The sequence below is a fragment of the Urtica dioica genome, chromosome 3 (assembly GCF_054948205.1).
Source record: "Urtica dioica subsp. dioica isolate 48M chromosome 3, U.dioica_male_clone48M_v1_H2, whole genome shotgun sequence".
Taxonomy (NCBI): Eukaryota; Viridiplantae; Streptophyta; class Magnoliopsida; order Rosales; family Urticaceae; genus Urtica; species Urtica dioica.
The window spans coordinates 48,333,556-48,471,578 of record NC_142758.1 but is presented as its reverse complement, the minus strand read 5'-3'; the positions used below and the strand labels follow the sequence as shown (position 1 = coordinate 48,471,578).

The following is a 138,023-nucleotide window of genomic DNA, read 5'->3' as shown; positions in this document are numbered from 1 at the left end:
TAAGGACTCTAGAAGATCTTGGTTACAGTTTTAATTCCCGCAATTGACATATTTTGATCAAATGGAAATCTGAAACTGTTATGAAAGGTGTTAAGAGAAATGGTCTGTATTTCTTGATTGGCAGTACTGTTGTGGGTAGTGTGAATGTGACTAACAGGGAAAACCTAACCAAGCTTTGGCACCTGAGGCTTGGACATGTAAGTGAACAAGGAATGTCAGAACTAGACAAGAAAGGCTGTTTTGGTGATCAAAGATTGGGAAAGCTTGAATTCTGTGAAGACTGTGTTTATGGAAAGTCTTCCAAGGCAAAGTTCAACAAAGCCATTCATAGAACTGAAGGCATCTTGGACTATGTGCATTCAAACATCTGGGGTCCATCAAGGGTTGCTTCACATGGTGGTAACAAATACTATATGTCCATAATTGATGATTTTTCAAGAAGGGTTTGGACTCATATTCTCAAACACAAGTCAAATGCTTTTGATACCTTTAAAACATGGAAGTGTACTGTTGAAAACCAGACTGGTAGAAAGGTTAAGAAATTAAGGACTGACAATGGCCTTGAGTATTGTGCAGATATTTTCAATGAATATTGCAGAAATGAAGGGATCCAGAGACACCACACAGTGATCCATACTCTTCAACAAAATGGACTTGCTGAAAGGTTCAACAGAACCATTTTGGAGAGAGTAAGGTGTATGCTGTCTCATGCCAAATTGTCTTATTCTCTTTGGGCTGAAGCTGTTAAAACTGCTTATTATCTTATTAATAGATGTCCCTCTACTGCTATAGAATTGAAAACTCCTATGGAAATATGGTCTGGTCATAAAACTGATTATTCCAAGTTGAAAGTTTTTGAATGCACTGCATATGCTCATGTGAAACAGGGAAAACTTGATCCTAGAGCCATCAAATGCATCTTTGTTGGCTACCCAGATGGAGTGAAGGGATACAAGCTTTGGTGCACATAAACAGGTCAAAGAAGGTGTATCATTAGCATGGATGTGACTTTTAATGAAGAAGATTTTCAGAATAGGAAAGAGTCAGACAAAGATCCTTTCTATTCTCAAGATCAAACCCCAAATGTCCAAGTTCAGGTGGAGCTGCAACCAGATGATGCTCCCAGAGAAGACCAACCTGTCCAACAAAACCCTCACCCTGGTCCTGAAATACACCAAGAATGAGATGCACAACATCTAGGTGGAGCTGGCAATGATCAACCAGACCAACCAGAAGATAATGTGCAATGTCAGACAGACTACAATCTTGTCAGAGACAGGGAAAGAAGAATCTCAAAACCAACTCAGAGATTTGGATATGATCTCACTGCCTATGCCTACATGATAGGATCTGAGATCCTTGAAGAAGAGCCAAGGAATTACAAAGAAGCTTGTCAAAGCAAGAACAAGGAAATGTGGATATCTGCAATGGCAGAAGAACTAAATTCCTTGAAGCTGAATCACACCTGGACAATTGTGAACAAGCCTCTTGGGAAGAAAATCATTGGCTCAAGATGGATTTTCAAGGTAAATGAGGGTATTCCAGGAGTGGAGAAGCCAAGGTTCAAGGCCAGATTGGTTGCTAAGGGGTATTCACAACAAGAAGGCATTGATTATAATGAAATCTAAGCATCGATCCATCAGAACCATCCTATCTCTAGTTGCTCATTTCAACTGGGAATTAGAGCAAATGGATGTTACTACAGCTTTCTTATATGGTGATCTAGATGAGGACATTTACATGCAGCAACCAGAGGGGTATGAAGAAGGAGATACCAAATCCAAAGTCTGCTTGCTTCACAAATCTCTATATGGTTTGAAGCAGTCTCCAAGGCAATGGTATCTGAAATTTGATGATTTCATGATTGAACACCAGTACATGAGGAGTCAATATGACTGGTGTGTCTACTACAAGCATGTATCCAACAATGTTATGATTTATCTTCTTTTATATGTTGATGATATGTTGCTAGTGTGTCAAGACAAGTCTGAGATTTGCAAGTTAAAGTCTCAACTCAAAGAAAGATTCAAAATGAAGGATCTTGGACCAGCAAAGAAAATTCTGGGAATGGAGATAAAAAGAGATAGGGAAGCACACAAGCTCTGCCTTTTCCAAAGGAGCTACCTATCTAAAGTCCTTGACAGGTTTGATATGGGAACATCAAAACCTGTCATCACCCCTATGCCACATCACTACAAGATCTCTACCTCTCAGAGTCCAAGAACTGAAGAAGACAAAAAATATATGGCTAAAATACCTTATGCAAGTGCTGTTGGCAGTCTAATGTTTTCTATGATTTGTACTAGACCAGACCTAGCCTATGCAATCAGCCTAGTCTGCAGGTTCATGTCTGATCCTGGCAAAGAACATTGGAGTGCTGTCAAGTGGGTTCTAAGGTATTTGAGAGGTACAGTTAACCATGGCCTTATATATGGTAAAAATGTCTCTAACTCAGTGCAAGTACAAGGCTATGTGGACTCAGATTATGCTGGAAGTATAGACACCAGGAAGTCTATAACAGGATACATCTTTACAGTGTGTGGAAGGGTTGTGAGTTGGAAGTCTACTCTTCAGTCAGTTGTTGCCCTCTCAACAACTGAAGCTGAATATATTGCTATGACTGAAGCTGTGAAAGAGGCTTTATAGATGAAAGGCTTGCTGTCTAAGTTAGGTTTTAAGCAGGAACAAGTGACTGTCTTCAGTGATAGTCAAAGTGCTATGCATCTAGCCAAACATCAGGTTTTCCATGAGAGGTCTAAGCATATTGATGTTAAGATGCATTTTGTCAGAGACATGGTCAACACAGGAGACGTCAAGGTGATGAAGATATCTACTGAAGACAATCCAGCAGACATGATGACCAAGCCTCTAGCAAACACAAAGTTTCAACATTGTATGAAGATAGTCAATGTTGAAGATAGCATAAAAAACGAGTAGATGGATCCGGGGGTTTCTGATCTAAGTGACTTGAGATGATGAAGATCAAGGTGGAGAATTGTTGGTTGGTGATCTTATCAAGAGATGATGTGGAGATGCTCATCTACAACGGTTTCAGTTACAGCAGCTGTGGTGACCGTTGGATCTTCATGACGTGGCGTGCAAGCAACCTTCATCCGGGTCTTTAAATAGGTCTAGGCTGAGTGTTTTATGTATGTTGTTCAATTCTTCTTTTTCATATGTACTTGTAGTGAGAGAAAGTTCTTGAGAGAAACTAGTTTAGAGAGATAAACTGGTTTTGGCAAAGGAAGGCTTGTAATCTGTAAACTACAAGAGATCTTGGAATCTCATCGATAGTGAAAGAAACCCCCAAGGCTGGATGTAGGTCTTTTATGACCGAACCAGGATAAATCCGGTGTGCTCTTTTTTTTCACTGTTTTGATCATTTTTGTCTTTGTGCGTGTGTTGTTTGTGATGCAAGTTTCGTCTGTCTCGGTTTGATTCTTTGACAGACTTAAAGAATTCACGAGGTTTTATATCACATCTATCTATTCTATTCAAGTGGAATCTTTTTGAAAATATTCGAACTTTAATAAATAAAAAAAGGGAAAATAACACATTTATACCCTGTGTTTTAGTGAAATGTCGAGTTTAACCCTCGGTTTTCAAAAATGCCGAGTTCATACCCTCTGTTTTACTAAAATGACGAAATTATACCTTCTGTTTAACTAAAATGACGAAATTATACCCTGAAATGAATAACAGCGTCACAAATCTCCCTTTCATTGATATTAACTCTTATATAAGAAAAACCAAATCAAATTTAAATCAGTGCCCTAACTTCCAAATTCTCAATTTTGAAATAAAAATAGCCTTCAATTGAAATTAAATAATAAAACTCATACCTCCTAAGAAATGACTTCATTATGTGTTCGAATTGTAACTCTAAATCCTGGATACTCTGCTCGAATATGCGATTTTGATGACTATCAACTATCGATGTTTATCTCTTTGCTTCTTTCTGTGTTCTTCACGATTAATAGACTGTTGTTTATTTTTTAGTTTTTAAATAAATTACATATATGGCGCGAATGAATAAAGATAATTGGTGTTTATATATAAATAATTATAGTCAACGTCAATGAAAAGTCGATAAAAAAAAATTCGTGACACTGTTGTCTATTTCAGGGTATAATTTCGTCATTTTAGTTAAACAGAGGGTATAATTTCGTCATTTTAGTTAAACAGAGGGTATGAACTCGACATTTTTGAAAACTGAGGGTTAAACTCGACATTTCACTAAAACACAGGGTATAAATGTGTTATTTTCCCTAAAAAAAAGAGTTTTTGTATAAAGCTATAAATATGTTGAAAAGAAAAAGAAAAACTTGTGCATGGATAGATAGTAAAAAAGATTGAATAAACAAAATATCCCTAACACACAATTATTGAAAAAATTAAATAATATAGCAATGATATTAATATTTATTATTATTTTTGTGGATAAAACGATGATATTATTATTAAATGGAGGGTTGGTATTCATTCTTTAATGAATGCAACAAACTGCTTTGGAATTTTATAATTCATTTGACCTATTGGCTTTATGTTCCATAAATATATGGCACTATAGAGGGGACAAAAATTAATTTTAAGGCAGTCCCGTATTTCGTGTGGCTCATATAGGATGAGAGATTAATTTTCTTACCACAATAGTTATTTAAATAGAATTTATTTTTTTTGAAGAAAAGTTATTTAAATAGATTAGTCATTACTTAAAAAAAATAGTGATTCTCTGAATATTATATATAATATTCTATGCATATGGATGATGTGGTACAAGCTGGAGGGAAAATGTATAAAATATTTGTATACTAATATTAAGGAATGGACATCAAGAATATATCCTTGAGATAATAAAATAATATATTGATACCTTATAATCAAATAAGTATTTTGAGTTCACTTCTATTAAAAAAAATGGTATCTTGACATTTAGAATTATGCTGTTTTCAGAATCCGTATGCTAAAAATGGACTATATTTATCATAAAAATCATGATTCATGAGCCCCAACTTGCATTATCTTAGGCTGATTGTTCAATTCCCATTCAAACAATATATATATATATATATATATATATATATATATATATATATATTTATTCTTAAAAAAAATACATATATATATATATAATATATCCTAAAATTTAATTTAAATTTTTGGGGCTAATATATCCAATATTATTTATTATAAATTTATTATATATAATACTTCACGAGGCCCACTATTGCATTTATGTTGGTAAAAGTAGTCCAGCTGGATTATCTTCAACTATATATTATCTTGTTTCATATTTTAAGTAAGTCTTAATGATTTAAGTAATCACTTTATATCATTTTATACAATCGTGTGATATTTATATATATACGATTTTCTTAAGCTTATTTTGCTTTTGTTTGTGTCTTTCTTTCATTGTGGACTGCCTTTCCTTCTTCTTTTACATATCTTTGTTAGGTATAATTTGGACGCCACTAAGCCTAATTTTTATTAAACATATCAAACACACAACTGGCAAATAAAATAACATAAAATAAAACAAAATGCTTGCATTTTTTTGTGAATTATACGTTTAGACAAACTATTTGTATTTCTCAATACGAGTAGTCTCTTTCAAAACACACTCAACACGGTCTTTGTCCAAACACCAAAACTTTGCACGTATACGAAGAATTTGGGAAGTAATTTCTGAGGTTGCAAAATGAAAAAAAAAAAAAAAATTGTTTATTATGTTTTTTCAAGATAGAAGACAAAAAAGTGTCAATAATTAGCTGTCTAGAGTATTCCTAAAAATCTTTGATCCACGAGGGAAATTAATAATATTATACTAAAAAATAATCTATATGTGGCTTCCTATGTTTGTATCCTATAAAAAGAAAATTAAAATAAATAAAACTATATTACTTTTCATGTTCAATATCTTTCAATTAAAAGCTTGTTTGTTCTAAATTGGTTATCTCTCTTTCTTTCTTCAATGACTTTTTGGCTGCTTGAAGAACGAAGAGTGGTTGGTGAACTATCTAACAATCTTCTTCATTCAATGAAATTCTATTTTTAAGTGGCAGTTATTATTTTAGGTTGTGTTTCAGGATATTCACGAGGCATATATTGGATTGAAATTAATATTTTTAAGTGGGAACAGTTCATCAATTAGAGAAGTTATTCATGATGTTTACGGCTTAATTTAATTGAAAAATCCAATGATATATTGTGTGTGTTTTGTGTTTACATTATTGTAACGTTGATTTTTAACAGTAAAATTCAATCAGATTTACCAAAGTGTGGTTTGTTATTTAAATTGCAAATATTGCAATGATTAATGACATAGAAACGATAAAATAATAAAAAATACTAATACATATAATTTTAATTTTTTATTTTAGACTTTATATTTAAAATCATATAAAATTAAATATATTTATACATTATTGTCAAAAATTAATTCTCTAAAAAATATTGTAAGACAGTTAAATTGTAGTTTGTTACGAAAAATGATAATGCATATGATTCATTACATAAAAATGTTGGTCAAAAACTAAAAATGGTTACAACAATACTTCATCAACAACGCATCGACATGAAATCAAATGCTCGTAAAAATTGAAGTTAGACTTAATCTCTTTTAAAGTCGAATACATAAATTCTGGCATTACGTTAGCTGAGAATCAACAGAAGAATAAAATATTGCACTTGAAAAATCAAGCAAAACGAATATTCATATATTATTCCACCGGGGGACACGTGGCGCGAATTAAAAGCGACATAACACGTGGGGTCAAGCATGGCTGAAGACTTGCTCAACCACATACAATTAAATTGTAATTAAGCTATTTATGTATAGTTTATTTGATGGGAGGCGCAATAAATATTTATAAAAGAAGTGACATTAAGTGGCAAATTACGTGAGAAAATTAAAAAGTGAAGGGTGATACGCATGATTGATACTGAAAGTGGTTATTTTCAAGCATGACATGGACTAACATGTGTTTATTAATAAGTTTATTGACATAAATTATTGTCATGGTGTTAAAATTTAGTTTTGCTACATACAATTACTTTTAAAAAAAATTAAATACACGTATGTCTTAACAACTTATTATAATAATTTTATAGACCCATGCGTAAGCGAATATATTTATTATTTGAAAAGACAACAAAGGAAATGAGTAAAAACTAAAATTGTATTATTTTAAGGTTGTGAAATTTTATAAATTAACACAAAGTTTATGATATACTTTTAAGTATAACAATATAATGAATTTCTAATAAAGAGTTCAAAGAAAACACCAAGATTTGTATTATAAAACCATTCTTCACGGTGGTAATGGCAATAAAAACAACTTATTCCATGGATGTACATTGATATATATATATATATATATATATATTATGAATGTATATATTGTAGCAGTTATACTTGACTTACATAAGGAAGGAGATATGAGGCAAGCACTTAAGTAAGCATTTATTAAACTATTTAGATAGGTTTTGCGAGCTTGTCTTATTGGAAAATACCAAATACATACGTACTCTATCAAAGTCAAAAAACTTAATTACGGGATATTAACTTGAAATATTTTATACAAGGAGACTTTCATATAAATTTTAACTTAATAATTGAATTATTTTTTCTATATAAAAAAGTATTAAGCATGTAAAAATGCTTGATAAGCTTCCTGCGCCTATATAAAAATGTTTAAGAATGGAATTAATACGAAAACTACTTTTATTTTGTGCACAATTGTGGTTATGAAATTTCATAGATTTTCACAAATTGACATTTGTCTTTAACCAACGATTATTGAACTTCAATATTTGTGGTTTTCTTGTCTTCTACGTGATCTTATTTCTAAGATAAATAATCAGCTCAAGCCTAAAGTGTAATAGTCATTTAGGTTTGAATATATATTGAACAATATAAGTGGTTGTAAGTTTTTTTTTAACACTACGTTCGTGGATTTTCTAGTAAGTAAATTTTTTAATTGTTTATCAGAGTTAAAACCAAACTCTGCTAGATAATTATTGATACAGTTTATTTTATTAAGCTAGATATTTATTGTAATTTTATATGGTTTGCATAATTCAATTTAAATATACACAAAAAAATATATCTTTTGTACTATTGTCATGTATTTTATTAAAAAAAAATAGAAATTTAAGTCTCACAAAAATTTATTGAATAATCACTAAATACTCTCATTGCGCATAGAAGTGCGTGGCATTAAGAGAGAGATAGCTGGCTAATTTATTATTTGTAATAGCCAACTTTTTGTCGGCCTAATTAACTATATTGAGCAAAATAAAACAAGCTCAATTAATATACATTTGTACGTGGGGGGAGAGATTAGGTCTGATCACAATTAATATCATAACACAAAATTAGCATTATTTAAATAGAAAGCAATGACTCACAACTGAAGACTTGGGACAAGAAACGAACAATATGTATATATACATAGAGGCGTGAACTAATAACCTATTATATACGTTATTTTTTTTTTCTATAAATAAACTATATATATATATATATATATATATATATATATATGTGTGTGTGTGTGTCAGTGTGTGTGTGTGTGTCATTAGCATGTAATTTATAGTAATTATAGCACTACCTCAGTGCAGCATCATGGTGGCTTCACGGAATGGAACTTAACGGAAGGATGGAATTCCAGGTCATGCTTGTGCCTCACGGAATTCCGTGTTCCGCGTGACTGACGGAAGTGGCAGTGGCGGAAGATTGCTTAATGGAAGTGGAATTTCCGTTAAGCTTAATGGAATTTCCTATTTCCATTTACTTCCATTAAGTAATTAAAAATAAATAAATAATCAAATTTAAATGGTAAATGAAAGAGACTAAACTGTTAAAAATTTAAAAGAAGGTACAAATATGTAAATTAAATATCATCTTGTCTTTAATTTTTTTTTCTCATTGTGAAACCACGGTATTCCTTTACCATAAGTGAGGCCTATGAATAAAACCTCGGTGGTAATGTCCACGTTTTAAAAAAAAACTACTTTAATATGTTTTTATTTTGATATATAATTTATTGTGCAAGTAAGCGCATATACATATATTAACATATTTCAATTAAGAATTTTTGGAACTAGCTATTCCATTGATTTCTTTTAAGATTATAGTACAAGTTCATTTTATTAAAAAAATAGTCTAGCAGACTCTAATAAATTAAATTAATAAAAAATATAATTAAATTAAGTCTTTAGTTAATTTAACTTATTGCAAGTTGATGAGCTATTTTTTTAATAAAATGAAACTTTAACTATTTTTTTAAATGATGATGAGCTATTGAACTACTGATCTAATTACTCCTATATCAATTTGATGGATAATTTGTGTGTGTATTTATATATATATATATATATATATATATATATATATATATATATATATATATATGTACACACATATAAGTGGAAAAATAATCCGGAGATAGGTTAATTATTACTAGAAAAGAAAATGTAGTAATTTAATTATATCATCTAACAAGATGATTAGGTCTTCAATGTCGAGTGTGTCCGGTCAATGAACAAAGATGTGCAACTTTGAAAAAGGGCACTGTAGATAGCCAACAAAAATATTCATGTTTTGGAAATGATCAACGTTTACTAACTTTTGGAAAAATGGCCAAACAACCTAGGTGGCATAAGTGATAGCTAATAAAAATTACTTTTATGACCTTATCTTTTTAAATTCGTTACTTTATCTCTTCTGATTTTGAATTCGTCACTTTCTCTCTCCTATTTTCTTTCCTACATTTTTTTTTTCATAAACACTTCAAAAATCCATATCTATCTCATATTAACTCGAAATTGATTGATTCCAAATCCTACGGATTCATGGCGCCGAGATCTTTAAAAATAGATCCATGGTGTTTGGTGAAAAATCATATTTAATGTTTCATGTTTACGTGTGTTTTTAATGACTTTTCTTGAAATATTCAATAAATTTCCATTTATTTCCAGATGATTTCCAAAAAATTTCAGTTATTTCTATATCTAAGGCAGTAACATGATTTTTCTACATCTATGACATTAAAAATTATTTTTCATCCAACAATGGGTCTATTTTTGAAGATATCGGCGCCACGAATCGGTAGGATTTGAAATCACTCCATTTCGAGTTCATATGAGATAGATATGGATTTTTGAAGTTTTGATGAAAAAAAATGTTTGAAAAAAATATGAGAGAGAAAGTGACGAATTCAAAACAAAAAGAGAGAGAAGTGACGAATCTAGAAGAAAAAAAAAACATCAAAATTGATTTAAGGACACTTTGGGAATTTTAACTCATTACCCTAACTGTCACCTCATACATTTGGCTATTTTCCCATAACTTTCTAAACATTTGCTAAATCTCAAACGTTAAGATTAAGATGGTTTAGTTAATTACAAATTTATTTGAAAATTTTCATTTTTAATTATTAAAATTGTATGATATAAATTTGTATTTGTGAAATATTAAATTTTTTTGAGAAGCTTGCCTTATAAATTTTTAGAGCTTTGTAAAAGATTTTCAAAGATAAATTGGTTTTGTCAACATCGATGCTTGCATGTCACCGGTGGTCCATCCAAATGTTTTCTTTTTTTTCTTTTCATGAAAGTTATTATTTCTCTTCTCATACTCCATTTCAGCTCGGCTCTGATATCAACACGGTGTTCGAGATTTGAGATGCCGATCTGAATTTGAGTAATCATTTCGAGGCGCGGAGCATCTTGCTCTTCCAAGCATTCTTCTTCAACTACTGTGGCTGGAGTCAAAGTTACTTCTCCGATGGTCATTAATTTCTATTGACCATCGTCGAGTTTTTCCAACTCCATTTTGTGGTCGTTCATATAGCAGATTTGAGCTGCCACTCACTTCCTTGATCCTTCAGGAGTTGGGAAGCAAACACACTATTGATAGGTAGAGGGCACTGTCTTCATAACGTGGATCCCAGGTCGTGCTATGATTATGTTGAACAGAGAATGACATGCGAGAACTATGAATTCGATCATCCGGTTTACTCATGTAGCTCGGACGGAGAGTTTGATTGATTCCATGGAAGGGGTGGGCTCTCGTTCGATAGCTGATCGTCGATGTTCATTTTCTTTAGGGTATTCCTAAAGATAACATCCGTCGAGCTACCATTATCGATGAAAATTCGGGCCACTACGGAATTTGATACTTATAGCTCAATTACTAAAGTATCGTCATATGGTGAGATCAGTTCCCTTACCTCACTATCTTTAAAGGTGATCAAGGATTCCTCCTAGTCATCTAAAATAGTTTGGCGGGGTGTGTTTATAAGTTAATGCTGATGCGCTTTGATAGAACTATCCACGAAACTTAGATCCTTCCATAATTAGGTCGATTCTTGGTTTTGTCTGATTTTGATGAGCGACATGCATGCTCTCTCGTCATTCATTCCTCTCTTTCCGGGGGAAGGCTTTCCTCGCAATTGGGAGTTGAATTTTTTCTTCTTGGGAGGAGGTCCCAACGATGTCTTTCAACACCATTCATGAACTTTCCAGCTAACATTTTTCTCATTGTTTCGCAATCAAGGGTAGTGTGTCTGCGGCTCTTGTGGAAATTATCATAGGCCTCGAGTTCACGACTCCATTTCTTGTCGGAGCCTCCGGTCCGATCTCCATCATTCACGTTGGACGTGAAACCAGGAGGACCTTTGACACTAGCCGGCCTCCAATCCGTCCTACTTGAAATGAGCTTGGCCCATCGCAATTCGGAAAACGGTCATGTGTGACTTTGGGTTGGTCGTCCCAACATATTTTGGGAGTCTGACCTTTCCAGCATCACATATCCTGACCTTGTTGATGTTATAAGCGAATGGAGTTTGACCTGTTTCAGTGACAAGACGGTCAATATCAGGGGCCGAGCTCGTTAGAGAATGCATCTTGGAATGGACAACTTTGAATCTGTCATCGAGCAATTTACGAAAAAGCTTCGAGTTCAGACGTTTCTGCTCGTGGTGTTAAGGTTATTTTCATCAACTGGAGTCGTGGTGACCACCATGTTTCCGTTGTAGACGGGTTGACTCAGAGTGGGGGCCCGAACGAGGTCGCTGCAAGCGTGGGAGGAGCTGGGAGTTGATCCTGACGGATTGACGTGCTAGGCATGGTTTGAGAGCTCGGTTCGTCAGAAACCTCGGTCCCTGATGTCAATGGTTTCAACATGAGTGGCGCGAATTGGGACCGTAGTCCTCCAGGAGGTGGAGGAGGCAGGGAATCCTAGTTCGCTTGCATCACCGGAGTGAGAGTTCCGGCCTGGGAAAGTCATCTAGATTATAGAGAAATCAAATGAGTTCCCGGAGGCTAAGCTCGACCATTTCGTCCAGCTTCAGCAAGATGATGTGGTGAGCTCACGGTAGCGGCTTTGTTAGCGTCATATCTCGATTTGACAAGTAATAGCGATAATAAGATAACAGGTGATTCATTTATAGTCGAAGGTCAGATCATCTTCATCATCGATCTTGTTGATACGTGGTTAGATTGGAGGTCTTCAAATAGCCACATATGTGTTGACCCGAGCTGGTTATAGCGAGAAGATTGGATGGGGACCGCTTTTTCCGAGGTGAGCACGTTGTCAGCCTGGACTCAATGAGCTGGGCCTAGGCCTGCGAGGAGGTGAGCTCAAGAATGATGTGGGCATGTGTTGAGTTGAACTCATATTATCAGGCATGCACTTGGGCTTGGGCCCAACTGAATATTTTCAGTGGGCAGATCGCAAATCCTACCCCTACAAACTTTTCAAACGTTTTTCGCATATGTTTCCTAAAAGTTTTTCCAAATTAAAGATATATTTCTCCAAAAGTCTCTATTTATAAAAGTATCGTGATGCATATTTTTCAAAAGTACGATTTTTAAGAAGTTAACCTGCCTATCGCGGCTCGCAAGTTGTGACAATTTGGTACTAGTGGACAGTCAAACAAAAATACATTTGTTAATATTATTATGGAATATATTTTTTGTCTTAGCTTAAACAACATGGTTAGAATTTAGAACTTGGATGTATAGTTGTTACATTACATACTATATATATTTAAAACATCTCTCAAATTTTACATAAGTAGAGAGATCATATATTATAGCAGGAAATAGTTTAAAAAACCCTGATGATTTTTAGAACAACATTTTTAACCTTGAAATTTGAACCATCATTTAGAAAGAATAATATATCAATAATCTCAATAATGTTCATTTTCTGCATTATAGACAAAAATACCATGAACCAGTAGTCTCCGTACTCTCTGTCGTTATTTGTCTATATTCAATGAATACATTTATTTCATTTTTGAACTAAAAAGTTACATTTTTTACTGCGTGTTTGCGGATTATTTTCGACTCGTGTTGAACCTTACTAAATAAAATGATGGAATGCACGGATTTCATCAATTTCCCTCATAATTTTTTTAATGAAATCCAATGGATTATGGTTGAATGAAGACAAAATAATAATTAATAAAATCTAACTGTTGTAAAATGATACTTTCTGATGGGATACAATGATAATTAATATAGAAGATGTTTTTTAAACGTATTTAAACTTCATTTATAGTTCAAAAACTGATGCTCAATGTAAATATTGGACTGTGAAAATGAAGAGAGACAAAACAAGGGATATAAAGAGAATGAGAGGAAAACGAGGAAATAAACAAAATATAAAGTTTCAAGGTTAACGAGTATTTGTGACCAAAATTCAAAGTTAAGCTTATTAGTTTTATAATTATCACACTACTGACACGGAGTCTACTTTTGGAAGTTGATAATTATTAAGTCTAGGAAGTTAATTAAAAAAAAAAAAAAACCCCGTTTACATAGTTCATTAAAAAAGATCGACTTAGAAATTATTGTTAGATTTTATAGGGTATAGAGACGATAATCGTGTGAGCAATGAATCACTTTGGAATGAATTTTGATTATTTTTTTATGATGATTTGGCGCAAGACATTAGTGGAGAGGCAAACCCTAACTCTTAGATTTAGACATGATTCGTCTTAATATTACATATATAATACGGATTGCATGAATAATAAAGAAAGAAATAGAAGAACATATTGCTCAATGGACCATAAAGTCGCCATAGCATTTTACGCGACATTTTTTTAAAAATACCGTTGTGTAATCCCTCAAACAAAATGTAAAAAGATTTTATCCTGTTGGTTCTTTTTACAAAAAAATTAGCGATATAAGTCACATAAATATAAGCGTTTGCGTTTTGACCAACGTTTTGTAAATTTTTCGTAAATAGCCAAAAATTATTGTAAATAATCATATTTACTAAAAATTGACTTTGCGTTTTTTTTATTATTTTGATAGCGTAAATAAATTTACGTGACCATTTACAAAAAATAATGAAACATTGACTATTTCAAAATTTCGAACTTTTCATATTTCATATGGCTAGATAGTCACTGCCCCTTCTTTTTACCCATGGATTGTGAAAAAAAATCATGACTATGGGTTAAGACATAGAGATAATTCTAAAACTATGAACATTTAATTCTATTATTTTTACTAAAATTCACTAATTACTTTTTATCTAAAAATTAGGATCAAATTTGTCAATAAATATAGTTGTTTATTGATATTTTTTTGTCAATAAATAGTCATATTTTTAAAAAATTTGTAACTAACTAAGCCATTATAAATATAGTGTTTGGGATATAGTCAACGTTTTGAAATTTTAGGAAAAATAGTCAAACAGATAAAGTGACACTTGAATAACTCATTTGAATTTTCCATTTTGTTCTTTTGTTTAAAGCAGTTTTATTTTTCTACCGTCACGCACTCTCTCTCATACAGTTTTTTTTTAATTATATATATATATATATATGAAAACTTCAAAAAACCATATCTTCCTCATATGAACTCGAAATTGAATGATTTCAAATTATACGGATTCGTGGCGAGGAGAGCTTCAAAAATAGATATATTTTTATTAATTTTTTATTTTTTAAATTATTTACATTTTTTTAATTATAACATGTTTAGTGAAGATATTTAAGTCAAATATAATTATCATTGACTATTTTCCTAAACGTTGGCTACATTCCAATTTTCTAACTTATTTTTTGCTACAAATCAATGTCCTATTTTTTAATTAGAAGCAACTAATAAATTTCGGTCAATTTTTTCTATTAAATGATCATATTTTTTTGTGTAATCTTAAGACGTATATATCAAACCCAACGTAGAATAGTTTGATAAAATGTGTAAAAATACTTATGCTATATTTTATCTGTCTATTGTCAAAGGTGAAAAATTATATGTATGTTTTACTTTTTACCACGCGTAAATTTTTAACCTCTAGTATATAGGTACTCGTCCAAACACGTATAGTTTTATAATTTCGACCATAATAAAATTAAAATTAAAATTGTTGTGTTTTTTTTCGCACAGATCTTTATCAAAATTTGTGTGTAAATGACATATTTGCGGTGGACAATTCATACATCTTTTTGTAATAATAATAAAAAAATTGATACATCTTATTCCATTTTAACCAAATTTTTATATTTCCATGGTGGAACATTGACAAAGTTTTTTAGGAGTTGATTCCATCAGCTTTTGACTAGCGATCATGCATTTCAACAAAGCCCACTTTTTAAGAATGATAAATATTACAACACTTGAATTGAATCTAAATATGAATTTCAATGGAAATTCCACTCATTTTTTGAGATGGCAATTGATTAATAAATGATGACGAACATTTAGTTTAGCGTTGTTAATTAATTTGTGACACCAATGTGTAATTGATTTTCGGAAGGTGTTTAGGCAAACACAAATTCTCAAGTAGCCCGGCCTAATCCGAAATCTATAATTTGACAAGTATTTGATAATCACATGACAATAAAGTTATTATATATGCACGCCTATCTAGAATTAAACGATGATGTATTGACAATGTTTGCAAAAAGAAGTTTTTTCTTTTCTTTTTTGTTTCTATGATTATCATATATACCTTAAATATTATAAGAATTGAAATTAACCAAATTAGGCTTCAGGTGGATACGGACAGACAACAGAAAAAAATGAAAATCGGTGCGAGTCAATCAACAACAATCAACATTTTAACCATCACACGTTAACTAAAAAGGTATAAAAAAAAATATTTCAACTGACTATGAGAATTAAATCCTAATTAGTTGGTAAACAAAACTGTGTCTTGTCCTTAAATACTCTTTACTCGTGTCCGTTTCCATATCGTTCTCTCGGGAGTTTTTTAATGTTTGATAATTATGACTGACCTTTGTTCGAGATACAGGTTTTTTTTTCCAAATATAATCTCTTAAATATTTTATTTAATATTTAATTCAATTCGTATTTGTTTTTACTGTAATTTTTGTTGCTGTTCATAGTTTTGTTTAACTTATTTTTTTTTTACCGTTTAGAGTTTCATTTAAATTTTCATTTATTATTTACACTTTCATTTGCCATATAAAAAAAATCGTATAAAAAAAAATAATTGTGGTATTTTAAAAATGAGAGTCAAAGAATTAACATCTTCAAACGAGGCATTTGCGCAACTCTCTACATTAAAATCACATGATAATCGATAATTAAATGGGAAATTGCTCAAACTACTACCTATTTGATAACTTTTTCCTATTTTCCACCAAAACTTTATTTTGGACACCAATGCCACTAACACCTATGTAAAACTACTCATTTACCCTTCACTTTAAATTTTTGTATTTGGCTCTCTCTTTCTCTTCGCGTCAGTCACTAAGTCCCCATAAAGTCTGAGACTCTCTCCTCTCTCTCTAATCGCGTCAGTGATTTCTCTCTCTCTATCTCTCTTCTCTTTCTCGTTCTCTCTCTCTCTCTCTCTCCCTCTCTCTCTCTCTCTCTCTCTCTCTCTCTCTCTCTCTTCTCTTTCACGTTCTCTCTTCCCATTCTATCTCTTTCTCTCACTCTCTCGTTCTCTTCGTCCCCTCGTCGGACTGTTTTTTTTCCCGATCTCTCTCTCTCTCACTCTTTCTCTTTCTTTACCCCAAACCACCAGACCCAAGAAACCCAGGAGCCCGAGAACCAGCTCTCTTTCTCGCACCAACTCTTAATATTTATATTTGTGTATGGGTTTTTATATGACTTGAATGCCTGAAACTTCTTAATATTTATATTTGTGTATGGGTTTTTGTATGACTTGAAAACCTGAAACTGCTTAATATGTTCATTTACACTATGTTTTATATATCTGTAATGTTGTGAATTGAATGCATAAGTGAAGAACTAAATTTAAATTCATCCATTAGATGTCAACAATTGATGTCAACTGTTGACAATAGATGTCAACTGTTGACATCTAATGTCGACAGTTGACGACAATTGTTGACATCTAATGTCAACAGTTGATGTCAATTGTTGACATCTAATGTCAACAGTTAACGTTATTTGTTGACATCGACAATTGTTGACATCTAATGTCAACAGTTAACGTCAATTGTTGACATCTAATGTCACATCTCGTGGACGTTTGAGTATTCGAGTTTTAAAGACTGGCGAGAAAGAGAGAGTAGGGTTCTCAGGCGGGCGTTTGGGTCATCTGGTTTTAGACCCCAATGGTGAGAAAGAGAGCTGGGGTCAAGAAAGAGAAAGAGAAAGAGAAAGAAAGAGGAATATTGGTGGGAACGAGAGAGAGAGAGAGAGAGAGGGAGATAGAGAGAGAAACCACTGACGCGATTAGAGAGAGAGAGAGGAGAGAGTCAGACTTTATGGGGACTTAGTGACTGACGCGAAGAGAGAGAGAGAGAGAGAGAGAGAGAGAGAGAGAGAGAGAGAGCGCCAAATAAGAAAATTCAAAGTGAAGGGTAAATGAGTAGTTTTACATAGGTGTTAGTCGCATTGGTGTCCAAATTAAGGTTTTGGTGGAAAATAGGTAAAAGTTATCAAATAGGTAGTAGTTAGAGCAATTTCCCTAGTTAAATTGTGTAATTTTTTATTATTATTTTTTTTAGTAGAGGCACTATCGGCCAGGATTACATGATATATTAGCAGTGCAAAGCGCAGGTGGCACTATCGGCAAAGATTACATAGTAGGTGGCACTATTGGCCAATATTACATACTTATTAGAATAAATTCTAGGGGACATGCATTTCTGCATCCCATGAGGCTTGAACCCATGACCTCTCCATTGTGTAATTTATATTTTGACAGTTAACAATCATAACTTAATATCCCATATGATAAGCAATTTCTTTGGTCTCAAATAAATTATATTGACGGCCATCAAACGAATTAAAAGTTCACATAGATTTGCACAATATTGTCACATATACCGATATATGTATATTTTCAACAACCGACGTGTTACTTTGAAAATACTAACACATCTACTCATATTCAAAGGCTGATGAATGATGATGCATTCGATTTTAGAAACAAAATTCCTTCGAATCTACCAATTGTTACGACACTTTTTGAAATTCGACAGGCCATTCAAAATTTTTTATACTCTTTGTCATGATCCTCTTTTTTTTATTTTTTTTAAGACCACAAAAGTTGGATTAAGATATTCTTTATTCTCGAGCGTTTCTAGAGCAACACTTGGATTATTAAGAACCGTGTACGTAGAGAAGAAAACCACGTACCGAAAAAGATGTCTTCTTCTTTGGAGATCCATACTCATATTCGTTTGTTTCTTTCTTTTTTTTTTCCTAAAAAACGGTCGTACCAACTCTAACAAATAGTGTCTCAACAGAGAGTTCCACAAAAGATTGTCATCAGATATGTTTATTGACTTTGTGCACGGTTGCAAGAAATTCAAAAGTCAAAACGAGAACGTTTGTCAAAGACCAACGTAAACAAAATCATCACTTCCCATATTACTAAAGTACTTTCACATTTATTCTTTATTTCAGTATATAATGATTCTAACAAAACCTTTGATACCCCATTAGGGAAGAAGAATTCAACTACCAACGCACAAAAAAAGATTCAACTAACTTTTTGGAGGGTTTTGCTAGATATTGCAACATAAAAAATGGCCGATACAATATATTATAATTTTTTTTTTTACTTTTTAAATAATCATACCATATATGTCATACCAACCTCAAGGATGTTCATATGAGGCACACTCAAATTGGCGGCACCGGCTCTACAGTTCCTCCTTAAGAATGCATAGAAGTAGTTTATGACCAGTTTTTTCAGGAAGAAAGAGTCTTTCTTAGCCCTCACGTCACCATGTGCAAGTAAATAAGTGAACCCCGAATCTATCGCTTCCCTCAACGCCGACATCTCGTACTCGAGACTCGGATCTTCGTCCGACGACATCACGCTCGATGGCAACAACGACCCAGAAGCTTCTTCTTCTTCTACTTCTTCTCCGAGCATCAACGGAGTTCTAAGCTCCTCGGTTGCTTCGCCCGCAAGGTACCTCGAATCAAGCGACGTTGCGCTCTCGTCGTCTTCAGTTTCGTCGTTCGGGTATCTCTCCAAGGCGAGATCTTGAGCCTCTCTTCTCAGAAACTTCTTGAGGCTCTCGACCAGAAGCTGCTCGAACGCGTGGTGGTCTTCTTTTCGAACGTCCTTGTAACCGTACCGAGCGACGCACCGGAACATATGGTAGTCCTTCTCGCAGACCCGCCGGAACAAGAACCGTTCTTCCTGCGGGACCACCGGGACCGGGACGTACTTGATGCAGACGAAGACTATCACGGAGTGTATCCCCGGGAGGCTCAGCAGAAACTGGCCGAAGATCGAGGGCACGCCGTGGACGAGCTCGTTGTACAGCAACCCGATACCCGGGACCCGCACGGTCCCGAGCGTGGACCCGAGCTCGAGCATCGAGTCCATCGAAATCTTCTGTCGGATCTCGCTCTGGTATTTGAGAACGCTTCCGTAGTTCCAAGTGTACATTACGCAGAGGAAGAACGTTGCGAAGACGAGTGGAACCCAACCACCCTCGAGGATCTTCGTTAGGACCGCAGATAAGTAGATGAGCTCGATCGACCCGAACACGAGAGGGAAACACAGAGCCAGGAATAGGTTGGTCTGCCAAATGAGAAGCATCACAAGCGTGACCAAAACCGTGCTAACGATCATGACCCCGACTTCGGCAATGCCTGTGGGAATTACGAATATAAAAGTGTATCAGCAAATATCGAATATAGTTTAAAATGAGTCGTTGCAACCATCAGCGTTAAAGATCTCACATCGAAAAGATGAAACGACCTAACAAAATTTATAAGCTAAAATGAGTCATTGCAACCATCTGCGTTACGAAAGGACCTAACAAGATTTATAAGCTCATGGGTCACTCTCTCCTTTTCAATTTGAGATAAAACCTCATAATACTAACATATGAATACTTTGTTTAAATTTTATACCCAGTGTTACGGTTTCATACGTCATATATAAATAATATGTAATAAATTTGGATAGTATTGATCGATTCTCCGGGTAGTTCTAGAGACCCGTGGCTCTCCCCAATTCTTTAATAATATTTGAAAAATGGTTCGGTACATTTCTCATGTAATTCAGTTCTACATAAAGACTAAAATATCTTCTGGTAATACCATATTAACCACTCAACATCAACTACCTATAATTATCTAACTTCCCTTGTATCTAATATCCTAACATAATACGATATACACGTTGTGAGAATTTCATTACGATCTTTTTAAGGAGTTTTTATGAACTATACCGTATGCGTTGGCAATGTCGGTGGTGCTCCGGAAGATTGATACCACGATTATGCACATTACCATCAAAAACCAATTGATGACAGGGATGTAAATTTGACCCATCAGTTTCCTTGAGGTGTGGACTATCTTCAGCCTCGGGAAGCATCCGAGAGCCATAGCTTGTTTGACGCACGAAAACGTGGCAGAGATCATTGCTTGGCTGGCAATCATTGCAGCAAGAGTCGCTATCACGAGGACTGGCCAGAAAAGACTCTCTGGTTCGGGTTAACAATACACAATTAAGAAGTCAATACGTGACACCAAAAGTACAGCATCAAAACATTTTTTTTATATGGGTGAGAGCGAGTTTAACCTGGCACTGAATCGTAAAATATTCGTTCTGCTGAGTTGGGGAATTTCATTAGATATGCAGCTTGACCCATATAAGCCAAAAGAAGACAAGGAAAAACAACACACGTAAAAGCTATCTGCAATATGCAAAATTAATTTACGCAAAAGGCATTCACAATGAAAGAGTGTAAGAGGTGGTCATATAAAGAAAACAAAACCTGAATGGCTCGGACAGAAAAATGTCCTAAATCGGCAAACATTGCTTCAGCTCCTAAGGAAACGTATTCGAAAATATACATAGTTAGAAAATAATTTCTCCTCCTTTAAACCTCTTATCTATGAGACATATACAGGTGTAAGTAAACTTAAAAGTACTACTACCAAGTGGTAACACAATTACCAGAAAAAGGTCGATGCATGTACTGAAACCAAATGTTACACAATTTCTGTTTCATCATCATGTAAATGATCTTAAAAAACTTGGGCAGCTTGAGGACAGATAGAGCAAGACATGTAAAATTTTAAAGGTTTATTTATTTAACTTTCTATATTCTTATTATTAACGTACATATAAAACGAGATTTACCTGTAATGCAGAGCACACATCCACCAAGAGCAGACCAGGCGTCTTTGCTATTCTTGTTGAAGAAATAATATATATACGCTGGATTAAATGCCCTCAAGACCGTAATATCATACTTCACAAGATTGTAAATTCCAATGGAACCCAAACTGAAGAACCACAAAGCAAGCACGGGGGCGAATAAGAAACCCATTTTACCAGTCCCGAAGCGCTGAATGCTGAATAAGACCGCCAGGATCAAAATTGATACGATAACCACCGCGTCTGAAGAATAACAACGATAAGAAGCTAGTGTTTGGGTGATTATTGGCACTTTCATTGGTTCGCACCAATCCAAAAAATAACATGTGTCGAAATAGAGAAAATAAGACACTCACTTGTATCAAAACCTTGTACCGCTCCTTTCAGACCACTCACAGCCGAAAGCACTGTGTGTAAAGAACGAATAGTAATGAATAAATTAGTTATTTGTCTGCGTTCCGCTTTTAACTTGTTTAGAAATGTTTGGCGACGCACCTGACATCGCCGGAGTGAGAATCCCGTCTCCGATAATCATGGAAGTTCCGGTCAGGACAAGCAACAAGAGAACGATTTTCAAGAACGATTTCTTTTCGAGAGCCTCTTTTATATTCAAAGCCCTCGCGAGTTCCGGGGTAGGCAGTTTGAGCTTGAAACTCGAGATCTGTTCATCGGCGGGCTGGCGATTCGGTAGCATGCTTATCTTGGCGTACCTGCATATGAGGGAATACAAGGCAAATGTTCCTCCTATCATTTCGGAAGAACAAAACGTGTCAGAGTATGTGAACCACGTTGCAACTAAATCGCAACTAAATATCAGCCAAAAATAGCTTCTTTCTGATGATATTGCGTGTAAGTCATGACTCTGTTTGATCACTTTATATTGCAGAAATCGGGAATCGGTAGTCTTGAGTTTGCATATTTCAGCGATTTGCCTAATCCTTTTACGGGAATTCTGTAGAGCTTAAAAAATCGAACCATAAAAAGACATTTATGTTACTACTCAAACTAAACCAGCGGATCCGAACATGTAATGTAACTCATAGCAAAATCACAATCTGGCTGTTATGATACCGATAGTGTTATAGGTTTTTGTCTGTCACAATCACGAGGTCTCGCGTAAAACTACCGGGCATTTTAGTCTGTTCTCGGCTCTAAAGAACATAGAATCAATTTTCTTTTGAGCTTGACGAATGTGAGATCGAGAAATGACTAGATTACCTTCTCCACTATCATTGGCTTTGAGAACAACAAACACGTATTTCGCGAGAGGAATCAGAGCGATGGTGTACATGACAAGCGAGAGAGCACCCAAGACATCAACCTCGGACTCGATTTCGACCTTGCTAAACACGTCCGTGAAGACGTACAAAGGGCTCGTTCCCATATCTCCGTACACCACTCCCAGCGTTTGGAACGCCAACCCGAGAGTGGTCCACATTGAAAGCTCCTATTCAACATAAATAAACGAATCTCAAATAGACCAATGAGCAGATTATCACAAATATTTTCGGGTGCATTTATGATCGCTGACTTGTTTCGGAATTTTCTATAATGGTTCTTCATTAATCCATTAAAAATAAGGAAAATTAACACAAAATAATCATTTGAAACTAATTGATAAGAAAAATAGTTGACGTTTCAAGTTTTCATCAAAATAGCTAAAGTTAAGTTGCCGAAATGTTTTTTTACACCATGATTAATTTTTTTGACGATTAGCTAAAAAAAATCATTGAAACCTAGTACTTGCACATTAAGGTTATTCCACTAATTTAAGACAAATGTAGACTATTTTGCAGTACATTAACTACAATCGGCTATTTAGCTATAACACCCAAAAAACTACAATCTAAAACAGAGCAAAATCTTTTACTGTAGTTTTGGATGAAACTCACAGCGAGTAAAGAACTTCTTGAACTAAAGCCATAAATTTATGAATTCCAGTAACTGGAAATGTACACTTATATATATATATATATATATATATATATATATATATATATGTATTAGTATTACCTTGTCATGGTGAGCGGCTCCGAAAATTTCTAAGGCCTCGACGTCGAGCGAATCGACACGCTTGGGCTTCTTGACGAGCCTTCTTCTCAGAGATCCGAACACTTCTCTTCCTTCGTTATCTTCGTCCAGAGACCACGGCGGCGATTCCGAGTCCACTTCGCTCCCGTCGACCCACCGAGACTCACTCCCACTCGCGCTCCGGCCAAGCAGCCGCGAACTCGCCTCTTCAATCCTATCTCCTCCTTCCATTCTTTTTTTTTTCTTCCTCTAATTCGAAACCCTAGGCAAATGAATAACGAGAACGAACTTCAAAAACTGTTATGGAGACTGAATCAGAGAGCTTTTTGGTAAACCACCATAGTCAAACTCCGTCGAAACTCAAAGCATTTCTAGTGAATCTTTGGGTTTTAATTCGCGGCTGATTATGGCGATCGGAATTTCCTCACTCGTGTTTGTTTTTTCCTTCTTCTGAACTCACTGAGTTAATCGTACGAATGAACTCGTGGTCTCCGAGTTCTCTCGCCGAGTCTCTGGCTTTGATAACTGAAAATGACGAAGGACTGTGGTACGATATAAATGGTAATATTATTACACCATTTAAAAAAAAAAGAATAAATAATTGCTTAATGAATAATTTTTTTAAAAAAAAATTAGTATGGGACCGGATTTTGGTTTCCTATCCAATTGGCCAGTTTCATTTGTCAGAATCGTTACTGTTAAAAATAATTGTCAATAATGTGCACAATTCTATTATTAATGTTTTTTTTTCCTTCCTAAAATACTACTATTGGTTCGTCTCTGTCTCTCTCCACGTGAAATTTAATTTTTGGCTGAGTCCTCTCCTCTATCTACTAATTTAATAACAAGACGACAAAAATGAAAAATAATTCGAATCCCCACTTAAAAATTAGAAACTTGAATCAAACCCAAACAGAGACTTATTAGTTATCAAAGTAATACATAATTTCAATGTTTAGCTATGAAAGCCTATCACACTATAAAATATGTCGATTAATGTGTGTGCGTATATGATATTTGATTGGACCACGGTTCGAAATAGTAATAAATGATATTTGATTGGACCACGGTACGAAATAGTAATAACTAATAAAATCGTGGTATTTGTATCTTATGTCACAAATTGACAATCCAATTGCAAATAAGTCACATACAAAATTTTTAGAAAGTTTTAGAGGAAGATGGAGTGATTTTTAATGAGATATTGTAAAAATTCAGAAGACATTGAGTAACTAATAAAAAGATTAAATGATGAGAGAGAGTAATTTGAAATTTGCACATGTGACACGAATGTAAATACGTGACGCAAATGCAATTTTGACAATTTTGTGACACAAATGCAAAAACCCGACGAATTTGTGACATTGACGCAAATTTCCTAATAAAATCTGTAGTAGTGAGGTGGAACTATTATTTTTATTTTTGTTTGGTCGTTTCATCACAATAGTAGCTTTGAACTTTATTGGGCCTAAAAGTATTTTCAGCCCAATAACAAAGCCGACGAGTCGAAGCCCAATTTGACACGTGTGACCAGGATTTTTTCTTCTCCTTATTATTATTATTTTTTTTTTCTCTTCATAGCATGAGTCTTAGTTTTCTAGGGTTTAAGAGATTTTCGCATCACTCTCTCTCGCCGAGTCAATTTTCTTACCTGAAGAAGACGGCAAAGAAATTCTTTGAGCCATGTGAGTTTCGCCTCTAATTTCGTTTCCTATTTAATTGATTAACTGTCTCTGGATCCTAAACGCATTTCTTTCCTGTATAACCAAAAACGGGAATTTTTTCGGAGTCTATAAAAGATCAGGTTTTTCGGCGAATTTGTGTTTAATTATTTTTCAATTATGTATCGTAATTGAATTCGAACGACAGTAAAGTTTAATTTTTTTTTGTTCAAATCTTTAGCTCCATTTCTGAAGATTGAAGCTTGGTTACGTGAAATTTAGAAGAAAAAAATGGCTCGAGTTTACGTCGGAAATTTGGACCCTCGAGTGAACGAAAGAGAGCTTGAAGACGAGTGCCGGATGTTTGGGGTTCTTCGCAGGTAATTCTTACTGGCATTGCCCTAAAACCGTATGTTATAGATGTCCAGATATTGAACCTTTTTGAAACATTGCTCGTTGAAAATCTCGATTCGGTTGCGTTCATAATACGTCTCTGGATATTTTTTTTTGCAGTGTTTGGGTCGCGAGAAGGCCACCGGGTTACGCGTTCGTTGAATTCGACGATCGCAGGGACGCTCTAGACGCGATTCAGGCATTGGATGGTTAGTCGAGTTTCTCAGTCCCATCAAATCGTCGATTCGACTCTTCGATATCTTTAGCTCCTCTGTTTGAAATGTCGCCAGGGAAAAATGGGTGGCGTGTTGAGCTCTCTCACAACTCAAAGGGCGGCGGAGGCGGCCGCGGCGGCGGTGGAGGCCGTGGGGGACGAGGCGGTGGCGGCGGCGGCGAAGACTCGAAGTGCTACGAATGTGGCGAGCCCGGCCATTTCGCTCGGGAGTGTCGTATGCGCGGTGGTTCACGAGGCGTCGGCGGAGGAAGGCGCCGAAGCCCTTCTCCTCGGCGCCGTAGAAGCCCGAGTTACGATAGATACGCTGCAAGAAGGTTTGTTTTTTCTGGTTCTCTTGCATTGCTCGTGCCCTCTTTTGTATATATATATATATATATATGATCGAGAAATGGCCGGGAAGAAGACTTTGGTGTCGTGGATAAAGATATAGACTTTTTGTGAATGTCTGCGTTGGGTTTTTTGTACTAAGTGCTTGGTAGGAGAAGTCAGATTAGATAATAATTTTCTAGAAACTAGTAAAACCCCAAGGGATCGGTCTAGTGGTAAGAGCGATTTTCTCGGGCCCTTATCAGTTTCTGGTTCGCCACGTGCATTTTTGGACACCACATTTATCAATTGATGTTTTATATCTCGTCCTTGTTCAATATGTTGTGATTTGAGTTTTAGTCCATAATAAGACCATAATAATTGCTAGAAGTATGTGTGTACCTTTGTGCAATGTTAGTGTTTTTTCTAACTAATACATGAATAATCGTATTTCTTTTTTTCCTTTTTTTTTTTTTTAAATTTTTTTTTTGTGATAGGAGTTATAGTCCACGTGGCGGCGGTGGAGTTGGGGGTAGGAGATCTCCGAGACGCCGCAGCATATCTCCGGTTCGAGGCGGCGGCCGAAACTACAGCAAGTCTCCTCCTCCGTATCGCCATGCTCGTCGCGTGTCTCCTTATGCAAACGGGTACGATTTGGTTATTTATAAAACTGTGGTACATGGGAAAGATCACGATTTCTTTGCTCTAATTTCAAATACCGGTCCTTGTGGTTTGGTTTGTTCTCATGACAGGGACTGAGCTGCTATGGAGATTGTAACTGGAGATTCGCTGGACGATCCACCGTGTGGTTAGTAGCTCTAATAGGAGTGGTTTGAATTTGGACGAGAATAGCGTAGTTGTGTTGATAATGATGTGACAAATGGGATTTGTTTAAAACGTGGTGTTGGACGGCTTCTACAAAGCAACGCGCCTAAAAAGCTTTGGACACTGTTTAGCGTTGGCTTTCTCTCTCTGTCTCTCTCTCTCTCTCTGTGTCTCTCTCTCTCTACTTCAGCTTAAGTGAACAATTCAAGGTCTCTTTCCGACTTTAGTTTGATATAATGCTATTACTATCCTTGTTTATAACTTGTTGGCAGTGATGCTGTTTTTATAATATCGTTTTGTGTTTTGAGGTTCTAAATCTTTTGCCTGTTTTGCTATGAGGTCGGGTTTTTTTTTTCCCGGCTAGAATGGCATCCTAGGGTTTCATCTTCTGCTTCTGCAATCTGCTCCACTTTCTTCTACTCTACTTGTCGAGTTATTTTTCCGCCACAAAGCTTCTGGTCTGTCTTCTTTTGTTTGTTTCTGAAGATCCCAAAGCACGGCCCACGTTTCTTCTCTTCGTTTTAGCCTCAGCTTTGCACTGTTTGTCGAAAACCGTTTATCTCTTCATAGAGCTCACCTGCGTTGTATTGACCCTGCTTTTTGATCTTGCTGCTCGAACAAGGTAAAACTGCATTGTTGAAATCTTGGTTTTTTTTTTGTTTTTTTTTTATTTTTACTTCGTCTAAGTGCTTTGGTTTGAGAAGAACCATACATAGGAAGATATTGATTTTCATAGCATGAGTGATGTTCGAGTGATGGGAAGTTCTGATTGCTTTTTCTTGACCAGCAATTTTTTAGAAGGGTGTGTTTCTTGCTATGTAATAACATGCAATTTGTTATTGTTGAACTTTAATTACGCACATCTTGTCCTTGGAGCAGGTTTTTTCTTTCATGTAAATTAATTCATTTATTTTAGTTTTGTTTCATATTTCACACAGCAAAAATTGTTAGGGATATTTTGTCTGACTTCTTAACTAATAAACCCAAGCTTAACAAATAGAAGAAAGAGAAATTATGAACTAAGTATTTTAAACGATGAGATTGTAAAATAGTCCACGTTTGAAAAACTTTAAAGAATAGCAAAGTTTGCTTACGTGGTTATCCAACCAGAATTTAATCCCAATTGTAACTATTCAATTTAAAATTTATTTGATAATTAATTGTTGGAAGATACAATCTTCCCCAATAAAATCTCTTATTTTTTCTCTTTCTTTCTATTTTCCCGCTCATCCCATCGAAAAAACGAATTTTTTTTTTATTAGTCCTAGTTTGATAAATTTTTGAAAAAAATAGGAAAATGAAATTTTGCCTTAATTTAGTCCTAGTTAAAGAAATGTCTCTTCTTGCCGTTTGGATTGTGATTCCAAATTTGTTTTCTGTTTTCTAATTCTAAATTCTAAAAAAACACTTTTGGTTATAGTACTTAAAAAACAAATTCTAAATCATGTTTTTTTTTTTAATTTATTTAAAAAACAGAAAATAATGAAAATGTGTTTTCTATTTTATCTCTCTTATACTTTAAATTAAATTAAAAAACAATTGAATGTAGAACATAATCTAACAACATTTTAAAATATTATGAAACAACGCTTTTTAATTTTTAGCTTTCATTAATTAAAGTTGATCAAAGTTTCTTTTAACCTACGTTATTCGTCTCTCTCTCTCTCTCATTGCTTTTTTAACCTACGTACATGTTCGTTACCTTTGTGAAGGAATTATTTTTGCTATTGGCTCAAAGTTGATCATTGAAGTATTAGTGATGAGTGCTCCATATCCTGGTGCAATTATCAATTCTCTCTTCACCAACAAATCCATAAAAAAGATCACAAATTTCTTCACTCGCAATCATTACCCAATAACAAGTTTTCCCATTTGGTCTCTCAGGATTTAAAAAGATTAAAGGTATCATTTTTATGTTCATACGTATTGGGTTTTTCTTAAAAGTATCATTTCATTTCCACAAATTTAGGGAAACATAAGAAAAATCAGGTTTTATATTTTATTTTCTTAAAAGTCTAATTTTTTGGGTTTTTTTTTTCTTAGAGAGCTGTGGTTAGTTAAATTATATCTTTTTATTTGTGTTTTTTTTTCCTTTATGAGCCGTGAGAACATAAAATAATAATTATAGCTGAAGATTATAATTTTTTTAAATGTATCATCGTTTCTTTGATACTCTTGTATAAGAAGGCCTAATTTTGTGTTCTCGCCTAAGGCCTCAATATGTATTAGGCCGGCCCTGCCTGTAATGGCCTAAAATTGGGCAATACTTACAATAATTTTGGCTCAAATGTTGACATGGGGGGAGATAGGAACCAAGAGGACTCGGAGACAGGCGTAGAAGGATAGGCATCGTGGCTTTCCCTGAATAAAGAACGTTGAGATGCGGAGCTAATTAAAATAGTATTTATAGGTATATGGTGTCGTGGCACTCGTGGAAGGTCTTGAAAAAGGCAACAACTTCCACTCTTTTCATTCTACTATTGTTATCTACTCAAATAATTGTTAATCTTGTAGTCAAGTTCAAGTTCTCGTCGTTGACGATTCAGGTGTGTTGGTACTTCCTCACTTTTGATTGTTATTCCTCACTTCTGATTGTTAATCTTACTTATCTTCGAGATATTCTAAAAAAAATTAGGGTGTTTTGGAGACTCGAAGGCTCTTCAATTTGCAATCCTTCTCAAAAATACGGTTTAATGATCATAAATAGAACACGGTGGTAATGATGTGTATATTTTTTACTTTCTCAATTATTACGTAAAAGAAATATAATACTCCAGTATCAAGTATTTTTGTGTGTATGGTACAATTAAAAAAAAAATCCTCACATTAAGAAACACTTCGTTTTCTCTCCTAAAGATGAGTAAGACCTGAAATTATCTCCGGTCAGTAGTCGCCTGAAGCTCTTAAGCTCTCGCTGCAAATTACTGTTTAATCCAAGGAGTCAGGTCTAACGAGATTGTTCTCAATTTGGAGGTTGGAAATCATCATGAGACTATTTTCGTATCGAGTAATTATTGCCGGTGTCCTTGATAACAAGAGTGCTAAGGAAATGGCATGACAAATCTCGTGTACATTCAACCCTATGCTTAGGTCTCAACAGCATAGTCATTTTACAATTTCTTTGTATTTTGCTCGTGCCAGGCCCGGCCCATGCCTTAGGCAACTTAGGCTAATGCCTAAGGCCCCATTTATTTTTGGCAGAAATAAAGGCCCAATTTTAAAACATTAAAACTATCGATCATAACATATGTCATAATCTTTTGAAGGCTTCTTAAAAAAAAAAAACTTGTGATGGTCCAATATTTGACTTTCAACTAGCCGTAGTAGTGTGTACAATGACTATCACTTATACTACTAATAAATAATAATGGACCTTTGTTTACAAGAAATACAAAGCCAATTTTGAAGTGAAAATGTCAAAAAAATAGCATATCTCAAAGGTCACATTTTTTTTGGTAACCTTGCTTGTGTGTGACGCCGAAGAAAAAAAAGAGTAGGGAATTGAAATTTTCCAAAAGCTTGGAAAAGAAAGAGAGCTGTGATTTTTCCACAAATTTAGGGAAACATAAGAAAAATCAGGTTTTATATTTTATTTTCTTAAAAGTCTAATTTTTTGGGTTTTTTTTCTTAGAGAACTGTGGTTAGTTAAATTATATCTTTTTATTTGTGTTTTTTTTCCTTTATGAGCCGTGAGAACATAAAATAATAATTATAGCTGAAGATTATAATTTTTTTTAAATGTATCATTGTTTCTTTGATACTCTTGTATAAGAAGGCCTAATTTTGTGTTCTCGCCTAAGGCCTCAATATGTATTAGGCCGGCCCTGCAATCAGCTATAAGACAGATTAGGATAATTGTTTTTGTCATTTTTTTTAATAAATCTATGGGTATTTGTTTATTTTTCTTTTATAAATTACAAATAGGTATTAATCGAAAATAATTATAATAAATTTATAGGTTTAGGCTATAACATTTGGGTTTGTTTTATTAATTTTGTTTTCCTAAATCACGCATAGCTAATAATTGGTAATAATAGTAAATAAATTTTTGGGTTTAAAGTTTTTTAATCGTTAATAGTCGTTGATTTTTTATGGTTTCGGATTTTTTTTCTTTTGAATCATCGGTATTTTTTTGTTAATTTTCGTTAATTATAGTTAATAAATTACTGTGTTTTTCAAATTTTTGATGCAGTAAAATATTTATTTTATTTTTCGATGAAAGATAATTTGAAGTGTAAAGATTTTTTAATTGATTTTTGAGATATTATTAATTGTCTATATTTTAGGGAAGTAGCCATGACAACGTTTTAAAATGGATCGTTGGCTGGCTAGAGTGCCCTTAGTATTTTGATCCCTAGCCTAACTTAGTTCATCCAAAATAGTATTTTGATCCTAGCCTCTTTATTCCTCTTGATTTGAATTTAAATTTATTAAAGCTATAAGCAATTTGTTCCTTAAAAACGCAGCCTAATATCTCAATTATAAAAATTAAAGATCGTTTTAATAAAAGAGCTTCACGGGAATACTTTAAGAAATCCAAAAAAATTTAGGGTCCATTTGTAACTCGAAAAACATGAGGGGAAAAAAATGAGAACCGATTATGATTTTCTAGCTTTGTTTGAATTGAGAAAATAAGAGAAATTTTTTTTTCCCACCACTTCCAAATGAGAAATGATTTTCGTAAGCACTACAGCGCTATCAACGAAGACAAAATTATACTTATTTAGTTTTTTTATTATTATTATTGTTGGTCCCACAGTCCCACTCATCTTCAATACAAATTATACATATTTAGTTTATTATTATTATTATAATTGGTCCCACGGTCTCACTAATCTTCAATACATTACATGCAAAAAACATTCGTTGATGCGCTGACAGTGCTACTACATAGCATCACTCCTCCTAAATATATCAAAGAATTTTAATTTTCTTATGCATTCTCCTAATAATTTCATTTTTCTATGAATTTACACGTTATCTCCCATTTTTCGGATTTTAAATATCTCTTATTGAATCGTGAATTACCACTCATCTCATTTATCACAGAGTCATAGAAATAAGTTTTTTTCAATCTTATACAAACTTTTAGACAAACTTTTAATTTGTAAATTTATTGATTATTTAATTAGGACACCCTTCAAAACAAAAAAAATCAAAGAGCGATGGAAAATAAAAACGACATGCACTTCTAGCGAGCTTTACCACTCTAAACAACATATAAGTAATCCTTAAAAAAAAAACTTATCAATAAATTTTTGGATGCATAAATTAAAGTATTATTATACCTAATTATGTAATTTGAAATTCTTGAACGATTAAAATGTAAATACACCAAAAAAAACATTAATTAATACGCCAAAATCCAAAATAGTATAGTTTTGACTTTTGAGTGAAAAAGGTAGTAGACACTCTTATATTCCATTTTCTTTGCAACTTAGCCACCAATTCAGTCAACGCTAAAGTCAAGCCGCCCCCGAAGACTATTATGTACAGATCAGACGAAATTTCTCCGAAAGAGAAAGATAAATACTAAATATAATTATACTATGAAACTTTTAATCGTTCCATGAATACAAAAGCTAGTAACTAAGTACAAAAGCTAGTAACTAAGTGAAAGAGAGGGAACTACTCAAAAAAAAAAAAAAAAGTGAAAGAGAGGGAAAAGGAAAAAAAAAAGGAAGCTTGAGAAACAAGCAATGGAAGTCACAAAGAAGAAGAATCTGAAAGCCATTGAAATCCTCACAGACTCGGCGAGAATCTTCGCCAGAAACCCTAATTTCATCCTCTTCACAGCCCTAACCTCATTCCCTCTCTTCCTCTTCTCTCTCTACTTGCAAACCCTAACCCGAAGCTTCCTTCTTCAAGCCTCGAATTCCCTCCGAGAACAAGCCGGAGAATCCCTGAAATTCCCTCGCGGCACAATCTCACTCTTCACATCGTCGGCGTTTCAAAACGCCACCGATTTCTCCGTCGCAAGCCGAGTCTCGACGATCGGCGTCGAAAGCCCCTTCACCGACGAGTGATTCCGACCGCTCTACATCCTCTCCAACCTGAGCTCCGACCACCTCCGGGAGCTTCTCCGGCTGAGCCTCCTCTACCTCGCTCCACTGAACCTCCTCGTCCTCATCGCCGCGATTCCGACCGTTGACCTAGCCTCCAAGCTCCACAGAGACGAAAACCAGATCAGATCGTTGACATTAAAAGAAATGTACAAAGCCGCGACGAGAATCACCGGAGAGAGACTGAAGGGCATTTCGGTAACTTTCCTCTACGTGGTGTCTTTCTCGACCTGTACGGTCGTCGGATTCGCTTGGCTTCTCGTCACATACCGTGCCGTTCTGAGCTATTACCCTTCTTCTTCTTCTTCTTTTTATAATTACTACTATTTCTCTTCCTATATCGCTCCTCTCGGGTCGGATCTCTGTTTCCACTTGCTTCACGGGTCGAATCTGGTCCTGCTTTTAGGGATCTACTTGGCTTGGGGAGCGATATGGAATATGGGTTTGGTGGTTTCGGTGATGGAAGATCAGGGTCGGTACGGAACGAGGGCTCTGGGCTCGGCGGGGTTTCTTTGCCTGAGAAACGTTCACTGTGGGATGGTTTTGATGCTGGTTTTCTCCGCCGTGGAAGTGGTTTCCAGGGCTCCGTGGGGGTTCGAGGGTTTCGCCGCCGGCGGAGGGTACCGGAGCTGGGCGGTGGTGGTGGCGCAGAGTTCGGTCTTGGTCGCCGGGAATGCGGTCAAGTGGGTTGGTTTTGTTGTGTACTTTCATGGATGTGTTGACAGGCTTTTCGTTAAGAAACAAGTCGTTGATGATCTTGAGCAAGGTTGACTTTTGGGTGCGTTTAAGACTATATCAACTTTTGACTATCCCATCCATATAGGCGGGTTTTTTTTTTCGAATTTATGTTTTTTCTTTATATAAATTTATACTTTTTCTTTTATATATAAAATTAGTATATAGTTCTTTTGTTATGATAATTTCATCCTAACCATTAGAAGGAACGGAAATAACATTTTCATTAGTGTGTCTTCTGATGTTTAACGGAAGGAATATTTCCGTTAGACAATTTCTTGTCTTTCATTGCTTAGCGGAAATAGAATTTTCGTTAGGCTTAATTTAAATTAGCATATTCGTTAATTTTCATTATGTAATGAATAAAATTAAAAAATCAAATTAAAACATCAAATTTAAATCGTAAAAATAAAAAAGATGCAAATGTTAAATTTTTTTAAAAAATAAGGTAAAAACATTACAACAAGATTTTGAATAAAACATTACAACGAGACTACACTTCATTAATAGTCATGTTTTGAAAGTTTATATTAAAATTATCAACAAGACCAATGTTCACAAATATTTCTTCAAAACGTTGTTCGTGTTTACACCAATATTTGTAAATGGTGAGTGCCTTTACCATTTCGGGTTTCAAACTCTGTCTTCGATTGTCAATAATGCGATCCGTTATCACCAAGTGTGCCTATGAATCTAAGCGGATCCGCTATCATGAAATTAGTCATTATGTGCTCTATAGTTATATTATGTCCACTATTCACTTTTTCTTCCACAAATAAAAACTTTATTTTAGTATCTTTTGACTTTGGTGAGCCTTTCTTTAAAATACGACATTGCTGAATTATTGTCACATAATAACTTGATTGATCTTTCTACATCTCCAAAATGCGCAACCTGATGACAAAATTTTTCATCCATATTTTATGACTTGATGTCTCATAAAATACTACAAATTATGCTCGACAATTTTCTATTATATAGCTCCCCATGTTGATATGTAAATATACCATGGTGTTGACTTTCCGCTATCTTAGCATCCGGTATAATCATAATCAGACGCTATCTTACTTTCTCGGTACGGAACCAAGGCTCTGGGCTTGGTGGGATTTATGTGCCTGATAAACGTTCATTGGGGGTTGGTCTTGATGCTTGTTTTCTTTGCCGTGGAAATGTTCCAAATGCAATTGTTCAATAATCATTCGAGCTAAAAATGTCCAAAATGAATATCAAATTGTTCTCGAATGTTAAGTTTTCATGCATTCAAATTTGTGTTTTTATTACATGTGTGTATGTATGGGATGAGATATAGTTTAATTATGATTGTTTAAATGAGTAAACTAGCCGTATCAACATTTCATTAGTTCACCACTTCACCCATGTAACATACACACAATCAAATACATTATACATCGGAGCATAAATTACGAGATAACTTCAAAATATAGATCAATTTTACATTTAGGGAATTTGAACCAATACTTTGTCATAAGATATATACCTAAATTTGGGCGTCGTAATCGGAAGAGACATGAAATTCTGGTGCAAATTGCCCAGAACTGACCAAAACAGGCGGGTCTTCAAACCAGTACTTCCAGTTTCATAAATGAATGATAAGTAACAGGTTCCGTGATTATAATATTAAGATTTTTTTATTTCATCAAAAAAGTATTTGGCCATTGGATTTATCTCAAGCGACCCAGATTTATCTCATAAGCCACGGAGGTGGTGGTGCTGTTGGGTATAACTCATGGTCATGGTTTTTTTTTTTTTTTTTTTTTCTCGGAATAGGAAATTTTTGCTTTTCAATCGAAATTTTTCGTTCCTAGAGGATCGGAAGCGACGCTAGGACGAAACCAAAAGAGAAGTTCCGTCACACCCACATTTAGGAAGACATGCCAACCAACTTAAACTCACGCAACACATTAATAGTTATCTTAATGCAACACATTTATATTGCGGACATATGTATGTGCACGGTGATTTGAATAATTATTGTTATTTGTTCCGTCTACACCAATCTGGACAATCGAAATCATGATTCCAATCTTATTTGACTCAAGTACCCATTATTAGTTTAGAGTCTAGACTCTAGAGCTAAAGAAAAAGTACCAAATTTTGTTTTTATAAACCAAAGCACCATAACTGATTAGTAACTTGAAAAAAATGCAGACATGCTGTATACTTTTTATTTTATTTAATTGTTTGGACAGAGATCCTTAATGATTGCGTATAAGTTTCAACAATCCTAGAACAATTAACACAAAGAAAATCTCGAGTAGCTCTTAAAAAATGCAATGATTACATCACCAAAGATAGAAGCCAGTTTTTTTTTATCTTCAAGACCTCTTTTATACACTAAGATTGATGGGACGTTTGATCTGGTGCATTAAAGCTTCAAAAGACTCTCTCAAGATTACTTTTGGTCTACGGCATAAGAGAACTTCACATACGAATCAAGTGCTTATTATTTTTGAGGGAAAACATATTGGCAAAAGACGATTGCATTGATTATTCATCAAATGTCATAAAGGAAAATTATAAAGTAGACTTGTTCATCCATCAAAAAAATCACACTACAACTCTAGATTCCGACCAAGAAAAATACAGACATCAATTTTTTGTTGCATTAACTTATTTCTTTCCGTTCATCATGCTAAATTAAATAAACTCTTTTATCGGACGGGTTTCCAAGAAAGTACCGAGAACGCTTTCATTTAGACGCTTTCGAATCGATAACCCTCTTCGCAAACGAAGGTAAACAGAATGCTGCTGAGTGAATCTGAAGATCAAAACAAACAACCACAATTAATTAGCACTAAATAAAAATAAAAAATAAAAAAATTGAAAGAGGATCTTTAAAGATTGAAATTGGACCTCGGAGTTGTAGAATTTCAAGGGTCTTTTGTCGTTGTCCTCAGCATCGATCGGGTTCACAGGGCGCTTGAAATCGACACTTGGTCCCTCGGTTGAGCACAGCATGAAGCCAATCACACCGCTGAAAATTCACGGATCACATTAAGACTAGTTCGAAACACACAACTTCGTACTAAACAGCTACAAATCCACGTGGAGTAAAATGATATTATGTATGCAGGGACGAAACTAGGAATTTACTTTAAGAGAGGGCTGTAATAATTATTTTTGATGTTCAACAAAAATGAAGAAATATTTTTTTTCAACGTACAATATTTATTAACTTTTTAAAGGAAGGAGACAAATATATATAGGTAAGTTCGGCTTTCAAAAATAGAGTTTAGTCTCGCTAATGGCTTTAATAATCACTAAAGATCAAATATATCGGTTTTACATAGTTTTGAATTAGTTTAGCTTTCAAAAATAGAGTTTTAAGTCTCACTAATGATTTAGATAATCACTAAGTTGCCCCTCTTCACAACCATGTAGCTTTGTCAATGTATGCATGTATATATGTATGTATGTATGTATGTATACCTCGGGTAAGTAGGGACGGTGGTCCAAGCATAGTTGACCGAGCCTTTGAATGTCTGGCGACAGTTTGAGACAATGTCCTCGATGATGTGCATGTGCAGCCAAATACTCTCGGCCTGAGTGCACACAACTCCGCCCGGTCGTAGAGCCTTCCCCACCGACTCGAAGAACGGCTTCTTGAAAAGCTCTTCCGCGGGACCTGATACGAGCCACACAAAAAAAAAAAAAAAAAAGATTTCAAGCCTGAATTTCAAAGCAGAGAATGCGGGTTTCGAAACGTGGTGTTGGTATTAATATTATTATTATTACCGATCGGGTCAGAAGAATCGACGATAACAGCGTCGTACGTTCCTTCCGGAACAGCTTTCAGAAACGCAACTCCTATGTTGATCCAAGAAAACACACGATTAGAAAAGGAAAAAAAAATGGAGAGAGAGATGTAAGAAAGCGATCGTTACCATCGCCGATATGAAGGTTCACGCGCGGGTCCCCGAACCCGATGGCTACTTGAGGGAAATATTCTTTCGACACCTGAGGGAAAAAAAAAAGAAAAAGAAGAATCAGCAAAGAATTCACTCGAAAAACTAACACTTTTGTTGTTGTTGCATAAACAAAAATAAAACTTACATCAACCACCATTTTATCGATTTCGCATATATCGATCTGATCCACAGAGGCGTGACGAGCCACTTCACGCAAAACCCCGCCATCTCCGCCGCCGATAACCAACACCTAAACATGAGATTTTTTAATCAGCGAGAGTTCATGCTATAGTTTAAAACTACGATTTACATTCTCTCGCTTCCTTAGATGGTCAACCATTTGGCTTCTGAACTAACCTTCTTCGGGTCCGGAATCGAGCACAAGGGAAGGTGGGTAATCATCTCTTGGTACGCACACTCGTCTCTCTCAGTGAGCTGAATCACACCGTCCAAAACAAGAACCTTCCCGTACGAGGCCGACTGAAAAAACCAAGAGAATCACAGCTTCGGTGTCAATAACAAGTCGTAAATAATCAGAGTAAAATCTTGTAAAACATGTTTTGTTCTTATTTATTATTATTATTATTTACCTGGAAGACCATCACATCCTGGTAGTCAGACTTTCCTCTGAATAAAATCTTCTCCATCTTCAACGAGTGAGCCTCTCCTGTGAAATTCAAAAGTATGCCAAACCATATTTTAAAAAGACAATAATCTTTTCTTTTTTTTTTCTTTTTTTTTTTTTTTGTAAATAAAATATCACCAATAGACTCAGTTCCAACGTGATACACAGAAATCAATATGCAAAATCCAAGCTTCAAAGCATCTTAAGGTGGAATATTTAGGCAAACAAAACAACATAATTATCAGTCACAAACTCTTGCCACTAACGTAGTAAATAAAAACATAGCATAACGGTTTTGTATGCTCAATCTTGAAAACTGAGAACACCAACACCACAATAAAGATGCGATTTCGATTCATACTCAGTTATATGTGCGTATTATACAGTTTAAAAAATTCAATAATCAATACGAAACCCAAGCATGTTCATATCAACAAAAAAAAATATATAAAAATCCGTGGTTTTAGAAAGGATTAAGACTTTATTTTATTTTATATTCCTTTCTCTGAAGCCAAACAAACAAGAGAAAAAGGTGAGAATCGAACCAGGCCACATTGGGCTGATCTCGGAGAACCAGCCTGGGATTACGGATGGAACGGAATCGGCGTCCAAGGGAACCGCCGGTGTAGCAGAGACTCCGTTCTCTTCCTCTTCTCTCGGCCTCTTCACCGGCAAATCGGTGGACACGGCGGCGAACTCGTCGGCCATGGCTCTCTCTCTCTAGAAAAAAAAACAGGAAAACCTAAAAAGTTCTGTTCGATATTAGAAAAAGAAGAATAGTGTGAAAGTATAGATGAGCTATTGAAAGGTCACACAACACACTGACACACACACATAAAGCGTATGTATTTATATATATTAGAGAGAGAGAGAGAGAGAGAGAGAGAGAGAGGAATATAATTAGAGTATAATTATTTGATTTCTTTTTTCTTTTTCTAATTATGAATGATTTCCTTTCTCTTTCTCGTTTTTCTTTTTCCTTTCTCTTTTTTTGCTACCATTCTTTTTAGTTTTTCCTTTCTTGGTAATAGAATTACAATATAAAATAGGATTGGTCCAACGTAGAATTCGAATATATAAAATTTAAAATAATATGAATTTGGTCTTTTATTTGTTCTTATTGACTTAGGAATACACTTTATCTTTTTCTGAGACAATTAGTTCAATAGTCTAATAATTTATTTTTTAAATAATTAAAATTTCATTTTATTAAAAAAAATAACTTGTCCCGTAAATCAAATTAATTATCTGATAAACTATATTAAAATCTATAAAAAAAAACTAAGAATTGGATAGTCGTAACAAATTCTTCATCTTTCTAATATTTTTGTGCACTTATTATATATATTTAATTATCTCTATTTTAACGAGTATATTGATTTATTGAAATAATTAGAGAATATGTGTGTGTACATGCTTGAGCATTACGCGTTTTTATGACCCTAGATTGTTGCAGGAATTAATTTAGAAGCCATTGGTATACAATACTCTTATATATTAAGAAAAATGGAAACCAATTTTATAAATTTAAAATGTTCAATTTTTTATTATTATTTAAAAAAAAAATATTGTCTGTTTATCGATAGTCATCATTAATGAATTGAGAAACAATTTTTAACAGCGCCAACAACAGAACAACAAAGATAAAATATACATTGGAAGCTACACTCTCGTGCAGTGGAACGCACACAATTTGCCTATTTTTTCTTTGTGTTGTCATTAGTTCTCTAACTAATTTAAAACATACGTTACTTTTCATATTTCACTCATATTCTCAAAACATTTCATTAGTAACTGTCTCATAAATTTAGTAAAAAATTATTAAAATCTGATCACCAATTACTGAAATTTGATCAACAACTATTAAAGTTTGATTAATTGTTATTAAAATATGGATAACTGTTATTGAAATATTATCCATACTTATTGAAATATGGTGAGCAACTATTGAAATCTGATTAACTTCGATTGAAATCTGGTCAACAACTATTGAAATCTGGTTAATTGTTATTGAAATATGGTTAATTGTTACTGAAAACGGTTATTTATGAAAATGAGAGAATTTAGCTGTTAATATTAAAAAAATTACGAAAAACGGTTACTTTTCGACTACTTACACTTAGTAACATATATGCATCAGAAGAAGACCTACGAAAGTGTCAACAAAATGTCTTGTCGAGAGCGTCACAGTATTAAGTTTATATAACAAAAACAAATATGATGGTTTATGCATTTTAAAAAAAAAAAGTCTGCGAAAAAAAAAACAGTTTGTCACAATGAATATGATGATTTTTCGCGACGAACATGAGGAAACTCTAGTCTAAACTATAGAAGATCAACCTAACGGCCCAAATTTTTTTAAAAAAATTCTATAAAACGTATGGACGGTACAATCCTAAAAACAATAGTTTTCGGGTTGTAATGTATACTTCCGGATCTTTTACAAAATTAGACTTACTAATTTTGAATGTCTTAGTAAACCTCTCCTGAATGTTTAGAAATCAGAAATTTCTACCCTTTTCCTGGTCATAATTCATACACCTTTTCAGGCCTTGTGTTAATCATTGAATATAAATTACTATAATTTTTATATCATCTTTGTCGTATCTTTATGCAGACCAAAATAGAACTACAAATTATATATTATTTTGCTTCATCAATGCTTAACAACTTATTATTATTATTATTATTACAGATTGTCTCAAAAAAAATATTTAAACCCCCCAATATATATATTTTCGTCCCTATATTTATCATTATATTCTTTTTACGTTAAAAGTTAAAACAATCAATTCAAATATTAAACGACAAACGAAAATTTATATTTTATGTCCCCAAAAACTTTATTGTACTTTACTCAATCTCGAGTAGGGTTCCTTGTAGTTCGTGGATCATCTCTCTCTCTCTCTCTACTCTCTATATTATATATATATATATATATGTATATATATACTGTGAACAAATTAACAAAACAACAAGGCGGCGGCAAAAAAACTGACCTAGAAAGTATCACGATCGAGCTATAATAAAGAGATCAAGATAGAAGAAGATGGAGAATAGAATGAATTCTCTGAGAATCAATATTGACAATTTATTTATACATATTGTACAACTTAGCACAATTAACTCTAACCATGGTTCTCTAAAAAAAAAAAAAACCCTAACCACGGTTAGCATAACCGTGTAGGAAATAACTACAGTAATAACCGAGTCGAACAATTATTAACATTATTACAAATACAATTGTGAAAATTATGTAAAAGAAATTATACAACTCTTTATGTTTAATACTCACCTAAAAAATGTACTGAAAATTCCTCAAAAAAAAAAAAAAAAAATGTACTGAAAACATTATTGAGTTCATCTATTTTTCTTTACCTCTCTTTCCTTTTGAGCTTCATATTACAACAAAAATAATGTGTATCAATTATTCTACGGGAAATGGTTGTAGAAAGTAGAAACCAAAGAGAAAAACGCGAAAGTGGCTGTTTTTGAAATATTACACTAAAAAATAGTTATTTTTATAATTTCCTCATTTTATTATGGGTTTTAAAATCATGATGGCCCAGCCCTTCCGACAACACATTAGGGATCCAAGAAAAACGACGCTTCGTTTTCCGTCTTTCAAAAGAAACGACATAAAAATCAATTTAAATTTTAACCGTCAGATCTATTAACATCGTACGGTAAAAAAGGAGACCGAGATATCGTTTTCCTCTCTCTTTCTCTCTCTCTCTCTCGGTACTCTTAACTTTCCTCTTCCTCGTTCTTTTCTTGATTTTCAAAGCAAAATAATTCTGAAAACGAAACCAGAGACTTTCGACTCTTTGTCTCCTTACTCAGGTTTGTTTCTCCATCTATTCTGTCTCTCTTTATATATTGTTTAATTATTAAGGGTTTCGATTTGGGATTATCTTGAATTCTGTATTGAATTTGGATAGGTCCGATCAAAGATTTTCTAAATTATTTTTTTCGTGATGATAATTAAGGTTCTGATTTTTCAGCTACTATTGTCGTTTGTTTATCTAATTATGTAGAAGACGGCAAGCCAATACATTTTTTTTTCCCTAAATTTCTTATTCCTCTGTCAATTTCTTTAGTGAAGTTCATTCGACGCTAGTCATACTGATGATAATCTTTTTTTTAATCATGTTTTAGTTTTAACTTCCGAAATCGATGTTCATTCATTTGATTGCGTCTAGTATCGTTTATGTACGGTTAGATAATTTTCTGACCTGACTAAGAAATGATGATAAAAAATTAAGGACCTGTTTGGTTGTAAAGTTAGAATACTACTTTTTGGTGTTTTCTCTTTTATAAACTCTTTTTCTTCACTCGCTCTCTCTAACAATAACACTGAGAACTCAGTCTCCACTGATTCAATGGCCGACCGATTCGAGTGATACACTCGCCGCACAATCCTCTGCGCCGCCGCCGGACTCATCCCCGAAAACATCTCCGGCGAGGCCGACGAGCCCGCCACCGTCTCCGAAAACCCCTTCTCCTTCGCCTCCTTTGTTTTTCTCTCTTTTTTTTTTCTTTCTTTCTTGAATTTGGACCTTCAAGTATAAAGCAGTAGAGACTTTCTTATCACTTGGATCCGAAGCCGAAAGACAATTTGGGTCTCGAGCTCGCGGTACCGCTCTTCCTCTCTCCTCTGCTGCTCCAAACCCTATTTCCTCTGAGATCCCTTGTTTGGTTGTTAAAATACATCTTTACATTTTACTGTAAATATCTATGTTCATAACTGGTATCTGAAGTCTGATTATATCAATATTTTATCGATTTGTATTCGGACGGGTGTCACTGTTTTTGGTTTGTAAAAGAGAAGAGACCATGGTCCATGGAGATGGAGGATTACAAATTCAAAGTCTGATATCTATGTGCTGTTTCTATTTCTTTCTCTTAATTTTAATTTTAATTTTTTTTTATGTGAAAAATGAAAATAAAATGAGAGTGAAAGAGTTATACCAAACAACTCTTTGAAAGTAATTACAAAATGTTTTTCACAACAATTATAGAAAACTGAAAAACAAAACAAAAAATGAATTGAGTTAACAACCAAACAATAGGTTATCCATCTCTGATGATTTTTTTTTTTTCTGTTCTGATAAACAGATTTTTCCTGCTAATTTAATTTTTCTAATTTAGTCTCTTTGTACTCTGTTTACAGGATTTGTTTACTGGATTGCGGAGCTTGGAACATCAATAACAATGGTAGGTTTATTGAAACGCAGACACGGTATATATAGGGAAATCTGGAAAAAAAATTCCTTAAATATCTGGGATTTGAAATTGACTCAGCACTTATCTAGGGACCTCAAGAATAATAGTAATTTTTACTAATATCTAGGGTACTAATGTTTAGGGGAATTTTTTTACTGATTTTATTCTTCATCATAATTGATAGCAAATGCCAAACGTTGTGAAATCCGATGTTATTATAATGACAAATTTGTGCTTGAACTGTAGTATTGACCAAGGTTTTAATAGGCGTAAACGGTAATCGAGACGATTTATGTTTTTGAGGTGAGGCGTAAGCCTCAAGGCGTATTGAGGCGTAAGCCTCAAAAGATAGGCATAAATTAATTTTCTGTATAAATCCGGAATCATTCCAAAATAAATTTAGACTGATAATGCTTAGTTTCAACTTTCATATACTAGTTTAACAATGAAAACCCAAAAAAACGCTAATCTACATTTTAGACCAGGTTTAGAGTTATATATATCAGATAATGAAAACCATTAAATACTAGTTTTAGGTTATGTGTTAAAAAAACCCTAATTTACGTTTTATTAATCTTTTACTTAAAAAAAAACCCAAAAAGGCCCAGAAAAAGCCCAAACTTTTAAATTTGGCCTTAAAAAAAAAAAAAAAAACCTGCCCTAATTCATCTGAATCTGGGCGAAAATTTTCAGACCTAAAACTCAGAAGGCGCAAGTCGACTTTTTATTATTTTTTTTTCCAGGCTTAAGCCTTGAGGCTTTTTCCGACCTCCCCGCCTCAAGGCGTGCCTTGAAAACGCCTTTTAAAACAATGGTATTGAATTAAACTCTCTCTTAGTGAACTGTGTCGCGTTCCTCCTCTTTAATTTTTTTTAATAATAGTGATACTAATAATAATAATTTGGTAATTACAGGCGACTCTGGCTGATTCCTTTCTTGCCGACCTTGACGAACTGTCCGACAATGAAGAAGAAATTGCTGTGAGTAAAATGCTTTGTTATATTTTGTGTAATAAAGTGCTTATGTGAGTTTGTTGGTGTACTGTGAAAGAACTGGTTGCGTTGCTCGAGTCTCTCAGTTTTGGCTATTTTGTGGTTTTGTAGGAAGAAGATAATGCCGATATTGTGAAAATGGAAGAAGATACCGATGGCGATTTAGCAAAGTTGGAGACTCTAAACAACGATGATTTGGACAGTGTTTCAAAATTGCAAAAGACGCAGCGATATGCTGAAATAACCCAGGTTTGTTCTAACCAATGATGCTCATTACCCGTGAAATCCCGACATTGTGTCATTATTCTGGCTTTGTCGTATCGAAGAAGAATTGAAAGTGTTTAAGTTCATCTATGGGATATGTTTTCTTTCAGATATCTCATGGCCTTTCTGTACGCTTTTTTAATGGGTCTGTCTAATGCAGTGATTAGGTTGTCACCGACTCCCTTTACTTATTTCTCTCTGTTTGGATATTTTTTTCTTCTTCATGTTTGTAACGTGAAACGTCATGTTTGGATTTGCAGAAAGTGGAAGAAGCTCTACAGAAAGGCTCGTCGGACACGTCGAGCCTCGGAATGGTTCTAGAAGACGACCCGGAGTACCAACTGATAGTGGACTGCAATTCCTTGTCCGTCGAGATCGAGAGCGAGATCGCCTACGTCCACAATTTCATCCGCGACAAGTACCGCCTGAAGTTCCCGGAGCTCGAGTCGCTCGTCCACCACCCGATCGACTACGCCCGGGTCGTCAAAAAGATCGGGAACGAGACCGACATAACCCTCGTCGACCTCGAAGGTCTTTTGCCCTCGGCGGTGATCATGGTCGTCTCGGTCACGGCCTCCACAACGAGCGGAAAACCCCTCCCGGAAGATGTGTTGGAAAAGACCGTCGAGGCCTGCGACCGAGCCCTCGCCCTCGACTCGGCGAAGAAGAAAGTTCTTGACTTTGTCGAGAGCCGAATGGCTTACATAGCACCGAACGTCTCGGCGGTCGTCGGAAGCGAAGTCGCGGCGAAGCTCATGGGGACCGCCGGTGGGCTCACGGCTCTGGCGAAGATGCCCTCGTGCAACGTCCAGCTTCTCGGAGCGAAGAAGAAGACTCTCGCCGGATTCTCGACGGCTTCGTCGCAGTTTCGGATCGGGTACATCGAGCAGACTGAGGTTTTTCAGGGGACGCCGCCGGCGCTGAAGATGAGGGCCGCGAGGCTTCTGGCGGCGAAGGCGACGCTGGCGGCGAGGGTTGACTCGACGAACGGAGACCCGTCTGGAAAAACGGGACGGACTCTTCGAGAGGAGATTCGGAAGAAGATCGAGAAGTGGCAAGAGCCTCCTCCGGCGAAGCAGCCCAAGCCGCTGCCAGTTCCGGATTCGGAGCCCAAGAAGAAGAGAGGTGGTCGGCGGCTTAGGAAAATGAAAGAGAGGTATAAGACTGTAAGAATTGCGTTCATGTTTATAATGGTTAATTACACTGATTAGCTTAACCATGGACTCAACAATTGGCGCCACTAGAGTAGTCTCCTAGGTCAATAATATCAGGGCCTCGTGGATAATACAGTAGTGCTTAGCTTATAAAAATTTTGAACATGTTTTTTTTTATGCATAAATTCGATAATATACTTGAGAAAATGATATAAAATTTTAAAAGACTGGTTTATTTTGTTTTTTAAAACTCGTGATGAATAATCAGTGATATTGGTGTTTGCATTAAAAATTGATTCCGTATTTGAAAAGATTAAAGTTTTTCGTATGAAATATGGACGGAAATTTAACAAGAGGGGTTACAGATGTAAAAAAAAAAAAAAAAAGTTTTGATCATTTGTCTGTTTTCATTTACTTATATAATGATTGAATGTCGTATTAATCGCTCTGTTTTGCAGGTATGCAGTAACAGATATGCGGAAGCTGGCTAACCGGATGCAGTTTGGTGTGCCTGAAGAGAGTTCATTGGGTATGATTCCATCAATATTATGTCAAATTATGTTTTCTTTATTATACTAACTAAGTTCATTTCTCAGCTTATGCTAAAGTTAATAATCGCAGTTTTCAATAAATTAAATGAATGTCTACTCTCTCTCTTCGAGTAAAAAAAGAAAACAAGAAAAAAAAAGAAAGCATTATTCGTGATCTAAACCCCCATTTTTAATAAACTTGGTACGAACGCCGAGCCTTGAACAAGACGATTATTCTGACACCGATGAAAATACCTACTTTTAAATCGACCGTGGATACGGAATTTAAAAGAAAAAGAAAGTAGTACATGTATTTAATTTTCAAACCTTGTTTATTTTCTCAAGGACTCTTAAATGGACTTTAACCCACTTAGCCCTATTTTTACATTTTTGACTGAAATATATCAACCGGTGTAGATTCTCTAGCTAATTAAGATTGGTCTTTTCGTAATAGGGGACGGACTCGGGGAAGGCTACGGAATGCTTGGCCAGGCCGGGAGTGGCAAGCTGCGTGTCTCAATGGGTCAGAGCAAGCTCGCTTCAAAAGCTGCAAAGAAGTAAGCGCTTTCTTTCACCGTTTTTGTATTTTCTTTTGATCTCTCGATCTTCAGTCACCTTCGCTTTTTTTTTTTCTCTCTGGAAAAATGGAAGATCAAAACCATGACCGAATGTTTATCGCTGCTTTCAGGTTCAAGGAGAGGAGTTACAGTGGCAGTGGCGGCGCTACATCTGGACTCAGTAGTTTGGCATTCACACCAGTTCAGGTAAAAAAAAAAAAAAAAAAATTTAATCGAAGTTGAATTGTTTTCTTTGGTGTCGATAGTATCATACATTGCCGTTTTGAAGCTAGTGATCCGAACTGAAAGAATAACAATATGATGTTTTTCATGGCATTTCAGGGAATCGAGCTCTCGAATCCTCACGCCCATACCCATCAGCTTGGCAGTGGAACACAAAGCACATACTTTTCAGAAACTGGAACGTTCTCTAAGATCAAGAGGGTTTAAGCAAAATTCAGCTGCGTTCGCGTGTGTTGCTATTAACCATTTTTCATCTTCTTCTTCTTCTTCCCTAGAACGGGCATATACTAAAAAACTCATGAATTACCTACTCGCTAGTAGTAATGTGATTTATTATGCTTAGCTGTTCGATACTTGAACAAAATGCCCTAAGTTTGCGAATTCGATTTCTACTTTTACATTTGGCTCCAATATCCTTTATTTTTCTGCCTGACCCGGACACAAAAAGGGTTTAGCTTATTTTGATGTTGAAATTTTGCAGTCCACTTCATTTACAGTCAAGAAATTAATAGTAAAAAAAAGAATATTTTGATCCAAGTTTTTTTTTAGTTTTTTTTCAAACGTGTATTTTGTGATGTATACATTCTTGTTCTTGTTTTGTATTTTATTATATTTTTCTATATTTGTTTATATATATATCGCCAAGATTTATTGCAAATTATACCATATTTCGTATTGTTTGACATAAATGATTTGATCCAATAACCCGCATTACAAGGTATCTTGGATCTTGATTTCAACGGTATAATTCACTGAGTGGCAAGTGATCGGCACATGGTATTTGAAGGTCTGGCACAACAATTTAGAATTTATTAATTAATAATACATTACTGTTCAGTTACTCTTCTTATTATATATGTCAACATAATATTGTATTATTCTTGGCCGAAAGTTTTGGAATCTCCCAGTCATCTATAATTTTATTTGCGATGATCCACGAAAATGGGTCTACATAGAAGAAAGAATGTGATTTAAAAGCATGGCTTAGCTGGAGAAAGATTATACTCAAATTTTTTAATGCATTTCATGAGATGTTCTACATTATTTTTTTTCCCTCCTTTTTAAACAATGTTTAACACGTTCATAAACTATTAAGTACAGCTTGGTTGGGGATAGCAAATCGATTCACTGAGCTGGTGCTATGATACGTCGATATTTTAAATTAAAATCATTTATGTATTTAGCTAATTGATGAATCATTAAGAATCACTAGTCACACATAATTAAAAACCTCAAATAATTTTTATTATCATGTAATTTAAGTTGTCTTTTAAACTTAGTCAATGAAAAACTCAGCTAAGATGTCACACTTTCAAAAGTTTTACCATTCAAATTTAATTGTTTAAAATAAAACTTCAAATAATTTCATGTACGACTCTCTCACCACCACCGCCACTATTTGCCTTGTGAATAAAAGTCAAAGTCAAACCACTGAAGATATCATAAATTGAAAAGCTAGAGAAGATCTCCGATCACGCAATTTTAATTTCACACACGCACACGAGTTTCCACATTTAAAAAAAAAAGAACCATAAAATGAAATACGAAGAAAAGTTTATCTAATTATCATGCCAAAAAAACCCACGTGCATTTACAAAAGTGCAAAACTTTAACGCTTACAATTTCGATGTATTCACATATAAGCGATATGTTACATTTATCTCGAGTCTTGACTCGAAGGTGGTACAAAAAATGGCATTAAAATAATAAAATATCAAATGAAAAAAAAAGAACACTCTTTTCTCATTTCTCAAAACATAAGAGTTTGGCGAGAGGTGGTTTGGCCATCTATTTTTTGCAGGCACTGAAATAGAGGGTTGAAAACATTTATATAATCTATATTTTAATATATCTTAAAAAGAGTGCTTCCAAATATCCACGTTCCGACTGATTTTCAAATCTTTTCATAATGATTCCTTCATGGATATGTGTTTTGTTTGTACTTTCTTGTGTTATATATAGATAGATAATAACCAAATAAAGAAAAAACCATAACTAAAAATCACTCCAAAGAGATCTCTCTCTCTCTCACAAGTCATCAATCATGGCGGCTCTGAAGATGTCCTCTATGCTCTCTCGTTCAGCTTCTGCTTTGCTTTCCAAAGGTTGGTTGATTTGTCTGTAAAACATTCAAAAGCTTCATTCTTTACATTAAACGATCCGATTAAAACCAAAAAGTCCCACATGTTTGACTTTTTATGTTTTGGGACAAGAAGCGATCGAAAAGAAGAAAGAAACAGATATGGATGTGATGGTGAATGTGAATGTGACAGTTTTTGGATCATATGTTGAATCTGATAAAGAATGTTAGATTTATTGGGTCAGAGCTCAAAGTCACTCTCATCTTTTCTTGAGAATAAATAAATTCTTGCCTCAATCATTTTCTGATGTTTCTCTTGTATGTACAAGCTTTAACTTGGATTGTTGTTGAGCACATATATTAAAAGTCAGGAGCTTAAAAAAAAACTGTTCTTGGAATTTTTTTAATATAAAAATCAGGGACAAAAAGAATTCCATTTGGAGTGAGAGCAATCGGAAACTACGGCACATCAGCGGTCATCGAAGAGCCGATCAAGCCGTCCGTTAGCCTTGACAACACAAAGCTTCTCATCAATGGCAAGTTTGTGGATTCAGCTTCAGGTACTTAATTTATTTTATTCTCATTATTTATCTCTACTTTATTCCAACCCTTTTATTAGTCTTATTTTAGTCATTGCATTGGCTGATATTTGTTTTGGTCTCTCTTTTTTTTTAAAAGGTAAAACCTTCCCAACATATGACCCTAGGACTGGTGATGTGATCGCCCATGTTTCGGAGGGAGACAAAGAAGATATCGACAGAGCCGTCGCCGCCGCTCGAAAGGCCTTCGACGAGGGACCGTGGCCAAAGATGACAGCTTATGTAAGCCCATGATTCTCTACTTGAATTATAAAAAATAATGAAATCGATTTTCATTTGGAATAGTGTTTCTAAAGTGACATTTTAAAAAATAGTGGCATGTTTCAAATAATTTTTTAAACTGTAAAAATATAATTCCAAATTATTTTTTGAAATTGTAAACGATAAACAAAGTTAAAATAGAACCCAATAGAGTATAACTTAAAAAAAAATCTGTAAACATCACGAAAATGATTGATTACGATTTGAAAAATACCATTTTTTGCGATAAAAGCCGTAGGCACATTATTTTCGCAATTAATTTCAAAATAACCACTATCACATGCAATTTTTACTTTTCATTTTCCGTTGCAATTATTATGAAATTTTGTTGCTTTTCCACAGAAATTCCATTTTAATAATAAAATAGAATAAAATAGAAAATCGCTGAATATGGATGGTTTTCGATAAAAATTTCGACGATTTTGTTACAACGTAATGAGTTAAATTCCTTTAGCTTTGCCTATATACAACAAAATTGTTCCGGCGATAATCTGTAAATATCATGAAAAAGGAAAATGATTGATTACAATTTGAAAAATACCATTTTTTGCGATAAAAGCCGTAGACAAATTATTTTCGAGATTAATTTCAAATAACCACTATCACATCCAGTTTTCACTAGGCATTTTCCATGGCAATTATCATGAAATTTTGTTCATTTCCACATAAATTCCATTATAATAATAAAAAAAAAATAGAAAATCACCGAATTTGGATGGTTTTCGATAAAAAAAAAAAAATTAAAAAAAAAATCGACGATTTTACTACAACGAAATGAGCTTAAATTCCAACAAAATTGTTCCGACGACAAATCATATTATCATCATCATTAAATTTTTTTTTTTGTAGGAGAGGTCTCGGATCCTCTTGCGATTTGCGGACTTGATGGAGGAGAACGCGGAGGAGCTCGCGAAACTCGAGACGTGGGACAACGGGAAGCCGTACCTTCAGGCGCTGAATGTGGAGATACCGATGTGTGCGCGGATCATAAGGTACTACGCGGGCTGGGCCGACAAGATCCACGGGCTCACCGCCCCGGCCGACGGGCCCTACGAGCTCAGGACTCTGCACGAGCCCATCGGCGTCTGCGGCCAAATCATCCCATGGAATTTCCCGTTCCTCATGTTCGCGTGGAAGCTCGGCCCCGCCCTCGCCTGCGGTAACACCGTGGTCCTCAAGTCCGCCGAGCAAACCCCGCTCTCCGCTAACTTCGGCGCCAAGCTATTGCTAGAGGTAAACTAGTCAAAAAAAAAAAAAATTATCATTGCTTGGAGCACAAGCTTACTAATTACAAGTTTTCGAGAGGCTTGTTATGTCTTTCTAATACGTTCTTTTACCCCCTTTGGAAAGGCTGGGCTTCCCGAGGGTGTCGTCAACATTGTGTCTGGATTCGGGCCGACCGCCGGGGCAGCCTTGGCCAGCCACATGGACGTCGATAAGGTAAAAAGAAGATCTATAATTATATAGCCGTATAGAAACTTTAAACTTGCATAATAGTCGATGCTTAGTTAATTATAGTTAATTAGCCACTGATTCTATTAACACACAATAACTCGACAATTTTGCCTAAATAACACAATTAATGACCGGGAATTATTTGGGCAAAATTGTCAATTAATTGTTAATAGAATCAATGACCAATTAACTAAACATTGACTATTTTTTTATAACCAATATGTTTAATGTGGCTTAGTTTATAATAAATATGATGTTTCAGCTAAATAGTCCGTTGAAACTAATGGAATTTCCAAAGAGTCAATTGTCGTCTAAAATTAGTGACATAGTCAAAATTTACAAATATGCGAGGGTGTAAATTTTTTTGACACTAGTAAATTGCTTGTATACAGATCAAAAAATTAGATGACGTAACTTTGACTATTTTGCTAATCAATTCCTTTCAAATGGTTATTTGTATAATAATAATAAATTAAAAAAATTGATATCTATCACAATGCGAATTTTGTTTTTTGTTTTATGCAGCTAGCATTTACGGGTTCAACCGAGACAGGTAAAATAGTGCTCGAGCTAGCGGCGAGAAGCAACCTCAAGCCGGTCACACTCGAGCTCGGAGGCAAATCTCCGTTCATCGTGATGCCCGACGCCGATATCGACCAGGCCGTCGAGCTAGCTCATTTCGCTCTTTTCTTCAACCAAGTACATATATATATATACACATATACTCTCTCTCTCTCTACACTATGTCTCTTTCTTGGGTGACACGTCATCTTTCAGGGCCAATGCTGCTGTGCCGGGTCGCGAACTTTCGTCCACGAGAGCGTCCACGACGAGTTCGTGGCCAAGGCCACGGCTCGAGCCCAGAGACGCACCGTGGGAGACCCTTTTGACCCGACCATGGAACAAGGTCCCCAAATCGACACCGAGCAGTTCAACAAGATCATGAGCTACATAAACTCGGGTAAGAGCAGCGGAGCCACTTTGGAGACCGGCGGAGAGAGGGTCGGGTCCAAGGGCTATTACGTTCAGCCCACCGTGTTCTCCAACGTCAAGGACGACATGTTGATCGCCAAGGACGAGATCTTCGGCCCCGTTCAGTCCATCTTCAAGTTCAAGTTAGTACTCACATCACATACATAACAAAATCTATGTTTATCTTTGGCTTCAACCTCAAATCTCACATCTCAAATTCATAATTACATATTATACATGTAAGCCTCACCTAGTTTACCTTTTTTTGGCTTATCCTTTAGGACTATAGATATATGTGAAATTTTATCATAATAAATAGTTGAGGAGTTCATATACTTTGATTAAAATTTGGATCAGCATAAATATGAGAGAATTCTCATAGGAAAAAATAATTGAACATTTAGTAGAGCCACGTGTCTCTCGAATTAGTCGGAGCTCCTGACACTGGTCGAGCCAGCTAAGCACCATGGGGCATATGCCACATCTTGAACTTTTGAAAATTATAGTATTTACTCCATAGTTTTACATATTTTTTTTTACTCCAATATTATATGATTTTTTTTTTCTTCACGAATTCGCCCACTCTGACTACAATTCTTGACTCCGCCACCAGTTTCTGAAATGTAACAAAGATGGGGACGAAAAGTTTAACATATACACACACACACACAAATATTTAGCGATATAAGCCACAAAAACATAAGCATTTGCATTTTAGTCAACATTTTGTAAATTTTTCGTAAATAGTCATAAATGTCTCGTAAATAGCCAAAAATATGACGTAATCAACGTTATTTACACATATTTACTAAAAATTTACTCTGCTTAAGTAGATTTACGTGGCTACTGAATGATTTTTTTTTTTTTTTTTGGGTGCTATTAGGGACACGGAGGACGTGATACGAAGAGCGAACGACACGCGATACGGGCTCGCGGCCGGGGTGTTCACGAAGGATCTCGACACGGCGAACCGGCTGACCCGAGCCCTGAGGGTCGGGACGGTTTGGATCAACTGCTTCGACGTTTTCGATGCAGCGATTCCTTTCGGAGGCTACAAGCAGAGCGGGATCGGGAGAGAGAAAGGGCTCTACAGTCTCTACCCTTACCTCCAAGTCAAGTCTGTTGTCACTCCCATCCCCAACTCACCTTGGCTATAAATATAATACACTAATTTATGTCATCAGCAGATATGTGTTTTTCAAATAAAATGCTTTGTTGTGATATTTTCTGTACTTTTTATTTTATTTTATTTTATTTATTAAATCAGAAACTTGGATTCTCTGTTTTTTAATGATTTTGAGTGAGAAGTCATTGAAGAGTATGAAAGTTGTCAATTGGTTGGGAAGCTTTTCTATTAAAGTTAAATGTGTCCGAGAAAGATAGATTTAAACCAAAATTTTGATTGCAGATGATTGGTTGATTTGTTCTATTTTATAGAAATGCGGGCGAAGAATTTTAAATTTTCGCCTATTTTTTTACTAAAAAAAAAAAAAAAAAAAAAACTCCGGATTTTCTATAATTTACACAAGTATATCGTCGAAATAACCAAAAAATCGAGGGAGCAATTAGAACGAAACGAAATAAACCACATTTTTTTTTGTAGCCAGAATTTCACTGCATCAAATTCCATGTTTTATTTTAGGTGGGACAAAATGGTTGAGCTAGTTTTGTCACGCAAAGTGTGTTTCCGAACACAGCCTTGTACAGCGAATGTTGTGATGCCACATCAGAAATCGTTAACCTATAATTGGTGGCAAAACAGATAATTTAGCTTTGATTGATTGCGAACTAGTAAGAATTGTAACTCTGATCAAGAGATTGTTCTTCTCTGTCGTGTAATTTAGGCGCTGTTAGCTAGTGGATCAAATTGGGAAGCTCTAGTCTAGTCTTAATCAGGATCAGGATCACTTGCATGCATAGGCATCTCTGTTGAATCGCCGAGTTCTTTCTTTTGTTTTGTTAGTTGCTTGTGTTCTAAGTTTTCTCTGCTACCTTCGGCGGGAAAATTCTTCGTCTCTTCCTTTATTCTGGCTACAATTTGTTTTTTCATTATTCATTATTTTTTTTCACTTTTATGACAACATATATATATATTATGAAAAATTAGTCTAATATATGATATAAATTATAAAAGCAGTATATACGACGTTTTTCTTCACTACATATTGGTTTACAAAAAAAAAAAAAAAAACAGATCTGAATCTATGGAACAAAAAAATCTGAGATCATAGAAAATAATGGTTACATTGAATGATTGAAAAGATCATCAGAGAGAGTGAGATATTCATTTGCACTCTGGAGGCATGACTTTGAACCTGGACGTGTCCTTGCAATAAGAGTAGAACATGAGCTTCCTTCTCGCCCAATCCATGGCCGCCACCTGTCGGCCAGAGAGCGCGGAGAATTCCGAGCCCTCGACGGGGTCCTTCTCGGTGGGCCCGGCCTTGGAGGAAGTGGGGTCCGCTACGGCGCCGCTGATCTGGGCGTCGGCGAGGGACACCACAAAAGGGGCATACTTGTAATTCACCGCGTACTTTCCGCCGTGGGTGGCCCACGTGGACCCGTCCCATATCGTCGCGTAAACCGACATCGGCTTCGCCGGAAAAATCGATGGGTACGCCGCATTCCGCCGGAACTCCCTCACCGGAATGTTGTCAACAAAGAACCTGTGATGTTATTATTGATTTCAGGGAAACAACGTTTGGTAAAAAAAATAGGTAAATATGTAGGCAGGGACGAAGCCAGGAATCTAGATTAGGGGGGCTATTTTGCAACAAAAAATTCAGGAGGGCTGATTTGTAAATTTTGAGAGTAAAAGAATGTAAAAATAAAATAAAAAATAGGCAAAAAGTGCAAATAAAAATTAAGGGGGCTATAGCCACCTCTCACTCCCATGTGGCTTCGTGCCTGTATGTAGGTCTCACACTCTCACTACACAAGATTGTGGGTTCCATGACCTAATTTATCTCCGTTGTTGGCGCTGTTAATTTTTTTTTATGTATTGATAGTTGTAAATTAATTTATTATCACCTCATATGAAAATATGATAAATTCGGTGAATATGACTAATAACACATGAAATTTGGTTTCCGATAGTCAATAATTTGAAAAATATAATTTGTTGGACCAAAATATTTTTAATGGCTGTGGGGAAAAATAATATCTGAGCAGCGACAAAATATGAAATTAAGTCATTAGTTTAATAGCTCATTTAAAAAAAATAACAGAAATTATATTTTATTAAAAAATAACCTATTTGACCTACTAACTAAAGAATGTTTTACTTTTTAGTTAATTAATTTACTGCGAGCCTAACGTACTATTTTTAATAAAACAAAATTTGGATTAAAATATTAAAAAGAGATAAGAGAATGACTAGTTGCAATTTTTTTTTATGGTTCAAGGAATCACTTTTTATTAATATTTGACTTAATTGAGATAAAAGATAAATTTTATGTGGTATTGGTCATATTTTATCTAATTTCTCAAATATTTTTAAATATTTTTATAAAAGACAAGACTGACTAGTTCAACTTCAACCATAAATTACCACAAGAGTGAGGTTAAAGCAAAATTGATCAAAAAAGTGTATTTATATATTAAAGAATAAAAAATATATACTAATGGGCATAGCTTAGCCAGACCCTACAAGCTACAAAGAGTCAAGCCAGTCAATATATTGGGTCCCTAACCCAAATGCTGTCAATAATACACAAGATTTAGGTCTCTTTTTTTTTTCTTTTTTTTTTTTCCTGTATATCTTTATATATATAGCTATTAACTCTTGGTGTTATAGAAGTTCGACCCCTCCATTTTCTTTTATTACAATTTAGCCACAAAATATTAACTTCCGCCAAGTTTTTAGTTTTGAACGCAAATTAACTTTCCATTACATTTTTTTGTAATAGAAATCAAAATCACTTTTCAAAAAATAACAAAAAATAATTACGTACGGAAAGTTAAAAGTTTCAGTCCAAAAATTATATTAAAAAAAAAAAAACAGTGTTTTGTTCTATTCTATATTGAATGCAAATTTGAGTTAAATGTTAATATTTCTTACACAATGTGATGTTGGTTCCAGAGGATTGTGTATTGGTGATGTTCGAGAGTTGGATCAAACCAGAGATAGAACTTCTCTTCTCTTCCGGTGCTTACACTTCCGTTCGCGTAAACGTTCGTCTGAAATGCCCAATCCTTCCTCTTGTCATGCCCGAGAAGCTCTATGTCGATCTCGTCGTGATTGTGTGGATGAATATCTGCGTTTGACATCTACAAAAAAAAAAAAAAAAAAAGTACTTAAAAATGAATACATTATGTGTTATTAGGGTTTGGATTAAAGAGAATTTGTTATTACATAGAAAGCCACCACAACTCCGGGAGAGAGACCGGACGGTAGTTTTATCGACGCGCTGAAAAACCCGTAGAAATACTTGTTTTTCGAAGCCAATCCGGATCCTATATATACATGAATTTTAATTAGGAAAAATAATTTTTTTTTTTTTAGAATTAAAAAGAAAAAAAAAATTTACCTGAGTTTTTGTCAAGAGAGAGAGTAGCTTTGGAGCCATTGATCTTGATATGTGAGGCTCCGAAGAAATCGGTGAAGCCGTCGGCTATGGAGACTCGTGGGAAGAGATCGGTTAATCGAGGCACACTCGGGGGCGTGTAACGCCTAAGACGCGCCGCCGAACAAAATGTTGGTGTGATCAAAAATAAAATCAAGACTAGTGTATTGACTCTCAAGAATAATGCCATGCTATATGTTTTTTTTTTTTACTTAGGTTTGTGTAAGAGTGTATAGAAGATCATGTGTTATAATATATGATGGCTATTTATTTTGGGAGGGCTATGGCTAATCATATAAACCTTGCTTGGTTGTTAATTAGCTGGCTACTATATATAGTTGCATTATGTCTCACTCTCATATCATATCATATAATTATATATCATTTCAATTTAAATTTTTTTTTTTTGGGGTGATATTTGATATGAGAAAGCTTGGAAAAACTTGTTCTCTTGTGGTTGTGGGGTTACTTTGTTTTAATTTCTGTTGAGGTACTTTTGTTTTTATTTTTTCAAGTTGAGGAAAAATGAACATTCACTCAGTCTTAAATTTTGATGGCTTATTTTTTCCTACCTTATGGCCCCACTAGTATTACATGCATATAAAGTACAATTTCCCAATGCAAATGTATCTTACTTTTTATTTTTTTCTTCTTTTTTTATGAATACGTTGCTTTAATTTCTGTTGAGGTACATTATTATTTGTATTTTTTCAAGTTGAGGAAAAATGAACATTCATTCAGTCTTAAATCTTGATGGCTGATTTTTTCCTACCTTATGGCCCCACTAGTATTACATGCATATAAAGTACAATTTCCCAATGCAAATTTATCTTCTTTTTTTTTTAATTTATTTTTATGAATACGTTGCTTTAGTGGTATAGTGAAAAAAATACTAGCACCGCCATTTTCTGCAAATTGCATTATTTATATATAGATGCAAACACAATTTGTTTTTGTCAGTTTTATTCTAATTTTTCGTTACAGAAACATGACAAATAAAAATTGTTTTTTTTTATCTAACATCTTCTTCAACTTGCTAAATGCATTAAATTAAGCTGTCATTTTTTTTTTCTTCTGGCTGGTTTTAGGTCTGTAAAATATTGACGTAAATGTTTAGCCCTACAAAGAAAAGCACCTGCGGCAGCTTGATACGAATGCCAATTAAGGCCATGTAAAATGAAAAAAAAAAGAGAAAAAAAAAAGAGAGGAAACTAGTTTGGAGAACAATTATATGAGGTAGAACTCATCAGTACTTACAATACTAGCGTTATTTCTCCTAACTTTATCATACAGCCATCAAAACTTATATCATATATATATATATATATATATATATAATGGTCACAATTGATATTTTTTCCTTACAAGATTTATAATTAAAGCAATAAAAAATTTACATAATTGAATATTAAGAAAAAATTACACAAAGTAGTATTTAAAATAAATTGAAATAGCCAAAAAAAAAAAATTAAGCTTTTAACTAATTAGAGTTCAAAATTATGTTTTTTTTTTCTCATAATGTCAATAAAAATATTGGCCTTTGTATATAAATAATTTAATAATGTTAATATTTTTTTTAACATAGTAAAAAATAATACACATTATTTTCTAAAATTTCAGCTGTTTTATCACATTCGGACAAACCTTTAGATGGATACCCGAATCTGGCGGATAAATTTAGGATCCCTCAGATCTCTTCAACTAAATATTGGATTCCCTAACTATATAATTTTTTATGCAAATTGATCAAGTCAGAAAAGTTACAAGCATAATTTACACACAGCTTTGTCAGTAAAATAAGATGATCGATAGTGACAAGAAAGATGTGTATAGTATAGCTTGACATTGCCAGAAGTGCATTGGCTGGTATAAAAATGTATATATATACATATATATATATATATATATATATATATATATATATATATATATCAGACGACGCGGTATGTAATAAAAGAGCCATTACAAGTTACAACACTGCATGTATGGTACACCTTTCTTTGTCCATATTATTCGCATTCAGTTCATGTCATAACAGAAAAATTAGAATAAATTGAACAACAACAACAACAACAACGTGTATGAGTTCATCATTGTTCAAAATCTGAGCCAGCCTGTTTGGGGGGTAAAAATGCCAAAGTTAACACTGACATATTATGTCAAAATCTGAGAGAGAGAGAGAGAGAGAGAGAGAGAGAGAGAGAGAGCATATCTGAATCTTCTCACAAGATGTGCATTTTGTAATTTGTCAAAAGCTCTATGTTTGGATGTCCGGTATTGGTTGATATGAATCCTAAAATTGTGTAACCCCATTTATACTCTCCACTTCAAATTGGATAAAAATCATCCTTTTGTTTTACATTTGTACAATACAATTATTAACCGTGGTCTTAGGTAATTAGTACATTTAAAAGATTTTTTTTAGCAATATAGTCAATATATACAAACAGCCACTAACTTTATAAACGAGTATATTTAAAGGCTCTCTAGATATATAGGCATATGAAAACTCGTGTATTTTCATATAGTTAACTTTTGTTAAATTTTAAGTAAATATGCACGAGATTTTATTAACAAAGTCATAAAGACATTAATAATTGTAAATATTCGTAAATAATTGTAAATAACTATCAGACTCCAAGGGTATAAATAAAAGCTAAAAATTTCCAAATAATGTCACACTCACATAAACGTGGCTTACCGGTAGCGGGACGGGACGGAATCTCCGCTACCGGTAATATAGGTAACGGGACGGGAGGTCCCGTTAAGCCTAACGGACGGGAGTCCCGTCCCGTTACTGTAGCTAACGGGATCCGCGGATCCCGTTAGCGACCGTTGAATATATTTTTTTTTTTTTTTAATCTCGGCCGTTGGATCAAAGATCCAACGGCCGAAAAAATAGAGCCGTTTGAATATATCCGTTGATAGAGCCGTTTGAGCGAAATGAGGATTTTTTATTTATTTTTTTTTTCCCACTTATTTTTAAAATCTATAAATACCCCCCATTTCATTCATTTTCTTCACACCTTTCCCTCAAACTCTCTCAAACTCTCTCAAATTCTCTCAATCTCTTTCTCTAATTCTCTCAAACTCTCTCAATTTTACTCTCTAAAGCTTTCATTTTCTCATGGCATCATCATCCCACAACCGAGGAGGTCGAAGGGGAAGAGCTTCCCGAGGTGAACGAATGCACCGTTTTGAAGAAAATTGGTTGCATTTGTCTCAAAACGCCCCCGACCCAAACACCGAATACTCTTTCGATCCAAATTATGTTGCTCCTACTTTCCACAATACGGAATTCACCGAAATTCCAAACACACAAATGCCATATTATCCTCAAACGGAAAGGGATGCTCTTTTTCCTCGCCGTCGCACCTTTTTAGGGGTCGGTGAGGTTTTTTAGGAGGCCCATTTTTTATTTCACATTCTTCTTTATTGTTTTTTGCTACCCATTTTTAATTATTTAACAACATTCATATTTTTCATTTCTACCCACTTATTCAAAATCTTTTCACTTTAATCCTTTCATTTTATTTCTTAAATTCTTTTTTTCAATTTTTTTTTTAATGCCTAACGGGATCCGCGGATCCCGTTAGACATTAACCGCCTCCGTCCCGTTATATAACGGGACGGGACTCCCGTTCGGCGAATTAACGGGAGTCCGGGCGGGGGCGGGACGGGAGGCGCGGTAACTCCCGGTAAGCCACTCACATCATCATAATGGCTATTTACTTAAAATTTACAAAAGATTGATTATTTAGCAAATTTCTAAATTTTGGTGGCTTAGTTACTCAATTAGTATTTAGTTGTATATTTAGAGACAAAAATATCTAATTGATTAAATAGCTTACAAATCTAAACTAATATATAAATCACAAAATTAATAAAATAAGACGAAATTGAAATATCCCAATAAAAATGGAAAACCAGCCAATTTTAAAAAATATTCGTACTTGGTTCCAGGGACAGAGCTACAGTAGCCTTATCTGGCTTCCTTATATTATAACAAAGATGGCGTATTTATATATGCTCCAAAGCCTTTGTACGCCTTGATCTGATTTCATGATCAACGGTTGTTGGACAGAGGCGACAAGCGACAAGCCGCAAGGTGAGAAAAATGCCAACCAAGATGAGGATCATGAGGTTTCATTGTTTTATCTTCTTATTATGGTGTTAAAAAGAAAACGTAAATTTGTGTGTATGGAGAGAGAGAGAGAGAGAGGACACAAAAACTAAAAAACTCGGTTAAAAGAGAGATTTAAGTAGTTGCATAGAAGTAGAACTACTTAAATGGTTGAAATTATAAATGGTTTTAAAACTAGGAGTACGCAAGAAAGCAGTACATAATACATATATTTCAGAACTTGTGTCAATTTTTTTTATTAGTATAGATATTTTTTTTTTTAAGAGATTATTTGTCACATTACTTGTGTTCAAAGGACATTTTGACCGACGTATACATTATATCCGTTCACGCAGCTTCTTCTATCTTCAAAGTAGAATTGCTCTCTTTGCCATTTGACTACATATTAATACACTGTCATTGTTTACTAACGTAACACAGAAACTTGCAGAGCCAAGATTGAGAAAGGGCAAACCTAAATCCACCGATTTTTGGATCAAGCAAACAAGCAAAGCTAGACCAAGACTTGTTCTCATAATAAGGTTTTTAATTCAACATATTTTAAAATTCATTAAGTAGGAATTGAACATGTTCAAAATCAGGAATATTCCGAGATACGATACACAGACGGAACACAATCCTTGCTTCCTCCAAAATGCAAAGCTCCATATCAACGGAACAAAGATTTGAGTGACTGTTGTAAAAGGGTTACAAGCACAAAATAAGATCTCTCAAGTTTTTTATTTCTTGTTAAATAACTAGGACTCGAAACAAGAAGAACTGTCCTACCTGCTGCAGAAATTTAAGAGAAGCCTCGAACCTGTCCACGGGTCCGGAAAAAAGAAAATAGCTTTCTGTAGTTACAAAACAGTATAATTAGGAATAGTTTGCAAGTCAAACACAGTAAAAGTATCGGCAAAAAGATTTAGTAAACAAAAGCACTAGTCCTCGAGTAACCACAGCCACAGTACAAATCTAGGTTAACACAAACTAGCCAAGGAAGCAAATGGCAAACAACTGCACAAGTGATAACAATAATAATAAGAGCAGATTAATTAATTATATCACTAATAAATTAGAAACTTGTGTGGTGGTACTTCCCCATCGACCGTAAGAGACATCCTCGGGTGCTGGATCTGTGTATTAGAGCACTCTTGCTATCAGTAGAGAACAAAATTAAGAACAGTAAACAAAATTATCCTCTCAACAATTTCCCACAAATTTAGACCTTCTCAAAACAAAGATGATAAATATCTGATCCGCTAAATAACTGATGGTATATTGTTTATTGTACCAAGAAAAAAAAAATCCAGCGAAAACCTTATACGGGGTTGTTCCAAAGCAAGCGACTTTTTCATCTCTTTCTACCACCACGCTCCCTGAGTGAAAGAGAGAGAGCTTCTCCGACAGCGATGTTGTAATACGCGAGCGACATGTTGTCCTTGAGGAAACCAGGCTTCCCACTCAACTTCTGTTTGTTCGCCGGAAGTTGGATCTCGCCGGCAATCTTCTCTTTCAAGCTCCCGACAGTTTCCGACAAAGACTGCACATCGATCTCCAAAAACTGACCCTTGAGGTTTCCTTCTTCGACGTTGGGAAGAGAAATAGTAATACGAGCAGGTCCCTGAGGAGAAAAGAACGAAAGAAAAAAAAAAAGCCAATCACAAAAGCTGTAAAACACACCTAGCCAATTTAAAGTAATGGATTTGCAAAATAGCGAAAGTTTGTCTACTATTAGTGAAATAGCCAAAATGTGACATAACCGGGTTTCAAAAACTTTCCGGCCCTAGAATTTTTTTTTTTTTTTAAGTGATAAATTGCTTATATTAATCGTCAAAATTTTTAATCTTACTGTTAAAAAAATTTGACAACATAGTAATTTTGGCTACTTGGCTAATCAATTAGTTTCAAATGGCTATTTTGTATGATTTTTCCTACTAAGTAAAGGGAAGCAAAATCAATGGGGACTAGTACCGGATGCTGAGCCAAAAACTGATCTTCCGGGACGAGCGAGGCGTCGTCAAGCTTCAGCCTTTTTGGCTCCGGCTCCTCGGGAAGCGGCGGAGGAGCTTCCTCGGGCGGCGGTGGAGGCATCCCGTGAGGGAAAGGTGGCGGTGGGTGAGAGTGAAGCGGAGCAAAAGGCCGGGGAACGGATAAAGGCTGAAACTGAGAGCCGGGAGGTGGTGGGACAGGCATGGGCATCGGAGGCGGAGGCACCGAAAGAGGCCGGTTTCCCATGAAGGGTTGTTGTTGTTGTTGTTGTTGTTGTCCCGGGAGCATGTTTATCGGCGGAGGCGGGCGAGCGGGTTGAAGCATTTGGAGAGAAATCGGAGGCACGGAATACAGATTTGGGTTCGGAGCCATGCGGGGAATATTATTCAAAGCGATCCCGGGCGGCAGTTGAAGAGGTCGGATTGGTTGGATTCCGGGTCTCGGAGGAGGAGCCGCGGGACCGGGAAGGCCTCTCGGGTCGTTGTTTCCGTTCTGATCCTCTCCGTTGAGACCCTGGGACATGGCTTGGTTCGCTGTCCATGCCATGCTCCCGGAGTGGCCGTCCCAGATGACCTGTTTCGGTTGGTCGTCGTTCTTCTTCTCCATCTCGGCCTTGACGGCGTTCGAGACTTCTTCCTCGGTGGTGCCGAAGATATCGGGACGTGTTCTCGCGAGCCCGACGATGTTTCTGGAGATCTCGTCGTCTTGCGCAAGCGTGGTGTCTCTGATCTTGGCAAACATCCTCTCTTTTTGCTCTTTGAACTTGGGGTCGATGAGGGAAATCCTCATGTGCTCGGACATCTCGCTGATCGGGATGAGCTCGCCTGTTATCGGAGAAACGACAAACTTTGTCGGGTCTCGTTCAGCGGGGACTCTGTCCTCGGGCCTCTTCCAGTTCTTAACGACCCTCAACGGCCTTTCTTGCTCCTCCGACTGCATCACCTCGTAACTCTTTTCTACCTCCGCTTCGTCGATGCTAGCCAATTTCATGCTCTCCTCTACAAGTTGAATTTCCTCTTCATCCATATCCATCTCGTCCTCTTTGCTAGGCTCGACAACGTCTTCGTCCATAGTCGAAACCTTACTTCTCCTAATAACTTCCTCAAGGCTCATCGGAGGGGGTAACTCCTCATCCTCGTCATCTGCAAAGTCAATCGTCTCAACCACCACAAAGTCGTGCCAATCTATCATCGCCATTTGGACTCTTTCCTGCTCGATCTCATCCTCAGCCTTTTGCCTAGCCTGTTCCTGAGACTGTTCCCACTCCAACCGGTGAACGCATCGCTCGAGCACAGTCGTCATATCCGCATAGTTCTTCTTAAGCTTATCCTTCAAGCCTTTCGGAGGAACCAACACTCTAGAATACGCATCCGCCAGCGAAGTGAAAAACATGAACATGCTATGCGTCGGCTTCAGAAAATGGAATTGGGGGTTGTTAATCTCCCTGCTAGTCAACCCCGCAAGGAAATTCTTCCCGTTCCGAGCTACAAACTGGGCTGTGAGTTTGATGATATCCAATTCTTCCCCGGTGATCCCTTCGGGTAGCCTCACTGTGTACAGCTCAGCTTCCGGCGGCTCTAAGACTTTACGCACGGTTCTAAACTGAGCAGATGGGTCAGGCTTCGCGGCCACAGCTTCGCCCCCGTCGGCAGCCGGAGCTGGCGGGGCCGACTCAGGCTCAACCGAGTCACCAGGCTGCGAAGCAGAATTCTCGTTCTGGGCACGGAACTCGGCCAAGCGATGCTGGTAATAGGCATGGTACGGATCGGACGGTGTCAAGAAATTGAACTTCGAGTTACCGGCATTCTCCGCGATGATCCTCTTCACGAACTCGGCCCCGTTCCTCGCGACGAACTGCGAGGTCTTGTCCACGATGTTTCTGATGTCCGGAGGAGGATGGATGATCCCGATGGTTCTCGTGTGGGTCGCAACCGAAGCCGGAGCAGCGCTCGAATCTTCCTGCTCCTCATTAGCAGAGTCCTTCTCGATCTCATCTTGTTCGGTCACTTGAGACAGAGGAAGCGGGCCGAGATTCCCGTCGGAAGGTGGAGCGGGAAGGGGTAAGATTTGCGCTGTGCTAAACATTTCTTTTCTATCTTCCTTTTACTTTCAACAGAACAAGGAATGCGAAGGAACAAAAAAAAGCACTCTAGTTTAGCATCGAAGTACCTGCATAGAAAGATACGCAAACCCAAATTAGTTCTAACTTCTAAGAATATAAATCCAAAGCAATCATGACTACAAATATATCTTAATAAATTAGTAATTTGCTAATTTCACCATCACTCTAGAAACAAAACTAAAATTAAATTACTTATTAGTATAGTAATCTAAAACAGGACTTCTGTTTTCAAATGTATAAAACTTGTCAAAGTCTCATCACCTTTAAACAATCTGACTAAAGCCTACAATGACAATGACTAAACAAAAGAGAAAAGTCACAAGTCTATACTACATTTTCCCTTTTATCACAACCAACATAGTTGAGCGACTCATAATAAACCCCAATTCACAAAAGCATCTTTCTTAAAATCACTATGTTCCATAGACACTAGTTTATAGCACAGAGAGGGAAGCCAACATCCAAATAGATAAAACTATCGTAGCCCATACATAAGATCATGAAAGTGAGATCATTAAATAACACATTAAGCCCTTTCAAATTCTTGACAGAAAAGGAATCCCAACAGACTTAAGAAAAGGAAAATCCAAGATATGAAGATCCCTAATTATGATTATTAGAAGCATAATCAGCTTAAACACCATCACACCAGTAAAGATCAAGCATCTATGTTTTAACGAGAAAGAGTTCAAGTCAAAATTTTGAGTCTTTAAGCATGAACTTGAGCATTTAATATCCTAATAAGAAGCTGAGAAGAAACACCCATCTACTCTCCAATCCAAAAACTTATCTCAATTCATGAAGCATCTAAACCACATAATCGAATTGAGATTCCTAGTTAATTTTACACTGCCACGTAGAGCCAAAGAAACACAAGTTCGTACAACTACTACAAGTGCACTGTAGCTCTAGCTGGGCAACTCCAAATCGATCCATTTCAGTTTCAAAAGAAAATAGGTATCAGTAGCTTTCTAACAATATACTATAAGTCCAGTTTGGATCAAAATAGCTACCTGAAAAACAGCCTTAACTTACCGTTACAGGTTCCAGATTTCCTGTTTCACAGCTTTGAATCAGCATTTTCAAAAACTCGTAACTAATTCTATACTGAGTGGATTTACAAGTTCTTGGACTCTTATTGAAATCTCAAGAAGTCTATATTTCAAGAAAAAATAACAACATAATTCCTCAAAGTCGATAACAGACAGTATACGCTTGATTACCCAGACTGTGAATGTGAGTTTACACCCGAGTACAAAATCACACACTCGGCAAACCTAAACACATCATACAAGCACGAATTCAAACAAGACCTAGCATCAAATCAACCTCACAACTCAGAATTTAAATGAAACCCTAGCTTGACATAAATTCCCAATTCCAAAGTGCTAAAAATCAATTTCGAGCCCTATATCACGAAGTCAAGAAGAAAATTCAACCATCACGCAGTTCAACAACATTCAACACAAACCTAGGAATCAAGCTTCAATTCTAATCCAAATATAGAACTAAACCCTAGAATTCGTTTTGGATTTTCGGAGAAGAGGGAAATGAAACCTACGAGGCTGACCTTGTGAGATAGAATTCAGCCTTGCTCTCTCTTTACCTTCCCGGCGATTCTTGTTCTTCTTCCTCAAATCCTCTCTCTCTCTCTCTCTCGGCCTTTCTCTCTCTGGTCTTACACTCTTTTTTCTTTTCTTCCTTTGGTTCGATGCTATCTTCGAATGCTATAGTAATTTTTTTTTATTTTATCAGAAAATGTTAGATTAGTATTTGGAAAACCTAAACTAGTTTCTAAAAAGTCCCTCCTCTCTCTCCCTCTATTATTTTCCTCCACCACTAACTTTAATTTATTGCAATCAGATCCTAATTTTCTTAAATATATTTTTTTAGCACCGCCAAAAGCCTGAAACTGTTCTAGCTTCATCGAAATAAATCTCTTCCTTTCCTTTTGTAATTAGATGTTTAAATTTGAAATATAAATTTAAAATATATATCTAATCGCTAAATGCAAGAATGTCACAAAAACAAAAATTTAACAAATTTAAATCCAAGTAAACGTAAACAAAGACTTGGATATTATATTCTTCCTTCTTTATAAAAATTTTGTTCTCGAAATTTCACGTATTATATAGTTGAGCTTGTGTCTAATCTCGTCGTTTTTCTACAAATATTTGTACTTGATTCTTTATATTATATAAAAGAAAACAGATTTATATTGGTGTGCGACAAAATCTCCTCCAACTAGTCCGCGCTCCACCACGGCGATGGTTTGACTTCGCTGCATCGAATTGGATATCATGATCACCGGTTATTGGCTGGAGGCGGAGTGACTAGCCGAGTGGTGCAAAGATGTTGACAAAGAAAGAAGAGGATTATGTGAGAGAGAGACTAAAAACTGTTTATTATAGTTATTTAATAAAAAAAGTGTCAAATATTCGTTAGTACGTATGATTATTACTTTTATTTACATTAGAAAACATAAAAAAAGAGAGTTCTTTTTACTATGATTTCAATATTACAGACATACTTTTTGATAGTTCTCTAATTATACATTTTAAATATGAAATGTAATATAGTATTTCACATATATGTATAAAAATTGAAATTCACATAAATGATATTCAAATTGTATAAAATTTATACAAATATTACTAATATCTGATGATTCGAAATATATAAAACGTAAAGATATTAACTACATATGTGATATTGTTTCCGACCAATAGAGATGAATTTGGAGTATAGGATAGTTTTATACGAGAAGTTGTTTTCAAGGAGTTTTCACTTTAAGGCCCTCCAAAAGAGTCCCCTTTTTTCTTTTTTCTTTTTTTTTTCATTTCGAGGCCAACAAGCACAAGAGAGTATATTTTTCTCCACTGAGAATGAAAATCATATCGAAACAGACACATTCCAAGAGAAAAGATCGATGATCCTTTTCGCATGTGATGTGCTTTTCAACTGAGGATATGCAAGGCAAGCCAAAATAAAATTATAAAATTGTCGAGATCGAATTTTGGAAAGATTTTAAAAATACATGAACGGTGTTAAATCAACAGTAGAGTTCAAAATACATGAATAATTACAATGGGTTTTCTAATATTACATGATAAAAGATAATTGCTTCAATCAAACGCACTCAAATATGCCAAAAATTATAGATGAATTTTGGATGGAAAGTTTAATTATCAATATATTTTTGATATCCAGATTTTTTTATACATTAAATAAATTTTAATAAATATGATTTGTGATCTGGACCATCATATTTGACATTTTTTATATGGATTATTCTTAAACTATGATCTCCTCAATATTTTAGGGCTAAAATTCAATAAGTCAAAATTAATCTAAAAGTATGACTTTCATATATGTGTTAGTACAAAAATATCTTTAATGAAATATTTTTTTTTGTATTTTTTTGTATTTGATTTTGTTATTTACTTGATGGATTATATAGTTGAGCTTGTGTCTAATCTCGTCGTTTTTCTACAAATATTTGTACTTGATTCTTTATATTATATAAAAGAAAACAGATTTATATTGGTGTGCGACAAAATCTCCTCCAACTAGTCCGCGCTCCACCACGGCGATGGTTTGACTTCGCTGCATCGAATTGGATATCATGATCACCGGTTATTGGCTGGAGGCGGAGTGACTAGCCGAGCGGTGCAAAGATGTTGACAAAGAAGAGGATCATGTGAGAGAGAGACTAAAAAATGTTGATTATAGTTATTTAATTAAAAAGTGTGAAATATTCGTTAGTATGTAATTTTGTGATACGCTGTATGATTATTACTTTTATTTACATTGAGAAGATATCAATATTTTTAGAAAACATAAAAAAAGAGTTCTTTTTACTATGATTTCAATATTACAGACATACTTTTTGATAGTTCTCTAATTATACATTTTAAATATGAAATGTAATATAGTATTTCACATAAATGTATAAAAATTGAAATTCACATAAATGATATTCAAATTGTATAAAATTTATACAAATATTATTAATATCTGATGATTCGAAATATATAAAACGTAAAGATATTAACTACATTTGTGATATTATTTCCAACCAATGGAGACGAATTTGGAGCATAGGATAGTTTTATATGAGAAGTTGTTTTCAAGGAGTTTTCACTTTAAGGCCCTCTAAAAGAGTTCCCCTTTTTTATTTTCTTTTTTTCATTTCGAGGCTCACAACCACAAGAGAGTATATTTTTCTCCACTGGGAATGAAAATCATATAGAAACAGACATTCCAAGAGAAAAGATTGATGATCCTTTTCGCATGTGATGTGCTTTTCAACTGAGGACATGCAAGGCAAGCCAAAATAAATTATAAAATTGTCGAGATCGAATTTTGGAAAGATTTTAAAAATACATGAACGGTGTTAAATCAACAGTAGAGTTCTGTAGAAAATCAGTTCGTGAGCTCGTCTCACTTTCCAGCTCGGTTTCACTCCAGTTCGTGTCAACACTAAATCGTCCTCAATTCGGAGTCCGAACTCCGAATTGACCTCACCACCTTGAAATCTAGCTCGTCAATCCGCCTCCCCTGACCTTCACCTCGTCACCTCGCTAGCCCGTCACTCGCTAGACTATCACCTCGCAAGCTCCTACCTCGCCAAAACTTCACCTCGTCACGCCGTCACTTCTCCTTCCTCCTGACAGACGTGTCTCGAGAATTACTCGAGAACTCACACTTCTTGGAACTCACATCACTTAGGAAAAGTGTTGCATTTATTTTTCATTCTATTTTCTATGTCTTGTTCTCTGTGTAATATTCATTATTCTCTATTTCCTAGAAGTAGTTATTACGCATATTTATTATACTGATCGTGTATCTAGTCTAGTCTAATGTATCCACCATATGTATAAATAGGTGATACAATTTCATATCAAAATAAGCAAAACATTTCTCAGATTCGACTATCTCTCTCTCTCTCTCTAAATATCTACATGGTATCAGAGCAGTAGATCTGTGACCTCAAAGCTTCCGCCAACTCCGCCCGACGGCGATCGTCGTCGGGCGGAACACAAAAATATGTAGATTATATGAGCTTATTTCCTGATCCAATACCAAAAGCTCTTCCCATTTCCTTACTCACGTATAGTTTAGTATATACTATGAAAATAACTCTTAGCTTATTTCTCGGTCTCACGCCAAAAGCTCTTTCACACTTCCATATCTTCCAAATTCAGGAAACATCAAAGGCAATTTTTTTTGTTCCAAACGGCCTCCCATCCGCAAGTGTCTCATCATCAAGTCTCCTCATCGCCGATTCTTCTTGTCGCCAAATCAGCTCTTCACCGAGCCTTACTCTGGTGACCTTTTTCACTTCGGTGACATCTCCACTTGGTGACATCTCCACTCTTGCAACCTAGTTCTCCGGCAACTCCACAACCTGCGGCGCCATCCACAACGCACACCCCGCAACGTCTCCAGAGATCCAAGAGCGAGCGCCGCCTCTGCGACCGAGTCTTCTCTGATCTCTAATTCATGGACGTCTGTCGCAGCTCTGTAATTCAGCTCCTCGACTTTGCCATCGGAACATGCTCCCTGGAACGCCTCTTCAAGATCCTCGACTTCGCCACTCGTTCCAAGCTTGACCTTGACTTCGCCACTCAGTCTTGGACCTCCTCGACCTCGACTTCGACACTCAGTCTTGGACTTCGACCTCGACCTCAGTTTGTTTTGAAAAGTGACTACGAGGTAATATTTCTATATATATACGTCCCACTTCCGATAGTCAGGGGGAGAACCAAAACAATGCCTATCCGAAGTGGTACACCTTGATAGCAAAATATCAAGCGTCAAGCCTATTTTCCAAGTGAAGAATTCCGAGTCTCATCATCACCACGTCTCAGCTTCTCACCGAGTCATCTTCTCTCTGAGTCATATCATCACCGAACATATCAATTGGTGACCTCTCACTCGGCGAGCCCTCACTCGGCGAGCTATTACTAGGTGACCTCTCACTAGAAGAAATTCACATGAAAAGCTTAAATTGATGTACTTTGGATAGTCAATGGGAGAAATGAATCAATGACTATCCAAAGTGGGAAATGACACACATTGAGCACACATCATTGAGCTTATCGCAAAGAACTCTCCTCGTCGAGCTCATTGCAGACATTGAGTTCTCATCAACGTGCTTGCCTCACCACCTCAACCTCGTCACAACGAGCTCACCACCTCGACCTCGTCGACACCAAGCTCACCACCTCGACCTCGTCACAACGAGCTCACCACCTCGACCTCTCCACAACAAGCTCACCAACACGAGCTCCTATCATCAAGCTGAGCTTTCCGCAACGAGCACTCGCCACCAAATCTTCTCATCACCGAATCTTCTCATCACCAAATCAGCTCTTAAACCGAGCCTTACTCCGATGACCTCTTCATTTCGGTGACATATCCACTTGGTGTCATTTCGGCTCAGGACGTTATTCCCCATTACATCGAGCTCACAACTCACCACTAAGAAGTCTTCACTCTCAAGAGATCATCTTTCTTCTCCACTTCTGATAGTCAGGGGGAGAACAGAATGACTATCAGAAGTGAACGACACATTCGGGCTCTCACCAAATGAGCTCTTCACTTCATCACTAAGCTCTCTTATCCAACGAGCTCCTCACTCCATGTTCGGCTAGTCAGGGGGGAACTTGATCAATGACTATCCGATCTAGTCCCGCCAAATTCTCACTCAGTTGCCCAAGCTCATGATTCAAAGCTAACATCTACGTCAATACTGGAAAAATCTCTACGCTGCTCAGACAAGTCAAGCTCCAACATCACTCCACACAACAACATGATTTGAGAACCAGCCCAAAGACTGAACTTCTGTTCCAGACGCCTGTTAACATAGACCAGGTCTACTTGGAAGTAAATAAGCTCCAAGACGCAACTCTAGGAACGAAGACCTGCAAAAGAGACATGCATGCTTAGAGGAAATCAGTTGTAATCCTGTAGAAGAAAATCGGAAGCTCGTATCACTGAGCAAGCATATTCCAGTTCGGACTCATCTCACTTCGAAGCTCTTCTCACATCGAGACGAGCCTCTTCGAACTGTGCAATCCAAGCTCGATTTGTTCATCATACCAAATCAAGCTTGATGAGGAGTGTAGAAAATCAGCTCGTGAGCTCGTCTCACCTTCCATCTCGATTTCACTCTAGCTCGTGTCAACACTAAATCGTCCTCAGTTCGGAGCCCGCACTCCGAACTGACCTCACCACCTTGAAATCTAGCTCGTTAGTCCGCTCTCCCTGACCTTCACCTCGTCACCTCGCTAGCCAGTCACCTCGCAAGCTCCTACCTCGCCAAAGCTTCACCTCGTCACACCGTCACTTCTCCTTCCTCCTGACAGCCGTGTCTCGGGAACCCACACTTCTTGGAACTCACTTCACTTGGGACAAGTGTTGCATTTATTTTTCATTTCATTTTCTATGTCTTGTTCTCTGTGTAATATTTATTATTCTCTATTTCCTAGAAGTAGTTATTACGCATATTTATTACACTGATTATGTATCTAGTCTAGTTTAATGTATCCAACATATGTATAAATAGGTGATAAAATTTCATATCAAATAAGCAGAATATTTCTCAGACTCTCTCTCTCTCTCTCTCTCTCTCTCTCTCTCTCAAATATGCCAAAAATTATAGATGAATTTTGGATGGAAAGTTTAATTATCAATATCTTTTTGATATCCAGATTTTTTTATACATTAAATAAATTTTAATAAATATGATTCGTGATCTGGACCATCATATTTGACAATCTTTATATGGATTATTCTTAAACTACGATCTCCTCAATATTTTAAGTCTAAAATTCAATAAGTCAAAATTAATCTAAAAGTATGACTTTCATACATGTGTTGGTACAAAAATATCCTTAATGCAATATTTTTTTTTATTTTCTTGTATTTGATTTTGTTATTTACTTAATGGTCACAAAAGCAAAGTTGAAGATATTTTTCGTTTGGTATGTGAAGTTTAAAAAAATAGAAAACTTGAAAGTCTGAAGAAGGAAAAAAAATGATTTAAAATTTTTGGAAATTCGTTTGAAGATTTATTGACAAGAATGTCAATAAATCTTCAAAGAATTTCCCATAATCGCTTGAAAATTTATTGATATAGATGTCAATAAAAAGACAAAATGTCAATAAATCTTCAAACGAATTTCCAAATTCTTAAAACCATTTTTTTCCTTCATATTTCCCAAATTATTAGGTGTATACAAGGCTTTGGAGGGAGTGAAATCGTGAAATACGTTGATATGGATAAAATCGATTTCTCTCTCTCTTTCTCTTCGCCTCCACATCGATTCCTCTTCTTCTCCGTCATGATTTCTTCTTCTTCGTCGTCTTCTTCTTCTTCTTCTTCTTCTTCTTCTTCTTCTTCTTCTTCTTCTTCTCCTCCTTCTGCTGTTGTTCTTCTCCACCCAAAATGAACAACAAATACCAAAACCCAAACTCAAACCCTAAAGTTAAAGCCATGACAAATAAACCTAAACTATCTCCGATAAGTGGAGAGAGACTCGAAATGAGATTGATTTCGGATGCGTAGTTGTTGATTTTCGTTTGATTTGCTTGAATTTTTTTTCCCATATTTTCACGAATGTCGACGATGTCAATAAATCAGGTAAATTATTGATGATCATGTAAATAAATCAGACAGACGAAATATATTAAAAAAAATTGATATTTCATAGAGGGTAATTTTGTACTAACAAATATAAAGAAGTCATACTTTTGGATTAATTTTGACATATTAGATTTTGGCCCAAAAGTATTGAGGATGTCATAATTTAAGAATAATCTCATTTTTTATATCCATACGAAGCTATCTGCAAGAGGATTATCTGGGCACAAAAACGAGCTACTTCTCACTCGTGATCACTAATAAAGCATGGTTCATTATAAAAATAGTTCACTAATTCAATTTTTTAAATTAAAACATCAATATATCATGGTTTGATGGAATCTATCATATTGTTATTGTAGGCAGGGCCAGTCAAACAATAGCTTAAGGTCCCAAATTTTATGTGGAAAAAATGCCTAAAAAAATCTCAAATTTTAAGAAAAAAAAGTCAATTTTTGTGTGAAATCAAACTATTATACATAATTTATTTGTAATATATATTTAAAAGTCCTAATCTTTTTCTCTTGCCTAAGGCCATATAATAGCTTGGGCTGGCTCTAATTGTAGGGAGCTAGTGAATCACTAGCTAGGGCTGAAATTAAATCGGTTTGATTCCGTTTTGACCATTTTTCATATCAGAATTCGAAATTTTGGTTTAAAAAAATGGTTAAATAACCGGTCCAGTTTAGTCCAAAACCAAAATTCGGCTTCGATTATCCAGTTTTTTAAATCCAATATATAATTTTAATATCCGATTTTCAAAATTCGATTATCCGGTTCTATAAATTTTAAATCCAGTTTTAAAATTGATTTAAAGAAAACGGTTATCTAGTTCTTAAAATTCATACCCACTTTGAAACTAATTTTTAAATTCATACTCAATTATAAAATTATTTCAATGATCAAAACCCGAGTGAAAATGAATCATACAATTTCTAGCATGATTATTTTTTTATTTGATTTTTAATAGAAAATAATCGGTTAAATATTCGATATCCGATTTTGTCAAAAATTTAAAATCGATATCCGGTCTAGTATTAGACATTATCGATTCTCCGAATGCAAATTTCGATTATGGCTGCGTTTGGTTCAGATTAAAAAACCCTGTTTTTGCTTCAGATTAAAAAACCCTGTTTTTGCTTTTAGAAAAAACTAAACTGCTTATCTGGTGTTTGACAAAACTGTTTTTACAAAAAACTTCAAAAGCGATTTTAGATTTTGTACATGAGATGAAAAAGCTAGGATTCTTAGCTTTTATAAAAAGTGTTTTTAAGTTTGTTATATAAATTACTGTAATATCCTCGTACAAAATATTATTCATATATATATATATGTATATAAATAAACATATTAATAATTATTATTTAATTATTAAGAACATGTCTGTTTTAGTCTTTTTACTATAATATATTTATTTTAACAAACGCTAAATCAGTTTTTGTTACCAGCAACAACGGTTTTATAAACAGTTTACCAAACACCTTGTCAGCTTTTGAAAAAAACAGTTTTTTTCAAAAACTAAATCTAAAAGCGCTTCTTTTAAAAACAAAGTTGTGTCAAACGGACCTACACACAAATTTTCGATTTTATATCCGTTCGTATCTCAGATTTATCCCATTTTTTGTGCGGTTTTGTGTATAGCCATATCACTAACTACAACACCATCAATACGGCAAGGCAATGAACGTTTTGATTATTAAAATATATGATTAAATCCTTATCGAGCGAACCAAATAGTCAAACGACACGGACACCTTGGAGAAAAGAAGTCGCTTCACATTCGCGCATGTAAAAGTCACTCACTCATGCCAAAAAGAGCCTTGACCTGTATATACGATGCCTAATTTCTCTATATTTTATTATAATTTATAAATAATAATAGAGTATTCACGTTCAAGAGCAAGTGCGAAGAAATATGTGTATATACACATGCCAACACCTAGTTTGTCTTGTATGTATTCATTATAAACCACCACGTACATTATTATTATAATTATTTTTCTAAGCCAAGAGAGTGAGCTTGAAATCTACGTTTTTTGTTTCAAGAGAAAAGTACGACTGAATTCTAATTTAATAATATTTCTTTTAGATTAAGAGAGTGGAGAATCCAATGCCCATCACTTGGGCATGCAATTCAATTAAATGTAATGTCGTACTCATATGCATCATTGCACGTGGCTTTTCACATAAAAATTATATACATATACGCTTTGAAAATAGATGGAAAAAAAAAATGGAAAGTGAAATATCGTGCCCTACTTCCTTTTTGCCCGTCAACTTAATTCATAAAAAAAAGTATTATTTTATAAATTGCATAATTTCATTCAACCAATTCAATTATAATACGATCGTTATTTTATAGTTCAAATCAATTATGTATAAGCTCAAAAATTCCAATTACATTCAAATAGAGAATAGTAAACATATATACAGATTCCAAGCATTCATAAAATATATATTATAATGTTAAATTAGAGGGAAGTGAATTATTGCATAAATAATAATGGACACAACACGACAATAATATATACGAATTTCTTTCTCTAAAAAATAATATATATATATATATATATATAACGAATTTCAATACCAATCATTCCACGCTGTTTCTACACCGGCCAAGCGTTAGCTTCGCTTCACCACCGCAAAAACAGCACGCCACGTGTCAGTCGCTGACCGAGTCTCAGGTCGCTCTCAACGGCGAAGCCTCCACTCACTCCGAGCCTCGTGACTGCTCACGTGGGTTATCCACACACGTGTCAAGCCTTCAAAGTCAACACATCTCCCGAACCAGCCGTCAGATACATGGGCTCATTGCCAAGGCCTCTGATCATCGTACACGTGTCCCAACCCAATCACTTCCTTATAAATAGGCGCGTTTCGTTTTCTTTACTCAGAAACTACAAACGAGAAGAAAAAAAAATCTAAAAAACCAAACAACAGAAGCAAAGCAAAAACCAAAAAAGATTGTTCGACGATATTATTATTTTCTGAATTTTCTCCGATGTGCGAAACCCAAACTACCTCAAGTCGCCGGGTTCTGAACTTTCCGGCGATTCAGCCCTCCGATGAAGTCTCTCCGTACAGTCTAGTAGACTCACTGGTCCACCTCGCCGCGAAAATCTGCGGCTACAGATCGAAGTTCTTCGGAAGCAACGAGCGAAACGCGAAGGAATCGACGAGACAGATCAGCGTTCTTCTCGTATTCCTCGAGGAGATTCGAGATTCCGCGGCGGAGCTACCGGACTGCGTGGTCCCGAGCCTCTCGGAGCTCCACGTGGCGTTCCAGAAGCTCCGGTTCCTTCTGGAGGACTGTTCGCGCGACGGAGCTAGGGTTTGGATGCTGGCGAAATCGGAGCTCGTCGCCGGTCTTTTTCGATCGCTCATGAGATCGATCTCGACGGCGATGGAGCTTTTCCCGATCGATCGAATCGAAGTCGGCGAGGAATTGAGACAGCAAGTCGAGCTCGCGACGAAGCAAGCAAGGACAACAACATTCGAATTCGACTCAGGGGACGAGAGTTTTCTCTTGATCGTCCATTCCGTTCTGTTTGGATTCGAGAGCGGAGTTATCCCGGACAGGGACGTACTGAAGCAGGTCCTGGATTATCTCGGCATCAAGAGCTGGTCCAAGTGCCACGAAGAAGCGAAATTCCTGGAATCGGAGACAGAGCTCGAGAGTCAGAAGAAGAAGAAGGGAAGGACAGAATCGGCGTCTCTGCTCAGCAACTTGACCGGATTCATATACTATTGCCGTTGCACGGCTTTCGACGAAGTCGATTCCGAGCCAATCCGGCGATACAGCCGAGAACGCCGTGCAAGTCGGCTCGTCGGAATCAACGAGGACGATCTTCGCTGCCCAATATCTTTGGAGATTATGTCCGATCCGGTCGTGATCTCCTCCGGCCACAGCTACGACCGCGTCTCCATAGCCAAGTGGTTCGCCGCCGGAAATTCCACCTGCCCGAAGACCGGCGAGAAGCTTCCGACCATGGATATCGTCCCCAACCCAGCTCTGAGGAGGCTTATCCAACTCTACTGCCTCGAAAACGGCGTCGAAATCCCCGATTCGGGCCACAGAAACCGGACCCGGTCCAAGAGGGAAGCTAATAGTTTTCCGTTGAGCTCCGCGGCGGAGAAGGCCGCGGAGCTCGCCGGAATCTTCCTCGCGGAGGCTCTGGAGACCGGAACGCCGAGGAGGAAGAACAGAGCCGCGCACGAGGTCAGAGTCTTCTCGAAATCGAGCGGATTCAACCGGGCCTGTCTGATCGAGTCCGGCGCGGTGGCGCCGCTCCTGAGGCTCTCGACGGAGAGCTCCGCCGCGGCTCTGCTCAACCTCTCGAAGAGCTCCGAGGCGAGGGAGGAGATTTTCCGGCTCGGCGGCTCCGAGGCCATGGCTCGTCTGGTGAGAGACGGGCCGTGCTCGGAGGCGAGGCAACACGCCGCGGGCGTACTGTACTACCTCGCGTCGTCGACGGAGGATCGTCGAGCCTCGATCGGGTCGAACCCAGACGCGATCCCGGGCTTGGTGAGCTTGATCCGAAACGGGACAGTTCGGGGCAAGAAGAACGCCCTCGCGGCCGTTCTCGCGTTACTTGCGCACCAAGGCAACGTCCGGCGAGCCTTGTCCGCCGGGATCGTCGATGTCCTCGCCGATCTCTTGCCCGAAGACCTCGCCGCCGATTCGCTCGCGATCCTCTCGGCCCTGGCGGAGGATTTCGACGGAGCCGGCGCGGTCATCGGATTTGTCGATTCGGCGATCGAGATCCTCAACTCTTCGGAGTCGAATTCCGCGAAAGAGCAGAGCGTGTCTCTTCTTTTGGCGCTCTGCAAGAACCGAGAGAGGGACGTGGTTTTTGTCCTTGCGAAGAGCAAGGCTGTGATGGGGTCATTGTACTTGCTTCTGACACAAGGCACGTCTAGGGCTAGCAAAAAGGCGAGCACGCTGATCCGAATCCTACACGACGTGAACGAGAGAAGATCTTCGAGCATGTTGGCTCCGATTCTCAGCCAAGAGCGAGTTATACGTGCATGGTAACCCGAAATTTTTTTTCGTTTCTGGGCTATCATGGGATTATTTCATTCTTTCAATCTTCCAAGTATATAGAATTTAGGCATTGCTTTGTGTAGATATATCAACTACACCGTTATAGTGCTAGCTTGGTTTTTTTCTAAGAGCTAGTCACAGACACTTTGCTGTATTTTAACAGCTTCTGATTTTTTGAATGAAGCTTTTTCGAGTGTACAATTCATTGCGTTCTTATCTCGTTTTCGAATAAATAAAAATTGCTACAAGACCAAGTTTATTTTGTTTAACATAATTATATCTTAAATTTAATACTTTGTTTTGAGATCTCAAGACTCTCTCAACTTGGCTATGATATTTTAATTTTCATCCTCAAGCATTGCACTATAAGGTCGGCTTTAACACAATCTTAAAAGCTACGTATCAAAACTCTTGATTCAGACACGTTCAATATTCCATGAAAAGCACACCGTATCTCTTTGTACATAAAGAAAGTCTCTGAAACTTGTACAAGTTACTGAAACAATCTAATCTATTTTTCCTCTCACCGTCTTTTGGAGAGGTCTAAAACCCGATCGTGCTCAAATCAACGGCTCGCCAACCCGAGAGTATTTGCAACGATAAGACTTCGAAGCTGTAGACATCACCGGATGGATTTACTCTACGATTTTCCTTGTACTCAAGTTCGACATGGTGTCGTAGCCCATAGTTCATCTGACCTTCGATATAACATAGGACCAAGCAAGCTCCGATAGCTTTGCTCGAAACCTATCGTCTTCGAGAATGTTTGTGGGCTATCAGAAAAAAATGCAGAAATATATGACTGAGATTAATGACTTTGATACCATGTTAAATATTTTGGCTTTTTATCTAGCAATCAATTGACACTTGTGACTTTTCGTGTTCGATGTGGGATAATCGGGGAGAAATCTAAGTCCCTCGACGCTTTTGTAGCCGTTGGATTAACAAAATAGCTTTTTTTATCTCTCTTGTTTTAATATCATTGTAAGCTATGGTCAAAGGAAACTCTCTAAAGAAGAACTGAAAAACAAATAGCAAATAAACCAAACAACCACTCCGAAAGGTTTCTGTTGAGGCAGAGTTCGTGGACAAGGAAACACTCGTCCACGGGGCTCAGAGAAACCGGTCAGAGCAACGAGGTATCGGTTTCTTAACATAGGAGAGACTTGAAACTTCCCTTAAGAATGTGTCCACGTGGCAATCCTTGACTATGCTCTTGACCGCAACATGTCGTCCATCAGAAAGTATGCCCTTATATACCTTCCCCGAAGAAAGAAAATAAATTCGGCCTTCTTACTTGTGTTCTAAGTTACTTAAATTGTTTCTCTCACCTGCTACGCCTTGGCCGATGAAGCTAGACAGATCGAGAATTTCCGTCGCAGAATAAACTTCTCTGATGGCTATCTTAGTGCAACTCTTATCGCCGTGGGTATAATCTGAGTTTTCTAATAAAAAAAAAGGTTTAAGAACTAATGACTTCGGTCTCAAGAATAGGAATAATACAGATGTGAATGGCTTTATAGTTACTCTTCAGAAATTTAATCAGAAGTACCATATAGACCAAAGCTTCAATAGTCAATACTAATCACAGTATTTCTTCCCTCGTCAGCAGGTTTTTCTGCAGAAAGAACAAAAGAGGCTTATTCATTTGTAAAAAAAAAAAAAAAAAAAAATCAAACAACGAATTACTTGTCGGAGATTCTTGATCCGAAGGCATTTGCAAAGGCTTTGAATCCAACTCTTATCACCAGCTCTTCATATTTTTTTCCATCTTTTAACATGTGTGTCACAAGATTTAGTCGAACCGAAAGTTTAAACACACTCTTCCTTTGAGGTTCTAAGAAGAAACTATGAGGTTCTAGGACATCGTTCGCTGAGGAATCGGAGCAACCATCAATCACGGCGGTCAGTAGATCCACGAATCCACAGCCTGATACGTGTCTGTTAGTGCTTTCCATCGAAAGCGATGTCTCTATGTTCCTTGGGGCTCAAGAAAAGTCTCTTGGTGTAGTTGGCTCTCAGTGTTGTGGCATTTAAGTCAAAGAAAAGGTACTAAAGAACGAAAGCACAAGAGTTAGTATGACTATTGCAAAGTTTAGCTATTGATATTGAAGAGCTTGATTTCAGATTATTGGCCTGATCAAAACTTCAAAATTTTTTGGTGTTTTATTTTAGTGCTTATTATTTGCATTTTCTAATATTATGTATGATTTTGCGGGATAAAATATAATCTTATGAAAATGGCTGTCAAATTACCGGCTTTGACATACAAAACCCTTATTCTAAGCATATTTTCCTTTATCATTGAGCTTTTGGAACTTACTATATTCTTTGGAAGAGCTTCTGAGCATCTTCGATTCGATATAAGATGTTAAATTTGACTTCAAGTTCAAGATTAAAATATCATTCCTAGAACATCAGGTCATATATAATATTATATGACCTAGGAACTATCTTGTCATTTATTACCTAACTTTGATTTGGATTTAGTTTTTTGTTTGCTTAAGAAGATTTTTGTAATAATCTTGTAAGTGGATTATAAACATCTACATTTGCTTCATATAATACGTAAGACAATTTGGTATTGAAATACTAACTTGAGTGATTTCTCTCATCATTAGAATTTTCTCCTTTGGAGATTTATCTTTGAGACCGTGACATGATTAGATCGGAAAATTCTCTCTCTCTCTCACACACACACATCATTGCATCTAACTTGTGGTTTTGGTATGCGTAGAATATTTTACCTTAACAATTTGTTTTAGTATAATAACGTTTGATTAATCACACAATGATTTGAAATAATTCATTTGGCCTGGCCCAATTGAAAAAAAAAAATCGCTCAAAACCCATGCTTAGGAACATATGCGTATTGATATTGAAACACTTGCAACATTTATTTAGCTATTTTTTAAAATTTAAGAAAATGACAGCTTATTAAACGACAAAAATATTTTCAAGCAAAAAACGACAAGAAAGTGAAATGTTAATAATACAAAGCCAAAAAGATGATGGATGAGAGATGGAGATAAGCGTTTGCGTTACCATGTGCTTCCGAATAGAATATCGTTTTTAAATTTCAACTCAAAAGTGCTTGAAACTGAAAGGGACGAGATTCTTCCCAAAAAATAAAAATAAAAAAAACAATAATGCAAGATAGAGCGAGAGCGACTTTGCAAAAATAATCATAATAAAAAATAAAAACACTACAGAAATATTTCAGGCAAAATATGGTTCACAAGTGACCACGTTCCTTAACTTATGTGCCAACAATTATTGGACTAAAGAAGCTGCTGTTTTCCAAAAAGCAAATAAAAAAAGTGATATTGTATAGTAGGCCACGTAATTATCTAAATATTTGTTTAATAATAGGTTATATTCAAATTCAACAATAATTTTAGGCAAATTTTCGTTTTCGTTTTCGTTTTCGTTTTCGATACCGTTTGACACTAATCACAGCACCAGAATTCTAATCTAGTATTATTCACGAAACCAAAAATTTCTATACCGTTCCAGTATTATTCATCAACAACTTATTAAATTTTTTTTAAGTATACTATAGTTTAAGTTTCGGATTTTTTTTTCTATGTTGAAAATACTGGAACAAAATGGTTAATTTCGGTTTGACCGCAATTCTTTTACTATTTGAAATACATAGTTCCAGTCCATTAAGGATCAAAATAAATTTCGGTTCAATTGGAACAAAAATTTTCTGCTCTGACGGACGTTCTGACCAAATGTCCATCTTTATCCTCGTCATTAGCGGTGATATACTCCATCTATTCTGAAAGATAAAAAAAAAAAAAAAATTACAACGTGCAAAAAAAAAAAAAAAAAAACTCAAAATATCATAAATAATCTCAGCCTAAAACATTTATTTTATTCAACGGCGATAAAGACGTACAAACTCCTTGTTTCTACGGCACCAACTACCTACTAATTTCCTCATTATTGTTCGTATCATTTGTTTATCTTCAAAACGACATCGTACGAACCATCAAAACGGCCACAATAAGTAACGTCCCACAAAACGTAGAGTCCAAAAAAAAAACTGATTCTAAAATCTAAATAGACAGTCAATAATACAAAAGATGGGTCAAATCGAAAACGGGTCGGAACCGGAATCGGCTCGGCTTCTTTCGCCGTCGCCGGCGGAGGAGAAGACTCCGTCGGACTCTCTGAACATGGGATACGCGATCTACTTCACGCTAGGGTTAGGGTTTCTCTTGCCGTGGAACGCCTTCATCACCGCCGTGGACTATTTCTCTTTCCTCTACCCCGACGCCAGCGTCGACCGAGTCTTCGGCGTCGTCTACATGCTGACGTGTCTCGCCGTGCTTCTTCTGATCGTGCTATTCTCGCACAAGACCGATAACTATCTGAGGATCAACCTAGGGCTCAGCCTCTTCGTCGTCACTCTCCTCGCCGTGCCGGTCATCGATTGGACCTACGTCCGGGGACGGGTCGGGGTGTACGGAGGCTTCGATGCCACCGTGGTGGCGGTGGCGATCTCCGGAGTGGCGGACTCGCTGGTTCAGGGCGGGATCGTCGGCTCCGCCGGAGAGTTGCCGGAGAGGTATATGCAAGCTGTCGTCGCTGGTACCGCCGCTTCCGGTGAGGGCATTTTCGTACTTTTCTGAATTTCTAGGGTTTTTTTAATGGGCGGATCTGAATTCGATGATGAAATGAAATGAGACTTTGCTTTACCAGCTTTTAAAACGGTTATTGAGGATAGTGAATCTAGATATGTGACGTAAAATTATGCTTGTCAATGCTAGTTTTCTTGTACTTTGTTGGATTAGTTCTTGACTTTTTGGGTCAGCTCTGTGTGTAAAACGTAGGTCAAGACTTATTGATTGTTTTTGGTTTCAGGAAATGACTTTCTGAATCATAATTGTCCAAAATCCCTGATCATTGTTGTGCAATACACAAACAGTTCTCCAGATTAGATTCTCAATCTGTGCAGATTTATAAGCATTACACTGAAATTAAACCTTGTGTTTGTGTCTTCTTCTTCTTTTTCAGGTGTGTTGGTCTCGTTTCTGAGGATCTTGACGAAAGCGATATTCCCTCAAAACCCACGAGGCCTCAGAAACAGCGCAAACCTCTACTTCGGAGTCTCGATCGCGGTCATGATCGTCTGCATCGTGTTCTACAACGCTGCCCCGCGACTCCCGCTGATGAAGCACTACAAGCAGCTCAAGAACCGGGCCGCGGGCGAGGAAGAACAGGAGCGGGGCCCGCTAACCGGGGCCCGGTGGAGGTCGACTCTGTGGGAAATCGTGGGCCGAGTCAAGCTCCACGGGCTCGGCATCGTCGCGATCTACGCCGTGACGCTCTCGATCTTCCCCGGGTTCATCACCGAGGACGTCCACTCGGAGCTCCTCGGGGACTGGTACTCCGTGCTCCTCATCGCCGGCTACAACGTCTTCGACCTCGTCGGCAAATCGCTGACCGCCATGTGGCGGATCGAGGGCGAGCGGGTCGCCGTCGGCGGGTCCCTCGCGAGGCTTCTGTTCGTGCCGCTCTTCTATGGGTGTTTGCACGGCCCGCGGTTCCTCCGGACCGAGATCCCCGTGACGGTGCTGACGTGTCTCCTCGGTCTGACCAACGGGTATTTGACGAGCGTTTTGATGATTATGGCGCCCAAGGCGGTCCCGCTTCAGCACTCGGAGACCGCCGGGATCGTCATCGTCTTGTTCTTGGTCGTCGGGCTCGCCGTCGGGTCGGTCGTGTCCTGGTTCTGGGTAATCTGAATCTATGTATAGATATATATTTATATAATATATATCATGTGAAAAAAAATGAAAGTGTACATCTTTTAAGTTGTTGTATTACCATTTCTGTTGATGATGATGAGACGTAACGACTAATTTGAAGTGTTGTTTTCACAGCTTTTGATTGAGACGTGGTGTTTGGTTTTGGTGTTTCTTGCATAGGAAGTTACAGTTGTGTGATGATAGTATTATAACCTGGATAACATGTGCTCTCTATTTCAAAAACCATTTTTCTATTTCGAAAAATTTATTACTCAACAGGGACGCGTCACGAAAGGAAGGGGAAAATTTTCAGCTAGGCAAATTTCCTTGAAATGGGTAAGAGTATTTTTCAGCTACAAACCCACTTGTCGTTTAAGTGCAACAAAGGGTATAGTATACTTCTATGAACATGATATGAACTTAAAATTTAAGACTCATTCTCAGTCATAAAACGTTGCATGCACTAGTAATATTTGCAACAGTGTAAAGCATCAAGATTACTTGAATATTGTAATACGTTACAGATAAGAGAGAATATTGCATAAAAAGATTACAAGTTATCAGAGGATAAATACCATCGCGACAAGGGAGTTGAAAAGATTATATTTGCAGGCTGTTTCCGCCGGCATTAACACTTCCGGCGAGGGCATTTTGGGTCTTTAATCTCCTGGTTCTGGGTTATCTGAATCTATATATGTATATCATGACGTTGTTTCTCTCATCATGAACTATTTTGTTGAGTCTAGGAAAAAATTTGAATAATTATCTCGGAAAGAGGTCAAACTTGAATACTTAGGGCTCAAGACTTTGGCACAGATCGATATCTCGAGTGATATCAAACAAAATCTCTGCTCCCATTCTCTTTTTCATGCCTTCAAAACAACAATGGCTGACACTGAGAGTTGAATACAAAAATGGGTTTAATTTGATTAATGGAACGAGAGGATGAAGAGATGGACTAATAATATTACAAGACAATAATCTAAATGGTTTATTTCACAATCCATTCTAACATAACAATTCTAGAGAAGTGAAACAAACTCAGTCTGTCACGATCGATTTCTGGAAGAAGAAGAAGAGGAGAGTCCGGTCTCGACCTTCTTGATCTCGAAGATGAGCATTCTCCACATTTTGAGGACAAACATCTCGGCTTCGTCGTCGAGTATGGACTGAAGAAGCTGAAGCATGTGATCGGCTTCGACGTGTTCCTGTGTGCTCGTCACTATGTAATCCACCAGTGTGTCCTCTTCCTCTCCCAGAAACTCCGTTATCTTCTTCGATATCCACGGCCTCATTCTCTCGTGAAGAACATGCTGGGGATTAAAAAAAAAAAGGATTCAAGGGCTAAAAAACTTGATCAGAATTGATGAATGAATGTTGATGTACAGTACCTCATCGTAAACGGCCCAATTTATTTGGTAAGAAAACAGCTCTTCCTTGGTTCTAGGGATCATATCGATCAGCTGTTTCGCATCGATGAGCTTCTTGTTCTCCGCGGCCTTTGTTTTATCCGGGCCGTGATGATCGGTTTCGTGTCTGGAGCGTTTGCTACTTCTTTCCCTTTCGGGGTCTGGTTTCTCTTCCTTGGCACTCGCGAGCTGCTTCGCGAATTCCGCCGCGGCCGCGAGATTAGGCTGAGCGGCCGCGCCGGAAGTGGATTGTTGTACGGCTTGTAGTTCCTCGGTCGAGTAATCGATCGGAACCAAAGGCCTCATCTTTTTGTCTTTCAGGGCTTCGTCGTCGTCCTCGGACTTGAACACCGAAGGTACGGCGGTGCGTTTCCCAGACCCGACTAGTCCAAAGCCGAGTTTCTTCGTCGTGACATTGCCACCACCGTGCTGTGTCTCCGACGAAGCAACGGAAGCCATGGTCGGTTCGTCTCCATTGCTTCCGTTCTGTAGAGCTTCCTCGCCTGTGATACAATTTTCAGAATAATTAGAAAGCAGAAAAGGGTGTTTATAAGGTTCTGGTAATGGCAGAGATACGTACCATTATGATTTTCATGGCCAGAATCGGAATCTTCTTTGATATCCTCTTCCATGGGCGTGTCTTTCAACTCGGCGCCGGATTCTCCTTCGGCGGACTCGATTCTGTCTGTTCCGTTTGTGACGTGATCAGATGAACTCTTCAAAGCTTCTTCCTCAAGCTTTCTCAGCCTTTCCTCTTCCTCTCTCTTCTTGGCCTCGGCGATTTCTTCTACCTCTCTTTCACAGTCCAACAAATCGTCTTCCTTTTCCCTTTGTCTCCTCTTTCTCTTTTCTTCGATCGCGCCTCGGCGCCACCTCTTCCGCGATTCCTCGTCCTCGTCTTCTTCTTCGTAAATGACTTCCTTCCTTCTTTTGCGCTCTCTTTCCTTTTCCCTTTCCTTCTCATAGAGGCGTTGCTTCTCCTTTTCCCTTTCTCTGTACTCCCACTCTTTGAGATATTCCTCAAACTGACGCTCCGCGTCTTCTATCTTTCTTCTCTGATCCCTCTCTTTGCGTACCCTCTCTCGTTCCGTGTCTCTTTCGTATCTTTCGATTTCCCGATCCTTTTCCTTTTTGAGGTCACGTTCTCTGTCTCTTTCTCTGCTCCTACGATCATTCCTTCTAGACCTATCGGGTGAGCTGGTTTCAGTTTTCTCGCTCTCAATTGTCTGTTTATTATCACTTGTCAGCTCATCATCGTGTTTTTCTCCAGTACCATCTGCAAGAAGCCATAATAATATTGACAGCATAATTCGGTCAACCTTTAAAACTATTAAACTTCAGGAACGAAACTTAATTAATACTATCAATAGTGACCCTTGAGTCTAAATAAAAAAGACCAAAGAATTTACCATTTCTTAAGTCTGTATCAGAATCTCGATCCCTTGATTTTGCCGGTACCTCTATGTTGGGATTTTTAGGGATATCGCCAGGTGGAAGTGCAGGAGGTGGGGGAAGAGGTTTGGATTTTACTCTCTCTTCAACCATGCTTGTTAGTTTAGCCAGAGCTTCTCGGTCAGCTTCTCTGTCGTCATCGGTCACAGTTCCAAATTTTGCAGTGTCATTATCTTTACCCTCAGAATTATTGTCTTCCTTTGGTTTCTCTTGATCCGGCTTCGGGGTTTCATTCTTCTCTTCATTTGCCGCACCATCATTCTCTTTAGTATCCGACGCAGTTTCAGCTTCTTTAAGCTTTTTGGCGTTTTCAGTTTTCTTTTCAACATATCTCTCAAGATAACCTCTTGTTGCTTGATCAACATTTAGCTGTTATAAACAATAAAAAAAAAGTTACATAGATATGTCTCGCAAATATATAATGCAAAGAGTAGAAGATGAAGAAATGCATAGTTCCCACTTGCCTTCCAAAAACAAAACTCTCAAACAGTTACATTTTAAAAAATAAGACAGTAAAAATACCCCTTTTTTCCAGCCGGCATGGCTACTATACAAAGAATCCTCAACCCAAGGCATATGTGATCAATTGAACCATTTACACTTTGATGCATGAAATGAATTGTATTCATTTTTTTAGAAACCTCCAATAAGCCATGCAGATACAAAGGAAGAACAAAGAAACGATAGACCAATATGGTGACAATAAAAAGAAGTAGACATACCACAAGTTCTTGCCCATCAATACTAAATTTACTCAGCAAGCGCAAAGCACGAAGAACACCTTCAGCGGACTCGAATTCACAAAACCCAAAGCCCTTGGGTGCACCATTTGAGGGATCTTGAGCACGCTTCCAACTCTTGACAGGTCCACAAAACTGAAAAAAAAGGATAAGCAAATAATATCGCATACAAAATTTGAAAAGGATGTAACCCAGTGTATATGCAACTTATATTAGCTCAACACCTACCTGAAGGAGGGATAAAATGAAATCATTTTCCACAGTTGGTGATATCTTGCCAACATACACGGTGGTCAATGGTTTCTCAACCGGTGTAATACTAGGAACAATAAGTGGTGGCCTAACGAGAGGGAGAATCATTGGGCGAACTCCGGGAATAGGAGGTCGCTGAAGAACCCCCATAGCCCCAGGTGGGCGTGGATGAAATAAGGGCCGGACCATTGCTTGATAAGGAGATGGATATCGCTGAAGACCTACACAAACAAAAACATTTGATCTAGGAAAATGTATCAGATCAAGACATGCGCTTCTTAATGCGGATACAAAGCAGCACAAAGCATATAATACTATATAATGCAATAAGAAGAATAAGATAACTAATTGCTGTTGTTACCACACATTAAAAGCATATTAGAGATTGGCAGCATAGGCATGGCAACTATCACCAGCTGAACAGAAAACCTGAAGAAAACGTAAAAGATAGCATCGATGTGTAAAAGCGTAGATATGAGATTGGCCTTACCTTAGCATCCACTTGCAAACATAGCATCCTTTGTAAATATAGCATCCACCAGTGACAAAAGAATTTATAATTGAAAGTAACACAGAATCTCCAACTAGATAGTAGATATCATTAAGACAGAGGAGCAAAACAGATAGAAGAGTTCTTAAATAAAGTGAACTCTCTTCATCTCTGCCTCGGCCGAGGGGTGCGAGGCAACGACACAATCCAATCAAACAAAACAGTTCATATTCTGGTTCATAAATGGTTTTACACCTAGTTAAGCAAATTTGAAAAAGAGACTGGAAACAAATAAAATAAGAGCCTTTAATTAGAACTTTGATACCTTAGAAGTTAGAACACAAGGCCAATGACCACTCAGTTGCAAACATGGTGTGCTTCTGGCAATTCACAAACCCATGAAAGGAAAAGTACCCTTAAACTACCAAAAAGCATCCTAATAAGACGAACACGACAAAAGAGAACAATATAATTTCCATATCTTTATAGGCTTGCTTAGTTAAGTAGTTTAACCTCGGACCGGCAATTGAGATGTATGAAGGAATAATCTTTCTATTGCATTTTATTTGTTTTAGCAGTCGTTCCAAGGACTAACAAAATAACCAAACAAACAAATACGCGCATACCAAAAAACGGGTCGTAGAAGAAGATCTCTAAGCAATATGAAGCAAGCCTTCCAATCAAGACACTGTAGGAGAAAACATCTTGTCATCGGTATCGCTTTTCTAACTCAGAGACTCCGAATTTCTTCTCTAAACATACTCTTTGACCCAAACAATTTCACTACATTTCATTTCCAATTTAACCAGTACTACTGCCGCAAAATCACAGCAACAATTTCACACTCGAGAGCTTAAAAGATCATTCAGCTTCAGCTCAACACAGAAGCTGGGAGATTATGGATTCAACACGAAATGTGAAGATAAGATAACCCTAGTTTTTTTTACCAACACCTTGATCATCACTGTAACAAGCTAAGTTAACGAGAGATGATGAGAGAGAGAGAGAACCCACCAGGAATCTGCATAGCGCCTTGGGGAACGCCACCGTGCATGACCGGGAAACCGTTCGGCATCTGACCGAACGGAGGCCTCATTACGAGGTTCGGCGGCTGGCCTCCGGGGGGGAGCTGATACGACATCATCGGCTGCTGCTGCGCCGGCACGGCGGCGCCGGCGACACCGCTGGATTGCGGGATCGCCGGATTCTGGACGTTAGGGTTTTGGTAAATCGGATTCTGTGGCATCGGAGAGAACTGCGCAATCGGACGGAAAGACGGCGCGGACGGAGGCACGGCGGTGGAGAAAGGAGGAGGAGCGTACGAGAGAGGCGGCGGAATCGGAGCCGGCACCGGAACCGGAATCGGAACCGGCGCCGGAGATGGCGCCGAGCTAGGGTTCGGTGACGACTGCGTCGGAATTGACGGCGGAGCTTGAGGGTTTTGGTGGTCCTGAGATGGTTGGGGATTCGGTTCTAGGGTTACCGTGGAGGGATTAGAGTCAGCCATGGATTTGAAGCTTCGAAAGATGGAGATCTATTGAGTGTTCGATTAAATTTTTGGTGATTAAAGCTTCGTATTTTTTTTCTTTTTTTCTCTATGAGCCCTAGAGAGGGAAAATCAGAGAGACGGTTTGCTTGTCCCTTTTTATTTTGTAAATATATTTATTAGAATTTAATAGTTTATGGATCTCTTCGTCAGACAGCTGTGAATAAGTCGGCCCAGTCTTAGCTTCGACCTTGGCCCATGACATTCAACTTTATGTAAATTCTGAATTTGTGCGTTTGGTATATAAATATAATTTTGGGAATATATTAGGTATTTTTGCCATTAACTCTAAATTTTATTTTATGCGACTACTCTCAAAACTCTCTTATGCTCATTCGTCGGTGAAGCTTTGGCTAGGGCAAAAACTCCGAGCACGTCTCCGATTCTTCTACGGTGCTTTCTCCAAGGTATCTCCGTTGAAGCATATTTCCTTTGTTAATTTTGAGTTTTCGCTTGACCAGGAAATGGATTTACTGTGATGCTTGCCAAATGATGTGTTTTGTCTTTCTAATTCATCGTTGTTTTGAATCCTTACTCTGCTGTATTTGGATCGCTAGAACTTTAAAACTTTCCGCTGCAATTTTTAGGTCACTTTAACAGCTGTTTTTTCTTGTTTTTTGTTTTTTTTTTTTGTTTTGTTCTTTCTTTCTTTCCATTTTATGACTAATATGGTTAGTTATTGAATAGTGTAGCAATGGACGAGCAATTCGTACTCAGAGTTACCCCATCGATCGCCGAACGCATCGAACGCCTTTTGAACGAAACCGCTTCTTCGGCTTCTTCTTCTTCTGCTGCCGAGGACAAGTCATTAGATATCTCTTTTTCTGGTGAGGATATATATCCCCTGAGTTTTCTTTTTTCTTTTTTCTTTCATATAATGGTATGTTCTTGTGAAGAAATAGGAGTTAGTTTAAATTATGGTTCCGAGATCATCTGAGATTAGCTTAGGGTATTATCTATTTATCCCGTTTCCGAGTTTTGTATAAGAAGAAGATGCCAGTGAACAGAACAGGTAAAATGTTAGAAAAGGCGTGTAAAGAGCATCGAAGAATGTGAGCGAGATTACATGCGAAGTTCCATTACATTCCTTTTAGATGTTTATTTCGTTCTTCGTTGCTCCTTTTGTACATATCATTGATCTGTCATGTTTGATGATTGGGTTACAACTTTTTGTAGAGATGGAATTAGAATTAGCGTTGTGGATACTTGCTATTAATTACCAGATTCTTATTAATTCGAATTTTCTCGTCAGAGGATGGAAGGTCCGGTACATTTTCCATCGGGAGCGACACTTTTCCAGCGTCTCTACTCGATCTTCCGACCGTCGTGGAATCCTTCAAGACTTACGATGATAGTGTGTTGATTAAGACGGCAGATATCGGTCAGGTATTTTATTTAGCGAATGAATCGTTCTTGTATATTTGTTTACAAAGAATTTGATTTGGACTTTGTCAAGCTTTGAATAGATGATTATGGTCAGTGACACTGCTCCCGAGGCAGTAGAGTTACGACACGGTCTCACACCCCCGATGCGGGATGCAAGAAAACGAAGATTTCGCCGGGAACCGGATCTAAATGTATGATACCCTTGAAGCGTAATTGAATTTTATGTATATATAAGGGTTTTCTAGCTAATTAGTCAATTGAAACTAATAAATATGTAAAAGAGCCAAGTATGTCTAAAATTAGTGGAATAGCCAAAATTTACAAAAATATGCAAGTACCATGTGTCAATAATTTTTTTGACCTTGTCAATAAATTTATATAAGGAGGTGCAAACCCTGTAAACAGTGTCAAAACAATTATTGACGATTTAAAAAAAACTAGATTTCTGTCAATTTTTGGCTATTTTTCTAATTAAAACATAAAACCTTAGTTATTTTCGCTAAAAGCTCAAAACCATGGCTATTTCGCCAATCAGTTAGTTTCAAAGGGCTGTTTTGTATGATTTTTTTTCAATATATATTATTATTATTATATATATGTACCATATTTTTATGAAATTGTCGAATCTCCGACTGTTCAATTGTTTTGCAGCCTGAGTTTGTGCGGCGTGTCGAGGAAGATTTGCTCAACATCTCAGCCGGCCGAGCTGCTGAAACATTCAATATCCTCTCCGTTGTTTTAGAGATTTAATGCATGATATTTCAATTGTTGCAACGAATTATTGAATGTTGTCAAAGTGGGATTTCCGAGTATAAATAATTTGATTATCCTTAACAAGTGGCTCACATGTCGAAGCCAATAAGACCCACGTCCCTGTTCCGGTGGCGAAACCCGATGTTCCCGAGACGGGAACAAACGCCGAGGAAGCTGACAGAAGCGATTCTGATGAGTCCGAAGATTCGGGTTGATGCAAGAACGGAGAAAGAGTACATAACTAAAGGTTCGATTCCGTATTTGTATATTGAATCAGCACAAGCATCCGTTTTATTTGTCTGTCTATCTTTGATTTTTAGCTCGCTGAATGATTGATCGAAAATTTATATAGAAACCAAAAAATTTCATGTTCTTGTTGCTTATATGACATTGTTTGGTTAATTTGGTGGTAAAGTTTGGAATTGAACTACAATCTTGATTAGAATAGTGTGCCAAACTCTGAATTACAATTGTGGCTAAATTGGTTTAGGATTTAGTTACTTCTCTTTGGTCACCTTGTCATTCGAATATAAAAATGCTTTTTTTCCAAGGAAGAATGGTTCTTCCATTTCCTCAATGTCGTCTCTCTTTGGTATTCTGTTCTATTATTCCATATACGTTTCTATTATCGTTCCAATACCGCTTCAGCCGAAACGGTCTTTAGTGAAGTTCTCTATATCACGGTATGGGATTTTTTATTTATAGTAAAAAAAAAAATTGTCACTTCATGCATTAATTGGAAATAAGTCATGTTCTGATGCAAAATATACAGGGTTACGCCAGATTTTCACTCCCGACATTTTTGTGAATGTGAAATAGAGATTGGGGCTTTGTACTAAGATATATTTTATATACATCTGTAGTAAAAAAAAATCTACTACAGGTTGTTATGATGCCCAATCGTTTTACCGGGATTTGCTGGAAAAAATATTCAAGTTCTGATACAAAAAAAAAATAAAAAATGTTTCCTTTTACAGGTTAAGCAAAATGAATATGGCGCTTCAGAGTCCATTTAAATTAAAACCATGGATATCTTGTGCCTATTATGCTCAAATGTTTGAGAGTCAGATTTTTGGTTTGACTTGGGACATAATTTCCAGCATCTTTATATTAACCTGTTTCCGAGGGAAAATGTGTAAATGTTGTAATTCCTTTGGCTTGTAACTTAAGCAAAAGATGATAGATTAATGCCTACTCATAAAATTATTTATTTTATAAATATTTTTGACGTTATTATTATTATTTGCAATATGATGATTCGCTGCTAATTCTATCTTCTATGGAGGAATTTGATTCCATTTTTGACAGATAGATCTTGTTCGCAATTTTTTAAGAAGAAACTATATCAACTAGCCAAACGGCTACTATCAACAAAAAAATTATAGACATAACCATCGTGATTCGTGCGCGATTTTATCAATGTGTTTTAAAAGTTGGCATTTCGATGGTTAAAATTAACAATCGGCCAACTCGTGCGTTTAGACATGTTAAAATTAACTATTCACTTTATTTTAATCGATTAAATAGTAAATAATATTTTTTTTTACAATTACTTAAACCGTAGTAATTGTTTTCAAAACTTGTGGTCAACCGATTTAATCGTGGGGACGGTTAACATGGTAACCGTTTTGGCTCCCTTAAATATGATCGTGAATTTTCGTAAAAATTATTCTAAATTTGTCAAATGGTTGGACTTCTCGGAGACTACTCGGCCCAGCCCTCTTTAAGAGGTTTTGGGCCGGTTGGCCCGCTTCTTACCCGCGTCGGGTATCGGCCTCTAATCCAAACACAACATTGACCTAACATAGGCCCAAATCTAGTAAAACAATAGCTTAGTATTCATAAATATATATAACAAATATAGTTATTTTGATTAAAGATTAAGAACTAGACGTAACTTATGTTATACTTTTCTATAAAACAAAAGGACATAAAAGAGTTCTTTTCGATTCTTACATTCATAATTTATCGAATATTAAGAAATAAATCCAACATGTTTTAAAACTTAAATTTTATAGGTTTAGAAAAAGTATATTACCATTACCTCTTAAGTTTTTTTTTTTCTTCTGTTTTTCTTATTGAAACCTAAGATTTGTTGATCTATTGATTGGAGACCCTTGGTTAGAGGTATCCACTTATAAAAAAAAGTCTTTCCCATATAATTGTGCGGTTAGAAATTAGAATAGTCATAAATCCTAATTAGGCCATTCATTCGTTAAATTTTCTCCTTTATTATCAATCAATAAGGCTAAATTAATTATCTCCATTAACATATATTAAATAAAAAAAACAGAGAGAGAGAGGTTTTATTTTTCCGATAATAGAAAAAGGAGAGTAGAGACAGAGTTTCGCAGAGACCATTACTATAGTCCTATAGTATAGAAACAAAAATAATTGAATATATGTACATGTAAATGTGTATGTATAGATGGAAGAGAGTGAAGAAAGAGCGAGGAAAAAGCCGATAGAGCTTAACTGGGACAAGCTCTTATCTCCGGAAGTCTCCGGCGACCAGTCTCCGCCGTCTCTGGTGATCGTGAAGTCCAAAAGCCTCGACGGAGATATGGAATCGCCGGCGCCGATGGACCAGATGACCGATCGCGAGCTAGAAGCGAAGATCGAGAGGCTAAAGAACACGCTCGCTAAACTGCCTGGGTCGCTGTCTGATAATGGCATGAAAATTCGGAGCCATATCAAGCGATTGGAGGACCATAGGGATTACAGGAATCTCCACCGGAAGCCAGAGACCATTAACTTGGAGGTTTTTTTTTTTCATCAAGAAAATTCAATTTGGGGTTTTTTTTTTTTTTTTTTTTTTTTGGTATGGCTGCAGAGAAAATTTGACATTTTTCGGTTTTAATTTTATTTGTGTTTGGTGAACTAATTAAAAAGAGCGCTCTTTTTGTGTCGTACATTTGATCCCACTGTGACTTAGGCTGAGAAAGTTTTCAAGTTTGTTGCTACAGATTTAATTGGGTTTTTTTTTTTTTTTAAATCCTAAGTTGCATTTTTATTGTTAATAAACTATAAATTGGACTGAATTGAAGGTCTTTGAGAAATTTTCATAATGTGGGTGAATGTGCAAAGTTATATGATATGCTTACTAGGGTAAAACTGAGACTTGACTTAACTTTCAAGTTTTGCAATCCTAACATCCTTTTTGTTTCTGCGGAACAGGAATCCGAAGAATTTGAGAAGCCTGTGGTGTCTTTGAAATCCGATGTTACGGGTATGAGTATCACTGAATATCTAAATAGTTTTGTACTATTGAGGAGATTATAATAAATATATTGTAGGTGGGTTTAAAGGTTGCAGAAGAGAGACTGCGATGAGGCCTCGAGAATATGACCGTTCCTCGTTCGCTGACATATTCATGGAGAGGATAAATGGAGACGTATGTTGGGGTTTTTTTTTGTTTTTTTTTTTTGGGTATTCGTTTCTTCAATTTTTATCCATGTAATTATTTGCTTCTATCCCAGACAAAGGAAAGGAAATCGAATGCATTTCATAATGAGATTTCACTGCTTAGTCCGTGCGACCGAAACAGAAAGAGGAGCGACAACGAGTCAGGGTTGAAACGAAAGCACGGAAATCAATCGAGGGCGAGGCAATCTCCTCCGAAACGCCACCATCGCGATTTTTCACGCGAAAGAGGTAAAAAAGCTCTCTCGAACGACAGAGCAAAGGGTAGTCGAGCTTCTCCGGCTTGCTTTGATGATATTAGGGAAAACTCTGCAAATATTTTCTATGAGAGGAGGTCAGTTTGGTTTTCCTTTCAAAAATGCTTTGACTTGGTAATTTTTTTTTTTATTTGTTGTTTTATTTTCGTATTAGTCGAGAATCCCAAACCGATTGTTTCGTTCTTCTGACTTTTGTGGATGACCTCGATAATCACTTCTCACAGAAAGGATTCTTGGCACGGTTCAAATTCTAGCGAAGCACGGCTTAGGAAGGTGCAGAATTCTAGTGAAGCACGGCCCAGGAAGGTATATTTCTCATTACGATTCTCCCAATAATATCCACAAAGTTTCTTGATATAATGACTCTGCAAACTTGAATCACACACACAGATTTATATATATATATATCCTAATGACCACTCTAATGACTTATTTATACTATAGGAAAAATTATACAAAATGGCCTTTTGAATCTAATTGATTAGCAAAATAGCCAAAGTTAATTGTCATTTTTTTTACAGTCGTTAATTTTTTTGACAATTTACAGGGTCAACAAAATTATTGAAATACGGTACTTGGATGTTTTGGCCATTTCACTAATTTTAGACAAACCTTGGATATTTTGCAAATCCCTTAATTTCAATTGGCTATTTAGCTAATGTGATAGATAAAATTATAAATTTGCCTTTGTAAGAGTCCAACATGTTTCTATTCAACTGCCTGTATATCTATTCCGTACTGCTTAGCTCGGTATGCGTAAATTAACCTAACTCCAACAGGAAGAGACTATCGTTCTTCTGGACGAGGAGGAACCTAAACCCGCAGAGCCATTAAAGTTTCCAGAGAAACCTGACGAATCGTAAATATCTCATTCCTTACCGCAATTTTCAACTTTATATTTGAAGTCTAGGAAAATTTACACGTTTTTTTTTTCAGGATGAAAAACGTGAGAATATACTACCCTTCAAGGTACTAAACTGAGTTCTATATATGATGATGCCAAATTTCTTGAGTTCCGATTTTTTTATACGTCGTTCGTGCATTGTATTCCAGGGAGCATCCAGAATCTGTTGAAATTTCTTATACAGACTTTGACTGCCTCGCTCCGGAAGCTTATTTGAGATCGAATATAATGAACTTTTATATTAGGTACTTTTAAAAAAAAATTGTTTTTCTCATGCTTATATTTTTTGCGAGTTCTGTTTTGTTTCTCTCAGTCATGCCTTTGGATATTTCAAGAATAATATCTGGTCTGATCTTTGACTAGGTATCTACAGCAACATGCTTCTCCGACTAACAGTGTGATGCATAATTGCCATTTTTTCAACACTTACTTTTACAATAAGCTCAAGGAAGTCTTGTCTTGCAAGGTATGAATATTTTTTCCCCCTTCCAAGTGACCAATCTCATATCTCTAAGATCGAAATTATAACCCTATCTTTCTAGCAACTTTTGGTGACATATGTGATGAGTGTGTGTCTATATATATGTAATACTCAGGGAAAGAGCAGGGACGAGTTTTTCCTGAAGTTTCGGAGGTGGTGGAAGGGAATTAATCTATTTAACAAAGATTACATACTTATTCCGATTAATGCCGAGTAAGTCTCGTCCTTTTGAGTTGAAACGTTTGAGTACCGCTTGTTTATTTTATTTTTTTATTTTTTTACTCTTTATGGGGTTTTCAATTCAGTGTTCATTGGAGTCTGGTGATCATTTGTAACCCAGAAAGGAGAATGCGATCCGGGCCCGTTGTACTACATCTGGATTCTTTGGAACTTCACTCCAGCTCATTAGTGTTCCAAAATATAAAAAGGTAAGGAAAAAAAAAAACTAGTTCTATAACTAATTCCCATCTTGAGTCTTCTTTGAAAGTTAGAAATTTTGTTCAATGTCGTCGTAGCTTCTTGCAACAAGAATGGACCCATTTGCGTCGTGACGAGGCTTCTTGTTCGGATCCTCCTTTCGTGAACCAGATATGGGAAAGTCTCCCTCGGAGAATAGATGAACATTCCATCAAGGTGTGTGTGTGTGTATAATTCTCAAGTCGAGTAGGTAGATAGTAGACACTTGGTTTTTTTTCCGGACAATTTAATTTAACTTTTATTTTCGAAGGGTAGATTTTGCATAGAATACAAGCAAAACCGTTTGAAAATTTAAAAATGTGTGTTTATGGAAGGTTCGAAGATATGAGTGAGATATTCTCGGAATGTTTAATCTTCAAACGAGGTATTTGTGTAACTCTCCCTGTTTTTTTTTTCCTGTGTATTTCCTGTGTCTCTTATCCACCAGGTACCACAACAGAAGAACGACTACGATTGTGGTCTTTTCGTGCTCTACTTCATGGAGCGATTCATCGAGGAAACTCCGGGCCGGCTGAAGGAGAAAAAAGATTTAGCCAGGGTATGTAATTATTCTGTCAATGACTAGTATTCTATTCTAACGTGCCCTTTTAAATAGTATGTACGGTAGAACCGTGACGTTTCGTGTAATTTTTTTTTTTTTTTGGAACCTCAGTTTGGGAGGCAGTGGTTCAAACCCGAAGAGGCGTCCGGTCTAAGAGGGAAGATTCTGAAATTGCTGACGGAAGAATTCGAAAAGACGCTGCCGTCCTCGCCTTCGTCTTTGCAGGACATTTGGGAAGTATGAGTTGGAGCGCCGGATTTTCGAAACCCGTCTCTATTGTATAGATCTCACCCTGAATTTTGTAAAGTTAGTTTTAAGACCAGTGTGTTTCACTGGAATAGGTAATAGTTTCTTGAGAGACTTGGCTAATTAGCCCTTTAGTGACGACCAGTTAGGGGTAGTGTTTATGATTCTTTAAAAAAAAAATTACAGCCATTTTATATTTTAACCTTGTCACTCTGTGACAGTATTCATCAAGAATGGAAAATCTCTCTCTCTTTCTCTCTCACAGTTGACCGATAAACAATGGAGATATTATATGCATTCTTATGCTATCCAAAAACTTTAAAACAAACGATTGTCCACAATTAGAATGGTTTACAGTTCTTGGTGAAAAATGAAAAATAAAATTCAGAACCAATCAAAATGGTTATAAACCTTTGCTATCATATCAATGAAAATTTACAACTTTTTTTTCTTCCCTTTTAAAACTCACCCATATACATGTGGTTAAACCTTTCATGCATATAGCTTGTTCCTCTCATGTACACCGTTGGATTTGATTTTCCGCGTGAGAGTGATAAACATGAATTATTATGCTCTCAAAACTTCAACATGATTAGCCAAGTCCTTTGACGCTTTTTCTTCTCAGCGGTTCCGTGGACCTGTTTTTTCGTACGTATCTCTTCAGCTGAACGTTTTCGAATGCCTCGGAAAATGCTTCGACGTGTACATATTTTAATCACATTTCGCAGACTTGGAGAACAAGAAAGTTGGGTTGAATTTGTTTCACAACTCCACATAGTAACAGACCAGTTCGGGCTTCTTCAAGCACACTCTGGTAATCATCAACAAATGACTGATTCGATCGTCCTTAGACAGAGAATATCTCATTGCTCTCGTAGTCCTAATGAAATACACGGACTGTTAGCTAGCTTGAGATTTGGGGCACGGTCTCAGGTCCGGTGGCAAGGCTTTTCACCCGGGTCACCAGCCCGGCAAAGGCCTTGCCCTAGGGCTAAGGAAAATATGTTTATAATTTTACATAAAAATGGTAAGAATATATTAAAAAAAAAAAATAGTATTAAGTTGCAGCAGATAATAAACATTAAAGCGAATATATTTCAGTATGGTATGGGATAGCGGAATTGATAGGGTAAAAAGCCTTCCTTTTCTGATTGGGTATCCTAATTGTATCGAAATCGAAATTGACAATAAAAACTGAAAAGCCTTCTCTTCTTCTCTTTCGTTTTATACAGAAATCCAAAAAATATTTTTCTTACTTCTCTCTCTCTCTCTCTCTCTCTCTCTCTCTCTCTCTCTCTCTCTCTCTAACCAGCTTCAAGTGGTGAATAGTAAAAGGACCTTCCAATCTACAGGTATATGCAGTTTATATGATTATATGATAAACAGGTATATGCAGTTTTGATTAATAGTGGTCTTTTTGGTTTTACGTAAATTTGAACTTAGTACAATAATCTATTTGATTTTTTATTATTTATTATTTACCTTAGCATGAACAACATATTGAGAAAATTCATGGAATTTACCCAGGCCCGGCGTAAGCTATCTAGAGGCCTAAAGCAAAATTTTGAAGTTAGTCCAAAAATTCTGAATGTGGAGGCGGTGATGATATAGTGCAAAAACAGGAAGAAGAAAAAAAACTAATAAAACGAGTGCAAAAATTAAAACACTATTTTTTTTTAGTATTAAAAAATCGATGTACGTAGAAATGGCTGTCAATTGCATAGTTTGACAAGATAATTTGTCTTTTTTTCATTTTCTACTGTGATTTTAGGCCGTTTATAGAGAGATATATGTAGGATAAACTTAGGTATTTTATGCGTTTTAATGGGCCTTTTAAACTTCTTCTTTAATTGATTTTTAATAATTTAAGTAAGATTCAACAAATATATTAATAAATTGTACCGTACCGTTCCAGAAATAAATAAATAAACAAAATGTGTAGTATAACAGTAAAATCAGAAATTCATTAATCCTAAGGTCTAGTGATTATATCTTGTATTTTATTATTAAAACCAAACCATTAAAAGAAAAAAATGGCCTTTGAGGCAATACTTGGTTCTCACGTACGTATAACTAAAATGGGCAAATATATCCTTTTAATAAAACTTGGGATATTAAAAAACAATTCATTGTTCCTATATATATATATATATATATATTCATCACAGCGTAGCCGATGAGAATGAGAGCACAAGAGTGTTTTCAGAGAGCAAAGCCATTTCTGGGAGTGGTGTTTTTGCAGCTCGGACTTGCAGGTTTGGACGTTCTCACCAAAGCCGCTCTCAATCGTGGAATCAGCAATTACGTTTTGGCCGTCTATCGAAACGCCGTCGCAACCGTCGTTATAGGCCCGTTTGCCATATTTCTAGACAAGTCAGTCTCTCTCTCACTCTCTCTCTCTCTCTCTCTCATGTACATTTAAGTCCAAATGATGAATGGTGTGGAAATACTCATTGTTTATTATTGAGGTTTCTCACCAGTCCAAACGATGTTGACCGAGTCTTACATGAATACCATGAATACAAATATTTCCTGATAGGTTTAGTTATTAATTAGTTTATTATTTCCTGATGTTAATATATATATGATATTTGACTGGTGTTATGAATTCAGTTATTGCATTTTATTATTACTCCTTGATTTCTTCTTGATATTTAGGTCATATTAGGACTGTAGTTATTGTAAAAAAAAAAAACACTCTACACGACTACACGTATGTATTGTTATGCCTATATATATTGCATTATTTCAATACAAAAAATATCAGTTCTAAATCAAATACTAGCCTTATTTTTTTTGGGGACTTCACTGTACATTTTGTATACACACTTGACTACTGATTTAGGCCTTGGCTGATTTCTTTGTAAACGGAAGTGGTCTATCCCTTAATTTCGAAGAGTTTGGGGACAAATATGTGTAGATATAAAATTATTTTTCTATTTATTTATTTATGGAAATTATGTTTATTAATTTTGGGAAGAAATAAAAGAAACAAGTGCATTTATTTTTGGTAGGCGAACAAGTTCTCTAGATGAAGTGGTTTTATTCTATATTTGAGTATGGTTTTCTACTTTATTATAGATTAAAAAAAAATAGAGTTTTGAGAATACAAATGAGACACTAATAATTGATTTTTTTTTTTTTTGAAGTTTTGTTAGTATTTTATTATTATTAAGGGAATTGTAATATTTTGATTTGTTTTAATAATAATGATGGTTAAAAATTGTATTTTTTTTAAATAATTCTTATTTTTTAATTTATTACGAGGCCTAATTTTTAATTTTCGCCTAAGGTCTCATTATACATCGTACATGTGTGTTGGACAGGCAAGTGAGGCCCAAGATGACACTCCAAATTTTCATGAAGATCATCGCGCTCAGCTTCATTGAGTAACACATATAAAATTTGGTTTCTAAAATTCTTGATTTTTTAAGCAAATTAATTTGGGTCTATACGATATTTAATCATGAACAATAGATAATTGAATAAAGAGATTGTGAATGGCAGTCCGGTGATAGGGCAAAATATGTACTTCTTGGGGATGAAGTACACGACAGCCACGTTTGCTGCAGCGATGCTAAACATGCTTCCGGCCATCACATTTGTAATGGCGTGCCTACTGAGGCTCGAGAGAGTGAGGGTAAGGAGCTTGAGATCGCAGGCCAAGGTGGCCGGGACAGTCGGCACGCTCGCAGGGGCCATGATCATGACGTTGGTCAAGGGTCCACAGGTGTGGAAGGAGAAAATTTTCTATTATTTATTAAATTTTTTTTATCTTAAAATTTTACAAAGGGTGATGTAGCTAAATAGTCAATTTAAAATTATGAATTTGCAAATAACCAAAGTTTGTCATAATTTAGTGAAATAGGTAAAATGTGCAGCAATCTGGTTTCAGAAAAAGTTTTTGACCTCAAGATTAATTGTTTTGAAAATGATTAATCGTCAAAAAATTTAATCTCTTGGCCGTCAAAAAAATTTTGAAAACGTAAATTTGACTGCTTTAGTACAATTTTTTTCCTTTTACAAATTAGCCCCCTCTGAAATTTTTCTTACACATTATAGCATCCACTGATTTACTTTTCTGGCTCTGTCTTTGCCCGCAGGTGTGGGGGCACGGGGGCCAGGTCAAGCGGGGAGTGGGGATGGCCCACGCCGTGAAGGGCTCCTTGATGTTGACAGCGTGCTGCTTCGGCTGGGCTTGCTTTATGGTCCTCCAATCGGTGACGCTGGAGACATACCCGGCCGAGCTATCCCTCACCGCCTGGATATGCCTCCTCGGCGCCCTCGAGGGGACCGCCGTCGCACTCATCTTCGAACGCGGCGTCTGGGCTCTCACCTGGGACCCGAAACTGCTCGTCTGGACCCTCTATAGTGTAACACTCTAAATTGTTTAGTTTTTTTTTTCCCTGTTTGGATTTTTGTTATACCGTCATTTTCACAAGGTAGTAATAAAGATGAGGCTCAAAGATCCAAAAGACACAAAAGCTTGAAGACACGAAGAACGCCAAGAACACGAGCAAAAGGAAAGCACGAGGATCGAGACGGCGAGAAGAGAAAGACTTCACCACACCTCAACTTATGTGCGGTCATAGGGTCAAACCACAAACGGTTCTAAGTGTTGACCTGACAGATTTATCTTTATATACGTGGCAGGGCATTATTGGATCGGGTTTGGCTTACTACGTGCAGGGACTCGTGATGAGGGACAGAGGCCCGGTGTTTGTGACAGCCTTTAGCCCGCTCTGCATGGTCATGGTTGCAGTCATGGGCTCCTTGTTCCTCAAAGAGAGCGTGTTTCTCGGCGGGTAAACCAACTTGTATTTTTTTTTTATAAGTCCCTCTAAACAATATCATTACCATAATCATTAATGGTGTGTTGCTTTTGCAGGGTCATCGGGGCTGCGATTATCATGGCGGGGCTCTACCTGGTCGTCTGGGGGAAAAGCAAAGACCACAAGTCCGCAAACCAATCTTCAGGCGACGTTGAAAACACCAACACCGGACACGATTGATCACATTTTTTTTTTGGCCGACTTTGTGAGTCTGTTTTCTTGTATGGTTTTTCTCTTTGGATATTTTATCTTCTTTTTTTTTTTTTTGTTCTGATTTTGGATACACTATGTAGTATCGCATTTTAAAATAGCATATTTTTTTCCTTACATAGTCACATATGTTAAAAAAAATTGTATAGACATTGAAGGCCTAGGAAAATTACCGTAGTACCTTGAAGATCTTCTTTTGTATGTAGAACGTAGGACACACAGTAGGCCTTGCAGATTATTAAACGCTGATCATTTTAAAGCTAATCGTAGTCATTATGTGCAAAAAAATCTTGTACAAATAGAATACTACTTATGCATATTATTGGAATTTTTACGTGAACAAACATAGTCTGAATGTAATCCCATAATCACAGCCATTAATTGAAACACTAATGGTTAAGTAACCATATTGTGATGGTTATATAAAGTAAAGAAAGAGAGTACACTCACAAAACACTAAACACTAAACACTGTTCGATGAATAACAATGTGTTTTTGTTTTACTTTTTAGAAGAAAAAAAATTTTAAGAAAAAAAAAATTGACCCTAAACACAAATAACGTTCATTCGTACTGATTTTTTTTTTTATCAGAAAGATAAAAATGTCTCCAAAAACTTTAAGGACATTTTTTTTTCAAATCTAAATATTTATGAACATATCTCTATATATTGTTTCCTTCAGACTAAAATATATTAATTATTCCGCAACAACGCGCGGAACATATTGCTTGTTTAACTGCATATGAGGCATGTATGGTTATACCTTAAGTCCTTAGTTTGTGTGATGAGCCTAATTAGCCCACTTTTATATATTACTATGTTTTGGACAGATTAGAAGAAAGGAAAGAAGGCAAGGATGTGGTCCTGGGATTGCATGAGCACATTTCATAATTGAAGGAAAAAAAAAAAAAAAACCCAAAAAACTCTCGACCGAAACTCAAAACCTATTCAAAAAACAACCCAAAAAACTCACCGACTCCACCACCACCGTGGCGCGTCACGAATCCGACTCCCCCACCACCACCGCGGCTCGTCACGAATCGGAAGTCGCGGCGTCGCGTCTCAGCGTCAGGATGAAACTTGGCGGTGGCGAGGCGGTCGAGGACGGCGTTGAGGTCGCCGACGGTGAGATCGCCGTGGGAGGAGTGCGCGAGCTTCACCCGGGTGGGCCGTTCAACCCGTTGGGGAAGGTGTCGGCGTCGGGAAGAAGGAAGGCCCGACACTTGCTCGCACGCCGCCATCGATCGATCGATCCACACTTTTTTTTTTCCTTTTCAAGGCGGCAGAGGGTTTTTTTTTTTTTTTTTACTGTGTTTATTGTAAATGAGTATTGTAAATGTACAAGGAAGAAATTTACAGTACATAAATATGTTAATATGTTAACATGGCCGGGATTGCAAAAGGCTTGCGAGAAGGCTCCGACACCCAAGAAAGATGGGTCGGTTTGCGTGATGAGGAAGATGAGTTTCAATGGTTATTTGGTTGTACAGAATATGATGATTCGTTTTTGTTCGGATGGTGTATATTTGTGTAAATACAAAACATATTTACAGTATATTCGTGTAAATACAAAACATATTTATATTCATTGTAAATACAAACCATATTTACAGTATATTCATTGTAAATATAATCTGAAAAAAGTTCTGGAAATATTTTGGACGTTCTAAAATTATGAATATATGAAAGAAATAATATCAATAAATGAAGATTATATTTACAGATTTTATCCATAATGAATTGCCACGAAAATAGAAACTAATTAGATAAAGTCAACGCTGAAACTTCCAATTTGAAATTTCAGTTAATACTTACCAACTTGGTTTAAAATATTTGATTCAAATTAAAAAAAAAAAAACTGCCTACATTACAGTTACAAACCCGAACATTTCAAGGGCAAAGCTGTAAAAAAATCCGTCATTAATATGCTGCCACGTAAGCAACTTAGTTATTTACAGATTATTTACAAAACGTTGGCCAAATTTAAATTGCTGTAAATTATGTGGCTTACGTAGCCAATTTTTTGAATTTTTAATGCTCTAGAATGTGGTCCTATAATTGCACGAGCATAGATCAATTGTTTTGTGCATATATTTTCCTCTCGTCATGTATCACTATCCAATATTGAATTTTTAATGGTCTAAATATAATGTGGTCCTAGAATTGCATGAGTATAGATCAATTGTTTTGTGCATTGTTCAAGTATGATCATCATAATGAAGAAGACGAGAAAGAGAAAGATAGCGATAGCTAAATTTGACCCGTGAAACTGCATGAAAAAGACAATCAGATCAGTTTGAGAGTCAGATAAACACATTCATGAGACGAGAGACAACGTATGTTTTTAGTTGGCTTGTATTTATCATTAATGGCCATATTTTAATTCGAATTCGCCAACTTCTCGCATTACTACAACTTTGGAGAGAAACATAGATTTGGTTGTTTTTCTTTTTTCGACACCCAAAAAAACAAACATAAAAAAAAAAAGAGTCCACTGTGTGACTCAGATAGAGAGATTGTTGATTTAAATTTCCGCAAACCAAATTTTCAGGCGAAGCTGAAAACACCAACAGCGCCAATGATTGATCTCGTTTTTTTTTTTATTATTAAACTTTGATGATGTGAGTCTGTTTTCTTGTATGGTTTTTCTCTTTGCATATTTTATATTTTCTTGATGATGTGAGTCTGTTTTCTTGTATATGGTCATTTCGGAAGTAAATTTTCTTCTTGCGCTTGTGTTTTACCGATACATTAGACGACAGCGTATGTTATCCTCACAGAATCACATACGTAAAAAAAAAAAAAAAAAATTGTTCGGAATTAAAACTCGTAAGATATTACCCGTGCCAAAAAAAAATTAATGAATATGAGTCGAGGTGTGACCGAAAAAGTAACGGAGTTCCTCCAGAAGGTGTCTGAAGAACCAGTTCCAAGTTATACTTCCTGTTGATTAGCATAATCCAGACATACAATACAAGCATATATGCAAGGTTAACAATGAAGGACGAGATTAGTCTCTGTGTACTTTAGCCAACGAGCAATATATGGATAACATTGTTCTAAGCGATCGTTCAAGTATTATGGGACAAGCTCAGTAACTACAAATTTCTCTCCTCTGAATAATAGTCGGTTGTGCATCAACTTTGCAGGCACGATAAGATGCAAATAAAGGGAATACCTCGTCGGTCGTGGCATTCAAACTGACAGCGATAGCAAAGTTGGACTCTCGAAGAAAATGCCTGATCTGAGGGACGAGCCCGCTCGTAGAAACCGTTACCTTTACGGAGTCTGAATTGCTTTGGATTCTTCTTTCGCGAGCAAGATATGGGAAAATCTCCCTCGGAATATAGTCGATCGTTCCATCATTGTAAGTAAAAAATTCTCAAGTTGGGAGATAGTAGATACTTTTTTTTTTTTTTTTGAAAAAAGAATACAGGCCACTCTCTCTCTCTCTCTCTCTCTCTCTCACACACACACACACACAATTGGCATATGCTATGAAGATAACATTTGCATTCAGAAACTAATTAAAAAACTTGAAACAAATGATTATCCACAATTATAATGCTGGTAAGAAAAATCAGAACCCATCAAGTTTGTCAAAAACCTTTGCAATATTGGCTTGGTGGTTAATACGGTTCAGAGTGAAGTACTTACGAATGTGGTAAGGTCATACATCATATCATGTTGTATGAGAATTTACACTTTTTTCCCCTTTAAAACTCACTCATACGTATGGTAAGGTTAAACCTTTCACGCATATAACTTGTTCCTCATATGTACACCATCAGATTTCATTAGCCAACTCTCTATTTAGACATGATGTCTATTTACCCCAGCACAGTCACGTACATGACTATCTATGTTCTCAAAGCTTCGAAAACACTTGGCATTTCGTACCTTTGACGCTTTTTCTTCTCAGGGGTTCCGTGGACCTGCTTTTTCATGCCGTATGTCTTCAGCTGGAAGTTCTCGAATGCCTCGGAAACTGCTTCGACCTGTGTAAATATTCAATCACATTTTGTAACGATTTACTTTAAAGTTCAACGCTGACTCGGAGAAGAAATCAGGGATTGAACAGACCAGTTCGGGCTTCTTCGAGTACACTCTAACGATCATATCTTGACAGAAAGCAGGCAACAAGTGACTGATTCGATCATCTTGAACTGAGAATATCTCATTGCTCTCATAATCCTAATAAAAGATACGTACTGTTAGCTAGCTCGAGATTCGAATAAATCATACAAAATGTTGAAGAAGAAAGCAAAAAAATATTGAATCTATGTTTTGGATATTTTGTACCTTGAAAAATTTGATGCTGGATAGAGATTATATGCATGGAAATAAAAGGGTCAGCTGTTAAAATTTAAGATGAGAGAAAATAAAAGAATATAATTTACCAAGGGTTTTGAATGAAGATATACCTTTCCAACGGACTTTTTCTACCGCGAGTTAGATCAATTTTAGTATTGCTCACTTTGACATCTTCTTCTCTTAATGTGATCTGACCGCCTTTCTGAATTTTATTATTTTTCTTCATTTGTTAGGACATCATAATATGCCTGCACTAATCCAAGGGAGATATAATAATTATAACAAAAACTATTGACCTGGGAACATATTATATCCTGTGGAGTGATTTCTTTGAAGTAGTACATTTCCTCCTTGGGGACGGAAAACTCGTTGCAGAACTGAAAAATCCGATGGACTAGTCAGAATTTGATCTAATAATGTAAAAGTCTTTAATTTTTAGAACCCATTCGAACAATAATTTATAGAGTAACCTGATATAGATCCCTTCTCCGAATCCTTTGGACCAAATCTCTAGCCTCCTTGAGCTCGGACTTAGAAGAAGTCTCTATTGTCTTCAAAATCGAGTCATCCAACTGTTTCGGAGACGAACTTTTTAGACAAAAAAAAAAAAAAACAGAACAAATACCAAGGTTTAACAAGTGTAAAAATGTGATATAGTGTTATAAACCTTCCAAAATTCAGCTGGGTCGTGGATCTTGGACGCGATTTCGAGGCATTCGTTTGATTGTACAAGAGCATCCACAACCATGAGTTCTATAGCCTGAAGAAAGATTGGTGTGCACGTCAAGACTCGAAAAATTAAACCGTTGATGAAGAAAAGGTAATGATGATCTGGCGGTACCTTCACTTTGGCATGCGTATATACGGTTCGATGTAAATCAGCACGAGTGGAGAATAACTTGTGTATCGTTAGATCTGATCAACGTTTTAGAGGAGATATTTCACAAATGTTGCATTATTTGAAAACCGAAATGGGAATTTAAAAGATTTACTCACAATCCTTGGCCCGATAACAAATCTGATCTTCCATGACTCGCATCGTATCCATTAACCTGCAACCTCGCTTTTAGAATTAGTTGTCGAAATAAACAATCAAATATGTTGGGTGGACTTTCTTTTGAGCTAAATAAAAAGTTAAAGAAGAAATTTAACCTCTCAGACTGAAAATTGCAGCCAAGTCCACAGGCACGAGAGTCGCGAACAATGTAATCAAACCTGCAAAATAAATGGTAATCATTGTCTCTTTTGATTTTCAAGCCTCAAATGGAAAAGAGAAGTTAAATTCAAGTAACTTACTTGTCAACATCAATTCCAGTTCGACCATTCGCAACAATATCATATAGGAACCTCTTTTGGTTCACACTCTACAATAGCAGGGGAAACACAGGTTTGGTGAAAAAAAAACTATCAAGCTAAAATCTTGAAACTTACAATGGTTTACCTGTCTTGACTCATGGTCACAGCTTGCAATTATCATGTCCTGTCATTATACCAAGGAAGTGTAAGAAGCAAACAGTGAAAGTTACAAGTTATGAACTTTTTTTTGGAAAAGCTTTGATCTATCGCCATCATATACACAATTTATTTTAACTACATGGATATATTCTTAAAAGGGAATCTTTGTAAACAGTAGATAACCAAACTCCATCCAAAATGAAATCTTAAGGGTGAAACAACGCTATTTGGAAGCACTTCATCTTAACAAAAGGTCAATCAACTAGTTCCTAGATTTTCAAGTGGAGAGAACTATCCAAAGAAACATGTAGAATTTGGAATGGTCACAGTCTTCCAACATAGCTCATAATAAACTTAGGTTAATCCCTATATGTAGGTGAAAAATATCTGAAACCAGTGGCATCAGCAGAAAGAAGTTAGTCTATTGAGAAATCGAAGGAAAAAAAAAGTGCTTCTATTGTCTTTCATAAAATAATAATAAGGAAGAAAACAAATCAGGCTTTATGATTTTGGAAGAACTTAAATGTACAGTGAAGATAAAAGTAAAGTCTTGTTGCACAATTAACCTTCACTCTTCTCTGAGTTTGAGGGTCAATTTCAATATTGTGCTCGTCGATCATGTAATCTATCATTTTCACCGACATGTCCTCATGTGACCTGAAAGATGTTCAAAAAAAAAAAAAAAAATAAGAACCTGTTTACCTTTCCTTCTAGAAGGACTCTAAGGTTTATATACTGTTCAATTGTTCGTACTCATACACAATTTCTTGCAGTCGACTAATCATATCACTGTAGTCACCTAATCCTATATCAGTCCAGATGACCAGTCATAAACGCAATCCCGCTAATAATTTAAGTGAATTCTACTCTCATATAGGAAAATTGAAATCTTATCAAGCCAAAGAGTGTGTTGGTTACCATTTATGGCCTTTAAGAACCTGGGGCAAGAACCCACTCTCAAACATGTGGCTGAACGGTCCATGGCCGACATCGTGTAGCAATCCTGGAGAGAGAGAGAGAGAGATAAAATGAAGATCGGTCAATCAGGCTTTTATAGTGCGATGCAGTGGAAATAGTAAAAAGTACCTGCAAGTTTCACTGTCTTTATGTCGTCACGCTCAATACCAAGCTCCAAACCCTATCATCAAAATTCATTTTATTAGGCTCGGGAACAAGAAATGGGAAGGAATACCAACACCATAAGAACGAGCCTGTACTTGGTAAGACGTAATTTTGTCAATAGCTTGACCGGCTAGCCAATATACCCCGAGTGAATGCTCAAATCGAGAGTGTACAGCACCAGGGTAAACCATGTTTGTCAGACCTAATCATCAAAGCAAAGTATTTCTTAAAGTCGAATAGCAATTGTTTACCAAGCTAATGAAACAAATATAGTCTAAACCTAAAATACGTTTTAAACAAAGTTGAAGAGGCCCAAAACTCACCGAGTTGTTTTAAATCGCGGAGCCTGCAAGTTGCGGTTCCACCATTAGCAAATTCCACAAAATTATTTTACAGAATCATGGAATTTCATGGAAAAGTAAGCTTAGTTTACCTCTGAAACTGTTCAGTATCGATGAACTTCAAGAATAGCTGTGGAAAAAGGCAGAAAAATAAAATTCTATAAGTAAAAATTACACTTAATACACTGATATATTAATATACATAAATCGCGGCAGTAGATCAAATAACGAGGACTGATTCCTAGTATTCTAAGCAATGAATGAATCCACAGTTGAATGAATCCATTTTTTTTTGTTGGAAATCGTTGCAGGTTAAAGCAATTCCTTCAAGCATAGTAAATATACTATTGAAAACTAAGAAGCATATATAGTGATATAGTGAAGCGTTTCAGCCGAGCGGAATTGTCAAAATTAGTTCAAATTTACGACTATAAACATTTCTGAAGCAACAGAAATTAATAAACTAATCCGACGGATTGTGCGCGCGTATTAGATAAACCATCAGAACTTGAATATCCGTTTTCAATCAAAGCTATAGCAACACTTCATTTCACAATTTTTGTAATTTTTTTTTCTTTCAGAAACTAAACCGAAGCCAAGATTCGAGAGAGCAAAAGAGCCACGAAAGAGAAAGCGTTCCGAAGAAATTCAAAATTAAAAATAGGAAGTAAAATTACCGGTTCGAGATATATGTTTCCGTGAACGTTGTCGCGGACGTGCTTCAGCGATCGGCGATCCTTGGAGATCAACGCCCAAACGTCTTCTCCATTGGAAGCTCCCATGGCTCGAGCGAGAGGAAGAGAGATTTGATTTCGGACTTGCAGAGAAAAAAAGAGAAGAGAAGTAAGAAAACAGAATTTCTGTTTGGATTACTGTAGAGACAAAACGAAACAAAATGTCCAAATATATATATGCCGCCAAAACCAGGCGCGTGAACATTACGAGTTCTTATTTTTATTTCACCTTTTGGTCTAATAAATAAGAGCGCAAATATTTGTGGGCAGTGTTTAGAGACTAGAGACCCGACATCTGTCCACGTGTCAGCATCAGAGAACTCACGCAATAGTAAAACCATCAAGCACTTAAAATAAACATAACAGTCGATTTTTCATTTATTAGCCATACATTTTTAATTTTTCATTAATTAGTCATAATTTTTTATTAACATGATTAAAATAACGTAAATGCTTATAATTTTTCGACACCTCATTATAAATTACGAATTGAATATTTAGCGATTCACAAATTTTTAAGAAAAAATGGTATGAAGTAATCAATTCAAACTATGACTTTTGCAAAATAATCATAGTTTCATTAGATATATCAAAATAGCCAATTGAGAGTACAAGTTTTCTTTAAATTTAATCTTACTTCGATTAATTTTAATTAAACTTTCTTAAAGCTTACGTTCTGTCTTTATAGTTCGTTGGTATTAAATTTAATCCAACATAGATTAATCTTACTTGGACTAGTTTGCTTATAGTTGACAAACTATGACTATTTTGCAAAAGCTTAAATTCTATTAGGCTATATAGCTGCTTTACCCAATTTTTAATAACTCAATTATTTATAAATTTAAAATATAAACAACAATATTTTCCATCTTATTATTGCTATTGGAATCCGATCCTATTGGTCTTGTCTACATGTCTTCCTCAAATAATGCACAAACGTGAATTACATACGTGAGTGCACATCTCTCTTTTTTCGACATTTTTTTTCAATATTATTATTAGCATTCAAAGCACGAGATAGAGCAACTATTCAAAAAGCGCTTCATCACGATAAATTTTGCCTTGTGACCAATAATATAATCCGAGGAATCAGGCGGGGACTTTCAATGCGGTTCTGAACTTGTCTGGAACGCCGAGAACCGGGGCCCGAAGAGCGCCGGGATTTCCGAGCTGGCCACACGCAGCCATTTGGTCGTCTCCGCGGCTGAGTCGCGTGAAAACGACGACCCCGGCTCCGGCCAGAACGTTCCGAAACTCGATCATCTTCTCGTCCCGGCTCGGCACGAACTGAGACCCGTCGTGTGGGTTGAACGAGATCAGATTGATCTTGCAAGGAATGTCACGGACTAGATCGACAAGCCTCTCTGCGTCCTCGGCACTGCAACATTTCAGACATAGTTTCTATCAGGAAAAGAAAAAATGAAAGCTCCATCAATATATCACTTTGGCCCCTAAATCTTTTGCTGTCGACATTTTCCTCCACGAGTGTGCACTTTTTGACGTTTTTGTTACAAATTAATAAAATCTGTCAGTTCTCAATGTAAATTTTTATCGATACACAAGACAGTAGCATATTTTTTCCTTACAGGGTCACATATGTTAACCAAAAAAAAAAAAATTGTTCAAAATTAAAATTGGTAAGATATTGCCCCGCCAAAAAAAAAAAGTTAAGGGAGGAAGCTGCAAAGAAAAAACGAATATTGAGCCAAAGTGTGACCAAAGAAGTAAGGGAGATAATGAAGTGTAACCTATCATTCACACCAGCGAGCATAACGTATTCGAATAGGACTTTATAGTTTCTCTTGAAGCGAAGTTCCTCCCGAAGGGTTTGAAGAAGCAACTCCAAGTTATACTTCCTGTTGATAGGCATAATCCAGTTTCTGACCTATGAGAGATTACAAGCATGTATGCAAAAAAGGTTAAGAACGAAGCATGTGATAAGTTTGTGTACTTGAGATCCTTGTTGTTTTTTCGAAAAGAAAAACGGAATATTATATAAATCAAGAAGTACTTACACCATCAGAAAAAATTCCATGCACCTGAACTTTTTGAAAATTAAGTTTTGTACCATGAGTTTTAGTATTTGTACCTTTTCAGCATAATCCCTAACTACATGCTCAGTGCACTGTACCCTAGTACAAGGTACTCGAATAATCCCTAACTAAGTCCACCAAAGAAAAACCGTTGAGCTTATTTTGATAGGCAGAGAGCCAAACATTGGTTAACATTATCGATTATAGGTTCTCACTAACTACAGATTCGTCTCCTCCGAATAATCATCGATTATAGACATGAATAAAAGGGAAATACCTCGTCGGTCGTGGCATTCAAACTGACGGCGATAGCACAGTTTGACTCTCGGAGAAAACGTCTGATCTGAGGGACGAGCCCGCTTGTTGAAACTGTGACCTTACGTGGACTGAATTGCAGGCCTTGCTCGTGCACCATTATCTCCGCAGCTTTTATCACATTGTCCACGTTGTGAAGCGGTTCTCCCATACCCTTTGCACCCACAAAACCTCAATTAAGTGTTTCCCAAATAGATATTGGAAAAATCTCAAATGATGTAGCGATTTTAGACCATGGTTTGAACGTGAACAGTGGTTTTGTTGATAAGCTCTATTCACTATTTGAGGGGTGAATCAGTAAAATAAAATAAAAAATAAAAAAACCTTAATTTACTCTGGTCTAATAACTAAAAAAAAATACAAATCGATCGAGTGTTTCCCTAAGAGCGAGTGCCAAAATCTCAAATGAGGCAGCAATTTAAGAACATGCTTTGTACATGAACGGTGGTTTTATCGATAAGCTCGATTCACTATATCGAGGGGTGAACCAGTCCCTCCGATTACACTAATCTGCCACTCAAATATAAAACATAACTTTTTATATATATATGGCGTACCATGAATACAACATTTGAAATGGAGCCGAGTTCGGTGGTGAAAAGCCGTCTTGCATACACAGCCTGGTCAACTATCTCACCCGCGGTCAGATGTCTCGTCAGACCCATCCTAAAAATAAACAAATAAATCAACAAAATAATCTTTTTACCACCGTAAATTTCGGGGTTTGTTCGGCGAAATAGTCGAGTTAGTAGCTCAAACAAACCTGCCGGTAAAGCAGAACTGACAGTTCATAGCACAGCCGACTTGGCTCGAGACACAAACAGTGTTGCGTCGACTTTCGCAAGGTATAACCACAGTCTCTATCACCAGCCCGTCTTCCAACTCGAACAAAATCTGCAAACCTCCTGTGAGTCTCACAATCAATGAGAATATTCCGAACAAGACCACTTAATAAACACATCAACATAACAAAACAAAAAAATAAAAATAAAATTCGGAAAAAAAAAAAAAAAAACGATTCGTCTACCTTCTTAGTTCCATCCGATGCCGTTCGGATTTCCTTTAATGATATCGGCTTGAACTCGGCATTTTCACTTAGCATGGCCTTAAAATCTTTGTTCAGACCTACAAGTTCAGAAATTCGTCCACAAACTTTAACCACCGAGACTAAAATGTACAAATATTAGCTTCTATTCTTTCACAAGTGTAGCACTATGAGTTCATCACAAACCTTCTAATTCGTCGAAGTTGTGTGCCCAAATATTGTCGCCGTACAAACGTTTCCACAGCATCAAAGCCTGTCCAGGTCTGAATCCTCGCGATTGAACCCATTCCTATCACACAGACCGCCATTTTCAAAACTCGAAACGAGCAAACAAACAGAGAAAGAGTATTGGACTTTTAGAAGACGAACCTGGAGTTCAGTGTAACTCATTCCGTTGAGGATAATTTTCGAGCTCTTCGTCGGAGCTTCAGTCCTCTCGACGGCTTCTTCGAACTCGAAACCTAGGTCTTCGGGGACGAGATGGCTCGGAGGAGAAGGAGACGCGGCGGTCGAGAGAGAGCGACGGCGAGTGAGCGAAACGCGACGGAGATTAGGGCGTGGCTTGTCGGAGAAGTTGACGGAGAGTGGTTCTCTGGAAGTCGGAGATGAGAGCGAAAAGGAAATCGAAGGAGTGAGCGAAGAAGATGAAGAAGAAACCATGGGAATTGGACTCGGCAACACACAGCCAATCTCCATGGCCAACGATAGTTCTGCTAAAGAGAAGCTTCACTTCACTCCGTAAAAAATAAAATAAAATAAAAAAGGATAAAATCGCCGATAAACACAATCATAAGGAAACGACGATCATTTTAAAAAGCGACGATTTTTTTCTCTCGATTTCATAGACCGAACGACGCCATAATTCCTACCATGTCAAACTAAGCATCCCATAATTCTTGTTTAATTCTTAAAATTCTTTTATCATTTCAAACATTTTTTTTTATTATTATTTTATTTTGCTTGGCTTGACTCATAACATTTTAATTTTTGGAGCTAGATTATTGTATTTTTTTTTAATGGTAAATCTAGATGTTCATATAATATCCCTTTTTATGTTTCCAACCGAATATCGCTTTCAAATTCCGTCCTCCCGAAACGATATTTTTTATTTTGAGAAGAAAAAAATCAACCAAAAATAAGGTGGTGGATTGATGGTGCTGTTGTTGAGGAGGATTTTTTATATCAAGAAAATAAATATGAGTTGTTGGATTTAATGACCCAATTAAAAAAAAAAAAAAAAAAAAAAAAAAAGATTAAAAACTTTAGCAGGACTGCCTCGAAAGATTTTCTTACAAGTTGTACATTTGAAACACTCACCGGCAGGGACGAAGCCAGGAATATACATTAGGGGGGCTAATTTGCAACAAAAAGTTCAAAGGGGGGCTGATTTGTAAATTTTGAGGGTTAAAAAATATAAAAATAAATTAAAAACTGGGTAAAAAAGTGCAAAAAATTTTTTTTGAGGAGGGGCTATAGCCCCCCCTGGCCTCAACTTGGCTTCGTGCCTGCTCACCAGAATATAGAATGGAACTTTCGGTGATTGTTTAAAGGCAATTAAAATTGTAAATTCTGGTCATTTTCCGATTTTGGTGTCCAAGTTTATTTCATAGATAATAAGGGTTCTCGGATTTCAAGTCTGAAATTTTACGTAGTCCATAAACAATGAAAACGTTAAGAAACATTTAGCAAAGTCACGCCGTCCAACATTTCTGTAATTGCTTATTAGTTTGTGAAACCAATTATTGTATAGTTAAACTCCAATATCGTAGGATCAGCATGATCCAAACATCTTGAATCAAGTTGATCTTGCATCATTCCAATATTTTTTTACAATGTCTTTTAACTTTTTGTCACTTATTTTATTCTGTATTACTCTTTATTGCATGTCGATATCATCAAATAACTATATGATTGGGAGCCTAATAATTGTTAACATTGTATGAATAACTAAGAAAGAAGACCAGAGTGGTCTATGAAGACCGAAAAAAGAACGAAAACTCGACTCGAGAGCTATTAATTTGGGACCTCGATACTTGAGAATGAGAAGACAATCAAAGTGTAAAATTAAGAAATTTAGATACAACACCGATTTTCAAAAATTAGTAGTAAAGGGGGACATATACCTACTATTTTTTTTTTTTACGGAACCGTGGACAGGATCACGGGATATACCTACTAATTTTCAAAGTTGATAATATTATTCTTGAATTTAAGATTGATATTTGTGATTTGTTAGAACCAGCCATTTAAATATTTTTTTTTATTTTTTATTTTAAAACAAATTAGTTACTAAAATTATACCTTCTCCTCTTAATTTAGTGACTAAAATTTACTTGCGTACCAAAACACACTAGTAAAAAAAGATACATACATATATGCATTGCATTTAAAATATATCAAGAAATCAAGAAACTATTTCCAATCAATTAAATTAAATCAAGAAACAAGAACACACCACACACACACACACACAAACCATATACGTAGTAGTAACGTGATACACAAACAACAATCTAATCTAAAAAAAAAAAAAAAAAAAAAAAAAATCTGTGAAACATTTTTGTCTGTTCATGGATTCTTCATCTTGATCCTCAACTTCCTGGCAATCTGAGAAGCTCTCTTATCACCACCACTCCGATGATTATTATTACTATTATTATTACTGATCTCAGACTCAACCCAATTGACGAGTCTGATCATCAAACCCTGACTCAATCTCTGCTTTCTCATCCCACTTTCCAACGCTTTCTCGACGAACTCCATGAACCAAACCCCTGATTCCTTCTCGATCTGCCTCCCGAGCCTCGCCGTCGACCACAGCCCCGACGGCCTCGCGTTCTCGTCGCCGGCGCCGGTAGTCTCCGCCGGAACCAGCCTCTTCCTCGCCGACGACGACGATCGGAGAATCCTCTTCTCCGAATTGCAGGTGTTTCTCCGCTTGGACGCGCTCGAATCGGAGGCTGTGTTCGGCGCGATCTCGGCGAGGACCGAGGGCGAGGGAGAAGAAGAAGGTGAAGAAGAATCGTCGTTCTTGTTTTCCCTGCGTTGATGTGCCTCGCCGCCGGAAGTGGCGGCGCGGATCGAAGCGACGTCGGAGATCGATTGCGTGATTTGGCCGTGGAATTCCAGGAATTGCTCGAAGCAAGAGGCTGGGTTTTCTGGTTTCGCGTTCTTCGATAGGCTCGAGAACATTCTAAGAGAGAGAGAGAGAGTTTGATTTCAATTTCAGTCCAGATCATATATATATATATATATGTACAGAGAGAGAGAGAAATGGATTTCACTGACTTGAGAGATCGGACTAGGGTTTCAGTGGCTTGAGCTTCTCTCAGCGCTTGAAGAGCTGTTTTCTGCGCTGTATCTCTCTGTTGCACAGCTTCCTGAAAATTCATTACGAAGAAATTAAATATTTAAAAATAAAATAAAAATCTACTTCTTCTTTAATTTTTTTTTTTCATTTTTACGAACCTTGCCTAAAGCGCCGAGTTTTCCAGGCAAGTTGAAGCCGAGACTTGTGACGTTACTATTAACGCCGTCGGAGATTCCATGATCGGCGGCGAAAGTATTCGTATTATTACCAATTGGCTTAGACTTGGAGAAGACGATCGGAGAAGGCTTCGGAGATCCCCGAGACTCCAAAGCCGCCATGTTCAGAGAAGTCGCAACTCTCGAATTCCTCACCCGCGGCGGCGGAGTAGAACTCTTCTTCGCCTGAATTAAAAAAATAATAATAATAAATCCCCAAAATCATTCAATTCAGAGCTCGAATAATTTCATTCTTGAGAAAAAAAAAAGAAAAAGATCGAGACTTTTTTCAGAGAGAATGTACCTACAGATAAACTAAACGGACTGATCGCCGGAGGAACACGCTCGCAGACGACGCTCCGGCTCCTCGGAAACCTCCCTCCTCCGCCGGCGGAAGAAAACGTCCCCGGCGCCACCGCGCAGCTCCGGCGAAGAATCGGCGTCGAGAAAACAACCGGCTCGGCGGAGCTCTCTCCCCACGACCCCCGGCGCGGAGGGAGAATCGGCTCTACGGCGGCGCCGGCGCCGGCGAGTGGTCGTCGGCCGCCGGGAAGAAGCTTGGCGCCGCGGAGGAGAGGGAAAGGGGAGGCTTTGTCGAGGCGGTCAACGGCGAGGAGTTGACCGAGGCGGAGCTTGTCGGAAAGGACGAAATCGTCCTGCTCGGGAGGGAGTGACACGTAAGCAGAGTGGGAAGAGTCTGAGACTCTGATCAGAAACCCTTTTTCCGGGAAGAGGCTTTTCTGGTCGAGACCCGCCGGCAATATGTCGGTGACTTGGAGGATCGAGCTCCGGTGCTCGCTCGTCGCTCTCTGCCCCAACTCCATTCCTTCTAGAAGCTTCTTCAGCGTCCCCGGTGCCAGCTCAGCGGTGCCCATATTTACGTTTGCTTTCTTTCTTCGGTGGTTATGTGATTGAGAGGAAGGGAAGGAGAGTTTATTTTCTTCTCTGGAAGAGAAAGACTGTTTATGCTTATGTTGTTGATTTGGCAACGGTCAAGACACGGAGAGAGAGAGAGAGGTGAAAAAGTTATTTGAATATATTTGTGGGCAAGTTTCGAACGTTGGTGTAACGGTCATATCTGTGATTTGTTTTATTTTTATTTATTTTTTTTTTTTTTTTTGTGCGTGTGGATGTGGCATGTGAATGAGATATTTTTTGAATTGCTTACAAAATCTAGTTAACCTGGGAACTAAGCTACTACCTAAAGCCTACTATTAGTACTACACTACTACTTAACACACTTAATTGAGAGTTGAAACGACGTTTTTTTTTTTAAGTGATGAAATTGTGCTATTTAATAAATGCTCGGTTTTTTTTTAATTGGCTTGTTTTGGGTTTTTATCTCAATGATTCTACTAAAGGTAGAAGCTCAGTCAATTTTTTATTTTTTATTTTGGAAATATAAAATAAAGAGTGGATTCTTTATTTTTCATTTCTACGTCACATCACATGAGATAAAATAACATTTTCAGGTATATTTGAAAGGGAAAAAAGAGCAGTTTTTTTTCTTTTATTAATGTCACGTCGAATATTGTATAAAGAGATTATATAAGACATTTTAACCGCAAATCACAAGAAAATCTTTTAAACTTTCAATATTGCTATTCTTGAAATCTGAGATTGAACTCACAGCCTAGCCTCTTATAAGAAAAGATGCCATAGAAAAAAGATAGGGTCACCCAAAGTAATAAATAAAAGAGATTAAACCGGTTTGTGATGACAAAGGAATAAGAGGTTAAAATGGTTTTCTTGTGTGTGAAGACAGTCATTGATCTAGGTTAACCAAATATTCTTCATTAATTATAGCACCCACCAAGTTGCATGACATGTATTTCGGCTCCTCTCGTGATCCGTATGGTAATAAAAAAGATCACGTGAAGTGAATTAACTAGAAAGAGATAAAAGTTTAGTTTATTATTCGGTTCAATTACTAGCTCAATGAATATATACACCTCTATCTCATATCACTTCTACAGACTTCCAACTTCTTCACGTTCACAAACATTTCACAACATGAGATGTCATTAATGGCTTTCTAAATCTAGAGAGTCATCACATTTCAGTCATTTAAAAAAAATTTGTTATTGCTCATGGATATGCGCAATAGAATCGCCCAAAAATAGGAAAATTCATTTTGGCCTTGTGTAAAAAATAAATACATGAGCCTACCAGATAAATCTAGCGCTGATTTCCTTTCTTCCAAGGGACTTAAAAAGGTGTGTGTGTGTAACAAAGCAATTCATTTTTATAACTCTCCTTTGAAGTTACTACATTCAAAGCTCAAATGCAACAAAACTAAAAAAACAACGCGGACGATGACAATCCGGCCTCGAAACAAAACCAAAAAAGCTCACTGGCCATATTATAGTGTTGTGGCAAATCCTGCACCAAATAATATTTTGAGATGATTGATTTTCTTCGAGGAAAGTGGAAGAAGAAAAAAAAACACTAAGAGAGAAATAATTCAACCTTGTGATATTATCATACATGTCAGAATTTTAACAGAAAAATCTACGAAGACAGAAGGTCTTTACATCAAACTCAGGGAGTTCATCATCGTTACGACAATTTTTATGTTCATATGCACAACTAAGTCTTTCTAAGAACTACACAAGACTAAACATGTTTCAACCAACTCTTAACTCTATGGTGTACTGCTCAAGAAAAATATTCAGATACATGTACGGTGTATCATAGATTCATAAGCATAAATAAAACCATGGCTACACATGTATTAAAAAATTAAAAAAACAAAAAAAATAAAAACAAAAAACAAAAAACCTTGTACTCTTCTTCCGAATAGCGTTACCAAGTTTTTTTTATCCTCTCAAAGCTCAATACCAACCGTCCAAAAATCCAACTTCGACTTATAAAACGGGACTAACATAGACACAACAGCGACAATACGCGTTATAGCGAATTCAGCACTATATCAGTTATCGATCCGTGACAAACTACAACTATATACTCTAGTGACTTCATTCTAAATCCAGCAAAAACATTCCTTAGGGTGAACCAACTTCCACTTCATTTTTTATTTCTCACTAACTTAATCATTTCATGAGCCACAGCAACAAAAATAGCATGAAACCAAAAAAAAACTGGATGATGCGCAAATATATCGATTTCTAAATCCTATTTCATCCTCAGCAAGTGAATGAAATTGTAAGATAGTAAAATCAGGGATTACCTTCGGAGAGACAACCCCAATTGGAATTGTGCAAAGAGAGCAATGAAGTTGACAATGCCGAGGCGGTCACGCTGTGCAATGGCATCAGAGACTGCAAGCTTCCCAACTCCACCGGAAACCTGAAATTCCCCCAAAATTCATCTCCATTAATGGACTAAGTACTAACATCACGATAGCGATGTAAAAAATTACACGAGTTTCATCGAACATTTCTGTCCAAATTACACCGAAAAATACTCTATTTTTTAATGTGAGATTCAGAATTGTTAAAAGAATATAACGAGGATCGTGTGATTCGAGAAATGGATAGAGAGGTTTACCTGGTGGAACCGAATTTGTGAAGAGAGGAGCGAGAAGCAGAGTTAGGCTTTGTGGAAGAGGCGAGTCCGGTGAGCTTTGAGGCTCTGGAAGCTAGATTCGAAGCTGAAGAGGACGAAGAGCTCATGAATGTTTTCAGCGAAGACGAGGATAGCCGTAGGGTTTGCCTCGCCGCCATTGCTATCGTCTCTCTCTCTCTCTCGCTCAGAGTCCCGACGATCGATCTCTTTCTCAGTTCGTACCTCTCTCTCTCTCTCTCTCGGACCTAGTTTGGTCTCTTTATTAAAATGGGCCTTGGGATTAACCAAGCTCAAATATGTTGGAAAAATTATGAAAATATCGTTTTTGGGGCAATATTTCCAAACTTGCAATTATTTTAAATCCTTTAAAAAATAATGTTTTACCAGTAAATTTTATTTTCCTTAAAAAAGAAATTTATAGGTTAAGAAAATAAATTAAAAAATTGTATAAATCAAAAGAAAAAAAAATGAATGTCTACCATTAAAAAAAGGCTATATTCGGAGTAAAAATTCAAGTACAAAAAACGGCTACCGTAAATGGGTCATGTCCAAGATAAGTTAGTAATCAAGTTGGGATTATTCCTATTCTATGACCTTCACAATGATTTTGGACCAAAATCAAATAAGTCCAATTTAATCCTAAAATATGACTACATAAATTGAGCTATTACATTTATATCCTTTCACTCTTTATAAGAAAATTAAAACCTTTTTCTTTTAATTTTATAACCTATATCAATTAATTTTATTTGGATTTAAAATTTGAAACCGTCCAAATCCCTTTTCTTTTCTTCTTCTTCGTCCAAACAAACCCACTGACCGAACAAACCAGGCTTCGGTCTCTCTATCTCCATTTCACTCACTATATCTCTCCATTTCGCTCTCTCTCACTTAAACCCTAAACAAACCCACCGTCCCTCTCTCTCACTCCAGTTCATCTTCTACATTTCTTCGGCCGAAACCCACCGCGTCTCTCTCTCTCTCTCTCTCTCTCTCTCTCTCTCTCTCTCTCTCTCTCTCTCTCTCTCTCTCTCTCTCTCTCTCTCTCGTTCTTCTCCATTTCTTCTTCTTCTTTCCTTCACCTTCGCGCGCCATCTTCACCACCCGGGCTCCTCCATTCACGCGCGCTCCAAGCTGAGGAAAACGAATCTCGCCGCGAGCCACGGCGGCGCTGGAGCGAGGGAAAACGTTTTGATTTGTGGGGTTTTGTTTTATGAGGTGTGTTTGATGTTCTCAAGGCATTTTTAATTATGGTTGATGCTTGGGTTTTGATTTATCGGGGCTGTTTGGGTGTTGTTTAATTTTGGACGAATTTTGGTTTGGAAAATTTTGTTGGCCGTGTGAATATTTTGAGGTTTGGTTTCGAATTCTTTGATGCTGTTGATTATGAGGCTGTGATGATTGTTGTGAATTCTGGATACTTGGATTTGAATGTTGTCTTGGTTGATTTGATGATTGTTGTGCATTAGATTTTGATCTGAATTGAGAGACTTGATGATATTTTGTCGAATCAAAACAAGCTATATTTTCATTTGATCTGTGTTCTTGGCCGTGTGATGTTTGTTTTGAAATTCTGATGTTTGGGTGATTAATGATTTGAGAATGATTAAGTATGGTTTGTTAGCACGGGTTCGCATTGATGATTAGAATTGTGACATGTTAACGTGTTTTGTCGCGTTGTTGTGAGTTTTACTTGTCGAGGGTCTAGACTTGATATAGGCGGGCTACGCAGAGCCCACAGCGACTGTTCGGGGCGGCGAGGATGAGGCCGGGAAATGACGGACTCGCGGAACGTCCGTTTTAAAAATTCAACGAGTTATCTAATTATTATTACCTTGTAATTATTAGTAGTATCATGAATGTTGGAAAGATGTACAGTTTGTTACACAACTATGGAATAGAGTGCCGAGATCCTGCCCAAAGGAGAGTAATGTTACCCAGTTTTTTTCCTGATTCATATGTTGTAATTTTCTTATTTCATATGAAATAGCAAACTGGAGAGTATGCTGTTTCCCAATTTTGATAACATGTGTTTTGTATTGATAGTAGCTAGTTTATTGACAGTAGCTAGTTTATTGATATCAATGTCAATAAACTGTCTGGTTTATTTACATTGATGTCAATAAACCAGACAGTTTATTGACATCAATGTCGATAAACCTGATAGTTTATTGACATCAATGTCAATAAACCGAGAAGTTTGACGTTGTTACTTCAACGTTATTGACATCATTATCAATAAAACTGTTGGTTTTAAGAGAAGTAGAAGAATTTCATATTCACAAAAGTCAACATCCATAATTATAAAGTATTACATCATCTTCAGAATTACAAAATGGTTACAAAATTAAAACTTATTCAATGACTACTTCTCTGAGACAAAGGAAGAAGATCGTCACATGTCTTTCTATTGTGTGCTTCTTTGCTCAACTTCAACAGGAATATCCCATGCTTTAGCACTGCCATGGGGGTGAATGACACCTAAATAATAATTTCAACAGAAAAAGGTCTCACCTACAATGAACAAGTAATTATAGTTAGTTCTGGAACAATAAGTAATTTTTGTTCTTTTTTTATTCATAATAATATCAATAAACATTGGAACTTATTGGTATTAATGTCATTAAAAAGTCACTGAGTTATAGAAAAATAATTAGTTCATGTTTTTTTTATTCATATTAATGTCAATAAACATTGGAACTTATTGATATTAATGTCAATAAAAAAGCATAGTGAGTTATTGAAAAATAATTAATTCCTGTTCTTTTTTTTTTATTCATATTAATGTCAATAAACATTGGAACTTATTAGTATTAATGTCAATAAAAAGTCACAGTGAGTTATTGAAAAATAATTGTGAGAAAGAACATATCACATTAGTATAGATCTTACCAACATTAAAGTAGAAAGAGCATGAAGGTTTAACCCATGTACCACTATGCTTGACATACACTAAAATATCACCCATTACTGCATAAAAGAGCGTAATCGGGATGTTAATTTCATATTTTAAACGTTTAAAATTCATTTATAAATATTTAAAATCATAACAAAAAAATTAAAAAACTGTGAAGATTTATTGACATTGATGTCAATAAAATTGCATTTTTATTGACATTGATGTCAATAAATCTTCAAAGGATTTTCCCGAAACCGTTGAAGATTTATTGACATTGATGTTAATAAAAATGCAATAATGTCAATAAATCTTCAACGAATTTCCAGAAATTTTCAGAAATTTTTACAGATTTTCCATGCTTCAAATAATCGTTCTTTCGTTGTTTTTTAACTTCAAAGACCACAGGAATTCAACGACTAAAACGCTAGTACAACAATAAACTTTTTTGAGAGAGAGAGAGAGATGAGTTGAAAGAAATCCGAAAGCAATCCTCAAATTCTAAACATAATCCTCACTAATGGAGTCCAAAGACCAAATATCACCAGCCAATTTCACAGAATCCTCACGGAATTGAAAAATCCCCAAATTTGAGCATAAACCCTAAATTTGGAATTCAATCCGAGAAAGAGGAATTCTTACCTCAATCCACGAAATTAACCTTCCTTGGTGAGTTCTCACTTCTTCCCCGACGTTTTCCCTCGCTCCGGCGCCGCCGTGGCTCGCGGCGAGACTCGTTTTCCTCAGTTTGGAGCGCGCGTGAATGGAGGAGCCCGGCTGGTGAAGATGGTGCGCGAAGGTGAAGAAAAGAAGAAGAAGAGAAAAGGGTGTTAATAAAATTGAGGGTATTTTTGTACTTAAAGAAAATAGGTAGTCATAGAATAGGATTAAATTAGACTTATTTGATTTTGGTCCAAAATCATTGTGGAGGTCATAGAATAGGAATAATCTCAATCAAGTTTTTCTTTCTCCTTCAAGAGACCAAACTATATGTATATAAGTACTAAACCTTATTAATTGAAAATGAGGAAGTTCAAATACAGGGTTCATCTTTGGATTTCATTACCAATACGAAATTATATCTAGCGCCTTCTACTTTTTTTGCACAAACAGACATCAACAAATTTTGCGTGACATTTACTTATTATAATTGTATAAAAACTTAGTTACAATGAGTTTTCATATTCAATATAAGCTATATCACAATATATGTAAGGTTTTTATACATGAGCTTATACATATTTAATATTTAAGGTATGAACTTATACAACTTCTGGTTTGATAAAGTTGATTGGAACATCGCATGATCAAAACTATACACCTCAATTTCAATAGTGAGCTACGTGATATTATTTATCAAAAAAATGGCTGTATAGAGTCATTACATTAAAATCCACATGAAAAAAAGAAAGAAAAAAAAAAGAGAGATTATTTAGTTACGGGGATGAAATAGAAGCAGACAAAAACTCATTTGGTTGTGTAAAACTAAATAATACAAGTGATTTTTGTACCAAGAATGCTTAAGTGCTAATATGAGACTTTATTTTTGCCTCAAAACTCATAATTTCTAACATTAAAAAACACAGGCAAAACAAAAAAAACACAGCAAAAATAACTCGGCCGTTCATGAAAATCCGGCATCATAAGCTCACGGGCCATATTATGGAGGTGTCGCATATCCTGGATCAAACAAATAATTCGAAACAATTAACTTTATTTTGATGATCGAGCAAACAATAAAATTAGAATTTGAAAATTCTCCTCCTTAACAAAATCCAAGTTCCTAGAATAGAACTCAGTATAAGCTAAACAGGTTTTTAGCCCAAATACTCGAAACTGAAAGCATGTAAAAAACTAGAGCTACACATGAAAACTTCTCATCTTCCAATCAAAGTTACAAAGGTATTTGATATATCTCAGAATCCGAAACTATTTGAAAAAAATCATTTTCAACAACTCAATAATAGCTAATATTGACATCAATGATGCTAGTTGTTAGTTACAGAGGAAACAAATTCAAAGAACTATGAAAAAGCCCTAGAAGCAAGAGAGTCATTTCTTCCCAAAACCCACACTAAACCCAACTTCATCATCATCTTCTTTACACTTCCTCATAAGCAAGAACTCGACATAACAACTAGGTTCGAAAATTGATAATTAGAATTAGGAAATTAGGGATTACCTTCGGAGAGAAAATTCCACTTGGAATTATGCAAAGAAGTGAACAATTGTGAGGGAGTGAGACTCTGCAATGGAATCAAACACTGCAAGCTCGCTAACTCCACTGGTAACCTAATAATCCCAACATTATCATCATTCAATAGTTACATATGAATTATGTTCATCAAATTTACTGACTCTGTGAGATCAACAACCTTGTAATGAGGTAACAAATGCAAACAGTTTATTCGCTATTGTTTGATCAAATTCAGCAGAGAGAATCTGATACGATACTATCTCTGCACAGAAACACACATTTCAAGTTGAACGATGAGAGAAATATATTTACCGAGCGGAACCACCGAATCTGTGAGGAGAGAAGCGAGAAGCGGAATTAGGCTTCGTGGAGAGACCGGTCAACTTAGCTGACTTTGAAACGAAATTCGCAGAGGAAGAGCTCATCAGAGTTTTCGCAGACGACGAAGATAGCCGTAGGGTTTGCCTCGCCGCCATTGCTCTCGTCTCTCGATTCTCTAACACCGATTTCTTTCACAGTTTCTCTCTCTCTCTCTCTCTCGTCTCTCGATTCTCTAACACCGATTTCTTTCACAGTTTCTCTCTCTCTCTCTCTCCCTCTCTCTCTCTCTCTCTCTCGTTATGGGCTTTACTTTGATAAATATGGGCTATGAAAGCCCAAACTTGTATAATTGTTTAGGCCCTCCGGGAAATGCACGAAATCACCTTAGCCTATACCATTTGCTATGGTAAAAAAAAAAAATCGACTATATATCAAATTATTTTATAAAAAATTTAGAAAAATAGTTTATAAACCGCTAGTGTATTAATTCTGAACTTCTTAAAATAAAATAAGATACTATAATTCTATTTTATAATTGTTGAATATATTATATATGTATTGTGTTTTTAAAAAATATATTATTTTACAGGTATCGATCAGCAAAAACGAAGCCTGCAATATGCAAATGACTTGAGGGGGTGCCTAAATATAAAATATAAAATAAAAAATTTAGTATAGTGATTCAAGTTACATACATTTAAATGAAAGTCACGCCAAATAGCCATTCTAAACTTCGACTAAGAAAATAGCCAATATATTAAATTATTTAACAAAATGGAAAATTTTTTTAATAGCTAGATTTTTTATTATTTGGTAAAATAATCAACTTTGTTTTTCAAATTTATTAGTTGTAATTATCTATTTAGCTAAAATATCTTAAATTTAGTAGATAATTGATGCCCGAATAAAAATGCTAGTATATATCATCTTCAATAAAACGTTATATACATGCCTATTAAAAATTTGATACAAGATTTTTATTATATTCAATGTAAATATGTAAATACTGTGTGTTGTTTTTTTATAGTTATTATCCATCATAGATTTTCAATTATAGATAATTTGTTTAAGTTTTTTTCCTAATAACATGCAGGAATAAGGAATATTAAGAAGGAAAAAAAATTCAATGGGGGCTAAAGTCCCGTCTATGTGTGGCTTTGTCTGTGTCAATTAAAATACATGTCAATAAATTGTATATTCGGACAATCGGAGGTACAAAACAATATTAGTAATCAATAGAGCAGTCGGACGCTAGTATTATATAAAAATCAGAAATACGACATTAGCAATTTAATCTTTCATTCGAATATAAGAACACGAAATTGTGCAAATTCCACGAATATTTAGTGTTTATAATATCATTTTGTTTAATATCACATTTTCAATGTTCTGGAAACATCTATTTTTTACTTTCGGATAACTCTACATTTTATTTTTATTGAAATTGTTAACCACTAAGAAAAAAATAAATTAGTCAAAAATGTAAAATTAAATTTAAAAAAAGAAGAAAAAATAAATATGAATGTAAGATATTCTCTAAATAAGAATGCAAAGTTAGATATTCTCTAAATAAGAATGCAAAGTTAGATATTCTCGAACTCTTTTTTTAAATGAAGTAGCTCGGTTAAAATATGTTACCGTATACATGAAGTTTATTAACTATAGAGATTTGAAAGGAAACCAAGTAGCTAAACCCTCTAACATGGTGACAAAAAACAATTGAAATTATTAAATGCATGAGAACATGTACATGGCTTCAATGACAATGAGTCAAATGTCTTGACAAGAAAAAGAGAAGGTTTCGTTTAAGAAGTGAGTGAAGTGATTTCAGAGCTTCAATCACACATCGCAAAACCACTCTGCAAGAATTGCATTAATTTCATACTTACTTAGTTACTTACATGATAACATACATCTATACACAAAATTTATAATTTTATTTTTATCAAAATAAGTATCACATATCAAATACGTGGCTAAGATCATTTAATTCATAAAACCTTTTTTTTAAAGCTCCCCTGAAAATATCTGTATGCATATTTTCTTCATTATAATATTTCACCATTAAAGTTTAGATATTTTTTTTTGTTGAGGCAGTTCTTCTCACATAAATGTGAATTACTTCCTTGCTCGTCAAGAAATTTATTGTCGTTGAACGTACAACTATCTTGTCAAACACTTTTCCTTGCAAAAGAACAGTTATGATCTTCATCTATATCGAAGTAAATATTTATGTCGTTTTGTGCGAGAAACGCCTTATATATAAGATATATTATATACGACGAAAAACTTTGAGTTTTTTTTTTCTTCTCATTCTCATGCATGAGCTGTTCAAATCGTGCTAAACAAACATTATAACAATATACGTCATCAAACAGTGCATTTGAGCCTCTTCAGCTTTGTATTTATTAATATATTTTATAAGGCTTCAAAAAAAAAATTATAATGATGATAACCTAAATACCTATATATATATATATATACAATATTATATTTTGCAAAAACCTTTATCATTTTTGCAAAGTTAAACATTTTATTCGAAGTTATGAGTCAACACATTGATATGGAATCAAACAAGGAATCATTAGTTAATTAATTGGAATCTCACTTTTCTATTAATAATTACAAAATTACATAAAGAAAATTAATGAGCATCATGAAGAAACTTAAATCTAATCTTCCTTTTTAAGAATATATGATTGATTTTTCAAAGTCGTGATATTATATGTACGCTTCAAATTGCAGTCCATATTTTCTCACCCACGATCGACAAATTCATTAAATTCCTTTTCTTAGTGCTAGGCTAGCGTATAACTACACGTAGTGTATATATAGAGATGGGACATTTTTCACGAGGGCAATTGGTTAATGCGTTTATTATTATTTTTAAAAAATTTGAAGGACATTGATACAGTTGAAAATATTTATTTGATTCACGTATACATTAAAAGCATTTTGGCTTTCTCTTCCTTTTATGGCACCCAAATTCAATGCCGTCCTAGAACTGAGCACTGTTGTAATCCTACAATGGCGAAACCTTTATATAGTTGACATTAGAGTTTTAATTACAATTATTTTGTTAAAAAAAAAACTTTAAATAATGTATTTTCAGAACTTGCTTCATGAACTACGTGAGCTTCTTGTTTATTATCTTTAAATATGTAGATATAGACTTGAATTCGGTGCCTAGTTAGGTCGCCAATAAAATTTTACAGTCAATTAAATTTTAATAGACCCTAAATAATAAATAAATAAAAAAACTAGAAATATTATTATCTACTTACCTACACAAATTTAATTGTGTAATAATGAAGAAACTAATTTTAAAATGCTCCGTGCTATTTTAAAAAAAATGAAGAAACTAATTTTATATATCTGCATCCATTATTCATTAACTTCAGGGGGAGTCTTACTTACGTACCCAACAAAATTCAAAGTCAATCCATGTTAAATGGTGCTTGTAGAATAATATATATATATATATATATATATATATATATATATATATATATATATATATATATATACATATTTAAAATGTACTCTTCTAATTGTTTCAAACGGAATTATAGCCTTTCATGCAACATTTTAAGAGTAGTTCATTAATACTATTGTAAAAAATGTATCTTATTTTTTTTAATATGCATAACACAATTGTGAGTGATATACTTGAGATTATAAGGGAAACGAAAAAGTACGAAGGGTGAAATGAAATTTGACATGAAGGACATTTGTATTATTTAATTTTCTTCTTTTGGGAATGTATCTGTTACACTACATTATTGCTACATTTACTTTTGTTATGTCCGTTATAATTTATAAATCTCACCAAACGCGAAAGAATAAAAGATTTGCACTATGGATTTCGTGACAATGATGCCAATAATTTTGCATTATGAAATATGATAATGACATGTTTGATAATGAACAATGATGGTGATATTATTTCACGTCCAAAAAAAGCTAATTATAGCCCAGGTATCTCTAACTATCCGTTAGGAGTATTTTATCACTATTATTAATTTTAAGCCCGTTTATACTTTATCAATGTTGTCGTTTCGTTTTCTTTGCCGTTCTAATAATAAATAAATAAATAAATCCTACCAAAATTATTGTTCAATCAATCCGCTTTTTCTCGTGTGGGACATAAAATTATTGATAAAAACTATAGATTATTAGTTAGTAGTAGTTAGTAGTACTACTAGTTAGTATGTAGTAACTAGTAAGCACTACTTTGATTCAGATAACGTATCTTTTTCCCGTTGATACTTTTAGGTTCAATTAAATTAGTTTTTATAAATTACTTTTTTGAAAGTAGCTTCAACTGTAATTAATTTGCACATTCAACGTTCATTTTTTTAGGGACACATTCAACGTTTCTAGGTTAAAAGAACACCGTGCGGAAAGAATGAAAGGAAATCTAAAGTCAACGTATGATTATTTAGTGACAAGTAAAGTCAAACTAGGCACCAATATTTATATTCCCAAGTAAAAACCGTCCCAAGTTAGTGTCATTAGATAGAACCACACATGGCTCGTGTTTTGTTTGATGTCGTTCAAGCACATTTCCATTGTCGTTTTGTAACTAAATACGAAATAAATACATAAATAAAAGCTCATCGACTTTTCTTATTTATCACTGAGAAAGTATCACATGTTTATTATGTGGATTTTACACCTTTGAGTTACAAAGGAAAATGCCATTGCAAACTTACCATTGGTTATACTTGTACATATATATCCCCCTAAAAATGGCCCGCCATAAAATAAAAATAAAGAAGTGTAAGAAATATATCAAAAAAAATTTGTTCCCAGTCCCACTAAGCAAAATGAGAACCGTGACACAAAGGCTAAAATATGGACTTTTCCATTAAACAAAATAAGAGCAATGCCATGGAAACACAGCTGTCTCATGACCTTACTCATGCACTATTTGGACCACTTTTTGTTGTCCTCATTTTTTGGCCACTCAACCTTTTATTTGTTAATTCATTATTGTTCGCGTTGTGTGGCCAATGTGCTCATATCACTTTTTACTCTTCAATTTTTATAATTTTAGATTTTCATTACCATTGCTTTAAATCTAGACCAAGCTCTTAAATAAGATTAAAAAGGCAAATAATAACACAAGCATGAACAAGTAATAATTAGCCTCACTCAAATAACATCTTAAAACCGTTCTTGCATTGGCTGGCCTTCAAATTATTGAGGAAGCCACTAAAAAGTAACCCAAAAAAAAAAAACAACATTTGGCATATCATATATTATCAATATCATATAGGAAAATAATATTAAAAAAAGAAAGAGAGACCCATAACTCATAAGACATTTTGATTGTTTAATCAATCAAAAAAAAAAAAAAGATAGCAATGCCACATATTACTTGATTATAACTAAAAGTGAGGCTTTTAACTTGAGAATGAACCAAAAGTGTCAAGCTTTTTCTTCATCCAATTGGTTCAAACCTCAAATCAAATCAGCTTATATTCTGGTTTGAGTCGGGTTGGGTCGGGTCAATCGGCGACGGCCCAAGTCAAATCGTTCTCGAAGATCCAATGGCAGACCTCGATCTGGCCCGGTTTCGATCCGAGGGCTAGGAACGAGCCGTGGGTCGGGCTCCACGATGACGTGTCAAGGTGACAGATGGCGACTCCACGGTTGATCTTGGCCTTGGAGCTCGGGTCGAGAATATCCGCCACGTAGACCCGGACTTTGGGCACCGAGTGGCAATAGTAGAGAAGGTAAGGAAACATGCTCTGGTGGCAAGAGACTGAGCGGGTGACCCGACCGCCGTTGATCCCTTTGACCGACCCGATCATGACGTCACTCTTTGACCCGCCCACGCTGTCGGTTGTCCGTACGACGACGCTTCGGCCCAAGACGGAGGTGGAAAAGTCGATCATGTCCTCGGCTGACGAAACGCAGCGTTTTGTCTCGCCCGCGCTGGGAGCTCTCTCGCACTCTGCCAGCGTGTCGGTCATCATCGTCTCCATTGAGGAGTTATCCGCTGTGAGGAAGATCTTTTTGAGCTCCTGGATCTTCGAGGACGAGAAGGGTAATTTCGAGGAGATCGTCCGGGGCAAAAACGACCTTTCAGGCATCTTGTCTTTAATATCGGGCATTGGCATTATGTTTCCTTTTTTAAGGCTCGACTCCCTGAAGAATTTGCCCGGCTCTACCCACTTTTTTACCGAATTGCCACTGACCGCCATTGTTGAGACCTTCAAAGGTCCAGAGCTGACGTTAGCGTAGCTGGCGAACGACACGCCTTCCTTCGCGTAGTCCTTGAAGGTGTTGTTGACGCCGTAGCCTTTGAAGCCGATCTCTTGTCCGGTGGCTCCGCGGCCGTATCCGGTGAACTTATCGGTGCCTTCGTTGAAGGACTTACCGTAGTTCGCGAATCCGATCTTCTCTCCGGTGGATCCCTTGGCGTAGGACTGGAACGAATCGTCTCCGACGTTCGACTGGTCGCGGTAGCTTGTGAAGGTCTCTTCGGCGGCGTTTGCTCCGTCGCCGTAGCTCCGGAAGTTGTTTTGTGGATTGTTCGAATCGAAGGCGTAGCTCGTGAACTTTTCCTCGCCGCCATTGGAGCTCTGCTGGTAGCTCGAGAATCCGGATCCGACGACATTGGAGCTTTTAGCGTAGCTTGTGAACTCTTCCTCTCCGCCGTTTCCGTTCTTGGCGTAGTTGGCGAAGGATTGATCTCCGGCGTTGACGTTGTCGCTGTATCCCTTAAAAGTCTGTTTCCTTCCATTCGTCTCATCGGAATACGACGTGAACTTCAGATTCGGAACGTTCACAGACTCGGCGTACTTCGAGAAATCGCCGGAGCCGCCGGTTGTTCCGGTGCCGTAGGTGTTGAACCTCTGGTCAACGACATTGCCGTCCGAGCCGTAGTTATTGAACTTCTCGTTGTGTCCTGCGGAGTTTCGGCTGTATCGCCGGAACGAATCCACCGGAATATTCTCTCCGGGAGAGTAGTTCCGGAACGCGTCTGTTCCTCCGGCGCGTTCGGAGCCGTAGTTGGTGAAGTTCCGGTTCAGATAGCCGGCGAAATTGGAGTCGTGGTTGTGCTTCTCGAGGCTCACGCCGGGATCGGGAAAGCAGAGAAGCTTCGCGGCGGAGCAGAACGATGGAAGCCGAGAGGAGAGAGAGTTCGCCGCGGCGAGCTTCGCGTACACGGCGGCGTCTACGCCGGAGAGAGGCGAAGCTTTCCGGAGGAGAAACGGCGGTGGCCTTGCCATGGCGGAGGTTTCTCGGCTCCAGTATCGGAGAAGCTGAGCTTTCGGTGTGAACGGATTTTCTCCGGCGACCTGAGCAACATAAAATTGAATGTGGGGTCATTTATGTGAATTTTGATAAGTATTGGGGTGGGATCGGAAAATGCGGTTCTTTATTTTTATTACTTACATTGTGGATGAAGATCGAGAAGAAGAGGAAGAAGATAGTGAGCGAATTCCCGGCACGGTAGTCGCTTTGTATGCGATTATTTCCCATTAACATTATTTTTTTTAAAATTTAATATTGTGATGTTGTTCTTCGAATTGAGAATGTTGGTGAGTTTGTTTGTTGGGTTTTAGTGAGCAATTTATATTGGCGTGAGAGAGAGAGAGAGAGTTTTAAATGGATTTTCCTTTTATTTATTTATTTTTTCTTTTTGTCTGAAAAAAATTGTAGTTTAAATTTTTAATTAAATATATAAATTTAAGAAGATATATTGAGTATTTGAGTTTACTTAGAAGTTAGAACTGAGGCTGACTCCACCTGCAACGCTACACGGTACAAATGTAAGATAAAATACTAATAAATAAATGTACGATTCATTCATGCTCCTTTTTTTAATATTTGTAATTAAATATATATATATATGAGAATATATAAAATTTAATTTCTCATATAAAATTTAATAATCGGTATCAGTATTGTAATTTTGAATGTTGATACATCAATTTAATATTTGTTGGGTTTTATTCATGGGTATCAATAATGAATATAAAACTATATGTAATGGAGAATAATTTGATTTGATGGCCACATACTCTATTTGATTTTACAATTATACTCATAGTTGCTAAATTACTCTTAAGAATTTTATGTTCAATAGTTATAGAAAATAAGAAGAAAATACTTCATATATTTTCGGATATGTTTGTCTATATGATATATAAATGTTAATATGAAAATAAAATGGACATATATAGGAAGAATTTACATTTGCTCAAAAGAATGTAAATTATTGATTTTTGTACAGCAAGACAAGACTTTCTATTGCGACTTTCGCAATGATGTGGTTGATATATTTTGTAGTATGGTGAAATAGAAATATGTATGTAAAAGTAACATATGAAAGGTAAAAAGGTGATAACCCAACCCACTCTTCTTTCCGACGATACGCGTAAAATTAATCCTTAAATCTATACAATTCACAAGACACTAATATTTAAAGGTTGTGTGATGCAGAAAAAAAAAAAAAAAAAAAAAAAAAAAAAAAAAAAAAAAAAAACACACCCCTACAACTTGCTGACTACCAAGGGCAATATTAAGACTTGTAAGAAAACAACCAAGTTATTGGAATAAATATACAAAGGCAATAATCACTCTGTCCGACTAACAAATTTAAGGAGCGTAAAAAATTATTCACGTTTCAAATTAAATGGATGATTTCCGTTACACAAATCTAAATTTATAAATATAAATAATTTTATTTATAAGAAATCCATAATTTCATATTTCGTCCAGAAAAAAAAATGTGTCTCAGATGGATTCCACATGAAAAACGTATGCTATTTGTTTGTTCCAAGATTCATTACAACTTAAATGAAACATAATATTATGTTTTTATTCAGTTTATCGTATATGATTAACGTATGCAGTAATAAAAATGAGTAGGTATCTTAATTTTTTTTTTTTAAAGTTAATCTCGCTAATAAGAAAATGACTAATTGAGGGTGAGATGTTGCTCGGCTAGTTTAGAGCTAGACGCTCAAAATATGAGACAAAGCTAGGCTAGTTGAACGTATTGTCCCACTCTCAACTCGTAGAGCAACATCTCACTCTCAACTAGTCATTTTCTATATTAGTAATTAACTTTCTGTTTGAGCTTATATCTTAAGCTAAGAATAGAACCATGATTTTACAGCCGAAAACAAAATTGAAGAAAAATATATGAGACCATCAAAATATTATATTGTGGTTATTTTTTTTTTAAATATCCACCATCGCTCCTGAGAACAGGGAAGACGAAGAGGAAAAGGAGACCGGCTCCATAATATCATTCCATTAAGGCCTCAAATCAATTCTCGTACAAGGGGTGGGAGGTCCCCAACACTACAAAACTTCGAACAATGAACTTGATTTGTCCAATAACATAAACTCGTGGGTTAAGCCATTAAACTCCCAAGACTTCCAACGGAAATCACCAAAGACCTATCTTGATACTTGGAAATCAATAAACTTTGCATGGGCTAAACTATTAGACTCCCAAAGATATTATAGTGTGGTTGGAAATCAATACAATTTGCGAAAATAAAATGGAGAGAGTGTATAAGACGCCCAAACATGTGCAAATTTGCTTTAATTTTTGTTATACAATTTTTCACCAAATTGATTTTCCGAAAAGTTTCATCAATCCCAAAAAACAAAAGAATATGATTATCATAACTCCTCACATTTTTAGATTCCAAACATACTCCTAGTATTTGCTTCATCATTAAATAGGCGATGATTGACTGAGCACATTACCGAATGAGTCAAACACCTAAATGGAGACTCATTACAAGGATTCCCCTATATATTGATCTCG

At 36.3% G+C, this 138,023-nt stretch overlaps 17 protein-coding genes, 1 long non-coding RNA gene and 1 pseudogene across 26 annotated transcripts; 9 read left to right on the top strand and 10 right to left on the bottom strand.

Annotated features, from left to right (window-relative positions):
• Positions 1-18,841: 18,841 nt before the first annotated feature.
• Positions 18,842-24,185, bottom strand: LOC149403370 (Potassium transporter family protein). Of its 2 annotated transcripts, XM_089609406.1 has the most exons (10): positions 23,974-24,185; positions 23,618-23,897; positions 22,823-23,051; positions 22,100-22,348; positions 21,961-22,011; positions 21,587-21,847; positions 21,219-21,271; positions 21,023-21,137; positions 20,670-20,924; positions 18,842-20,085 (listed from the first exon to the last, which is right to left on the bottom strand). In XM_089609406.1, exons 2-10 carry the CDS (start codon positions 23,864-23,866, stop codon positions 19,049-19,051), a joined length of 2,499 nt encoding a protein of 832 aa, XP_089465532.1. In that variant the 5' UTR covers positions 23,867-23,897; positions 23,974-24,185; the 3' UTR covers positions 18,842-19,048. The 2 variants fall into 2 exon arrangements, with proteins under 2 accessions (XP_089465532.1, XP_089465531.1); XM_089609405.1 differs by having other exon boundaries at positions 23,618-24,185.
• A 1,023-nt stretch (positions 24,186-25,208) lies between these two features.
• Positions 25,209-27,371, top strand: LOC149403369 (serine/arginine-rich splicing factor RSZ21-like). The gene is made up of 6 exons (XM_089609893.1): positions 25,209-25,320; positions 25,538-25,676; positions 25,810-25,898; positions 25,980-26,238; positions 26,728-26,877; positions 26,983-27,371. The coding sequence occupies exons 2-6, from the start codon at positions 25,588-25,590 to the stop codon at positions 26,987-26,989; spliced, it is 594 nt and encodes a 197-aa protein (XP_089466019.1). The 5' UTR covers positions 25,209-25,320; positions 25,538-25,587; the 3' UTR covers positions 26,990-27,371.
• A 5,313-nt stretch (positions 27,372-32,684) lies between these two features.
• LOC149403368 (uncharacterized) lies at positions 32,685-33,939 on the top strand (annotated as a pseudogene).
• A 2,398-nt stretch (positions 33,940-36,337) lies between these two features.
• On the bottom strand, positions 36,338-39,259 carry LOC149403367 (spermidine synthase-like). Its single transcript, XM_089609019.1, has 9 exons — positions 38,952-39,259; positions 38,372-38,448; positions 38,139-38,261; positions 37,927-38,031; positions 37,758-37,830; positions 37,609-37,680; positions 37,303-37,498; positions 36,727-36,847; positions 36,338-36,631 (listed from the first exon to the last, which is right to left on the bottom strand). The coding sequence occupies exons 1-9, from the start codon at positions 39,112-39,114 to the stop codon at positions 36,563-36,565; spliced, it is 999 nt and encodes a 332-aa protein (XP_089465145.1). The 5' UTR covers positions 39,115-39,259; the 3' UTR covers positions 36,338-36,562.
• A 2,874-nt stretch (positions 39,260-42,133) lies between these two features.
• Positions 42,134-47,783, top strand: EMB1220 (pre-mRNA processing ribonucleoprotein binding region-containing protein). The gene is made up of 9 exons (XM_089609270.1): positions 42,134-42,249; positions 43,580-43,623; positions 44,547-44,612; positions 44,736-44,873; positions 45,149-46,044; positions 46,501-46,571; positions 47,027-47,129; positions 47,261-47,336; positions 47,472-47,783. The coding sequence occupies exons 2-9, from the start codon at positions 43,621-43,623 to the stop codon at positions 47,577-47,579; spliced, it is 1,461 nt and encodes a 486-aa protein (XP_089465396.1). The 5' UTR covers positions 42,134-42,249; positions 43,580-43,620; the 3' UTR covers positions 47,580-47,783.
• Positions 47,784-49,349: 1,566 nt separating this feature from the next.
• On the top strand, positions 49,350-54,084 carry LOC149403365 (benzaldehyde dehydrogenase, mitochondrial-like). Its single transcript, XM_089609852.1, has 8 exons — positions 49,350-49,477; positions 49,872-50,012; positions 50,131-50,273; positions 51,162-51,545; positions 51,663-51,752; positions 52,293-52,466; positions 52,545-52,882; positions 53,623-54,084. The coding sequence occupies exons 1-8, from the start codon at positions 49,417-49,419 to the stop codon at positions 53,894-53,896; spliced, it is 1,605 nt and encodes a 534-aa protein (XP_089465978.1). The 5' UTR covers positions 49,350-49,416; the 3' UTR covers positions 53,897-54,084.
• Positions 54,085-54,919: 835 nt separating this feature from the next.
• XTH33 (xyloglucan:xyloglucosyl transferase 33) lies at positions 54,920-57,628 on the bottom strand. The gene is made up of 4 exons (XM_089608151.1): positions 57,269-57,628; positions 57,094-57,194; positions 56,800-57,008; positions 54,920-55,405 (listed from the first exon to the last, which is right to left on the bottom strand). The coding sequence occupies exons 1-4, from the start codon at positions 57,492-57,494 to the stop codon at positions 55,024-55,026; spliced, it is 918 nt and encodes a 305-aa protein (XP_089464277.1). The 5' UTR covers positions 57,495-57,628; the 3' UTR covers positions 54,920-55,023.
• Positions 57,629-61,710: 4,082 nt separating this feature from the next.
• Positions 61,711-67,305, bottom strand: LOC149403363 (putative splicing factor 3A subunit 1). Of its 4 annotated transcripts, XR_016296057.1 has the most exons (5): positions 67,112-67,305; positions 63,402-65,588; positions 62,748-63,051; positions 62,217-62,281; positions 61,711-62,121 (listed from the first exon to the last, which is right to left on the bottom strand). XR_016296057.1 is itself a non-coding variant. In XM_089608946.1 (4 exons), the coding sequence occupies exons 2-3, from the start codon at positions 65,502-65,504 to the stop codon at positions 62,782-62,784; spliced, it is 2,373 nt and encodes a 790-aa protein (XP_089465072.1). In that variant the 5' UTR covers positions 65,505-65,588; positions 67,112-67,305; the 3' UTR covers positions 62,479-62,563; positions 62,748-62,781. The 4 variants fall into 4 exon arrangements, 3 of the variants coding, with proteins under 3 accessions (XP_089465072.1, XP_089465071.1, XP_089465070.1); XM_089608946.1 differs by lacking the exons at positions 61,711-62,121; positions 62,217-62,281 and adding an exon at positions 62,479-62,563; XM_089608945.1 differs by lacking the exons at positions 61,711-62,121; positions 62,217-62,281 and having other exon boundaries at positions 62,479-63,051; positions 67,103-67,305.
• A 9,787-nt stretch (positions 67,306-77,092) lies between these two features.
• LOC149403362 (U-box domain-containing protein 18-like) lies at positions 77,093-79,500 on the top strand. The gene has a single exon (XM_089608725.1). The coding sequence runs from the start codon at positions 77,196-77,198 to the stop codon at positions 79,227-79,229; it is 2,034 nt and encodes a 677-aa protein (XP_089464851.1). The 5' UTR covers positions 77,093-77,195; the 3' UTR covers positions 79,230-79,500.
• Positions 79,501-83,239: 3,739 nt separating this feature from the next.
• Positions 83,240-85,161, top strand: ENT1 (equilibrative nucleotide transporter 1). The gene is made up of 2 exons (XM_089610013.1): positions 83,240-83,852; positions 84,264-85,161. Exons 1-2 carry the CDS (start codon positions 83,330-83,332, stop codon positions 84,992-84,994), a joined length of 1,254 nt encoding a protein of 417 aa, XP_089466139.1. The 5' UTR covers positions 83,240-83,329; the 3' UTR covers positions 84,995-85,161.
• A 669-nt stretch (positions 85,162-85,830) lies between these two features.
• Positions 85,831-90,984, bottom strand: LOC149403360 (splicing factor PWI domain-containing protein / RNA recognition motif (RRM)-containing protein). Of its 2 annotated transcripts, none has more exons than XM_089608142.1 (7): positions 90,355-90,984; positions 88,827-89,071; positions 88,581-88,733; positions 87,816-88,227; positions 86,987-87,682; positions 86,389-86,909; positions 85,831-86,310 (listed from the first exon to the last, which is right to left on the bottom strand). In XM_089608142.1, the coding sequence occupies exons 1-7, from the start codon at positions 90,845-90,847 to the stop codon at positions 86,047-86,049; spliced, it is 2,784 nt and encodes a 927-aa protein (XP_089464268.1). In that variant the 5' UTR covers positions 90,848-90,984; the 3' UTR covers positions 85,831-86,046. The 2 variants fall into 2 exon arrangements, with proteins under 2 accessions (XP_089464268.1, XP_089464269.1); XM_089608143.1 differs by lacking the exon at positions 90,355-90,984 and adding an exon at positions 89,666-90,253.
• A 183-nt stretch (positions 90,985-91,167) lies between these two features.
• On the top strand, positions 91,168-94,264 carry TAF7 (TBP-associated factor 7). 2 transcript variants are annotated; one of them, XM_089608146.1, is made up of 7 exons: positions 91,168-91,293; positions 91,574-91,713; positions 92,139-92,272; positions 92,353-92,463; positions 92,924-92,995; positions 93,121-93,272; positions 94,003-94,264. In XM_089608146.1, exons 2-6 carry the CDS (start codon positions 91,581-91,583, stop codon positions 93,238-93,240), a joined length of 570 nt encoding a protein of 189 aa, XP_089464272.1. In that variant the 5' UTR covers positions 91,168-91,293; positions 91,574-91,580; the 3' UTR covers positions 93,241-93,272; positions 94,003-94,264. The 2 variants fall into 2 exon arrangements, with proteins under 2 accessions (XP_089464272.1, XP_089464271.1); XM_089608145.1 differs by having other exon boundaries at positions 91,180-91,293; positions 91,579-91,713.
• A 1,026-nt stretch (positions 94,265-95,290) lies between these two features.
• ULP1D (UB-like protease 1D) lies at positions 95,291-99,611 on the top strand. 3 transcript variants are annotated; one of them, XR_016296186.1, is made up of 14 exons: positions 95,291-95,786; positions 96,203-96,254; positions 96,322-96,419; positions 96,505-96,782; positions 96,930-97,011; positions 97,485-97,564; positions 97,642-97,674; positions 97,759-97,854; positions 97,973-98,075; positions 98,206-98,303; positions 98,431-98,518; positions 98,606-98,723; positions 98,995-99,105; positions 99,220-99,269. XR_016296186.1 is itself a non-coding variant. In XM_089609981.1 (14 exons), the coding sequence occupies exons 1-14, from the start codon at positions 95,454-95,456 to the stop codon at positions 99,349-99,351; spliced, it is 1,725 nt and encodes a 574-aa protein (XP_089466107.1). In that variant the 5' UTR covers positions 95,291-95,453; the 3' UTR covers positions 99,352-99,611. The 3 variants fall into 3 exon arrangements, 2 of the variants coding, with proteins under 2 accessions (XP_089466107.1, XP_089466106.1); XM_089609981.1 differs by having other exon boundaries at positions 96,334-96,419; positions 98,396-98,518; positions 99,220-99,611; XM_089609980.1 differs by having other exon boundaries at positions 98,396-98,518; positions 99,220-99,611.
• A 1,925-nt stretch (positions 99,612-101,536) lies between these two features.
• Positions 101,537-104,366, top strand: LOC149403357 (WAT1-related protein At2g37460-like). The gene is made up of 7 exons (XM_089608683.1): positions 101,537-101,727; positions 102,681-102,743; positions 102,862-103,086; positions 103,236-103,242; positions 103,458-103,727; positions 104,008-104,159; positions 104,243-104,366. Exons 1-7 carry the CDS (start codon positions 101,537-101,539, stop codon positions 104,364-104,366), a joined length of 1,032 nt encoding a protein of 343 aa, XP_089464809.1.
• A 3,546-nt stretch (positions 104,367-107,912) lies between these two features.
• Positions 107,913-116,511, bottom strand: LOC149403356 (uncharacterized). Its single transcript, XM_089609172.1, has 26 exons — positions 116,124-116,511; positions 115,941-116,043; positions 115,737-115,834; positions 115,473-115,603; positions 115,267-115,375; positions 114,672-114,863; positions 114,110-114,246; positions 113,508-113,739; positions 111,720-111,757; positions 111,610-111,632; positions 111,382-111,488; positions 111,251-111,302; positions 111,083-111,167; positions 110,731-110,821; positions 110,151-110,189; positions 110,006-110,073; positions 109,862-109,924; positions 109,706-109,761; positions 109,551-109,624; positions 109,377-109,469; positions 109,180-109,281; positions 109,006-109,086; positions 108,820-108,911; positions 108,698-108,713; positions 108,479-108,589; positions 107,913-108,393 (listed from the first exon to the last, which is right to left on the bottom strand). The coding sequence occupies exons 1-26, from the start codon at positions 116,448-116,450 to the stop codon at positions 108,256-108,258; spliced, it is 2,658 nt and encodes an 885-aa protein (XP_089465298.1). The 5' UTR covers positions 116,451-116,511; the 3' UTR covers positions 107,913-108,255.
• A 1,647-nt stretch (positions 116,512-118,158) lies between these two features.
• LOC149403355 (protein CORTICAL MICROTUBULE DISORDERING 4-like) lies at positions 118,159-120,290 on the bottom strand. Its single transcript, XM_089608117.1, has 4 exons — positions 119,588-120,290; positions 119,223-119,465; positions 119,043-119,134; positions 118,159-118,947 (listed from the first exon to the last, which is right to left on the bottom strand). Exons 1-4 carry the CDS (start codon positions 120,152-120,154, stop codon positions 118,323-118,325), a joined length of 1,527 nt encoding a protein of 508 aa, XP_089464243.1. The 5' UTR covers positions 120,155-120,290; the 3' UTR covers positions 118,159-118,322.
• A 1,058-nt stretch (positions 120,291-121,348) lies between these two features.
• LOC149403354 (uncharacterized) lies at positions 121,349-123,065 on the bottom strand. Its single transcript, XM_089608122.1, has 3 exons — positions 122,790-123,065; positions 122,470-122,588; positions 121,349-121,661 (listed from the first exon to the last, which is right to left on the bottom strand). The coding sequence occupies exons 1-3, from the start codon at positions 122,963-122,965 to the stop codon at positions 121,642-121,644; spliced, it is 315 nt and encodes a 104-aa protein (XP_089464248.1). The 5' UTR covers positions 122,966-123,065; the 3' UTR covers positions 121,349-121,641.
• A 4,088-nt stretch (positions 123,066-127,153) lies between these two features.
• On the bottom strand, positions 127,154-128,513 carry LOC149403353 (uncharacterized). The gene is made up of 3 exons (XR_016295968.1): positions 128,213-128,513; positions 127,886-127,995; positions 127,154-127,383 (listed from the first exon to the last, which is right to left on the bottom strand). It is a non-coding gene; the product is annotated as an uncharacterized LOC149403353 (long non-coding RNA).
• Positions 128,514-133,343: 4,830 nt separating this feature from the next.
• Positions 133,344-135,824, bottom strand: PG2 (polygalacturonase 2). Its single transcript, XM_089608910.1, has 2 exons — positions 135,632-135,824; positions 133,344-135,534 (listed from the first exon to the last, which is right to left on the bottom strand). The coding sequence occupies exons 1-2, from the start codon at positions 135,722-135,724 to the stop codon at positions 133,735-133,737; spliced, it is 1,893 nt and encodes a 630-aa protein (XP_089465036.1). The 5' UTR covers positions 135,725-135,824; the 3' UTR covers positions 133,344-133,734.
• Between the last annotated feature and the right edge of the window lie 2,199 nt (positions 135,825-138,023).

Coding starts and splice junctions, on each gene's coding strand:
- PG2 (XM_089608910.1), bottom strand. CDS start 135,724: ATGTTAATGGGAAATAATCGCATACAAAGCGACTACCGTGCCGGGAAT. Junction 135,535..135,631: donor TCTCGATCTTCATCCACAAT/GTAAGTAATAAA, acceptor TATGTTGCTCAG/GTCGCCGGAGAAAATCCGTT.
- LOC149403362 (XM_089608725.1), top strand. CDS start 77,196: ATGTGCGAAACCCAAACTACCTCAAGTCGCCGGGTTCTGAACTTTCCG.
- LOC149403367 (XM_089609019.1), bottom strand. CDS start 39,114: ATGGCCGACGAGTTCGCCGCCGTGTCCACCGATTTGCCGGTGAAGAGG. Junction 38,032..38,138: donor CGATTCCGGACCCGAAGAAG/GTTAGTTCAGAA, acceptor TCTCATGTTTAG/GTGTTGGTTATCGGCGGCGG. Junction 37,681..37,757: donor GAACCTTCATATCGGCGATG/GTAACGATCGCT, acceptor GGATCAACATAG/GAGTTGCGTTTCTGAAAGCT.
- LOC149403354 (XM_089608122.1), bottom strand. CDS start 122,965: ATGGCGGCGAGGCAAACCCTACGGCTATCCTCGTCTTCGCTGAAAACA. Junction 122,589..122,789: donor CACAAATTCGGTTCCACCAG/GTAAACCTCTCT, acceptor GGGGAATTTCAG/GTTTCCGGTGGAGTTGGGAA. Junction 121,662..122,469: donor TTGGGGTTGTCTCTCCGAAG/GTAATCCCTGAT, acceptor TATTTGGTGCAG/GATTTGCCACAACACTATAA.
- LOC149403360 (XM_089608142.1), bottom strand. CDS start 90,847: ATGGCTGACTCTAATCCCTCCACGGTAACCCTAGAACCGAATCCCCAA. Junction 89,072..90,354: donor AGGCGCTATGCAGATTCCTG/GTGGGTTCTCTC, acceptor TTGTTTGTGTAG/GTCTTCAGCGATATCCATCT. Junction 88,734..88,826: donor TCATTTTATCCCTCCTTCAG/GTAGGTGTTGAG, acceptor CTTTTTTTTCAG/TTTTGTGGACCTGTCAAGAG.
- LOC149403356 (XM_089609172.1), bottom strand. CDS start 116,450: ATGGAGATTGGCTGTGTGTTGCCGAGTCCAATTCCCATGGTTTCTTCT. Junction 116,044..116,123: donor TGAGTTACACTGAACTCCAG/GTTCGTCTTCTA, acceptor TCTGTGTGATAG/GAATGGGTTCAATCGCGAGG. Junction 110,822..111,082: donor GTTCTTAAAGGCCATAAATG/GTAACCAACACA, acceptor AACATCTTTCAG/GTCACATGAGGACATGTCGG.
- LOC149403355 (XM_089608117.1), bottom strand. CDS start 120,154: ATGGGCACCGCTGAGCTGGCACCGGGGACGCTGAAGAAGCTTCTAGAA. Junction 119,466..119,587: donor TCAGTCCGTTTAGTTTATCT/GTAGGTACATTC, acceptor TTTTTAATTCAG/GCGAAGAAGAGTTCTACTCC. Junction 118,948..119,042: donor ACCCTAGTCCGATCTCTCAA/GTCAGTGAAATC, acceptor TCTCTCTCTTAG/AATGTTCTCGAGCCTATCGA.
- LOC149403363 (XM_089608945.1), bottom strand. CDS start 65,504: ATGTTTAGCACAGCGCAAATCTTACCCCTTCCCGCTCCACCTTCCGAC. Junction 63,052..63,401: donor AGTTTTTGGCTCAGCATCCG/GTACTAGTCCCC, acceptor TTTTCTCCTCAG/GGACCTGCTCGTATTACTAT.
- LOC149403365 (XM_089609852.1), top strand. CDS start 49,417: ATGGCGGCTCTGAAGATGTCCTCTATGCTCTCTCGTTCAGCTTCTGCT. Junction 50,274..51,161: donor GGCCAAAGATGACAGCTTAT/GTAAGCCCATGA, acceptor TTTTTTTTGTAG/GAGAGGTCTCGGATCCTCTT. Junction 51,546..51,662: donor GCGCCAAGCTATTGCTAGAG/GTAAACTAGTCA, acceptor CCCTTTGGAAAG/GCTGGGCTTCCCGAGGGTGT.
- LOC149403370 (XM_089609405.1), bottom strand. CDS start 23,866: ATGGAAGGAGGAGATAGGATTGAAGAGGCGAGTTCGCGGCTGCTTGGC. Junction 20,925..21,022: donor ATTTTACGATTCAGTGCCAG/GTTAAACTCGCT, acceptor AACCCGAACCAG/AGAGTCTTTTCTGGCCAGTC. Junction 20,086..20,669: donor CGACATTGCCAACGCATACG/GTATAGTTCATA, acceptor TAATTCCCACAG/GCATTGCCGAAGTCGGGGTC.
- ENT1 (XM_089610013.1), top strand. CDS start 83,330: ATGGGTCAAATCGAAAACGGGTCGGAACCGGAATCGGCTCGGCTTCTT. Junction 83,853..84,263: donor CGCTGGTACCGCCGCTTCCG/GTGAGGGCATTT, acceptor CTTCTTTTTCAG/GTGTGTTGGTCTCGTTTCTG.
- EMB1220 (XM_089609270.1), top strand. Junction 46,045..46,500: donor CTTAGGAAAATGAAAGAGAG/GTATAAGACTGT, acceptor TCTGTTTTGCAG/GTATGCAGTAACAGATATGC. Junction 46,572..47,026: donor GCCTGAAGAGAGTTCATTGG/GTATGATTCCAT, acceptor TTTTCGTAATAG/GGGACGGACTCGGGGAAGGC.
- LOC149403369 (XM_089609893.1), top strand. CDS start 25,588: ATGGCTCGAGTTTACGTCGGAAATTTGGACCCTCGAGTGAACGAAAGA. Junction 25,677..25,809: donor ATGTTTGGGGTTCTTCGCAG/GTAATTCTTACT, acceptor TTTTTTTTGCAG/TGTTTGGGTCGCGAGAAGGC. Junction 25,899..25,979: donor CGCGATTCAGGCATTGGATG/GTTAGTCGAGTT, acceptor AAATGTCGCCAG/GGAAAAATGGGTGGCGTGTT.
- TAF7 (XM_089608146.1), top strand. CDS start 91,581: ATGGACGAGCAATTCGTACTCAGAGTTACCCCATCGATCGCCGAACGC. Junction 92,273..92,352: donor AGACGGCAGATATCGGTCAG/GTATTTTATTTA, acceptor AGCTTTGAATAG/ATGATTATGGTCAGTGACAC. Junction 92,464..92,923: donor GCCGGGAACCGGATCTAAAT/GTATGATACCCT, acceptor ATTGTTTTGCAG/CCTGAGTTTGTGCGGCGTGT.
- ULP1D (XM_089609980.1), top strand. CDS start 95,454: ATGGAAGAGAGTGAAGAAAGAGCGAGGAAAAAGCCGATAGAGCTTAAC. Junction 98,076..98,205: donor AGGAAGTCTTGTCTTGCAAG/GTATGAATATTT, acceptor TGTAATACTCAG/GGAAAGAGCAGGGACGAGTT. Junction 98,724..98,994: donor TAGATGAACATTCCATCAAG/GTGTGTGTGTGT, acceptor CTTATCCACCAG/GTACCACAACAGAAGAACGA.
- XTH33 (XM_089608151.1), bottom strand. CDS start 57,494: ATGGCATTATTCTTGAGAGTCAATACACTAGTCTTGATTTTATTTTTG. Junction 57,195..57,268: donor CTCTCTTGACAAAAACTCAG/GTAAATTTTTTT, acceptor ATGTATATATAG/GATCCGGATTGGCTTCGAAA. Junction 55,406..56,799: donor TGGAACCAACATCACATTGT/GTAAGAAATATT, acceptor ATAACATCACAG/GTTCTTTGTTGACAACATTC.
- LOC149403357 (XM_089608683.1), top strand. CDS start 101,537: ATGAGAGCACAAGAGTGTTTTCAGAGAGCAAAGCCATTTCTGGGAGTG. Junction 102,744..102,861: donor ATCGCGCTCAGCTTCATTGA/GTAACACATATA, acceptor TGTGAATGGCAG/TCCGGTGATAGGGCAAAATA. Junction 104,160..104,242: donor GAGAGCGTGTTTCTCGGCGG/GTAAACCAACTT, acceptor TTGCTTTTGCAG/GGTCATCGGGGCTGCGATTA.